The sequence below is a fragment of the Camelus dromedarius genome, chromosome 1 (genome assembly GCF_036321535.1).
Source record: "Camelus dromedarius isolate mCamDro1 chromosome 1, mCamDro1.pat, whole genome shotgun sequence".
NCBI classification, from domain to species: domain Eukaryota; kingdom Metazoa; phylum Chordata; class Mammalia; order Artiodactyla; family Camelidae; genus Camelus; species Camelus dromedarius.
Genome location: NC_087436.1, coordinates 11,555,491 through 11,699,669, shown reverse-complemented (window position 1 = coordinate 11,699,669; position 144,179 = coordinate 11,555,491). Strand labels below are relative to the sequence as shown.

Sequence of the window (144,179 nt, the reverse complement as noted above, 5' to 3'; positions counted from 1 at the left end):
TGACTATACAGCTAAGTCCCAGCTCTCCACTCATGACCTGCGTGACTGTGGCCATATTACTAACCCTCACTGCGCGTGTGTCAGGCTGAGAGATTAGCAGAAGCAAAGGTACAGAAGAGTGAAAGCACACAGTGCAAAACAGAAATTTTTGGATTCAAAAAGGCAGCATGTCTGAGGAGCGAGAGAAGTGAGGGATACAAACTGGGAGCGAGGGAGGGTGGTGAGAGATTGCTGTCACCTGAAGCGGGAGTAAGACCTCGGGAAGAAAGGTGGGGGTGGTAGGGGAGGCTAGAGCTGGTTCGTTAGAGGAAGGTGGGAATGTTTAACAGAATAGCGAACATAGTAGCACATACTTCACTTGGAGCATCTTAATCATCACAATCTCCCTATGAAATTTTATTATCCTCATTTCACAGATGAGGAGATAGGTGAGAGGGACAGGAGGGGAATAAGGCTTTCGAGGACGTGGACCAGTTCCGGGAGCAAAAGGGCAAAGCCTGCAGTTGCAGCCGCTGCATCTCCGCCCTGTCCCGCCCGGTGCGGGGTTCAGTCTCCAGAGAGCGGAGATCCTGGGGAGGGTGCCCGGGGCTCCAGGTCTCAGTGCGCAATGAGCCTGCACCCATCCTCACCCCACCCCTCCACCCCGAGTTCTGCTTCTTTTCCCAACAGTTTGAAGGTAGTACTTGAAGTAGTGGGCTCTACGCTCTCACATCCTCATCCTCTTCCTCTCAATGTCTGGAACACAACGGTACTCTAAGCATGCCGTGGACGTTTTACCGCGGTCCTCTGGTGATTTTATGGAAGAATGTCAGCATCTGACAGTCACCTGTCAGAGCATCCATTTGGCCAAGGGCGCGCATCACTCTTCTGAATATTGGCTGAAAGATTCCAGTCTTTTTGAAGAATGATTAGGAGCTAAATCCTCAGAGATAAATGTACAACCCTTCGTGCACCTTGAACCTTGAACGTCTTTCTCCAGCTCGGGGGAATTTAACAGCCCGAGGCTTTATATGAGAGCAGAGGAATCGGGAGTTGGTACGAGAATTTCTTTAAATATTGCAGACCCAAGCTTTTCCAAATGTCTAAATGTCTTTAGCTAGATTATATACAAAAGAAGGAAATCCTAGTTAATTATGACATTGTGGACATTAACTCTGTGAATATTCTACCATTCATTTAAATTACAATATTAACTTTAGGCTTTTAACTTATTACTTTAGCAAAATCCAACATAGATAATCCAAGAAACCAAGAATCTGGTAACTTTCTCAAGTACATGCAGATCTATGTACTGTTTTTGTGCTCATCTTCATATTCATTTTTGTCTATCTCATTGTCAAATTAAGATAACTTAATTTAGATAATTTAAAAAGAAGTCTGGCCAGTAAATCTTATCAAAGTCTATTTGTACCAAAAGCTCATGAATGAGTCTTCCTACTTTCTGGGTGGCTGTTAGCTTGGAACTTTCTTTCAAGTGTCTGTCTTATGAGGGGGGAATTTGGGGAAGAATCCCCTAAGATTTTCTTAGAAGATCCAAGTCTGCAGTGTGTGAATGTAGTGGCCACAACCATCGCTTCTGAAGTCAAAAGACTGGCCCCATGGGTCTGGAATAACTTCACCTCTCAGATAATTCCCTAATGTATGAATGGGAAAAAGAGCATCTGCCCTAGAGATTAGTGAGATCGTGCATTAAAAGCACAAGTCAGGGCATACAGTTAGTGCTCAGTAAAACATAACCAGCAAGAAAAGAGAATTAGAATGTACCAAGTTGTTTAAAAATGTTTAGCATCATTTTCAACAGTAGGTGTCACTCTCTCCCCAAGCCGTGGATGGAATCACCTTCCACTGCTAGTTCAGATGCCCGTGAGGTTCTAGGAGTATTAGGGGATGAAAGGTAGATGATAAAAGAACTCCCACAGGTAGCAACGACTAAACAGCACAATTTTAAGTACAGCTACCAAACTGCTGTTTGAGGTTCAAGAGGAAACAAATTTATTAAACACACACACACACAGAAGTATAGGGGTGGGGGGGATGGAAAGGGAGAATGAAAAGGGCCACAGAAGCAGGTACAAGTTAGAAACCATGGTCTGCGGGAGGGTATCCCCTGGGTTCAGTCCCCAGTACCTCCTTTAAAAATAAATAAACCTAATTACCTGCCTCCCAATAAAATACAATAATAAATAAATAAAATATTTTTAATAAGAAAGCATGGACTAGCAAGATACTCTCGGCTGTAATTGGAACCTCTTTAATGTAGAAGTTAAAAAAAAAAAAAAGAAAGAAAGAAATTTACCAGAAAATGGCTCCTTATTTGAAAACGTAACAGTTTGGTACTACCATATTAAAAAGTCAGAATTACCAACTCTTGATTTAAGCTGGACTCTAGATGCTTGAAATTAGACCAGCCCTAAAAAGTTTAGCTCTATTCTTCCGTCTGTATGTTTTCTAAGTGGAGGAAAAGAGCTGCTTCAATACCCTCCACTTTATTAGGTCAAGAGATTTCCCACAATAGGTAGCCTGATAAATACATGTTGAAATTGCCAAAAAAGTTTAGCAAACAAAACACTTGAAAAGATACAACTATTCCTCTTATTACTAAACTTAATAATTTGGTGATTTCTGTACTTTTCCTGATAAAAATAAAAGGTGACAACTGATACTCAAAGTCGGAAACCAAATAATCAAACAAGATCACATTTATTCAATAGCTCCAAGTGCAAATACAGCAAGTCAGTTCACAAAGTTTCCAGATACAGCTTTAAGGATAATGAAAAATTGCTATACAAAAATGAAAGGGTAAATAGCAGAAAGAAAGCTCAATTTTTTAAAAATTCAAGTAACCTGAAAACCTTTACACTAAAATATTCCACTTACATCAATTCAGAAATGCCTTAATTTAGAGATACCAGAAGTACATTGCAATCAAAAAGGATTTCTCCAAAAAAGAGAATCACCCAGACTGTTCTTGGCGCTGGCTATTTCGGATTCCGCAGCCTCACTCACACTATTTGGATCGGTGTGGTTTAACCCATGGTATTTGCTCTTTAAGCAAATTCTAAAAAGTGTTTAAAATTCAGTAAGAAGCCAACACCACTACTAAGAGTTCTTAAAATGGCCATTATGTATTTAAAAGATTTACAGATCAACTTCAGCTTCCAGCCTATGGTACCACTGGGGGAAAAGACATGGATTAATACTCCTTCCATCACTTAAATCCTTTTTGTCAGGTTAGCAACATGGCCTTTAAAGCTTCCTCATGGACACTGTACTTTAATATATAGAAGTTCCCACTAGGAAGATAATTAAAGGTTGTTAATGTTCTTTTTATCGCTGAGTGGCCAAGACACATGTTTATTTCTGCTCCCCAGAAGCAATGTTAGCTACTAGCTTCAATTCAGGAAAATGTGTATCTTCAGGAAGCTTTAAATGGGGTATTTATTCAGTCTTTTTCTCAGCCTGCTTCATCCTTTCATTGTAGGCAACGTATTGAGAGTCTGTTCCAAAAATTCTATCCCACCATGTAAATGTCGAAGCATAGTTTCCAATGAAGTTCATGTGGTGGAAATCATGGTGCCGAGAACCAGCGTAGAAAGGGATGAGATTTAAAGGGTTCAGAGGAATATCATAACCACTGAAATAAAAATGACAAAGATTATTAATGAAGTCAATACACCTTACATAATCTACATTTATATGCTTGCTAACCAATTCAAGGAACATTCCACTTGACCTAAGTACTTATTTCTGACATGTTTGCAAAAGACAAAAACTCACAGAAAGTGGTACATAGTCTAGAAACCACTTTTAGAAATTAAAAACTTAAACGATGTATAGAAATTAATACTATCCATCAGGGGATGAAAGAGAGGGATTATAATAATGAAATCTTTAGATGTAGATTTTCAAGAATTATTTCTTTTTCTGTTTTAAAGGACCTTTCTCACCATAGTTTGTAATGCTCATAATACTATATATTTACTACTAAATGATATGTAATACTAAAAGATACACTACATATCTTTTAGGAAAAATTATATGAAATTAGTATCAAGCATTAAGAAGGTTAAACCTAAGCATAGCTGTGTAGCAACTCCTTTTAGTGTTTTCTCCTTTATTTCTACACATCTAAAATCTGATATCCACAATTGTACCTGTTGGAATCACCCCAATCCTTCCCTCCCCTTAGGCTGGAAGAAAAGAGTAATGCAAGGAAAGAATGAAGGAGACACCATCTACCACTTCTCTGCCTAAGACTAGAGCATTCATTTTGCTGCCTTAGTGATTTAGAAATAATTGCTACAATTTCATACTCTGCTTTCACAGATGAAGTAAAAAGTCCCAAATAAAAATGTAATGTATATATAATAATTTTAAAATAATGAAAAACTAAGATATGAGGCATCTGAAAAGGCATGAAATACAAATAATCTGCCACCAAATGCCTCCCATTCAACAGAAAGGAAGCGTGTGACGTACGCGCGTATTCCGAGTAGTCTCCCTTCAGTGCTGGGCAGCACAGAAAGATGGAGACAAAATATTTACAATGTATGTAACAAACAAGGCTTACGTGGACCAACAGGTTATAAAACATATAACCTAACAGAAAAGTAGGCAAATGATATAAAAAGGTAATTCAAAAAAAAAAATCCTGTTGGTCAACAAGCACACAGACATGCAGCCTCAAGCCTGAAGGCTCCCTGCCCCACTACCGACAGACACCAGTGAAGAAGACTGTGATGTGGGCTGGCAAGGTGCTGGGTGCAGGGAGAGCTCTCTGACAGGTCCTAGTGGGGCTGGGATTGTGAAGACGGGCCCTTTGGGAGGGCAGTTTTGCAGCCCCTAGCAAAATTCTATTTCATTTTCTCAAATGATACATGAATATACTCTCACCATAAAAATGACAACAGCATACACAGATAGAAATGTAAAAAATAATCTATTATTTGAGCTCTTATCCGATGATTATGTTCTCTTGCTTTCTTAAAAATAATAACATTAACAAGATTAACTTCTTCTATTAATCTACTTAGAAAAAAGATAACCTACGACAATGATTAAGGTGGGTGAAATGAGTAAAGGGATTAAAAGGTATGAACTTCCAGTTGTACGATGAGTATGTCCTGGGGAAGTGATGGACAGCACGGAGACTATAGTTAATGGTACTGTACTGTGGAATTTGAAAGCTGCTAAGAGAGTAATCTTAAAAGTTCTTGTTGGTGGGGAGGGTATAGCTCAAGTGGTAGAGTGCATGCTTAGCATACACAAAGTCCTGGGTTCAATCCCCAGTACCTCCTCCAAAAATAAATAAACTTAACTACCTCCCCCCACCAACAAAAAAATAATAAAAAATAAAATAATTTTTAAAAAGCTCTTGTCATAAGAAAAAAACCTTGCAACTATGTGTAATGGTAGATGTTAATGAAACTTACTGTGGTGGTCATTTTACAATATATCAAATCATTATTTTGTACACCTAAAACTAACATGTCAATTACATCTCAATTTTAAAAAAAGATAATTATATCTTTATTTATGTCAATTACATCTCAATTTAAAAAAAGAAATAAAGATAATCTATGACCATGGAAAAAAAGATATTTTATGCTGCCTTCTACCTGAATAGAAACCATAGCTCACCTATGGACATCAATAGTTTCTATCAAACGCACGGTCACCCAGGCCCAGAGAAGAATAACATGATCACATAAAAGCATGATTCCGATGAAAAATCCAGTTCCAAGAATTAGGGTTTCCAGAGGATGTGCATATTCAGCTTCCATTCCAAAGGGAGACTGAAATAAAGAAGAACTGCTTAACACAGTGTGATGGAGAATTTTACATGTCCACTTATTGAAGCCACGGTGCCCAGCTGCCTGGTCAAACACCAACTGAGGTGCTGCTGTGAAGGTCTTTTTCAGATGTTATTGACATTGAATCAGTAGACCGGACCCTCCATAAGGCAGGTGGGCTTCACCTACTCAAAGGCTTTAAAACTGAGCAAAGACTGTGGCTTACCAAGGAAGAAGGAACTCTCCAGACCGCAATACAGAAACCCTACCTGGTTTCCAGTCTGCTGCCCTGTGGGCTTCAGACCCACGGCTGCAGCATCAAGTCTCACCTGCATTTCCAGTCTGTGAGCTGCCCGACCAATTTCAGATTCGCCAGCCCCCATAATTAAAGCCAGTTCCTTAAAATAAATCTGTGTGTACAATGCTAATATACATATATATTCTAATTTATTTATGCACATAGTTTTATAAAACTATATCCTTTCTGCATGTTACAATAGCACAGTCATCCCTCGGTATCCAAAGGGTATTGGTTCCAGAAATTCCCCTCAGATGCCAAACTCCACAGATGCTCAAGTCCCTTATATAAAATGGTGCAACATTTGCATGTAACCTGTGCATAACCTCCCACATAGTTTAAGTCATCTCTAGATTACTTATATTACCTAGAACAATGTAAGTGCTATGCAAATAGCTATGAATACAATTTAAATGTTATGTAAATAGTTGCCCACTCAGACAAATTCAAGTTTTGCCTTTTGGAATTTTCTGGAATTTTTTTCCCTGAATATATGTATTTTTAATCTTCTGACTTGTTTAAGTCACTGTTTGTTTATTTTTGTTGGTTGGGGGTAATTAGGTTTATTTATTTATTTTAGTGGAAGCACTGGGATTGAACCCAGGACGTTGTGTATGCTAGACGTGCACTCTACCACTGGGCTATTCCCTCCCCTCTTCCCAAATATTTTTGATCCTCAGTTGAATCCATGGGTTCAGAACTCACAGATACTGAGGGCCAACTGCATATCTAGCCACATATACATAAACGTTAACAATAATTCTCAATAAAAATATCCTTTTGTTCTTATCAAAATCAAAAGGTCTAGGGATGTCCTTAATACAATCTATTTTAAAAACTGTCTTTGATGGCTTAAGGTAAAGGCATTAAACAACTGACTCTAATTTTGGTTAATGCGTTTGAAATTGTTCTGCCAAGAAAGGGATGTTTCGCTGAGCATATCATGTAATCAGGATCAATGTGGATCAAGGAAGACTGAGATAACCAATCCGACAAAAGCTAACAACAAAGTAGTGCCGATAAAAATCACTGTTTAGTTGGGGGGGATTTTGCAGTGAGGTGGAAATGCATTAAAACTAAGTTAGAAATTGTTTTAGAAGTTTAACGATTCAAGGTTTGTTGTTTTGGGATCCCATTAAGTGATGCTAACATCACTAGAGCCTCTACCAAAGTGTCAGGTACCCAATTGTGTCAGGGTAGTGCTCTGGCCCCAAAGACAAAGATGAACACTTTCATGTAACATTTTTCCTTTGAGTCTCAATTTACCATGAAATTAAGATACTAAAGACAGTCTGCAGAACTGGCTGTGTGTGTGTGTGTGTGTGTGTGTGTGTGTGTGTGTGTGTGTGTGTGTGTGTGTGTGTGTGTGTGTGTGTGTGTGTGTGTTATATTCTTAACAATGATGCCAAAGGAAAAAGAAATAAAAGACCACTGACAATTTTTTTTTAAAGTCCAGATTTTTTAAAAAAATGAGATTTTTGCCTCTAATAGAAAAAAATGCATTAAATAGAATTCTAACATACCTGAAACTCATGATGAATTTTATGAATATATTTATATATTCTTTTGTGGTGTAAGAGCCTGTGCAGGAAATAGTGCCAGGTGTCTTCAATCACTGCACAGCCAAAGCATCTTGCCAAGAGCATATACCTTTAGGATGAAAATACTGTAATGAGTATAAAATAACTTTTTCTTAAACGATCTAGATTTTAACCTGGGAACACCACTTGAGACACTGCATAAAACCAAATACCAGCTTGATCTAATTGGATATGTTAATCAACAAATCCTTAAAACTGCTAGATACAAGTTGGCTATCTGATACCACTTGAAGAAGGGTTACAGCCTGACCACCATACCCATTCTAATTCATTAAAAAAAAAAATTCACAGGTATAAAATTGGAGTTAAACAAAATTCAAAACTTACAGGAATATACATTAATAGGAAAAGTATATATCTATACACTGTGCATCTAAATTCAGGTTATGTTGGGAACAGACAGTTAAATACAAATATTATTTAACACAAATATTTATGCTCAGATAACATCTTTGTGTCTATATGGTCACAACTTTTACAAATCTCACTATTCTTTCATTTTTTTTCATTCATTTAGACTTAAAATGCAATTTATTTTTTCTTGGTATAAGCACATGTATCTGTATACACGCCTATAAAGGATGTTATAGAAACTGCGGATGGGAGAAACTCACCTTCCAATAAAATATTACATTAAAACGTAGAAACATAAAAATGGGGACATTTTAAGTTTCTACTATGGTTTACTTTTCTACATTTTACTTGCAAAGTTTAGAACAAACAAACATTAACCAAACGAAGAAAGAAGATAACCATTAAGAGTATTTTAATTGGATGATACACCAGGACTGAGTATAAAGGTCAAATCTTTATCTACGTACCATCTTGGCATTCTTTCCCAATCATAAGGGATATTGAAATACTCCGTAAAATAGTAAGTTCCGCAAATCAAAGGAAGCTGGATACAAAAGTGATTAAAGAGAAGTACTTTAAAACATTTCCATTGGTTTTCCCATGTTTCTGGTTTATCCTGTGGAGAAGAATCACAGTATTTAGTACTAGCCTCTGCTGTCAGTAGTTTCACCTGGAAAGTAGAAGTAAATTCCTGTTTTTTTCTCTAGTGTTTAAATGAGTCCTGAATTCTATGCTATTTAATGAATCCTATGCTATGTGAGTTCTGTACTATAATTGCTATGTTACAGTAACTAGGGCCCAGGAACCACAACATCCGCCCCCGCTGAGTTCTTGACAACTGTTATCACCACTTTAAATAGGTGAAGGAACCGTGAACAGACACACCCAGGCGTAATAATCCCAGTGATCTCAATAAACCAAAACAGCCCCACAGAATGAACAACGCTCCTATTTGCTGCCCACAGACCGTTTACTTCTTTTACCAAAAATTCCCAAGAGGAAGAAAAGTGTTAAGCTAAGATCACAGCTGGGCTCTCCCCACTGCTGAGGTGGTTGTAAACGCAGCATTGGGAGCCTCACTGCACAGGCAACTCGGTCCTTCCGGCCATTCAGTGGTATTCATTCCCAGAAATAAGTGCATTTTTGTTCATGTAACAGTGACAGAATTATAAACTCTGAGCTGAAAGAACTTTAGAAACAAACGTGTCCAGCGGCTCCCAAAGAACGGACAGGTACTACTCATAGGTGGAGAATTTCACGGATTAAAGTCAAAATGAGAAAGTGAGATCAAGGTGAAATGTTCATAAAACCTCATCAGGTTATGGAACTGCTCAGCAAGCCATACAGAAAAATCTAAATTTATTCAATTTAAAGGGCTGCCCTTAGATAAGAGGAGCTTTTGGTTTTACAAAAAGATGGTCATAATAAATAGTAGTTACTGCTTTGTTTTAAATGTCCCTGCTTAAAAATTCAGAAACCCGCCAATGAAAGTTTTAACCGAACCACAATAGCCCATGGATGGAAACCACTGCCCATCAGCAGAAGCCCAAAGAGGTCAACCACTCTGCCCAGGATCACACAGGCAGTTATTAGCAGAACTTGGACAAACCAAACTAGGTCTCCAGTGCTCCTGAAATTCTTTAGGAGAGTTACCTTCCCTGACGAACAAAACAACAAAAGGAACAGCATTCAACTGGTAATCAATCTGGAGAGCTGGCTCTGACCTCAGGGCTTCTGTGGCATTCACAACTCAGTTTACTCAACAATAAAATAAAGGAATTAGGCCAAGATAATTTATAATTGTCTACTTCTACTCTGACGCTGCTCCTCCAAACTTCCCATCTTTGATGGGGACAAAATGGAAGGAGATAAGTGGAAGAGGGAATAAATGGAAGATGCTGGCTTGGGCTGGCAATGGCATGGTTTTTCCCGTAGAAACTATGATTAACAGATTCGTGGTACCCTAGCTGCAGAAATTAACACAAAAATGAATCAACTAAAAAAAAAAAAAATCACATGTATTCTGTTTACCAGGGCCATAGACTTCAGAAAGAATGTTTTGGTGTAAATAACCTTGAGGATAATTCCCAGAAAATTATTAAGATGTATGACTTAAAAAAAAAATCCTGCAAGGTCTACTTCATCACTTTTTCATTCCCGTGTGTATAGCGCCCTCACTTAACTATCTTTTCTGTTTCAAAGCAGAAAGTCTTCAGTGTTAGCTCCACCACCAACTTCTTCCTGTACCTTCAATGTTTTAGGGTATCTGCCTTCAAAATGTGTAAACCTGTAATTAGCTTGTACTGATTCTTTGGCTTGTTTTTAACCCCCCTTATAGTGTGAAAACTGGTCCTGATTTACCTTCACAATTAATTTTAGTATCAAAAAAGCCCAAAGCAGGGAACTTAATGGTTGTGAAACTCAAGGAGAACATTTTAAATACAGACTTGAAGCCTTTCAATCTCCGTTTATAAATAACAATTTGATCTACCAGATTATTGCTTGTCTTTTTCTTTCTTTCTCTCTCTCTTTCTTTTGCCATGTTTTATTCTGAAGTCTTCATAAACCCTTGACAGAAAAAGATCTTTCTCTCTCTGAAAAAGTTACCACCTCTGACCAGTGGGTCAGCCATAGAGGGCAGAGCAGAAAGGCCTGGCCAGCCATACAACCAATCGGCCCTATACATAAACTACTGGGTGACTCATGGCAGCTGGAATTTCAAACACACATGAGAATTTAGACATCCAACCTGAAATTCTGCCTTTCAAACCAGTTCTTATTTCATTTAAAAAAAAAATTGGAAATTTTGTGTTCTTTATTTAAGGTAACAGGTTACCCTCCTTTGGGCCACATCCCATTTTATTCCTTCTCCCTTTACCGCTTGTTCTTCCCTCCTTTGCATTGGAGTCCACAGGGAGCTGGCCCCCTGCACTCCCCCAAGAGCATCAGTGTTAGTACCTGCATAAAGTGAGACTCACTGGGAGGCTACGAAGCAAATAGACGGACCAGAAAGGATGCGTGCAGGCACTGCACCAGACATGTACCTGTCTCCTTAGATGAACACTCCCAAGATGCCTACTTTCTACCAAGACTGTGTGCCCTCCAGTTTCAGTTTGCCATGATTTTTTAGAAAAAGGTAAACAGCATTAGAAACAATCATGAATTTACCAAGTGCTGATAAATGGCTCCTTTCTTTAATAAGCTGGTCCACATTCTTTACTGGGAACAGTGTCAACCTCATTGGTCTACACATTGCTAGAGTTCATTACTTTCCCTGTTCAAAACTGAGAAGAGGCGCTGCATATATCTCAACACCTTGTCATGCACAGCAAGCTCTCAAGAAACATTTAGTGCACTGAGGCAAATACCTAGAAGCTAGGAGCATCATCACTTTTTTTTAGAATGACAAGAATGCGCAGAACTACCACAATATGTTAAAACAAAACCCTAATAGTCGTGATCAAGGTCTTAGCAAATTAACATACACTTAGGGCCTGAGACATCAAGGGTTGGAGTGAACTGCAAAATAATACTCAAAAATCCCCATAACCTTCCCTTCCAGTTAACTTAAAAATTAAAATTTATAACATTCATTTGTGATAAAACCTCTCCATAAAGTGGGTATAGAGGGAACATATCTCAACATAATAAAGGCCATATTGACAAACCCCACAGCTAACATTATACTCGATGGTGAAAAGCTAAAAGCATTTTGTCTAAGATCAGAAACAAGACAAGGATGCTACTCTTGCCACTTTTGTTTAACATAGTATTGGAAGTCCTAGCCACCGCAATTAGACAAGAAAAAGAAATAAAAGGAATCCAAATTGGAAAGGAAGAAGTAAAACTGTCACTGTTTGCAGATGACATGAAACTATACATAGAAAATCCTAAAGATGCTACTAGAAAACTACTAGAGCTCATCAATGAATTTAGTAAAGTTGCTGGATACAGAATTAATAATATACAGAACTCTGTTGGATTTCTATACACTAACAACAAACTATCAGAAAGAGAAATTTAGGAAACAATCCCATTTACCACTGCAGCCAAAAGAATGAAATACCTAGGAATAAACCTACCTAAGGACCTGTACTCGGAAAACTGTAAGACTGATGAAAAAACTGAAGATGACACAGACGGAAGGATATAGCATATTGAAGGATCAGAAGAACTAACATTGTTGAAATGGCCATACTGCCCAAGGCAACCTACAGATTCGATGCAATCCTTATCAAAACACCAACAGCATTTTCCACAGAACTAGAACGAATAATTTTAAAATTTTTATGGAAACACCATAAAACTCCTAGAAGAAAACATAGGCAGAACACTCTGATATAAACTGTAGCAATATTTTTTTGGATCTGTCTCCAAAGGCAAAGGAAAGAAAAGCAAAAATAAACAAACAGGACCTATTTAAACTTAAAAGCTTTTGCACAACAAAGGAAACCATTGACAAAGCAAAAAGACAACCTACTGAATGGGAGAAAATATTTGTGAATGATAAGGGATTAATATCCAAAATGATTTGTGAATGATAAGGGATTAATATCCAAAATATATAAACAGCTCATTCAACTCAATATCAAAAAAAAACACAACAAATTAAAAACTGGGCAGAAGACCTGAATAGACATTTTTCTAAAGATATACAGATGGCCAACAGGCACATGAAAAGATGCTCAGCATTGCTAATCATCAGGGAAATGCACATCAAAATCACTATGAGATATCATCTCACACCTGTCAGAATGGCTATCATCAAAAGGACCACAAACAACAGATGTTGGTGAGGATGTGGATAAAAGGTAACCCTCGTATGCAGCTGGTGGGAATGTAAACTGGTGCAGCTGCTGTAGAAAACAGTATGGAGGTTCCTCAAAAACTAAAACCATATGATCCAGTAATTCTACTTCTGGGTTTATATCCAAAAAGAAAACACTAATTTAAAAAGATACATGCACCTGCCCCTCCAATGTTCACAGCAGCATTATTATAGCCAAGATATGGAAGTGACCTAAATTAAGTGTCCATCAACAGATGAATGGATAAAGAAGATATGTATATATACACACACACACATATATATATATATATATACATATATATAATGTAATAGTACTCGGTCATTAAAAAGAGTGAAATTTTGCCATTTGTAACAACATGGGTGGTATTGGAGGGTATTATGCTTGGTGAAGTAGGTCAGAGAAAAACAAATACTGTATGTTATCACTTATATGTGGGCAAAAAACCCCAAAACAAATAAATGAATAACAAAACACAGACTCACAGATATAGAAAACAAACTAGTGGTTACCAGTGGGGAGAGGGAGAGGGTAGGGGAGAGACAGAGGCAGGGGATTAAGAGGTACAAACTACTATGTGTAAAGCAGATAAACAATAAGGATCTATTGTACAGCATAGAGTACAGAGCCAGTATTTTATAATTTTAAACGGAGTATAATCTATAAATATTTTGAATCACAATGTTGTACACCTGACACCAATATATTGTAAATCAAAGATATCTCAGCAAAAAAAAAAATAAATAAAATTTATAAACCCAAATTAGACAAACATCAAATAGAGTTAAGGCACAATTTAACAAATTATTCTTGGCAACTTTATCAGTAATGATCTAGGGCTATGCTAATACAGTAGCAACTAGAAACATGTGGCTATTAAACACTTTAAATGCACCTAGTCTAAATTGAGATGGGCTGAAATTAGTGTAAAATATACACTGGATCCCAAAGACTTATTATAAGAATAAGAACAGAACATATCCTGTTAAATACTCTTAAATTTTGATTACTTGTTAAGACAGTAACAGTAGACATTTACTGGGTTAAATAAAATATACTGTTAACATTATTTTCTACATTTCTTTTTTACTTTTTAATGTATTCTACTAGAAAATTACATATGTGGCTTCATTATATTTCTACTGGACAACCCTGATCTAGAGTCTATTTTGAGCTATGAAGTTATATTTACTTTAAAAATATTCAACACTAATAATACCCATTGCAAGTCCATCATACTCACCTTTTGAATTTTGTACTTTTTCATGTAAGGTATAAATTGAAACAAAAATCCAGGTAAACAGAAGAAGAAATAAAGGAACTCATGAACTATGAGGGATCCCCACGTTGCAATCTGGAACTTTGTGTAATTATTCAACATGTAGTTCCAAGCATTTTTAAATGGTTCCTGCAGAGGATTCTCAGGTAAAAGTGAGTCTACATACTCCACAGCCAAGGACGCTGAACTAAAGATGTTGACACTTTCATTCGTCGCCATTTTTCAAAGCTCTGCAGACAGCCTTATAACTCTGTAAATATAAATAAATAAGTAATAAGCAAGCTAGATAATGGAATTCCAAGAAAACAGGTTTTAAAATCCTTCTGATTAATTTTTAAAATAAGAATTGCTAAAGGAGCACCAATCTCTCAGGTCCTAAACATATGATTAAAAACACAAGTCTACAGTATGTCCTCACCACCTCCACTTGTAGATACGATTTAAAAGCCACATGTTAACTTTCAAGAGCAGGATCTAAAGAACAATAGTGGGTAAGGAATTTCAACCCATCTTTAAAGAGACTTTTCAGCATGGTCTCCAAGGAAAAATTTGTAATTTCACAGTTGGGTTTAGAAGTGTCACTTAAAACCAAAAGAATCTATAAAGAAAAAGCCTGCCAAATGTGACTACATACAAATTAAATACTTATAACTGGAGAATAAAAAGACAATTATAAATAAAGTCAAAGATCAAATGACAAACTGGAACAAATATTTCCAAGGATTATGACAAAGGGCTACTTTAAACGTGTGCTTTAGAAAAAGCCTAAGAATCTGGCAGAAAAACGACAGAAGACCATTCACGAAGCTTCACAGAAAAAATAAACGCAAATGCTCACTAAGCAAATGAGCAGTTCAATTTCGCTCACGTAGGAAATGCATACTAAGATAGAATCTTTACGTTTCCTAGTGCCCAGCACCCAGTCACAATATGGGGAAACAGGCGCCACTGTACGCTGTTGACGGGAGGATCAGCCTATCTTTGAGGAAAAATTCAGTATTTATTACAATTCAAAATGAATACACTTTTTGACCCAACAATTTTCTCACTCACTAAGTCTGAAGGAAGCATTGCTTACAATAGCAAAAACAAAGAGAAAATAGAAAAACACGTTAAGCCCACCAACAAGAAACAAATTAAATTGTCAGGTCCTTCCAAAGACACACAGCCGCTTGAAAGGAGGAAGACCTACATGTTCTATGTAGAAAGATGTCTAAGATATGGTATAAAGTGAAACAGCAAGTTGCAGAATGTACAGCAAGAGCCCCACTTACGTTTTTGTGAAAAGGCTGTATGTTTTGTCTATGCACTTTTATGCATATGTGCATACTACACACACATATAGAAAATGTACAGAAAAATGCATGTGCATACACGGTGGGGGAGTTGTGGAAAGGAGAAAAATTTTCCTTTCAATTCTATACCTTCTTACATTTTTTTCTATGAGCATGTTTTACTTATATGATAAATAGTTTAAATAGGTCAGCAAATTAAAAAGGAGAAACTTATGAAGAATATCTCTTTCCTAAAAAATATTCACTGCTAGACAATGAAGCAAGGCCCTCAACATTCTAAAGGAACCGGATTTCCACCCCAGAATTCGATATCCAGACAAATTACTGAACCAGGTGGGTGAGTGGTATTTTTCAGCCACACAGTATCCAGAAGTTACCACTCCAAAGTCTTTCTTAGGAAGCTACTAGAAGTTGTTCACCACTAAAACCAAGAAAGTGGGACACAGAAAACAAGAGATCCAACCAAAAGCCAAAATAATTTCCTGGAGGATAATGGCAGAAGACCGCAGCCAGTCTGGACTAGAGCAGTGCCCTTTGCTGCTATACCATGTAGTTCCCCTGATCGTGTGCTTTTAGGAAAGCAAGAGAGTAAACCAAAGAAGAGAACGCCTTGAGATCCAGGACATATGGACCACCCCACCCCCGCCAACTCAAGAGAAAAGCAAAGGAAATTTTAAGGAAGACAGCGAAAGAAAGTGCCAGGATGACAGCTGGATGGCAGGCCTAGAGAAGAGCAAATTCAGACTGGAGAAAAATGAAGATCTCCCAGAGGGACAACTCCAGGGAAAAATTGGAAAGGACAGATTATCTCCTATGATTGACCTTATAGAAAAGTGTACCATGGGAAGAATATGCAATGGGTGTAAAGAAAGTTAAGCAAATGAAAATAATAAGGCAATTATTAACTTTGGAGAAAAACAAAAGCAAAAAAAATGAAAGAAAAAATAACATGCATTTTAATGTTTAACTGTGAATAATTTTTACATAGGCATAATAACATAGTCTCTGAATGCTGTTTTAAGAAAAAACTGTAAACTAACCTTACCGGAAAGATGGAAGAAGGGAAGGAGAGAGGATATTGGTGTAAGAGCACTAAACCTTACCTATCATGATAAGAAAACAGTTGCATAAATGTTTACAAATGTTATATCCTCTTGTTGAATTGAAGCCTTTGTCATTATATACCACCCTTTTGTCTCTTATTACAAACTTTGTTTTAAAGTTGATTTTTGGTAGGGTGGGTATAGCTTGGTGGTACAGTACATGCTTAGCATGCACCAGGTCCTGGGTTCAACCCACAATACTGCCATTAAAAAACAAAACCAAAAAAAAAAACTAAATAAATAAAAAGTCAATTTTGTCTGACATTAAAAAAAAAATTCACTACTGTTCCTAATTTATGAACTATGATGGATCCCTCTAAGACCAAATATATTAAGCCTCAGAAGCACGCTTAACAATGCTTAAAACACCCCCCTCCCCTCTCCCGCCCCCCAAATCGACCTCTTATCTTAGATGCTGGAAGCTCAGCCAGCTTCCTCAGGACTCTGAACTCACTCTGCATCGTTACTCGAGTCCCACTCATTCTCAAATGACTTACACCAGGGACTATCGAGTCACAGCCTGGGCTCACTCACCGTCTCCTCTAAGTCCACCTGCTCCTGTGCCCTCATCCTGCCTCATCAAGAACTTGTCCCTCACTCACCCTTTCGTCTGTCCCTCTTCACCAAGCTCACCTCCTCAAGTTGAAAAACATCCTCAAGTCTTCCTCTCTTGAGAAGTTTTCCTGACATCTCCCACCTCTCCCCTAAGCCACTGTCCCACTTCTTTTCCTCTAAACCAACCAACTCTGGTCTCAAGCCTCCGACTGCTTAATTCTCACCTACACAACTCACTCAACTACAGCTGACCTTTGATGGCACAGGTTTGAAATGTGCAGGTCCACTTACACTCGGATTTTTTTTCAATAAATATATTGGAAAATTTTTTGAAGATTTTCAACAGTGAAAAAACAGATGAACCAGAGAGCCTAGAAATAACCAAAAAAAGAAAAGAAAAAGGTATGTCACAAAAAATGTATCAAATACATGTAGATACTAGTTTATTCCCACCTAGGCACGAAGCAAGTGATATTTCATATAAAATTAATGTGCTGTATTTCCACACTGTTTTATAACTTTGCTTTCAAAGAATTACATTACCATACAGAATGCCTCTCTCTCTTCTACCTGGAGAGACTGTACCAGCCTACCATCTCAGGTAAATGGTTTTTTAAAAGGTAATGTCTCCAATACTGTATTATGAATATAACTAAAATTATGCTGTAAAATTTTATGATGGTCATTCATTAGTTATAGGCTGGGCTACCGTGAAGCAATCGTATCGATTACACCAGGAGACCACAAAGCAATCACACTGCGGCTTCTTTGTTATCAAAGCATGAATCCTTATACCTGCAAATAAATCTGAATTATTTCCACATTATCTTTTCAGTTTTGATGTGTGGTGTTAGTAATCTGTGTAACACCTATAGTGTTTTGTATCTTATAAAGACAATGTTCATGTAGGTACTGACAGACCATTCATCTTGTAAACAGACGACGTACACTTAACAGTATTAATAAATACAGTACAGCAAAGAGTAAATGTATTTTCTCTTCCTTATTTTTTAACATTTTGTTTTCTCAACTGTATATATTATTGGTAAGGCTTCGATCAATAAGACTATTAGTAGTTCAGTTTTGGAGGAGTCAAAAGTTACGTATGGATTCTCAACTTCCCAGAGGGTTAGCATCCCTGAGTTGTTCAAGGGTCAACTGTATTTGCAGTCTGGCTCCCCACTCACACCAAAACTCCTTCAATCTCCTAAATTACAAGATAAAAATTGTTCCAATCCTCATTTTTCATGAGGTCATTCCCAAATCTGACAATGCTGAACCAACACCACTGACTAGCTATGTGACCTTGAGCAAGTTAAGTAACTTCTCTGAGCCTCAGTCTTATTATCTTTAAAATGTAAAGAGTAACAATAATAACTAGAGGATGGAATCTTTTCACCATGCATGTGTGTATCCCATCACCACAATGCACACTTCAAATATCTTACAATTTTATTTGTCAACTATACCTCAATAAAGCTGAAAAATAAGGAATAATAAACATAATAGTATGGTTCTTCTAATGGGTCCAAGAACTAATGCATGTGAAGCACTTACCACAGGACCTGACACACAGTAGCTTCAAGAAGCGAACAATTATGAAGCATTATCTACATGCCACTGTGTTCTAGGGTGTTACATGCTCTGTGCATATTAAAGACTTTAATCCTTACCACCCTTTTCGAGGTGGGCAATTTTATTATCCCCATTTTACAAATGAAAAACTGAGGTGTAGAAAGATTAAGTAACTTTCTCGAGACAGAAACGCTAAGTGAAGGAGCCTGTATGCTCATCCATCGTGCTATCCTGTGATCCTAAATAACAAAGCACAAATTAATATTACAGTAAGAGTATTCCACATAGGCTGTCTTCATTTTCACACTGCCCATCTATTCTCCAGCCATCACAACCTGTTTCCTATTCTAATCAATGCACTGAATTTACTCTTAATCTAAGGGTCTCCTAGCTGCCAGATCCAACAAACATTTTTGGAGTTTTTTTTCAGCCAATCTGTGAGATTTGATACTTCTCTCCTTGAAATACCCTCCTTTCCTGATTCTTAGGATTCATACGTATTGACTCTGATTCAATGTGTGCTACTATGAGCAGCCACTGTGCTAGCTGCTGACCTCACCCTGACTTCAAAACATAAAACCTAGTGAGGAACACAAAGAAGTAACCAGACTGTCATAAAATTTGTGACAAGAACAATAAAGAGGTGGAAATATCAAGTGCTAGAACAGAGAGTTCTAGGGAAGATTTCTAGAGAAAGATGCATCTAAAATCAAACCTGGAACATAGAGGGGAGGTGACCAGATTAAAAGAGTAAAGTAGGGTTGGACAGGGGAACAGGGCATGTTTTGAGTAGAGACATCAGATCCAAAGACTCAAACAGGAGATGAGAAAGGATACAGAACTTTCTGATTTACTATGTCTGTGGTACAGCTTCTGAGAAAGGAAGGCTCGAGAATTGAGGCTGGAGAGCTTGTCCCAGGCATGCTTTTTTAATCCCTTTCTAACTATTCCAGATTACCTGGAGTTACCTTATCTGTTCCCAGTTTTAAGACTACAGCGATATCTACAATCTCTCTAGGCCTCTCTCCTAAACTCCAGGTACTGGTTATCCAAAAGTAATTTCTGCTTCGACGGTTCACAGGCACGTCAAGTTCAACACGTCCAAAAGTTCTGCCACTGCTCCCTGCAACCCTGCTCAAAAAACTGAACTGGCCACACCACCTGTTTAGTTATCTCGGAAGTTCTTGATCTCTGTCTCCGCTGCCTGAGTTAAGTCTTCAAACACTTTCCCGATTTAGAAATAACTGATTTAATTAACATTCAGACCCAAGGGAGGGAACCCAAGGGAGGGAACCCAAGGGAGGGAAATGGATACACTTCTGCCAGCTGAACAAGAGTAAACAATCGGAATTAAAGAGGAGAGGGGAGGGGAAATAAAGACTGAATATCTTTTCCTTTTCTCAGCCTTACACAACCAGACTCACTGGAGTCCTGCTACATGCTCGGACGAAAGAAATGTAGTCGTTTGTGGATTCCCCAAGAAACTTATAGTTTAGCTTTCTGAGCGCGCCAGCAGTGTCCGCCCTTTGCCGAGCCCGGATCGCACCTCCAACCGTGCTCTTGTTAAACCTCCCTCTAGGACACGAAGCCAGCAACCCTCTCAACAGCAGACAGGGCTCGCCCCTTCTCCAGACCTCACGGTTTCAGGTAGCGCCTTCCCACGGATAAGGGCCTAGGCCTCTGCTGTCCTCCTCGCTCACCTTCTCTCTCCCACCCTCCGTATTCCTACACGATGGGCTCTGACCATCCTGTGCTTCGTCTTTGCCCACGAAACATTGTCCCTTGCCAGTACGGTTCTCTGCTCAACTCCTATTCATCCTTCAGTACTTTCCTCGGATGCCCTTCCCCACCGCACGCCCCGCCGCGCATACAAACAAATCTTCCTTTTTCTTTTTGTAGAACTCTGGTCACTCTGCCACCCTGTGTTGTGACCACTGTTCCCGGACGGCTGAGGGCCGTGCCCCGTTCCGTCACTGAGGGGTTTCACCCATTTCCACCCGCACCCGCGCCCGCGGCCAGACGCTCTATCCTGACTTCCATCCAGACCTCCACCCGCGAGTGCTAGCCGCGCCCCCCTCTATCCGGGCCCCTCACCTAGACGCCGCACGGTCTGCCGCCACTGCCGCCTCCGCCGCCGCCGCCGCCGCCGCCTCGCGAGCTCGGCTAGGCTCTAGCCGCTCCAGGGGTAGCCAGTTCCTCCCGCCGTTATTGGCTTGTGAGTGCCCTGCCCCGCCTTCCAGGCGCTGTGATTGGTCCGTGCGGCTGACGGCATCGTGTGACTCAAGAGACCGGAGCACTGGCTGCGAGGCCATTGGCTGCGCGGATGGAGTGAGGATCGTGAGAGCTAGGCGACCGGCCAGTAGCAGCGCCGAGGAGCCTATGGGCGGGAGCGCGCGGCCTGCAGAGGAGGACGGACGTGAGACCGCGAGGTGTCGCCTAGCAACCTCGGCCCCGCCCCCAGGCTCCTGCGCGATCCGGGAGGCTGTGGAGCGTGGGTTCTTCGGTCGCCGCGCTCGCTGTGTTCACAGATCACCCTTCCTGCTGGTGCGCCCCGGGTTTAGACCACCCTCTTTCCGGTCCGCAGCCCTAGTACCCCTTGATAACCTCTACCTGTACATGGGACTTGGGGAACTTCAAATGCAGCCCGCCTCCACTTGCGGACGGGAAGCCGAGGCTTCGGGTTAGGAGAGCCTGGTCGCGACAGCAGACCTGCAGCTGGGCTCGGCCGCCTCCCGCCCTGGAGTGTGCACGGATGGGAGTCACATACGAATTTAAGCTTTCGCTTAAGAGGGTACCACTCGGTCTAGTTGAAGGCACTTTATATATACAGGATGCTGTCGTTTCTCAGGGCTATGCTAAGACTGGCTCTCCTGCCTGCAATAAGGGGCCAGCAGCTCCTCCCCCACCCATCGATTCAGGTACCATCTGCTTTAGGAAGCCCCTGCTTGAAGGATGTGTCTCGTCAGGTCCAGTGACCTCTACCCATTCGTCTGTCCCATTTGTTTGACACCCACTTTCTTTATAAAGTATCATGACAGGAAAGCCACTCCTTTGCTTGGCCAGCCTGGCTCTAGACACCCGCCCATACTGGCTGGGGTCCTGGATATGACTGTGCCGCAGCCCACTTTTCCCTCTGCCCAAACCTGCTGCCCTCCGTCAACCAGTGTTAAGAGCTTGCACTGCGGGGTCAGACCTGCCAGGCTTTGTCACTCAGCAGTTTGCTCTTAGATAACTTACTTCTCTAAGTTTTATCTAGTACCTCTGTAAAACAGGTATTATAATGATGTTTGTTGTGACAATAATATGATCGTGTATGTGCCCTTTGCACGGTGTCTGAAATACAGCAAGTGCTCAATAATACTACGTTGATTATTCTGACGTAAAATCCTACCACAGTAGATACATTTTTTATACCAGAGCAGGTGTATGTATGTGAAGGGGTCAAGTTATTTTAAATCTCAAAGATTTAGAGCTGAGCGGAAATAGATATGGCTGCAAAACTACAGAAATAAGCTCAACTCACTTATTTCCTTACAATGAAGAAATGGTTCAGTGAACTGCGACAATAGTGGTAATTTACAGAGGGTCTTCTGTATTTCAAGCACACTAACATACATCATTCTGTTCAAACTCCTCAATAACCTTGCAAGTGACAGAGACACTACTGTTGCCATTTTAGATAAGACGAAGGGTCAAAGATGAAAAAAATGTGTTTAAAGTCACAGCTAGCAATTGACAGAGGGGGAGGCAAACTCAAGAGCCATCTGATTCCTGTAGATTGAACTGCTTTTCCCCTTGGAGTCCTGAAAGCCAGAAACTTGATTCAAAGTGTGATTCCATTTTCCCACGTAGCCTCCTCTCCAAAATGAGACGCTGGCAGCCAGACAAGTCAGTAGGAGGCAATTTGCTCAAGTCCACACTTGAAAGAAAAGGCAGGCTTATTAGCACATCGCTGTGTTATGTTATTCTACCCTTATGCTAATAAAAGTCTCATAACTCATCAGCAGCTGAGATTATAAATACCAGGGTCCTCATGCTGTCTTACAAGGGGTGATAATTAAAAAAAAAAAAAAACAGGAATCATCTGCCAGAGTCCGTAAGGAACAAGAGGGGAACTGAAAGTAGACACACCATCCACCTTAACACCATCTCTGCTTTCAATCAAGAAGGTGCAGAGCCAAGTGAGGCAGGCAGCAGAGTTGCTTCACAGTACACACAGATTTAGCCTTGAACTTTGTTCACACTGCATGCTGTGTCCCTGACAGGATTTCTAAGACTTCTGACCTCTCTATTTTTGTACAATAATAGGACAAGTCAGGAACACTTTTATATGCCTGAAAGTGTATATTCGGAGGGTATATTCAAAGCTCTGAAATCTCAGTTATGACTCTAGCTACTGACAAACCCTGGCAAGCTGTTTTATGGTATAGCGGTCAAATCTTCAAAGAAAGAAAAGACAAAGAGGTATCTGATGTGCTAAGTATTTAAGACTTGATTACTCTAAGAGATTGTATTTTAAGAAAGGCTTCAAAAAATTTTAGATAAATCTTTAATTGACAGATTCATGGAGAGTTTCATGGAACATTAGTGTTTAAAAGTGATTAGGAAAAGTAATGATACATTTTTCTTGGTGCCACTGTCAGAAGCAGCTAGCAGTGCTCCAAGTTTATTAGATCTTCAACATGTTTGCTGAGAATGGGTGTTCTTGGAGCTACGCTAATGCAGAAATTCATGCTTTCATACGGTGAACACAGGCTTTTTCTTTTTGATTAAATTCTTTATATTTCCACTTATAATGGAATTTTATATATATATATATATGGCATTAAATATATTCTATGTTTAAATGTGAATACACTAGCTAAACAGAACTTTTTGCTACAGGTGTACTTCTTTTCTCTTGATTATCGACTATTCTGGCAACAGCTCATGCCTAGCTGTTAAATTCCTGAGGAGCAGCCACCACATCCCTTCACCCCTCTCACGTCCAGCCCCTCAGCTGGCCACCTCACCCCTATTTCCTTAATTCTTTTTATTTGGTATCAAAACGGTAATTTATTTCTCAGTTGCTTTACAGTAGGTATTTTCACTTTGACTTTCCTTTTGGCCCATGCTAGTTGTTTTATTTTGTGTCCTGCCCATATCAGGGATAGAAGAACACAATAACTTTAAATTTCACCAGTCCTTGGGAGACTTTTGCCTTGACTTTGCTCAACTTGAAGAAGTTGAGGTAGCTTCTTCTTGGAAAACAGTTTTCAGTGCCTTCAGTTACTGATTTAACAGACTTGCCTTGTAGGTTACTTGAGCAACAAATTCAAAATATTGATTTATGAAGTTAGCAAATGCAAATTTTATAAAAGAACACAAAAAGTGAGCAGGCAACTAAATAGATAAAAATCAAGGACAACGTGAAGCAAATAATATACAAACTTTTATTCAAAGTTAATTCAAGAAAGACATGTTTTGGTCATTTTTAAAGTGAGATTAATTGAACATCTCAGAAAAATTGTATCTGATCAACGCACATAGCTACTGACAGAAAGTTCTCTCTTCTGTTAATAGCAGCTAAATTTATTCACACAGAAAAAATTCTTAAGACCATGCAAATTCAGTTGAATTCCATACATTCATTGTATTCATCAAAAACCTGCAGTAATGTTCATGCCGAAGTGTTACTTTAAGAAAAAAATTAAAAATACACACCAAAACATGACCAAGATTAAACCAAAGAAAATAATAAATAAGCATAATTTATATTTTAAAAAAGTTTGGCATCACACATGTATTCAAGTGTGTCACACCGTATTCATTCCTCAGAAGTGGCATTTTAAAGTGTTAAGCATTGTTAAATATCAAAAAATACAACTCTGTTTTACAATGTAGTACTGGCATAATTCAAAGTACTGTGCCAATTATAAATAGTATAATCAAGTTTCAAACATCTTTTCAAACATATTTAAAGGAAAGCATATAGACACACATTTATATGCACACAAATTATTATACTCATGTAATCAAACATTTTATAAAAGCAAACAGTTTTATCCCTCAATTAGTTTGTATACGTACATAAGATTTTAATACCTGTTCAAAGATTTTCAGTTCTTGTGTATACAGATTTTCAAGAGAAGGAATAAAGAGGAAATTTAGTTTTACAGGAACACAAATTACTTTATCCCCCTTCAAAAAATAATCCATAGTCATTCAAGGTGGATTAACTAGTCTTTATGAAAGCAACTGTTGTCCAAAGACTGCAGAACAATCCTGCAGTCCAAGTTTCTTATTAAAATTCAGTCAGCTGCTGCTCATTGCAGAGAAAGCCTACGCGGTGCATCTACCAAAAATAATCTTCAGTATCTGAGGCCTATAAAGGCAGATGATCTTACCTTCTGCGGAGACTCACAGTGCAGCTACAAGTGGAGAAGTGCTCGACTCTCAGTCACTTCAGAAGTACTTGTTGAAGCCTGCTTCTCATGTGTAAATATGCCAAAAATGTCCTTCGGGCTCATAATGGTTTATCAATAACTGTGACTCCTGAACAAAGAAATGAAGAAATAAGACAGAAGTCACAGGAAGCATTCTGTATCTCTGAGAAAATATGGAATTTTTTATTCTATTACTTAAGTAACAGGGGCTGAACAGATCATGATGTTTCAAAATCTCTTTCTTTTGCCCTACTATCATTTTCATCTAAACGACAATGAAATCTTTGTTTAAAAATCACGGCCCAAAACTACATCGGACTATTTGAACTAGTCTCTTGTTCTTCACAGTTACAATTAAGGGAAAACAATTTCACTCAGGAAATACTAAAATCCACCTAATACTCAAAGGGGTACAAAGAAACTTTTGAGAGTGATGAATATTCATTATGTTGATTGTGGTGGTGGTTTCATGGTTATGTACATATGTCAAAACTAATAAAACTGTTCACTTTAAATATATGCTACTTATTCTATGTCAATTATATCTCAATGAAGCTGTTTAAAAAAATTCACGTAATTTTTAGGAATGCTATTCTGGGATCCTACTGTATATATTCTACTAGGTGCTGTTTTGGATGATACATAAAGAACAGTGATGGCTAATTAGTATAAACTTCTTTTTTCTCCACTGTTGGATCAATATTAGAATGTCACTGAAACATTCTAATATTAAAGCAATATAAATATGTATCATCAGAATAATTAATAAGCAACTTACAATTTTAAAGACTCAGTGTTGTATTTATTAGGAGTATTATCATTTCTCTTACTAAAAGAATGGACCAAAATGGTATTTTATAATTCAATCCGTGCTGTGCTTAAGGAAGAAAAGGACTCTGCAGCCTCACTGTAATACTAACACATGGAGCCCATCTGGGGCAGACGTTGTAGGGGTTGTATCTTATGGATGTCAGAGTAATTAAAGGCTTGCCACGTAGTGAATTCCACACCACTGCATACAGATGTTAGTTTAGCCATATTACATTTTATGATGATTCTACACTGGGAAGATTTGTGAGTTTGAACACAAATGACTGCACAATGACAGAAGAATACTTGTGTTTTATTTCAGGATACACATATCCTATACTTATTAATTTGAGAATGAGAAATAAAATATACTTTGAGAAAAGACTCTTTCCTGACATAAAATGCTCTTCATGTAAAAATTATAATGATATAATCTTTTTGTGTTACAATAGAAGACTGTGAGAAAACTGAAGATTATTACCTGCGTAACTTCTCCCTGTGCTCATACAAGATGACACAACTGTCCATTTATCAGTCGTTGGGTTATAATATTCTACCGATGCCAAGTTACAGGAACCATCATCCCCTCCAACGACATATAACAGACCATTTACTGCACAAACTCCTTTAAAAAATTACAGAGAGAGAATAATTATTTTAAGAATTTGGATGAATACAAATATCTCTGTAAGTGTCTGATGAGGTGATCAGGAGACACTTACTTCCTTGGAAGAGGCAAGAAGAGAAGATGGGGAGCCCAGAAAGAATTCCTTAATAAAAACCTACTGTAAGGTCCTACCCATGTCACTTACGCCATAGTTGCTTTATATACGCATTATTTCATTTAACCTTCACAGTAACCTTACTTTACAGGTTAGAAACTATTTTACTTTCTACTTTATTAAAAAAAAAAAAAGAAAATTAAAAGTCGAAGAAGTAGAAACTCTTCCAAAGTCAGCTTCTAAGGGAATGCTAAGGAAATAAATATATATATATTTCACCTTCTACTATATATAGTAGAAGGTAAAAATGATTCTAAATTTTAATCAAACTGACTGATTATCTATTTTAGCTCCTTTAAAAGGGGAGAACAGTATTATTTATTTCATTATTAATAGAATAACATGGGGGGGTTGGAAAAAATTAAAAACATCTAGAAAAGTATAAAAAAAAAAGACTACCGCTAGTCCTATATCACTCAGAATCCTGATAATTGAAATTCTGATCTCTACTCTTGCAGGACGCATATATACTCAAGACACTCCTTTTTTTTAACCCCAGAGTAGCTCACAGTACACATGTTACACATGCTACTTTTTACTCACTCCCACTAAACAATACATACCTTGGAGATTTCCCCAAGTTAATAAATACAGATCTACATAATTTTTAATGCCTGGATAGTATTCCATTCATGATAATACCATAATTTATTTGTCTTTTACTGATGGGTTTCAAGTTAGTTTCAGTTTTTTTGCTCTCATCAATGATGTTGCAATGAACAAAGATCCCTCTTACACACATTTTTGCATACTTGTGCAACAGTTCTCTTAACGTAAATTTTACAAAGGAAACTGCTGACTGAAAAGGCAAACACCTTTTAACAGCTCTTTATTTCAATTTATTTTTTAAAAAGCATATTTAATAATTTTAAACAAGATTCAGAGCTTTTTATGAACTAGCATTAAACAAAACATCCAGAAGGATGCTGCCCGCACAGTGGTCCCTGGAGTTCTGTAGACAGTTTTGCTAACACAATTAACAGGTGCTTGCAGATTTCTAGTATAAAACAATGAGCCCAATCTCTATACAGCATTTAAAGTGCACCAGCAACAGTGGCTTCTATGCAAACAGAGCAGATCTTCTCTCCTCAAACTCAAATGTGTTACTATTCTAGCCTCTTGACAGGAAGCAAACTCGTATCATTTAAAGGTAATTCAAGCACCTGAAAAGCAAGAGTGGGATGACAATAGCTCTACATACACAAATTATCTCCTTATTCTGCTGGCTGGAAGAAGTGAGCTAATTTTGATTTGAAAACAGTAAAACAAGGGTAGAGAAAAAATAAAATTGGAATAATCTATAAGAAAGTAATAATGAAAGTTCAAACTGCAACTAAATTCCCTAATCCAGGAAGCACATACCCATACGCTTTTCTAAATTCACGTGCTGGAGACAAGCACTTAATTCGACTTAGGGACCAGACGTGTGGGTTTTTCCATGGTTCTGGACTATCCATAGTTGAGGGGGTTTTAGTACTTCACCAAGCACAGCTGACTGTGTGAGATGGAAGGTCTAGTAGGATGAACTATATATTCTGTTCTGCAGTGGGAGTTCTTGCAGTCCTACATACTTAGTCTCCCTTAGTGATCACATTGAAATTAAAGAGAAATTAAGGAGATCTGTTTCTGGGGGAATGGAGGGTGCATCCTGCAACACCATCCAATGGTGCACAGTGAGTTTGAGAATCACCAGGAATTTATTTTGGATTATGAGAACTGGCATGAAGATAACGGTGTTTCCAGGAAGACTAGCATTTCCCAAAATCAGTACCTAGCTATCCTGAATCCATTTTCCATTTCTATTTCCCTTCCATATATCTTCTTTTTAAGCAGTTAGTTCCCTAATCTTGAAGACCTCAGCTTTCTTAAAATTACTGTTGTTGTTTTAGCTTTTCCATTTTCTAGAAATCCTTAACTGTATTAAATTGGAGTTACCTTCTTCAGGCTTCCCCTCCAGATTCAGATTAACAACCAGCTTCTTAATCTGGTATAAATATTTACTCAACTAGGCTAAATGCCTTGAGAACTGGGCTCCAGAACATGCTACCTGGTAGGGACTCAAAAAGGTTTGTGCTGAGAATGGATGAATTCAAGTATCAAATAAAGAGGGTTCCTCCTCTAATTTAGTTTATATGATCATTACCAAAAAGCAGCCTCTAACAGAAGTTATAAGTTAACTGAAGGATCTCATCAACGTGCTATGCTGCAGACACTAAGCTAGGCATTCACTATATAAGATTATTACGAAAGTTTCTGCCTTTAAAGAGCAAGTCTATTAGGGAAACTCAGATCAGTAAAAGAACAATGGAAATACACAGTGATACTAGTAAAACTTTAAATAGAATTCAACATAAATTTCACAATCATAAACTAGACAAATACCTGCATTTCTCCTGCACATGTTCATATCTGCAACCTGTCTCCATGAGTTGGTGGCAGGATCATACACTTCGACACTTTTTCGTACTAGAGGGCCATCATGACCCCCTACAGCATACAATAAGTTGTTTAACACACCAACACCTGTAAAACACAAAGAACCAAAGTATAGTAAAGGGGACAAGAAATTTATAACATATTAGGGTTTATTCAAATGACTTTCAAATAAAACTTCTGAAATGATTATTCATAGTAAGTCAATATTCAAGTGTAAAACCTAAGAAATGAAAATGAATAGAATTCCACTTAAGAATCTCAATAAGAACTACTGTTCTAAAAAAGAAGCATGTCAAATAGAATAAAAATAAAATGCAGCTGAAAACAGAGAGGGAAGTCCTTTAATATAACCCTTCTGAAAACAGCTTTCATGATAAAAGCAAACAAGTATTAAAGCAAAAAATGTGTAAGAAATGGCTCTCAAAAGAGCTGATTATTAAGCAAGTTCCCCAATAAGCACTAGAAACAAAAAAGTAAACGCAATGCCAAACAATATAAATAATGAAATGAAACAGGAAAGAGGTCTTTAACACGGCACTTCAGAAATTTTACGAAGTGAAATTTAAATGCAGCAGTCTACTACTCTACACGCATAATTCAAAAGACATTTTAACAGTGTCACTAGAATCAGGACATATTTTCCGAAAACATTAAAAGATGCCAACAAATCACTGTTTAATTGTCTTCCATAATCTCCGTGCTCCAGGCGCTGCCCGCGGTCCCACTCACCGGCCCCGCTGCGCCGGGTGCTCATCTCCGCGATGTAGGTCCACTCGTTGGCCGCGGCGCTGTAGCACTCCACCGTGCTGAGACACTGACGCGACGCGCCATCGTAGCCCCCGACAGCGTACAGCAGGCCTAGCCACGGAACCACAAGGAGAGTCAGGTTCATAAAAAGCTGTTTTTTTGCAAATCAGAAAAGAATATATTTTTCCTTTATGGTAGCAGAGTTTCCCTTTAAAGCGTTACTGGTTTTTACAAACTACTAAAATCTTATCTAATGGTGAGAGGTGGAGTTATCCAGTCACATTAAGAAGATCTGTGGGACATATACGGTGATACTAATTTAACACGTTCATCTGACTGACAGAACAGAAAGGACACTCATTATGCCTTTGGGTAACACTATTTGGTAACGGCACAACATCCTGGAAAATCAAATTAAATATCAAAGTTACCTCAGTAAATTGAAAAAAAAAGTTAAATCAAGAATTAGCACCAGTATACCATGAAATATTATTTGGCAACAAAAAGAAATGAGGTACTGGTAAATGCTACAGCATGAATGAACCTTGAAAACATTACGCCAAGTCAAAGAAGCCAGTCACAAAGGACCATATACTGTATGATTTCATTAATATGAAATGTCCGTCAGTGGAAAATTTATACAGGGATAGAAAGTAGAGTAGTGTTTGTTGAGGGCTGGGAGGAAGGGGGTGACAGTCAAGGGAGTAGGGCTGCTTTTTGGGGTAATAAAAATGATTTAACATGAATTGCATACATGTACACTGGATTGTACACTTTAAACAAGTCAATGATATGGTATGTGGAGTCTATCTCAGTAAAGCTGCTAAAAAAAGTCAGTGCAGAGGATTATACCCACCTTGGGGAGGGGAGTGGGAACACACAAAGTTATTCAAACAATTAAAAAAAAAATCACACTAAAAAAATCATACTTACAGCCTTTCTTAAGGGGGGGACAAGGTAGGATATAAATAAAGAACTGTGGCAACCCATCCCTTAAATGTTAAACAGCCGTTCTTCAAATGTAAAATTTCATATTCGTGTCATCCGGTTTGTTCCCCAAACCACAGTATTAAGAGGAGTTAGTTTTATGTAGGTTACGGGGAAGGGGGAAGGAGAGGCCAGAGGGTGGGCTGCTTTATATAGGTTAGTATACAGACGAGCCGATTTCAAAAAAAGGATAACGAATATTTTACAATAACCACTACTTTCTCTCTTTAAATGATCACTTCCTTGCCCATTTAGAAAGCTGGTGTCCAGGTGACCGGGAAGAACCACTCCTAACAACCAGGAGGCCAGCCGTACCTCCAACGACACCGACGCCCACACTGCTCCTCCTCGTGTTCATCGGGGCCACGTGGAACCACTCGTTAGACTTGATGTTGTACGCCTCCACGGAGGACAGACCTGCAGGGAACACGGCACAGAGGGCTTCACCTCCTCCTTGGGTTCCTTACATATTCAGCCACATTAAATTGGGCTAAAATCCAACTGCATGATAAACAGGAATGGCTTCTCTTCCAGACAGTTCCTACCCAAGCTACTGACATTTATTGGCTTTTTAAAGTTCAGAAGATATCTGATACTGAAGCATGGGGAAGAAAAGTTACATACTCAGCACTCTCATGTCATTTAAAGGAATTCTGGATGGAAAATTTAAACTTGTCTTTAAAATACATGTTAAAATACTCTAATGTGTCCTAATTTGCCAGGACTTGTTCCATAAATGTGACTGCTACGTTAACTCTTACAGAAATGTAGAAAGGATGAAAGGAAATTGCCTGTACTCCCGTCAAAGCCTCCCACAGCATATAACAGTCCATTCAGTACAGCAGCCCCCAGAGTGCTTCTCCGGTCCCGCATGTTAGCAACGCTGGTCCACTGATCTTTCACGGGGTCGTAGGAATCTACAGTGCGGACCCTCAAGGAGCCATTAAAGCCACCAACAGCAAAAACGAGTCCAGCCATGTAGACCATCCCTGCAAAAGAAATACAGCCATTAATGATGTGCACATGACCCAGCTGCTGCCATCACCTAAAGTCTGCATCCCAGTAAGCCTTCTGCTGCTGTCAGAATATAAGCTCCCCTCAGGAGAAGCCTGACTGAATGGGCCCTACTCATTAGCAATTTAGTCAATATACAATGACTAACTTGTGTTCCTTTCTATTACTGAATTATGCAATGGCATAGGCTGAGGTACTATTTTGACTTTGGCTTTTTCAAATACTTATTTGTAGACTTAAACAATGGGCCAATATTTTCCAGCTACTTGAACCTGTACACATCTCCCAGGGCTTTCAATTTTGGACCTTTACTCCATATGTTTATACTTAATTTGCACAACAGGCTCTCAGTTTATCATGTTAGTGGGCTAAATCAGGGGTTGGTAAATTATAGCCAGCAGACTATTTTTGTAGAACCTCATTGAGGTTTTTACATTTTTTACGGTTTTAAATGGTTGAAAAGCAATCAAGAAAAAGAACATTTTGTGATGCATAAGAAGTCATATAAAATTAAAATTTCAGGGCCCATAAATAAAGATTTATTGAAACACAGCCCCACCCATTCATTATGTAGTGTCTGAGGCTGCTTTTGACTACAGCGGCACTTGATGAGTTGTGACAGAGACCGATAACCCACAAAGCCACATATACTTAGTGTCTGGTCCTTTAAGAAAAAGTTTGCTGGCCCCGGGGCTAACTCTGGGATGCTTGAGGATATCTGGACGGAGAAACTAGGCTGCCAGACTCGGGGCCTCCACCACCCTTCATGTTCCTGAGTTTTCTCATGCTGCTGTCCTGATCTAAGAAGAGCCCCTTCCAGTTGCACACCCCAGTGAGAGTTCCACATGCTCTAGGAGGCCTTCCCCGCACTAGTCCTGAAGGGACTACCGCTAACTCCTAATCCCCTATAGCAAATAACACCTACTTTAAGGCTAAAAAATCTTATGTAGTTTGCAATATCATTGCTTTAAACTGTTGAAACTTTTATTGTTCTTAAATTCTATAACATTTATGTCACTGCCCCAGCTAGAGGGCAGGCCCTGTGACTCACAGTTCCCTGAATCCCACTGGGAGTACAGGAATCACCAGTTCCAAGTGTCTGACTAACACAATGTTTCGTATGATGTCATCAGGCAAGCATGTACCACTACTCCCCAATGTCTTACCCTCTGGTGCTCTATCCCCCAACCCTGCCCCCAAAATTCATATGGATGTGCAGTCTTTCATATGGCGTGAAGACCCTGCAGTTCAGATGAAGTGGACTGTATTGGCAGCTAGGTTTCTGGTTCAGTCAGGAAATGAATAGTCAAGCTATACTCTGGAAAATCCAGAGTATGTGAGGAGAGCTGTGGGCAATGGCCAATTTAACTAGGCAGAGAACTAGCAAATAATTTAGGGTAACCATTGGATTTCCTGAGGACCCTCGACAGCAGGGGATGTGGCAGATCTCCTGGGAGGGCCTGGGGACAGTGAGCAGTGACACAGCAGGCAGCATGCAGAACCATAAGAAAATGTTAAATATCCACCAACAGATTAAGTCCTATCACTAGTCCTGTAACAAGTCCCATCATGTATAATACAGCACAATAATTAAAACTGTTCTGTTTTAATGCATGAGGCAAGACAAGTCAATGGACCAGAACAAAAAATTCAGAATAAAATCTAGTACATTTAGAAATTTACTATATAATAAAGCAGCACTTAAAATGAGTGGATACAGGTAGACTGGACAATAAAAGGTGTTATAACAACTGGCTAGCCATTAAAAAAAAAATCCACATCTTCTTTCATCAAAATTAAGTCCAGATGTTTTTTATATAAATATAAAAAATAAAACTGTAAAAGTACTAGAAAAAACTCATACTTTAAAAATATAATTTGGGTGGAGGGTATACCTCAGTGGTAGAGTGTGTGCTTAGCATGCACAAGGTCCTGGGTTCAATCCCTAGGACCTCCATTAAGTAAGTAAGTAAATAAATAAATCTAATTTACCCCCCACCACACACACAAAAAACCAAAAAACAAACAAAAACGAAGATTCTTTGAAAAAAAGAGAAAAAGACAACTTTAAATAAATAAATATATATATATTTTAAAAATATATATATAAATTTTATTATAGCTGAGAAACCTGGCAGACACTACCTTTTTCAAGTGACCAAGGTTAAAGTCACCAGAAATAATCATAATTACCCCAATCTAATGATGAGAAAATATTAAACCCAAAACTGAGACATTCTTCAAAATACCTGACCAAGTGCTCATTAAAAGAATCGAGGGCATGAAAGACAGGAAAAGACTGAGGAACTGTCACAGATCAGAACAGACTAAGAAAATACAACAACTAAATGAAATGTAAGAAAGGAGGATCAAGATGGCAGAGTAGGAAGACATGGAGCTCACTTGTCCCAACAAACACATCAAAAATACATCTACATGTGGAATAAATCTCACAGAAAAACCAGCTAGAAACTGGCAGAAGATCTCTTTTGCAACCGAAGCTGCAAGAAAGATCTCCATGTAACCAGGTAGGATGGGGAAAAAAAACATTCACGGCGGCACTGGCATCTCTCAGATGAAATGTTGAGCTAGTCAAACACTTAGATCTGGTGATTCAGGGCAGGGCATCCCTGGGAAGTATCTGTGAAGGAGGAAAGGTCCACACTGGCAGGTGCACATCCTGGGGAGCCTCCTTACTGCTGGAAGGTCAACTGGGACAGAGAGAAGGCCTAGAGTGACCTGGAGTTGGCTTGCAACGAGGGGGCGAATGCTAGTTTCTTAGCAATCAGGGCAGAGGAAAGAAGTCAGTTACAAGTGAACCCTCATAAGGTTATCAGCTGATTTCTCTGCAGAAACTCTGCAGGCTAGAAGGCAGTGGCAAGGGAAGAACCTGCAACCTAGGATTCCCTACCCAGCAAGGTTATCATTTAGAATAGGAGAAAGAATTTCTGAGACAAGCAAAAACTAAAAGAATTCAATGATACTAAACTAAACCCTAAAAGAAACAGTGAGAGGTCTTCTCTAAAAAGAAGTACGAATCTATAGGAAAAGGAAAATCACAATAGGAAAAGCAAGTGTGTAAGAGAATTGAAGATCACTTAAATAAGTCAGTACATATATTAAAAAAAAAATCAAAAAATTTTGTAAAAGTGATTATAACTATAATTAACAGCAAAAGGATAAACATGAAGATGTAAAACAGGACATCAAAATCACAAAGTATGGGGGAGGGGAGTAAAAATTATAGATCTTTTAGAATGTGTTTGAACTTATATGACTATCAGACTATAAAGCAAGCAGATACAGTTACAGATCAATATACTTGAAAAACAGGGTAATCAATCAGAAATATACCACAGATTCACAAAAAAACAAGAAGAAAGGAACTCAAGCACAATACATAAGAAAACTATCAAACAACAAGAGGGAAAATAGAAGACATGAACAAAGAAGAACTACAAAATCAACTGGAAAATAAAATGGCAATAAGCACATATTTGTGAATAATTACCTTAATTGTCAATGGATTAAATATTCCACAGTGGCAGATTGGATTAAAAAACAAGAAATTACAACATGCTGCCTACAAGAGACTCACTTCAGGGTGAAAGACACACAGATTCAAAGTGAGAAGATGGTAAAAGATATTTCATTCAAATGGAAGTAACAAGAAAGCACGGGTAACAATATTCGTATCAGACAAAATGGACTTTAAAACAAAGGTTATAAAGAAAAACAAAGAAGGACATTACATAATGATAAAGGGACCAATATAAGAAGAGGATATTACACTCACTGACATATATGTACTCAATATAGGAGCACCTAAATATATAAAATAAATACTAAAAAAACAAAGGGAGAAATTGACAAGAATACAAAACAGTGGGAAAATTTAACAACCCACTGATATCAATGAACAGATCTTCCAGACAAAAAAAAAATCAAAAAGGAAACAGAGGTCTTAAATGGCAAAATAGAACAACAGGCCTTAATTAGTATCTACAGGACATTACACTCAAAGAAAAACCAGACAACACATGGAACACACATGGAACGTTCTCTAGGAAAGACCATATACTAGGTCACAAGACAAATGTCAACAAATGTAAGAAAACAGATTATGTCCAGCATGTTTTCTGACCACAATGGTATGAAACCAGAAATCAACCATAGGAAGAAAAATGGGAATAAAACAAACACGTGGAGACCAAAAACATGCTACTAAAAAAAAAATCAGTCAGCAATCAAATAAGAAATAAGAAAGTATCTCAAGACAAACAATGAAAACATAACCTTACAAAATCTATGGGATGTGGCAAAAGAGGTTCTAAGAGAGAATTTCATAGCCATACAGGTCTTCCTCGAGAAACAAGAAAAATCTCAAATAAACAACCTCACCTACCACCTAAAAGAATTAGAAGAAGAACAAACAAAACACAATGTCAGCAGAAGAAAGGAATATAATAAAGATCACAGAGGAAATAAAATGAAGATCAAAAAACAATAGAAAAGATCAATAAAACTAAGAGGTGGTTTTTAGAAAAGATAAAAAAAAAATCAACAAACCTCTAGCCAGGTTCACCAACAAGAACTGAGAGTGGACCCAAATAACCAAAATGAGAAATGGAAGAGAAGTAACCAATACCACAGAGATACAAAAAATTCACGAGAATATAACAAACAGTTATAGGCCAACAAATTGGACAACCAGAAGAAATGGACAAGTTTCTAGAAACATACAGCCAGCCCAATTTGAGACAAGAAAAAACATAATTTGAACAGACTGATCACTAGCAATAAAACAGAATCTGTTAAAACAAAACAAAACAAAACAACTCCCTTCAAACGTAAGTCCAAGACCAAATGGCTCTACCGGGGAACTGTACCAAACATACAAAGAACTTATACCTATCCTTCTCAAATTATTCCAAAAGACTGGTGAGGGAACATTCCCAAAGTAATTTTGTGAAGCCACCATCACCCTGATACCAAAACTAGACAAAGAGACTACACAGAAAGAAAATTATAGGCCAATACCTTTGATAAATATAGATGCAAAAATCCTCAACAAAATATAGCAAATTGAATCCAACAATACATAAAAAAGCATCATATACCATGATAAAGCTGAATTCATTTCAGGATCATAAGATTGGTTCTACATACACAAATCAATCAATCTGATACATCTATTAACAAAAGGAAAGACAAAAGGCACATGATCATCTCAACCGAGGCAGAAAAAGCATTTGATAAATTTGAACATCCATTCATGATAAAAACTCTCACCAAAGTGGGTATAGAGGGAACCGAGCTCAACATAATAAAGCCAGCTATGACAAACCCACAGCCAACATAATACTTCAATTAAAAAAATAATAAAAATAAATGCAATGTGGGATCTTGAAATAGAATAAGGACATTAATGGAAAAAATGATAACTTATAAGTCTGTAGTTTAGTTAACAGTAATGTACCAACACTAATTTCTTAGTTTTGATAACTGCATCACAATTATAAGATATTAATATTAGGGAATTACACACACATATATTATTATACACATAAATAATTTTTGAGTAAGCCTCTTCTACACAAGAAATGAATCCTAAGGTCCAAAGGCAAAACTCTGTGGTACTTCATAAAAAGATAAAATAGTTACATGGAAAAAAATAACACAAATAAAGTCAACAGATAAAAAATTAATATAAATAAATATTCACACCACAAATGACAGACAAAAAAATTACCCTCCTTAACATCTGACAAATTGATAAAACAATATAATTAAAAAATGGCAAAAATCATTAACTGACAATTCAGAAAGATGTTTAATTTTCCTCATAATAAAAGTGCAAAGTAGATGAGACAGTATTTTTCACCTACCAGATTGGCAAAACTCGAAACATTTAATTACAAGGTGTTAACAGGGTATGCAGGGAAACTGGCACCTTCATATTTTACTGTTAGTAGAAGTAATAATTGATGTATCCTCTTAGGATAGCCTCTGAATCATTAATTCTAGTGTTAAGAGTTTTATCCCCCTAAAATATATTGGCACATGGACATAATGATGTATGTATAAGGAATTCATTGCCGCATTGTTTATAATGTAAGAGTAAAAACAAGTTCAATGTTCAATAAAAAGCTAGTAAAAATCATACTACCTCCAGACTCTCCTCCGAAGTATTAGACAGCACTAAAAGAATGAGGTAACTATGCTGTTATGTAACTATCTCCAAGATGTATTGTTAAAGTACGACCGTGATGGAAATGTTCCATTGCACTTAGAACTCATTTTGCTATGGGCGCTATGAATTACGGTTCCAGGTTTGAGTCCCAGGAAGAATCCTTAGAGTTTGCAACTGCCTCTTCTGATTGCAGTTTTGGCTAAATAAGGTCTATTTCAACAAATGTCTGTGAAACAAATGCTTGGAAGAAGGCAACTGTGGCTCATAGATAAGTCAGGAATCGCTTAGAACAGAGGGTCCCAATTCTAAAGATTCTTTCTTAGCGCTTCAGCAAAGGCAACGAGGAAAATATCCAGTAAATTGCAAGCTACTCTGTCTTATACCAGAGAATCAGAAAAAAATGTAAAGCTGAAGACAGAGCGGCTTTCCCCAACAATGTCTTGTGAATTGCACGAAGCTCCTGAATCACTGTTTAACCACATAGCTATTTTAATCCAAGTTTTGCTAATAAAGATTCTTCTAAATAAAATAAGACTTGAGAGAGAAGCTCTCAATGACCCAGTAGTAGGGAAATGACCATAATGCATCATGCTTACCTGCCCTACATCTCCTGGAAGGCAATTCTGCCACTTGGTGCCACCGTTCTTCTTTGAAGTCATAGCATTCCACACTTCGGATAGCCTTCGGTGCTTGGCCCCCGACCACCACCATCAACTGGAAGGGCAGACGTATAAGCACTTGAACAAATAGCTATTGCATATTCAGGGATTTAAAAGATCTTACAAAGACACTGACGTGGAGAGTGTTAGGATGAAGATGGTAGGGTGAGCTGCGGGAAAACAATCACCTATTCAACATTTAATCAACATCAACAAAGGGGGCACATGTTAGAACTACAGTTCTATCATCTAGCACATTGAGTCAAAAATAAGGATATCAGAAACTAAAATTAAGTTTCTGATCCTTCAAGCAAAAGCAGTATTTAAGCCAAAAACAGCAGGCAGTCAGCACTGGCAAGGCTGCAGTATGTCACAGGGCTTGCTATAAACTAGACCCCAGCTTGGTGATGACCAGGGATTAGATCTCCACAATCCAGGAGAGCAGAGTGGAGTGAAACTTATGTTAGTGGGTGGGCAATGTGAAAAGGACAGTAAGATATTAAAAGAAAGATGGAAGAAGGAAAAAAAATATTGAAAAAGGAAGACTAATTGAGTTGGAGTTCACAAGAAAGCACAGATTCCTGGATCTCAAGTAAAGAGACCTCCCTGGATGCCCCACAAATAAAACAACCAAGAGGACAGATAATGGAGATACTAGAACTCATAATGAATGAATGCACAATGGTCGAGCACTGAGAATAAGTCTACAAATTTCTTCAATTTAACTCAATCCAACAACTATTTACTAAGAGCCTATCATCTGTATTTGACCAGAATTGTGCTAGGTGTTCTACATAAGAAATGTAAGATATGGTCTCTACCCTCAAGAGCTTACAGATATCACTAAGGAGACAAGACTCTAAAGTAATTCAAGAACAACTTACAATTAAATATGACCAGAAAACTACATGATTAGTTATAGACATTAATTGCTGCTCCTGATCAGACAATGAAACGCAGCCATTTAGTGAATTTAGTGAAAGCTTCCTGGAGCGGGTGGAACCTTGAGAGTAGACAGAATTTCACAGTCAATGTATCTGTTTTTACTGAGTACAAACAGGCACTCTTCGGCAACACTGAAAACATGGCTATGAAATCAGAAGAACATAAAAGCTAATGATGTCACATGTGGAATGCTGTAAAGAATGACAAGATCCTTTCAAGGCAAAGGTGAGATGGTTCACAAGAAACAAAAAATCAACACAAATAGAAGACGGAATGAGTCATACATACAGAAAGGGGAGGTTTGCAACCTTGACTGAGTAATGACCTACCTGTACCTGGAACTATAGGAAGATGGGCAGACAGAAATCAGAGTAAATCCTGTTTCCAAAAAGAAGCCTATTTTCATAATTTATTAACTGGAGAGTAGAAAGAGTTTTAATTTTAAAGATCTTAAAAAGAAGACTGAACGTAGACCAATTATATTATTTTTCACCAGACCTGCCCTTCTTTTAGTGTTGAATGCAAATAAATAAATGGAAGAATTAACAAAGACTCCCTCCTATCCCCAAAGGAAAAAAGGGGAGGGGGCGAAGTTGTGAAATCATAGGGGTGGAACAGACAGTAAGAGAAACCCTATATCCAGGGATTTACAGATTAGTGTTTAAACTTTTAAACTCTGACCAGCAGTTAGACAACAGTTGAAAGAGGCTTGGTTAACATCTCTGATGAAGATCAGTTTGAAAAAATCTCAGAAGGGAAGAGTTTTCAAAAAATCCTTGAGAAACAATATAGGTTTCTTAGATTTCATGATTCTCAACTATGAATCTCATGACTTCTATGCAATAATTCACTTTTGTACATCAAAATGAAGATGGAGGGGAAAATGTGCTACTGACCAGAGAGAAAAGTAGTAATGTCTGTCCTTTACTCACCCAAGAGAAGTGAAATGGGGTGAGGATGTGGGACTCCGCGAACCAGAGATAACAGGGAAAAGGAAGAACGTATAATGGAAAGACATGAGCAGGGATATCTGTACGAGATCAAGAGATGGTGCTAAAAGCCACTGTGCTACTTACCATCAAAAGAGGTGTCAGGGCTCTTAGACTCCAATTATTTGTAAAAGACACCTGATCTCATTTGAGAAACACAGTACTACTTACACGAATGTAAAAGAATAGAAAACTAGGAAGACATTTGCATGAAAAAGTTAAATGTGACATATTTAAGGAAGGCAAAGGGTAGGGAGTTAAATTCAAGTGGCCATCCTGAAATGTATGTCAATTAAACTTTGTTCTTTCATTTTCTTCACCTATTAAATATTAGTTTAAAATTGCCTCCTGAAATAATCAAGTTTTATAATTTTTCCAACTGGAAATCTCAATAGATATCCTGGGTAAATGAAAGAAAAACATATGCACAGAAATAGTACGATAGCACTTGTAAAAACAGAGGTCCCGAAGATAAAAGGAAGCGAACAATAAAGCACAGCAGCACAACATGCCCAATTTTCACTACGCTGTCCAAATCCAACAGTACCTTATGCAATCCCAAGACGGCGTACTGAAGATGCTAACCTAATGTTTGAGATACAAAGAGATCATCCATGCAAATTAGCGTGAGTCCACAGAATCAGAGCCTAATAAATAAGTCAGTGTCATGGTAGACATATTATCTACCATTTCAGCACTGCTACCACATTCTGTCTGCTGTGTCTTAGCATGACTGTGATAAAGTGCATCATTACTATGAAGTTATGTCAGCATGAGAAATTCATCTTTGCCTCATTCTTGCCTACCTACGCAGAGTTAATCTTGACTAGAACCACTCTAAAAGGACAAATGGTGCTGTTGAAAAAGCATCCAACAAAACACTTTTTCAAAAATATGTGAGATAAACACACTTTGAGGAGACTATGCAGATGCAGCTCACTGCTCCCTGCCAGGTCTGCCAGTGCCTCCCCAGGCACCCTGAAAGGGCAGAAGAGAAGAGACCCTTCAGGGACCTGCATTCCCACCTCAAAATAAAGCCTGAAGAAGTGAGAAATCCAAAGTTAATACAGGTGGCAGGGACACTCCAAAGCCAACCAGAGAAGCCCAGAAACAATGGCAACTGAACAGACAATCACAACTCCACGCAAAAGAGAAAAAAGAATACTTGATAGGATTTTCCCAAGAACTCTTCAGCACGTTTTCCAAAGTGACATACTTATTCCAGAAATTAGAAGAGAATTAGTTTTCCCCCTAAGGGTAAAGCCAAAGCTAAAGATGCCAAAAGAGGGAATACACAAGAAGAGACTCTTTACAAATAAAAATGTTTAAAAAGTACTAAAGATAAAACAAACTATTTAGAAGGAAGTTTGAAAGACTAGCATAAAGGAAATAACAATCTGAATGGGCTAAGGCTATGAAAACCTTTTATGTATCTATTTTTTTTGTAGGAACAAAAACTGACACCAAATAATATGGACAAATATGAAGTAATGAAGACTTATAGAGATGGCTACTTATAAAAGGAGGTAAAAGGGTATTTGGAAAATGTAAACACTTATAAAATCAGCAGACCCAGATGGCATGCATACTAAAGTGTTAAGGGAACTAGCTAATGTACTTACTGAGCCACTTACAATTATTTTTGAAAAATCTTGGAGAACTGAGGAGAGATCAGAAAATTTAAAAAAGGCAAATACCAATTTTCAAAATAGGGTAGGAGGTGAATGCCTTGTAAATACCTTTTAAGTGATAATAATTCTTAGTAAAAATTTAGAATATTTTGAGAAAAGCATTCGAACTTCTAGGAGCCTATGAAACGATGAGTAAAAGGCAGAGGGATGTTTTAAAAAATCATGCCAAATTTGAACATATATGATCCTGAATCTCATCGGATGTTGTATGTCTAAATACTTATTTTTGGCTTAGATAATAAACATAATCATATGGACCAAAACTTCCTAAAAATGGACTATGTCAGCAAGTGGGTATTTCTAATGAGGTGTCACCAGGGAGAATGCTGATGTCCATTCTAAATTAAAATATTTATTAATGGTCTAGAAAAAGGAGGGAGTAGCAAACTGGCAGAATACACAGTTGGTTCTAAATTGAGAACTCCTGTTAACACTGGGCAAAACAGAAAAAGCACTACTAATGTGCATTTGCAGCAATTAAAAATGTAGACTCAAAAAAACTTGAAAAGACACTAAATAAAAGCATTAATATGAAAAAATGTAAAAGACATAATTTAATGGAAAGATAAAGTAATAACTAAAGATGATACAAGAAACAGTGGATAACAGATTAGTTCTTATTTCTTAATCCATCATTGCCCCAAACACACGAGAGCTGAAAATCAATACAGAAATAAAAGCATTATACTATGGATCACTCTGATTAGACCAGACATAAAATGGTGCTTAAAGCGCTGGTCCTCCAGTGCCACAAAGAGGCAAACGGAGCAGGAGGAGCTGCAAACAGAGACAGAAATGAGGGGTTATTTGTAAGGAAAATTAAATCAGTAAAACATGAATGGCTTCAACTAAAAAGACAAAGGTAGAAAATGAACTTTCACACAGGAATACGTGAACACTAGAGATGAGGGAAGACGAATGGAAAACCTGCACTGAAGTGGCTACGTGTGATGTGTGAGTGAACCATCAAAGAGCACACAACAGAGAGGAGGAAGGCGCCAGCTGAACAGGCTACGCTCCTTAGTTCTCAGCAATTCTGCGAAACTGCTCGGTTTTCTGTTATCATCTAAACACGTGGCTATAAAGAAATCTTTCTACCTGGTCTGATTTTCCTTTCTGCTACAACTGAGCTAAAAAAACAAACAAACCCAGGTGGGACAAATACTGGTTGCCTCTGTTCCAGGAAGAGTGACATCATGCAGTTTATAAAAATCATATGAGCCAAACAACCCCCACCCTCCACAGACACAATCAATAGAGAGGTTGCATTGTAAACACTACGATGAATTCCTGGGGCACACGGGAATTCAGATAAGTAAAAATATCAACAGCCTCACTATGGGCCTTTCTGATGAGGTAGGAACAAGTATGAACATCGGATCCTACTTTGGGAAGGTTCATGGGCGTCCTCAGGCGGGTCCGGACGCTCTTCATCAGGACACGCTGCTCTGTCGGTAGCAGGTGGTACTTCATGGCTTCAATGAGGTAATCTTTGCAAGCACTGCTGTTCTTCACCAGCGCTTCCTCCTCCACCCTCTGGGAGAAGAGAGCAGACACAGCCCATGAGGGGACAGCCACTTCATGACCAAACCGACAGAGAAACAAGTAAAGAAGAGGAAAAAAGCAGTAACTATCCTCTCTGGCTCAGTCTAAAAGTTACAGAGGAAAAGTTTATAAATATCACTGAGAGAAAAGGAAATGATGCCAGAAGATGCTTGAGTATCTGGTCTGCAACAGAAAAACATATACAAGTAATAAAGAAGAACTGCAGTGACAATGATATACTTCAATGTCAGCTATAGAATCATCTTTACATAACATTATGTTCACTTATTTCTTACCTTTAAACATCAAGCTAAATAGTAAGAAAAATAAGAAAATTTAGATAATGAGTCCCTCAGGTGGGGGAGGCAATATTTATAAATTAAAGACTTTTTTTTCAAACCAAAGAAGGCAAATACAATAGCCAGAAAAGGGATTCAAAATACTTCATACAATGTGCCCACATCAAAATAAACCTTGTCCTTGCTACCCCCAACCTTAAGTGCAGGACAGGTTTTTTTCTATTCATTTCTTAAAAGCAGAGTACCAATGATTACAACGATTACAACAAATAATGAGGCTTCAAGAAATTCTAAAATGCTCAGATCTAATCTCCTAATACAGTGGTACCAGTGGGGAGAGGGAAGGGGGGTCAATATAAGGGTAGGGGAGGAAAAAGAGGGTTATTATGGGATTATATGAAATCATGTGTGTGAAACTTTTGAAAATTGTAAAGCACCACAGAATTTAAAGAACCTTTCATTCAATTAAAAAATTTCCATTAGATGTTTTCAATTATAAATTAAAATACTGAAATATCCTTAGTAGGATGCTAATAATAAAAGTGAATTTAAAATTGTTCTGAGACTACTAAAAATCCATTTATTGCTTTCATTTCAAATAACCTGGTTTTCCCCACCTTAGAAATAAAGACAGAAACCAAATGCATGTCACTGTGAAATTATGAAGGAAAATGAAACATTGGGTTGAATGACAAAATTCTACTTCTACAGGGCAATCAGAGGAGGCCACCAAAAGGGAAGCCGAGGAGATGCAGAGCAGTGATATGGAACCACAGTGTATTTATTTACACAGACTTAAATCACCACAAGTACCAGCTGAATAAGCTCTAGTACTCGCTCACACAAATCAGAAACGGGAGGACCAAACTCGTAAGAGCAGGCAGGAGCCCAAGAATGAGCAGCTGTCAGGACTGGAGCTGTGTTTCCGGTCCTCTGCCCTGGGCCTACCAGCCCTGTGTCCTGCAGCTCTTGCCACTGTGTGTCAGGAATCTAAGTGCTGTCAGCCCACTGACACGGTGCGACGTGTACTGATGTGTTTTCATACGTTTTTACCTGAACTAAATATTCCCGAGGAAGCAACGGTAACCGTACATGTTCCATCAGCCGAGCCATAAATTCTTGCCTTACATCTTTGTCATGATTCACCCAAGCTATGACTGCTTCAAATACCTTGCAGAAAATATGGGGGAAAGAAAAATAAGTAATCACTTATATACCAAGTCATATGAATAAAATATGACGAGATTACATTTATACACAACTCTCACCAAGACAAAAGTCTGATCCATGGCTCAAATTTTTCAAATCCTGACTTGTGATATACTTAAAAAACCACTTCTTTCTGTTTTTTTAATTTGGTACTTAGTAAGTACTTAATTTTTTTTCCAGCTTTATTGAGATAAAATTAACAGATAACACTAAGTTTAAAGTGGACAACATGTTGACTTGATATATGTGACAAAATGATGACGACCACAGCTTTAGCTAACACCTGCATCATGTCACATAACTGTCATTTCTTTTTTGTGGTTAGAACATTAATGATCTACCCTCAGCAACTTTCGAGTATGTAATACAGTATTGTTAACTGTAGTCACCATGCTGTACATTACATGTCTAGAACTTACTCATCTTATAACTAGAAGATGGTACCCTTTGACTGACATCCCTTCAATTCCCCCACCCCCAGCGCCTGGTAACCACCACTCAACTCTGTTTCTATGAGTTCTACTTATTTAGAGTCTGCATACAAGTGAGATCACACAGTATGTGTGTTTCTCTGACTAATTTCACATAGCATAATGCCCTCAAGGTCCATCCATGTTGTCACAAATGGAAGGTTTTCTTCTTTTTATGGCTGAATAACATCCCATGGCATGTATATACCACTTCTCCTCTATCCTTTCATCCACTGATGGACACTCAGTTGCCTCCACATCTTGGCTACTGTGAAAAACGCCGCAGCAAACATGAGAGTGCAGATATCTCTTCAGGATTCTGCTTGTATTTCCTCTGGATATATACCCAGAAGTGGGATTGCTGGATCATATGGTATATCTACTTTTAATTTAGTAGGTACTTTATTAAGTACTTTTATGTGCTTAGTGAATACTTTTTACTTGTTATTTACTATGCATTTCACCAAGTACAATATCTGATCTTGAATTTTAGTGGTAGCAGTAATGATCTGATGATATATGATCTAATTCACTGTTGACAATGTTTTCAAATTGAATTTGGCTCTACTTACTTATAGATTAAAATCTCAAGTCCCTTTGAAATAAAGCACCCAAGATAATAAAGCAAAGTGATATCTGGAAAGAAAATCATGCACTCTTAACAATTCATTTTTGGATTTTTCCTCAGGAAACCTACAAACAAATGTTGGATCAGATACTTCTAAACCGAGGGTCTGTAGACTACAATAACTCTTGTCACAATAGTAGAATGTACTAAATGTAATATTTTGAATTAAAAATCCAAACAATAAGGGAATTACAACATATATCTATGAGAAAGCTTAATAAACAAATATGAAGACAGAATTTGACTATATAATTCCCTTCCAGACTGATGAATATATAACCCAATAATCTTTAAAGGGTTGCAGAAAATGCTAGATGATATCTAAGCAGATAACCGGGAGCAAAAAATAGGTTATTTTGATGTAGGAATTAAGCAAGAAACTAAAAATAATCTACATTATAATTAACATACCTCTGTAATTAATTCAGTCAGCACCTGAGTATGTCTATGTGCCAGATGCTAGAGACAGAGGGTCCTCTCAGTCCCGGCTCCTCACTGCTTCTCTGCTCTGCCCTCTCTTCTCCACTCCTGTTTCTACCACCCTACATCAGATCCTATGCTCACTGGTAACTTCAGTGCCCTCCTGTCTGACTCTCAGCCCACTTTTGGTCCGCTCTGCACAGCACTACTTGGTAGCCACTCTCCAGAAATGGTCCTTACTAAACACCTCTGTGGTCTCCACACCTTACGAGTGCCCGCCCCCAGGGAGTGGGAGCTGGTCCTGGGTAGCCCACAGGTGGTGGTGGAGGCGGCGCTGTGGGGCTTCTGAAGCTGGGTCATAAGACACCTTTCAGCTTTCTCTCTGGTCTCTTGAAATGCTCATTTGGGGGAAGCCAGAAGTCATGTAAGAAGGCTGATTACTGGAGATGACAAGCTACAAGAGACCCAAGCTAGTCACAGAGGAAGGGGAGAGGGAACGGGAGAGAGATGCCAACCAGCCCCAGCCCAGGAGCCAGACAAGTGAGTGAAGGGACCACCCAGATGTTCCAGGCACACAAGACGCCATGTGCAGAAGGACTGATGCCTCAGGTATATGCTCCAGGAGAACCACACCAGAGCCATGTCTCCAGCCTTTCAAGCCAGCCCAGCTGCAGCTCTGGGCACTGGGGAGCAGAGCAGAGACAAGCTGTCCCCGTGTGCCCTGTGTGAATCCTGCCCACGAATCATGAGCATAATATGGTTATTTTATGTCACTACATTTTGGGACGGTTGTTACACAGCAGGGGAAAACCAAAACAGCTTCTGTGACATTTCCACAGTGCAGCTATCATCATGCCATCCTCCTCCTGTCACAGCCTCATCATCACTGGGATAAAATCGATCTTCTTTAATGTGGCTGAGAAGGTACCTTATGTCATCTTCCCATTTTATCTCCTACCACTCTGCCAACACGGTCTGAACTCTAATCTCACCGAACCAACTGAATGCACTCATTCTCTCACACCTTTTACACTTACATATTCTGTTCCCTCTGCCTGGACTGCCCTTCCCATTCTCACTCACCCTTATTTCGCTGGCAAACTCATACTCGCTTTAAAAACTTGCATCACACATCTGAGCCACACTGACCTCCCATCTCTATCCCAGGAATGATTAAATGCTCCTACTGGGCCCCACAGCAGTCTGTGATCATCTGTTACCCCACCAGTTGTTCCTCCAGCCACGAGTAAAGAATTTTATTTTGTTAATCTTCTCATATCTAGCACTCCACGGCACTGTCTGCTCATAGTAGGTACTCAAAGTGTGTCCACTAAATACAAACAGTAGTGTCTTCCTCTCCTCTTTATTTCTAGGGTGCTAAGATTGTACATCTCACAAACACTTGCACTTACTTTTTCATATATCGTATTAAAAGAAATGTGTCTTTCTGCCCCCAGGTAGGATGAATATCCTTGGGGAAGAGAACTAAAGTTTATACAACTTTACATGGAAAGCACACAAAGGAAAAACTCAAATTTTAATTCCTCCAAATGCAGCATTTTTTTTCCTTTTTCAGTTTTATTAGGTAGAATTATTACAGTTTGCACATATACATTATATTGCATGTAAAACATATGTACAGTTTACTGCACACATTTGTAGTTTATATATATGTACTGATCATTGTTTCTAAGAAGAGATTAGAGCTTTAGTTTTTTAAACTTACAAAGTTATCAAAGGAATAAAGCCAACCACAAAGAATCAACAGAATGTGGTAATCTAATCATAAAGGACAGTCAAATATGCTTATATTCAAGAAATATACTCAAGAAATCAATCATCTAGGTTATAAATAATAAGTAGTTCATTTGTGTCCTTTTGTTTGTTTGTTTTTTGTTTTTAGATTCCACATGTAAGTGATATCATATGGCATTTTTCTTTCTCTTTCCAGCCCACTTCCCTTAGAATACAAGGTGTTCATAAGCTTTTGTGCCCTGATTTCCACAGGCTATAATACCTACTGAAAGAACAAATCCATTAAGAGAAGCTTCTCTCTCCAGTGATCGGGTGGCTGACAAAGGCAACCCCAAGTGCAGAGAGACAGAGGCCCCAACCAGACAAAGCAGCTGCACAGGCTCTGAAGGGGAGAAGGAAGCCCGGGGAGGGTAGGGTGTGAGCTGCAAGGGCCAAATCTAAAGGAAGAGGCTCAGTCTGGAGTAGCTAAACTTGGCTACCCTGGGTGACTTCTTCCAACTCACAAGGTGGTGAAATCACTTGGCTTGAGAACACTGTGTTTACATCACAGTTCTTTCAGGTGTCTAGCTGTGGGGAGAAAGCCAGTTCCCCGAAGGTCCCTGTTTCAGACCGTTTAATGTGTGCAGGCTCCTGCTGTGGGTCAAGTACAAAACCCTGGCGTCTGATTTTGGGAAGCTCCTTGGCAGTGAGGACACATGGTCATTTACACAACCAACTAGTCAACTGGCTGCGTTTCTCAACTTTCCGATCAAAGATCACTGGCTGTCACTACACATACAGGATCACAAAGTTACAAAACAAAGCAAAAGGAAAAATACGGTGTCACTGTACACTAGGAAAAGAAAACTACACTCACCTTCTCTTCTGAAGAAATGGTAAGTTTGTCACTTGAGATTAAGCTGCACACTTGCTCAATGCCGAGGTTGAGAAACTCCTCACTGAGCACGACGTCTGCAAAGTGCTGCTCTGTTTGGAGATTACAGAGAAAATCCATTAACACCAGCATTCCACTATTATCATTTCAAACTGCTTAAAAAAGAAGAGGCTTTTCTTAATCTAACCAATGAGTGAGAAAACCAAGTGTACTTCCTTAAGGCAAGAACTAGCAAGAGGAACCCAGACAACTCACCTGGGGAAGTCGTCTGTCCCTGAGTGACAAAGGGAAAGCACCTGCAGGAAGGCAGCCTTACTGTTCACGCAGCTGAATCACTTCTGTTTCATAAGGTGGTATTTTAGAGTTAAATATCTATTCCTTACATGGTCGTAGGACTATCAGTATTAAAATTTGTAAAACCTTTTGTTTACATAAATCAGATAAAGTACATTCACACACTTGACTTTATTAGGTAAAACAGAGAGCTTTAGAACATAATGGGATAAAGAGGGAAAGCTGCTTAATTTGAAAACTAAAGACTAAACTAAACAAAGAAATCTTAAACACTGGTCCATCTGAATATATGACCATCATTTAAAAAGAGCAGAACTAGTCTATAATATAGATAGTTCTGAATTCCATGTAAGCAGCTTTTTTAGGAATTAAGTTACACTGTTTTATACTCTCAACCCCTTTCCAGAAACCAGTGAAATTAGTAATTCTTAAAATACTTGGGGGAGGGGACTCTCTTTAATTTCACAAATATACCCAACTCCTCAAAGGTGGGGGAAGTGGGAGCTATTAGTATAATCCATGACTTTAAAACTTAAAAAAATATATATATATTTACAAAGTATCCTTTCCCGCAAGCCCAGCTGTCATTTTAAAGTGTGAGCTCACAAGGAAAGGTGGTGGTGGAATCCCAGCTCTGCCATGTGCTAGCCTGTAAACCCTTGGACAAGTTTTGTAATTTCTCTAAGCCTTGGTTTCCTCGTCTGTACATTAGGGTTAGGTAATAAAAATACCTTACCTAACAAGATTGCTGTGAGGATTAAATAAATTGTTTACAAGCACCTAGATCTGTGCGTGGTAACGAGTGAGGATTCAGATCTTGCTCTTACTGTATTACAATCCCTGCAGTCTAAAGTAAAGACCTGCCAGAAGTTGTAGGTATTTTCTGGGTCTTTACAACTAACCAAATTCTAATAGTAATTTTTTTAAAAAGGCTTTTCTAAAATGAAATAAAAGATTCATTTCAAATATGTGTTTCAACACACCATAAAAAGGATTAGTCGGCTTCCCTTTCAGTGGACACAGGGCAGACCCATGCCCTCAAGGCTGGGGAGAGCAACAGGAGAATACTGGGAGCTGCAGCTGAGGGGCAGAGAGTCACAAGCAGATTCCACGTGGGAACTCGTGCCAGGGCAGGAAGCCTCAGCATGGACACTCTGAGATTTAAAACTTCAGCGGGGCTCAGTCATAGAAGGATCCTCACAATACAGTGAGATTTACATCTAGGAGGTTGACCCAGTTCCCACAGTAAATATCAGAGCAAAATCCCCTCTGGCTTCTGGAGTGAGGAGGAAAAATGAAATAATTTGAAATATCCAAAGTACTGTTCTTAACCATGCCTGCCCTCAGCAGAAGCTAGTTTTTCAGAGCGTAACTGACCCGAGGAAGGGAAACACCCAACTCCCGCCCACTCCAGCCATCCTGTCCCGCCTCGGGAGGGAGAGAGAAACCTGAGAAATACTTGTGAGGTTCCACAGTCCAGAGCCACAGGCTCACTAACAAACTGAGACCTAATCACAGGGCCACAGAAGGCTGCCCTCCCACACCTCACCACCACTGCATGAAAGGCCTGTTTACAGCAGTTCCTTTCACTGGTCTGGCTATCAAGAAAAAATTACAAGGCATTCCAAAAGGCAAAAACACAACTTGAAGAGACAGAGCAAGCATCAGAACCAGACATGGCCAGGATGCTGGATTTACCAGAGCGGAAATTTAAAACACAATTTAAAACAACTATGATAAATATACGAAGGGGGCCTAATGGGTAAAGTAGACAGCACGCAAGAACAGATGGGTAATATGAACAGAGGGATGGAACTTCTAAGAGAGAACCAAGAAGAAATGCTAGAGATCAGAAACACGGTGAGGAAAATGAAGAATGCCTTTGATGGGTTTATTAGTAGACTGGACACGACAGAGGAAAGAACCTGAGCTTGAGGATAATGGTGGATGCACGTCAGTATACACGGGTCAAAACCCACAGAATGTACAACACAGTGCACCCTAACATACACCAGGACTTCAGTTAATAATAACGTATCAGTCAGTACTGGCTCATTGTCTGTAACAAATGCACCACACTAAAGCAAGACGTTAATAGAAACCATAGGGAGAGGGACCATACAGGAAGAACTTGGCACTGCCCACCCCATTTGTCTATAAACCTACAAGTGCTCTAACAAATACATCAAGAGTATTAGTCCAAAAATGCACTATTGAAGAACAACATGAATGATTAATTTGTAACTGAATCTGTAATCAAAAGTCAAACTGGAAAAAAGTAAAATGGGTATTTGAAAAAATACCAACTAAAGGTTAAATTTAAATATACATTTTTAACATATACCTAGTCCTTATAATTTACTATTTTTATATTTCTTATAATTTATTAGTTTTAATTTATCTAGTTATTACAATATTACATCACAACAGTACTTTAAAACCTAGTGTAAATTTTAAATAGGGTTACAGATTTTAATAAATCACCATAATTAATTACAAGGGTCCTTTCTACATCTGAATATGATCCTACTATTTCCTCACCTCACACAATATTTACATAAAAAATATTTCAAAAGTCTTTACGTATAAAAAATAAGGAAAAACTTTTCTTCAGTGGCCAGATTTGCTTTTTAAAGAATGAACATAAGAAAAACATTAAAGAGATTCTTTATATTTGAAGTTCCCAAATATTAAGAGATAAATTCATTTTAGTGAAAATCTGGCAACAGTATATAAACTAAAAAATGTTTATGACAGCAACTTGGAAATTCAAAGATAAATACACAGTAGCTCCTGAACAAAAGACAAGTGCATACAAACCTCTTTTTCCTACTCATAAAATATTTTCACTTCCAAACATAGGTCTATAATGATTTTGCACCAAGCTTCTTTACAATTTTAAAATCTGAACCAAAGAGACTCCTAGCCTCCTCATACTTCTCATTGCAGGAAAAATCTCTAGTGGTAACAAACACAACAAAGAGAACATAACTTCTCTATATCATGACTGTATGAGTTACCCTAGACTCTGTCTCATCAATATGAAAAACAGACTTGCTAAAAAAGCAAATCTGGTGGTTTTTTAAAAAAAAATTAGCAATTACATTAATTTAGAAATAAGGACACTAGTAAACTCTATCTGAAGTCAAGTCTGGGCTCTCAATTCATTGAGTGCTCTTTACTAGTGATAAAGGGAAGTTAAGAGGGCACGGAATACAGTCAACTATTACAACTGTATGGTCGGCCCTCTCCTATCCGTGGCTGTGAAACCCAACTGTATTCATCCTCCAGCATTTTATACAGAGGACTTGCGCATCCGCGGATGCTGGTATCAGCGGGGCTCCTGGAACCAGTCCCCCAGGAATACACTGGAACAACTATACTGTCAAAACCATAACATAGCTGTTATTCAAACAAATGAACCCCATCCCCCTCACCAATTACCAAAACACTAGTCTAAACGAAAAGTGGAGAAAGAAGAAATGTTCAAAGAAAATGTCACTGCACACATATACAAATCTTTAAATAGTTCCAACCCTCACATACATTCTACTTTCTACCTGAACAACTTAGTGAAACCTCTCAGTGCTGGAATCTAATGTTCAGCCCTCCCTCCGTATTATATTTTCTTTGGAGAGGGCCTGGGAAATGCGTGGTGCATCACTAAACATGAAGGCATGTTTGGCATCAGTTGTAAATTAGTTCACTGTAAGGCCTGCCTTTCATCTATTTACAGCAACAGTACGAGCATTCAAATATTCTGCTGTGCTAACTGACAGCAGCTTGGTCGGACTGTTGCTGCAACACGCCCGATGCACCCAGATGCACCAGATGACCAGCTCAGTCACGGGAAGGCGCTCCGGGGCACGAGTGATACTTTGAAATTTTTTGGTTGCACAAAGTTGTCCTGTGAATAATCTGAGCATTTTACTGCTCCTTCCCACTCAACCTGAAGACTCCACCCGCTTACCTACAGCAGCTCACACAGTGCATGTGGCCTGACTTCATCCCACAAGCCAGCAGGGTTCATGACTACCCAGGGCCACTATCCTTGGCCCGACCCTCATTCACTGTTTCCAGAATGTCTTCTGCTGTTTCAGTGTTCCGATGCCTCAGCCTGCGTCTCCTACTGTTTCTCAGCCCAGGCTTGCTCTGCATATGATCCTACCGACCTTAACACTTCAACCAGTTCACTTCGTATCAAACTAAAAACACTAAAGGTTGCCTATGTTAAAAGTGTATATATAATAGCATACATTAAACTTAAAACATATATTAAAAGTACCTATAACCAATTCTCTTGAACTAAAATAAAGTAACTCTTGTCATCTGAATGGGAAAAAGTTTAAGTCTATATATGTTAGAGGGAAAAATAAAATCCTGATGTCAAACTTGTAAGAGCAAAAGGAGCTTTACAAAGTTTTTACAGGAATATACAAAATCTAAACCACATTTATAAAGGGAAACTCCTGACCACCTCAGAAGGAAGATCTTTGTGTGAGGGGAGGTCACAAATTTTAGTCATCTAATGTGAGACACTGGCTACAGGGCAAGCCATTTCTCCAACACATATTTAAAAAGTATCATGGCCTCCGAACAATCCCTTTAATGAATCAGTAAAATTTTACATGTGTTTTCAAAAACATTAAAATAACATGAACTCTGGCATGACTGACAGCGGCAAATCTCAATTTTAAGATTCCTACACACGTATTCAAATTTCTAGGTACCAAAAGCAACTGAAAACATGTTTGGATAGAAATTGGTTCACAGGGACTCCGTGGGAAGACAAGAAGGTCAGTGCTGCCCATCTGTCATTTTATATGTTCTCGATATAAATCATTATTTGTCTCTCTGATGCTTAGTTCCTCTTGTTAAATGCTCTCATATTACCACTGCTGCCAATAAAAATGACATGATATGAACATTTCTTCCTTGGCCTCAAGCCACAAAACCATGAAGGACAAAATTAAAAACAAAACAAAAAAACAAAACAAAACAAAACCCTACTAAATGAAACAGTGTACTATTTCATACTGCTGGCAGGAATATAAATAAATCAGTACAAGCTCTCCAGAGAGCAATACTGAAATCATCCTACAAGTGCACCTGACCACTTATTAAAGAGCACACTGACCGCAGCACTGTTTTTAATAACTGCAAAAAAAAAAAGAGTTCGCCAGTTGAAATTAGTTAAAACAGTACAACTATACAATGGAATAGTCTGCATCTATAAAAAAGAACAAGAAAGCTCATGCTGTGAAAACAGCTTCAGGAAATACTGTCAATTTGAGAGAAAAAGGGCACAGTACAGAGTATACAGCACGTTGGCTACCTTTTGTGTAAGAAAAGGGAAGGATAATGTAACAGGGAAGAACAAATCTGACTCCATATTTGACTGTTCCTTTCGCTCTGACCTTGTGCTCTGTTGTCTGTGCTTCGTCATGCTGGTTCTGCACATTTTGTAAAAGAACACTGCCTACAGCCTTGAAATATATAAAATAGCCCATTCTCAAGGCCCTGACCTTTAAGAATATAATGCTTTCCAATGCACAGAGAGATTAAAAGTTGCAGAACAGAGAATAACATTTGTCTTGTTCGAGGTTTGCAGAGGCACGATGACCTGACATAGGTGGACAGCTGCAAGGACAAAGGATTCTGGATTCCTATACCAAGAATTCTGCAACAACCAACCACAACCCCTCTCCTTCTTAGTATAAAAGGAGACTGAATTCTGACTTGGATAAGGTTCTCCAGGATGTTCATTAGTCTGCCCTCTTCTCTGCCTGCTGACTTTTTGAATAAAGTTGCTATTCCTTGCCACCTCGTCTCCCGATTTATTGGCCTGTCGGGCCGTAAGAAGAACAAGTTTGGATTCGGTAACAGTAACACTATAGATTCATGCACACTGGAAAGCTATAAAAGGAACTAATAAAAACAATTACCTATAGAAGAGGGTATACTTAAGGAAGAGGGAAGTAAGACAGGCATGGAAACAAATTTTTTCAGTGGATAGCTTTGTACGTTGTATTGTTATGTGAACCATGTGAACCAATTATCTAGCCTCCCCAACCCCCCAAACCCAAAACATAAAAACCAAAAACTAACACTAGTGATTACCTTTGCAGAGGGTGAGGGGGGATGAAGGACAAGGGAAAAAGGGAGACTTTTTCAATGTACACCTTTCAATACACTTGTGTATACAGTCAAATGATCTTTGATAAGGTTGCCACTTGAAGAGGAAAGAACAGTGTCTTCAAAAAATTATGTTGGGAAACTGGATACTCACGTGCAAAAAATTGAAGGTGGGCTCTGATCTCATACTTACACAAAAATTAATCCAAAAGGGATTATAGGCCTAAACCTAAGACCCTAAACTATAAAACTCTGGAAGAAAACACGAGGGAAAAACTTCATGATGTTTGACTTGGCAATTTTTCTTATGTCTTATATATGACACCAAAAGCATAGGCAACCAAAGCAAAAACAAAATGAGACTACACCAAACTTAAAAATTTTGTATATCAAAGGATCCAGTCAACAGAGTGAAAAAGCAGCCTACAGGAATAGGAGAAAATGACTTGCAGATCACATATCTGATAAGGTGTTAATATCAAAAATATAAAAATAACTCCTACAACTAAACAGCAAAAAAACCAATCCAATTAAAAAAATGGGTAGAGGATCTGCATATACATTTTTCCAAAGAAGACATACAAATGGCCAACAGGCATATGAAAAGATGCTCAACATCACTAATCATCAGAGAAAATGCAAATCAAAACCACAGTGAGAGATCACCTGACAACGGTCAGAATGGCTATCATCACAAAGACAAGAGATTGATGAGGATGGAGAAAAACTGGACCCTTGTGCACTGTTGGTGGGAATGTAAACTGGAGCAGCCACTATGGAAAACAGTATGGAAGTCCCTCAAAAAAGTAAAAATAAAACAGCAATCCCACTTCTGGTATATATTTGAAGGAAATGAAATCAAATCTTGAAGAGATATCTGTATGTTTGTGTTCACTGCAGCATTATTCACAATAGCCAAGATGCAGAAACAACCTGTGTCAACAAATGAATGAAAAAAGATGTGACAACATACACACCCCCACACCCACAACGGGAAAAAAAAATTGTACCATTTGTAACAACATGAACAAAACTTGAGGACATTATACTAAGTGAAATAAGTCAGATAAAGACAAATACTATATGATATCACTTACATGTGAAATTTAAAACAGCCAAAATCGTAGAAACAGAGAGTAGAGTGTGGCAGTTACCAGGGCTTGGAGGGGTTAGGAAAATAGGGATACGTAGGTAAGAGGGCACAACCTTCCAGTTGTAAGATGAGTAAGCTCTGGGCATCTAACCTACTGTGTGGTGATTACCATTAACGATAACACATTACACAGTTGAAAGTTGCTAGGAGAGTCAATTTGAAATGTTCTCAACACAAAAAAGGAATAGTAATTATGCTTTGTTACTGTGTTACACGAGTTCACTATATATTTTAGATATTAACCCCTCACTAGATATACAATTTGTGAATTTTTTTCCCATTTTGTAGGTTGCCTTTTCGTTTTGGTGATTATTTCTTTCATTGTGCAGAAGCTTTTTAGTTTCATGTAGTCCTACTTACTAATTTTTGCTCCTGTTACTTGTGCTTCTGGTGTTATATCTGAAAAATCATTGCCAAGACTAATGTCAAAGAACTTACTCCCTGTTTCCATTTAGGAGTTTTACGGTTTCAGGTTTTATGTATAATTCCCTATTCTATTTGAGTTAATTTTTGTTAAGTGTTATAGGATAGAGGTCTAATTTCATTCTTCTGCATGTGGTTATCCAGCTTTTCAACACCATCTACCAAAGAGATGTACTTCCCTCATTGAATACTCTCGAATACTTTGCCAAATATTAGTTGGTCATATATGCAAGGGGTTATTACTGGGCTCTCAATTTGTCCCACTGGTCTATGTGTCTGTATTTATGCCAGCAGCACCCTGCTTTGATTATCATACCTTTGTTTGAAATCAGAAGTGTGTGATGCCATCTTCTTTCTCAAGAATTGTTTTGGCTATTTGGGGTCTTTTGTGGTTCCATTAAGCCTTTAGGATTTTTTTTTTCTATTTCTGTGAAAAATACCATTGGAATTTTGAGAGAGACTGCATTAAGCCTACAGATGGCTTTGGACAGTATGGACATTTTAACAATATTAATTCTTCCAACCCATCAACACAAGGTATCTTTCCATTTATTTGTGTCTTTTTCAGTTTCCTTCATCTAAGTCTTACAGTTTTCAACATACAGCTCTTTCACCTCCTTAGAGAAATCTGTTCCTAAGTATTTTATTATTTTTGATGCTATTGTGTATGGCACTGTTTTATTTCTGTTTCATATATTTCATTGTTAGTGTATACAAATTCAGCTGATTTGTGTGCTGATTTTGTATCATGCAACTGAATTTGTTGATCAGTTCCAACTATTTTTTTTGGTGGAGATCATATCATATAAGATCACATTATATGCAAATAAATAATTTTACTTCTTCCTTTCTGACTGGATGCCTTTTCTTTCTTTCTCTTGCCTAACTGCTATGGCTAAGACTTCCAGTACCTTGCTGAATAGGAGTGTTAAGGACAGTCACCCTTGTTTTGTTCCGGACCGTAGAGGAAAAGCTTTCAACTTTTCACTACTGAGTATGGTATCAGGTATGGGCTTGTCACACATGGACATTATTATGTCGAAGGCATGTTCCTTCTATACCCAATTTGCTGAGAGCTTTTCTCATGAAAGGATCCTGTATTTTTTGTCAAATGCTTTTTTCTGCATCGACTGAGATGACCGTATGATTTTTATCTTTCATTCTATTAAGTAGTGTACCACATTTATTGATTTGCAGATATTGAACCATTTTTTAATTCTGCGGATAAATCCCACTTGACCATGGTGTATGATTCCTTTTAAGTGCTGCTAAATTCAGTTTGCTAACATCTGATTGAAAATTTTGTGTCTATACTCATCAGCGATATTGGCCTGTAGTTTTCTTGTAATTTCCTTTGTTGGCTTTGGTATCAAGGTAATGCTAGCCTTGTAAAATGAATCTGAGAGTCCTCCCTCCTCTTCAATGTTTCAGAAGAGTTGAAGAAGGATTAGTGTTATTTCTTCTTTAAATATTTGATAGAATTCACCAGTGAAGTCATCGGGTCCTGAACTTTGCTTTGTTAGGAAGTTTTTGATTACTGATTCAATCTCCTTATTTGTTATTGGTCTGTTCAGATTTTCTGGTTCAGCCTTGGTAACTTACATGTTTCAAAGAATTTATCCATTTCTTCTAGGTTATGTTGACATATGTGTCTCTTATACTCCTCTGAACTTCTGTGGTATAAAAGCTGTAATGTCTCCTCTTCCAATACTGATTTTATTCACTTGAGTCTTCTTTTGCCTCTAAGTCTAGCTAAAGGTTTGTCAGTTCTGTTTATCCTTAAAAAAAAAAAAAAGGCCCTTAGTTTCATTTACCTTTTTGCTATTGTTTTTCTTGTCTCTATTTAATTTATTTCTGTTCTGATCTTTATTATTTCCTTCCTTCTGTTATCATTGGGTTTAGCTTGTTTTTTTTTTTTTTCCTAGTTCCTTGATGTATAAAATTAGGTTGTTTGAGATCTTTTTTCTTAATATAGGCATTTATCTGTTAACTTCCCTCTTAGAACTGCTTTTGCAGAATCTCATAGGTTTTAGTATGGTATCTTTTCATTTTTGTTTGTTTCAAGCTATTTTTAAATTTCGTTTTTGATTTCTTTGACACAATGGTTGTTCAGGACTGTGTTTAGTTTCCACATGTTTGTGAATTTTTCAATTGCCTCCTGTTACTGATTTCTAGTATTATACCATTGTGGTTAGAAAAAAATACTTGGTATGATTTTAATTTTCTTAAATTTGTTAAGACTTGTTTTATAAGCTATCACACGGTCTATCCTGGTGAATGCTGTGTGTGTGCTTGAGAAGAGTGTGTATCCTGCTGCTGTTGGATGGAATGTTCTGAATATGTCTGTTAGGTCCATTTGGTCTAGAGTGCAGTTTAAATCTAACGTTTCCTTGTTGATATTCTGTCTGGATGATCTATCCATTGTTGAAGGTGGAGTACTAAAGTCCTCTATGATTATTTTATTGTTGTCTGTTTCTCCCTCCAGATCTGCTAGTATTTCTTAATATATTCAGGTGCTCCCATGTTGGGTGCATATATATTTATGACTGTTATCTCTTCTTGACAAATTGAACCCTTTATCATTATATAATGACCTTCTCTGTCTCTAGTTACCATTTCTGGCTTAACATCCATTTTGTCTGACATCAGTATAGCTACCCCTGCACTCTTGGTTTCCACTTGCATAGAATATCTTTTCCAACTTTTACGTTGAGCCCACGTGTGCTCTTAAAGCTGAAGTGAGGCATCCTACAGCTGGGTCTTGTATTTTGTTTTTCTGTTTTTAAATCCGTCCAACCACTCCATGCCTTTTAATTGAAGAATTCAATCCATTTACATTTAGCGTTAATTGTTCATAGGTAAGACCTTACTAATTCCATCTTATAGTTTTCTGGCTGTTTTTGCAGTTCCCTTGTTCCTTTCTTCCTCTCTTGCTGTCTTCCTTAGCAAGGTGAAAATTCTTTGTAGTAGTGTGCTCTGATTCCCTTCTTTTCATCTTTTGTGTATCTACTGTAGGTTTTTGCTTTGTAGTTACCATGAGGCTTACATAAAACATCTTATAGATATAAGTCTATTTTATGCCGATAACAACTTAGCTTTAATCACACACAAAAACTCGACCCTTTTACTTCCCCCAACCTTTTACGGTTTTTGATGTACAATAATTTAACTCTTTTTACAGTGTGCATTCATTAACAAACTATTGTAGCTATTTTTTTTTTTTTTGCTTAGGAATATTTTTTATTATGGAAGTATAGTCGGTTTACAATGTTGTGTTAGTTTCTTGTGTACAGCACGGTGATTTGGTTATATATATAGATATGCCTTTTCATACTCTTTTTCATTATAGGCTATTACAAGGTATTGAATAGAGTTTCCTGTGCTGTACAGCAGGACCTTGTTGTTTATCTGTTATATATATATATAGTAGTTACTATCTGCAAATCCTGATAAAAATAATTTTTGACTGAACATAGCAAAAGATGTTTTGGAATATAATCTTGGTTTAGTCGGAGAGCAGCACTGCTTTAAGAAAGCCAACAAGATAGCGCAGACCGCACCCTACCCATCACCCAGGCAGCGTCCCCGCCTCCCCAGTCAGACAGAATCGGGTTTGTATCCAAACTCGATGGCTTAGTTGTTTGGTGCAACACGATTATTTAGGTTCAATTTTGAGTTTCTTTCTTTCTTTTAAAAAATCCTTCCCTGTTGGTATCTAGGGTTGAATCTGGACGTGTGAGCAACTCAATGTTGAGTAAGACTGGGTTTACACTTGGTTCAGGGCCTGGTGCACAGCGATGATAAGTATTTGTTTCTCCTCTTTCTTTTCAGGACTTGACGTGTCTGCTTAATGTGCCACTGTTGATATTTGCAAAATTTCTGGACTAACCACGAGAGAGTGATGTCAGTGTGATGGGACAAATCCTCATTTGTTTAAAAAAAAAAAAAGAATTCTCCCCAAGTGCCATAATGGGTATTGTAGCTATTTTCAATACTCTTGTCCTTTAATCTTATATCATCACTTTGGAGTATTAGAGTATTCTTAATTTTTATTATTACTTACCTTTACCAGTGTGATGTATATTTTCATACATTTTTATGTTACTAATTCACAACCTTTGATTTCAGCTTGAAGAAATCCTTTCAGCATTTCTTTTACGGCAGAACTCTCTCAGTCTCTGTGTCTGGGAAAGTATTTCTCCTTTGTTTCTGAACCACAGGCAGAGGAGCATCTCTCCTGGCCCTAAGCTGTGCCATCATGTGGCAGGGGTGATGCAGGTGAAGTGCAAACTGCTCCTCTCACACTCTAGTGCATCCATTGTTCTTGCTCCAGTGGAATGCTAAATCTTCTTCTCTGGAAACCCGGATTTCCACAAAGGCTCTCTCATCTGTGGAGGACTGTCTAGGTCAGTGTTCTCCAGGGGCTCCCAGACTGCAGCTAAGAGGGGCTGGCACTGGTTCACAGGTCCCATCAGGGTCCACAGTCAAGACCAACATCTGCCTGCCTACTGCCCAATGCATAGTGAGCAAGTTTCCTTCCGGATCCCTTAGGGTATGGTACTGGATCCCAGAGCTCCCACAAAGGCACTTTTGTTTGCCGACAGATAAGGAATATTTGTTGCATGGGGAGGGAAGGCAAGAATGAGGGATGTCTTATGCCCATGACCCAAAAATGTGAAAACGCTAGTGATCGACACTTTTAAAACAAAGGGAAAAAATAACAAATATATCACCAAAGTAGGCCTATCAAGGTCTGTCCCCAATGAGGAAGTTAAGTATTACTACAGAGAGTCAATGCATTTTATTGTCTTGACTTCAGTGAACAAACAACTGCTATCCTCCCCAAGCTGGGCCACTGCCCTACCTTTCTGGTCTTCACACGGAAGTTCTTTATGACAGATCTTAATACTGAAGCCTCTATGTGCTGCTGCATTCACGTCTTTATGTGTTGTAACAGCCTCTGGCCTGCTTTCTCTTGAAATTGTTCTTTGAAAGTCCTTTTCTTGGGATTAGTATTTCTAAACCCCTATGCAGTATTTAATCCTAAAGACACTCTCTCCTAGCTTGGATTTAATAATACTTTTTCTGCCTTTCTAACTACTCAGTCTGTCTCTGTCAGCTCCCTAAAACTAGGTATTGCCTATGGATCTGACTGCCTTGGGACCTCCTTTCATTTTCTGCTTGTTCTCCTTTACCATTTAATACACGTTTCTGTGTCCATAGTTATTGTCAACTATCATCCCAGTATAGTTGTTCCCATCCTCAACCTCTCTCCCAAATCCCAGTAACTGAATTTCCAGCTATCTGCCAGTCTCCATATAATCTCTCTAACCATCTTCTTTTAAACAGTCACCCCCACACCATACACCCAGTAACACATACAAGCAGACCTCTAAAACTCACATTATTCATTGTTTTAGGCCACTAACTTTGCCTGTTTTGAGCTCTGTGGTCTGGACTTTATAATCATCATGCATCTTTATGTTGATGACTTTGCTTCACTTCTTGGCTTAATACTCGACAAAGATTCTCTGGCTGAGTCTGCTGATTATCTCCTCAAAACAAATCAAGATCTTCTACTGGCCAAGTTGTCTTTGGCTGCTGCTCATAATCTTGCCCAGGATCTCTAAACTGATACTGTATTTCACTGCTGGTTCCTCCTTAAGCAATCAAGACTAAGATCCACCTACACTTTCCTCCATACACCTGCCTGACCTCCCATGTTTTTCTGGGTCACAGTGGCTCTATTATCCACAATGATTCCAAGGCTAAATAAAGTCTCAGTCACAGCTGATTCCTCACTCCCTCTGTCTCCTTTTTTTATTGTGGTAAAAACGTAAGATAATTTACCACATTAACCACTTTGAAGTATATTGCTTAGTAGTGTTAAGTATGCGCACATTGTAAAATCTAAAACTCTACACCCATGAAACAATGCCCCTTTTCCTCCTCCTCCATCTCTTCTCTTTAAACCCTAAAACGAATTGTTTCAGAAATCCTGGGAATCTTTCTCAGTAGTGCCATAGAAATTGTAAGATTTAGTGCTGTTAAGAGATCTGAAAGGTCACCTGACCACAAATTTCCTGTGTAAGAGTAACCTCCAAAATGTTTTTTTTAAAGGGGTTTAGTGTATTCTTTTATTTAACTCCAAAATGTTGACTACAGTTTGCACACATCAGCAGAGAGCAAATCAGTCATATCACCCTTGAACTACTTATAACCCACCACAGAACAACATTAATCTTTCTCTTATGAAATTCCTTCAGACTTTTACAGAGAGCATTATATTCTCCAGAATTTTCCTTGCAAGGTTTATAAATTCCTAAGCCTTTTGACCACTCCTTGTACAACATAGTTTGGGGTCTTCAACATCATCCTGGCTCTGAATTCAGCACTTCAGTTCATCAATCCCTCTCAAAACATGTAACTGAAAATGAAGTCAATTTCATAGATACGGTCTGACCTGGGCAGAGCAGAGTGAGATAATTACCTGTTCTGATCATCTTTCTAGACACAATTACATTATTGATTGCTATTGAATCTACTATCAATGAAAGCTATAACATCTTTGGATTGGTTTGGCCAATATAAGCCTAATACTTGTCATGGACCTAAGACAAGAAATTCTTTCTTTTCACTGAATGACTTCGTATTCAGATGACTGTATCTCAGTGAGGTACAGTAAAAATCAGCAGCTACTGTACACTGCCAAGAAATATGCACACACTAAAATGTACCTACAAAGTTTTACCTAAAATATAATGCTAAAGGGCAGGTCACCTTGGAGTCCAGTCTGTTCCCCATACTCATATCCAGGCCTAGTTCCCTGATCCACTACCTCCTCTCCATCTTCACTACTCTAGTCCTCACTCTTCCCAGCCTCAACTACTCTTTCCAGTCCTCTTGCCAGCACAGTAACAGATTATTCTTTTTTGTAGCACAGAGCCTATACTGTGGCATTAATGATTTGCTTCTACTAGTTTACTCTGCTACTGTGTAAAGCCAACCTAATTATGCCAGCATTTGATAATCAGTTCCTTTCTCTCTGAACAACTGCCATAACTGCAGTGGAGAGTGAGTCCCAGTAGTATAAACCACACCATGAATATGCAAGATACATTAAACACACGTACTGTACATGTATAATGTACATATGCATTCTTCCTTATATATAGGGAATCTCTTCACTCTAGAGCAGCTGGAAGAGGGAACGGCTCAAGTGGCAGAGCACATGCTTAGCAAGCATGAGGTCCTGGGTTCAGTCCCCAGTACCTCCTCCAAAAATAATAAATAAAAAAACCTAACTTTCTAGAGCAGTTGAACTTTCCTGTTGGCTTCCCTCCTGCAAGTAAAATAAGTTTATCAAGAAATGAAAGACGGTCCCTAGGATTTGTCACACTAGGTCTGTAAGGGCTCAGGTCCCTCGACCCAAATTAAGTCCAACGAAATCAACAACACAAGTCCAAAGTTCTGTTTGTTTCGTGTCCTGTGATAAGGTACAAAGTATCCTTTATATTTGATTTCTAAACAGCAAGCACCTTTTTGATCAAGATTAAATGCCCTGAGGGATGGCCATAATTCTTCTATACTCTGTCTACTGCAGAATCCCATCTGAGGAGTCAGGTTAAGTGTATGGGCAACAACAGTACTTTAGACCCACAAACAGCTTATCCCTGAGAGAAAAAGTGTTTGGGAGAAAATAAAAATATCTCTAGTCTTCATTTTCTTAATAAAATGTTACACTAGATAACTGCTAAGGTTCCCAATTAGTGCTAACACTCTGTTCTTTCATTCTGAATACTATTAGACTCTAGGAGAAAAAATTCATATTTATGTGTCTCCAACAGTTTCATTTATACTGACAGTTTGGTGAAACCTTAAAGCGCTAACTCATTCATCTCAGCTAGAAAAACTGTCAACAAAGCAGAAAAGAGAGATTGCATGTAGTTTACCAGGACATAAATGAGGACCATTATGACTATCAAAATGATTAATTCTTTTAAGAAGTGTCACTTCAGTCTGCATGAATTCAGTTAAGAAGTGGTATATATCACATGCTTTCACAATTCTCCAAAGGAAGAATCTTCTATATCAGTAAATTAACACTGCAATAGGAGAGAGAGAAGCAAGACGGCGAAGTAGAAGGACGCTTGTAACTCACCTTCTCCCACAAATACACCAAAACTCACATCTACGGACCCACTCAGCCAACCAGAGCACCTGCCAAACTCCAACAGAACATTGCCCTCCTCGAAAGACAAAGACGCCAAAAATCTGGTATGAGAAAAGGAAAAAAGAAAGAAGAAAAAGCAAAACAGTGTGGGACCAGTCCCGTGGGGCGGGAGCGGCAAAGGAGGAATAGCGCTCATTCGCTGGGTCTCCCCAATCCAACGGAGAGGCCAACAGGACGGAGGGGGGCCTCCGAGGCTCAGATCTGCCCCACGCACCCCTTGACTGACTAAACTAAGTTAAACAGGCACAGAGGGTCCCTGCGACACCCAGCCTGGGATGCGAGCCAGCAGCTGGGGCCGGGACAGGCTACCTAAGCTGAGCGGAGGACTGGGGTGGCTGCACTGGGGCAGCCCCGGGGGACTGCAGGGGGCTGCGCGGCATGGCTGGGAGGGGATACGGGAGCAGAACAACCTTGGTCCTCCATAAATTGTGAAAAAAGCAAAGCAACAAGGCTGGTGTGCCCTGAGGGGAAGGGAGCCGCAGCCTTTGTCTCCTCAGACTGGTGGCGCCATTACTGGCACTTCTTGCGAGAAGAGAGGTGGGGCGCAGCCACAGCCGCCATCTCCTCCTGTGCGCAGTGCCCGGGTGGGGGCGAGGCCAAGAGCTGAATCCACACCCGGGGGCTCTGCAACCTCCTAGGCAGGACTGAGACTTGTTTACAGCCTGAGGCAGATAGAATCTTTCTGCCCTGGCACCTCAGGGAACTCGCGCCGCCAAGACAAACAAGGAGCTGAGATTTGGCACAGAGCAGGGGCGGGGCTGTTCTGTGGTCTTCCCTGAGCCCGCCTATGGAGCGCCAACCCGAGGCGGAACGTGCAGCTGCAGAGCAGTGGAGCGACCTGCACCTGGAGAGGGTGGGCGGCCACCCGCCTTCCTGGCAGGAACGCAGCACCTGACCACCGTGCTGGGAGGGGGCGCGATCCGCCCACCTGCCTCACCCAAGCGCAGCATCTGACTGCAGCATCGGGAGGGGGAGTGAGCCACCCGCCCACTGGCCACAGTGCCAGAGAGATATGAGCAATATGAAGGAGCAGAAGAACCACTCCCAATTAAAAGATCAAGAGAAATCCCCTGGAAGCATGATCAAGGAAATAGACATCGATGGCCTACTAGATCAAGATTTCAAAAAAGGAGTGATCAAAGTACTGAAGGAACTAAAAGAAATAGTGTTTAGAGATATAAAATATGTCAAAAATGAAACAGAAGCTATAAAGAAGAGCCAAATAGAATTATTAAACTCCTTTGCTGAGATGAAAGCTGACCAGATAATGCAGAGGAACGAATAAGTGACCTAGAAGACAGGATAACAGAAAGCACCCAATCAGAACAGCTGAGAGAAAAACAAATAAAAAAACAATATAAGGGACCTATGGGATAATATAAAGCGTGCCAATCGATGCATAATAGGGATTCCAGAAGGGGAAGAAAGAACAAAGGGGACTGAAAAGGTATTTGAAGAAATCATGACTGAAAACGTCCCAAACCTAAAGAAGGAATCAGATATCCAAGTACAGGAGGCTCAGAGGGTCCCAAACAGGAAGAACCCAAACAGACCCACACCAAAACATATCATAATCAAGATGGCCAGAGTCAAAGATAAAGAAATGATCCTAAAGGCAGCAAGAGGAAAACAAAGAGTTACAAGAGAACCCCAATAAGGCTTTCAGCTGATTTCTCTACACAAACACTACAGGCCAGAAGGGAGTGGCAAGATATATTCAAAGTCCTGAATGAAAAAAAGATGCAACCTAGGATACTCTATCCAGCAAGGCTATCCTTTAGAATAGGAAAGATAAAGAATTTCACAGACAAGCAAAAACTAAAAGAGTTTAGCAACACTAAACCCATGCTAAAAGAAATATTCACAGGTCTACTCTAAATAGAAAAGAAGCAGGATGCTACAAAAATGAGAAACTCATAACTGCAAAGGAGGTAACTACCATGAATTACAAAAAGAATAAACACAAAATTGTAAAAGAAGACATCTAAATCATTAAGAGTGAGAGAGGGAAGCAAGGAAAGCCACTATGGAAAACAGTATGGAGATTCCTCAAAAGACTAGGAATAGACTTACCATAGGACCCGGGAATCCCGCTCCTGGGCATATACCCAGAAGGAACCCTACCTCAAAATGACGCCTGCACCCCAATGTTCATAGCAGCACTATTTACAAGAGCCAAGACATGGAAACAGTCTAAATGTCCATCAATAGATGACTGGATAAAGAAGAGGTGGTATATTTATACAATGGAATACTATTCAGCCACAAAAACCAACAACATAATGCCATTTGCAGCCACATGGATGCTCCTGGAGAATGTCACTCTAAGTGAAGTAAGCCAGAAGGAGAAAGAAAAATACCATATGAGATCACTCATATGTGGAATCTAAAAGATAAATAAATAAATAAATACAAAACAGAAACAGATTCATAGACATAGAATACAGACTTGTGGTTGCCAAGGGGGCAGGGGTGGGAAGGGACAGACTGGGATTATAAAATGTAGAACAGACAAACAAGATTATACTGTATAGCACAGGGAAATATATACAAGATCTTGTGGTAGGTCACAGAGAAAAAAAAAAGTGACAATGAATATATGCATGTTCATGTATAACTGAAAAACTGTGCTCTACACTGGAATTTGCCACAGCATTGTAAAATGAAAAAAAACATTGCAATAGACCCTTGAGTTTTCAGCATTGGTCCTTAGTATGCATATCATAAAGTCAAGGCTGTGACACCATTATTAAAACCACGCTCTCAACTTTCTTTCAAGGCAGCTTTCAAAATCATGAACTCATTTTTACAGATTCTTACCCCAAGCAGTGATTCCTAGCCTTAATCACAGAAGGATGGGCACATGATTGAGGTAAATTGACTGCAGAAGACAGAGGTATGGGACCAGCTTTCACAGAGAATAAGGAATACTCTGGATATACTAAGTTTGGGTGTGAATTGACTATTACTGGCCTATAAATTCCTTGTAAGCAGGGGTTAAATCGTATTGAACCTGTTATCACCCACAGCAGTTTCAGGAATACCACGCACATAAAGGACTTTAAAAGGACTGACCACTGGGTCTAAGCTGAGCAGCCAAGAGATGACAGGGAGAACTGGGACCAGAGCACAGATTTATGAAGAAATACAAGAGCATGAGAAGGCAGGAATATGGAAAGCACAAAGGCTGAGACCTTGGAGTTCCAAATACCAACAAAGTTCCACATGCCCTAGAGCTGTGCTCTAAAATGGCAAATGGGAAGAGAAGACAATGGTCATAGGAGGTAGGAAGAGGGAATCTCACGGGAGCCAACAGTACAGATTTTGAAGTTGCTGATGGCAAGAGAAACAAAGTAAATAGACAATCTAGCTGTCAGACTGAAGCATGCCTGGAAGCCTAGAGAGACACTGGGCTGCAGAGAATGCTGCAGACTGCCAGCCAGTGCAGAACCAGGGATGGTGACAGTGACGGAACAGCAGCCTGCAAGTCTACGCTTCTACCTACCTTCCTGGTGAGTCGGGGGGTGGGCGGCTGCACCTTAAAGAAGTTTGTCCCCAACATGCAAAAGCAAAGTGGGGACACACATGAAAAGAGTTGGGCACATAAAAATGTTTGATCATTGTACAAGCATAATGGGAAGGCTAAAAGCAGGGCAGTCTGGGGTGCCTGGACAGGCCTAGGGTGTTTTAGCAGACAGCAGGGTTAAGAGCAAGAAGAGAACAGGAAATAAACTGGAAGCATGTCAGTGACTGGAGAAAAGGACTTCTTCACAGGCAGCCCTGTTCCTGAGAAACGCCAAGTGTTTATCAAGCCTGGAGCTTCCACTAGAGCACTGCTTTGAAAATGATACTAAAAATTTCCCCGAAGGCTAGTCAGAACAGATATTAAGTAGTTTCACAAATGTTTAGTATGGGGAGTGGTGAGGTGAATGACTAAGAATCTGAGACTTAATGTTTTCCTAAATTTGTTGGACATTCTTCTAATTCAACCACTGGCAACTTCTGTTCATCAACCAGGAAGGTTAACATTACATTCATATTTCAAATTAAAGTCTAACTTCCAAAAGAATCTTTTGCTGGGACTATAAAAATGCATCTAAATCGGTAAGTTCAGTCTTTTTCTCCTCTGCATTTTCAGGCCAGCAAAAATGCTCAAAACAGAGGTCTTAATGATTTGGGAAATGAGTAAAAAATGGACACCACTCAAAACACATGACAAGTAGGAGTCCACAAACCTGCATTCGCCAAAGAAGTCCACACACTTGGAGTAGGTGTGAAAATTTTCCTTTTTAGGTATGAAAAAATAATTTCATACAGCTTTCTAGCTAATAAAAAAATCATTCAAGAGCGTAACAAAGGCTGACTACAGTCCAGAGCACCAGGCTTCAACACTCAAGTCACCTGGCCTCATGGCCCTTGACTATCTCTGGTTTGAGGCTGCTCATGACACACTGGAAAAGCAGTGCAGGCCAGAGTGACAGGCCGTGACTGAAGCCACGGGAGGGGCCACCAGGACGGGGAGCACAGACCCCATACCTCCTACCCTCCCCACTTGGTATCCCACGTTTTTACTTTTTCTAAAGATGTTGCTATTATAAAAATTAAGCACGAGTTCACAGAAGAGATTTCCATGGAACATCTTAATTCTTTCACTACACCTGTACAATTTAACTTAGTTATAATGAACACTAGAGAGCTCACCTCCAATCTACAAGAGAAAGGAGTGAAGCAGGTCTCACGTCCAGAATCTCTGGTGCGTTTTCAGAGGAGGAGTGCCCCTGTCTCTGAAGCAGTCCCACCTCAGATCAGAAAGTACCCTGAGGTCTTGAAACTCTCCTCCCTTTTCCATCTTCTCTCTCCTTCAGCCCTTTCTCCTCCCCCTTTCCGTGTACGCACGTATGTATGTATGTATGTACGTACGTATGTACCTACGAACTCTACTACTGCCCCTTATTTCTTCCTTTCCTTCTTTCTTGCCTAGACAGGCCTGTAACAGGCCCAACTTAGCCCACTGCCTCAGACAGGGAAGAGAAAAAATAAGACATTTTAAAGAAAATAAGAAAAATGTCTTATTACCTCTATTACCGCTTTTCTGGGAGCAACTTCACTCTCCTAGTTTTATTCACACGCTCTACAATTTGAACTTGAAAATAATTTAGAAGTTTGGGTAGGCTTTCTGGACACAAAAGTGCTTGAATTGTAAAAATAAAAGAGGGAAGGACTGAAAAACAATTATTTCTTATGGCAGAAAAAGAGAATTCTAGATATCTTTATGAACAGACTCTGTCTCCCCACCTCCTGTTTGCTTAAGATACAAACAGCAATCAAGATATTTTCACTGTGAAGAACGACTATTTCAGTTTAGTATTAAACTGGGTTATTTACTTTAGAAAGTTTGTTGCAACTAGTTATCAATACAAGTTATAGAAATAGCTCAATTATATGAAGTTGGTCACTGCATTTTATTCTTTAAAATTATAAAGACAAAATATATAGCTGAAATAATATGACTGAATTGCTTCAAAATAGTATAAGAGGATGCAAAATTTCATCAAGCCGTAGATTTATGATTTGCGTACTTTTTGATATGATCATTAGACTACATTAAAAAGTCTACATATAAAAAATAGTAACAGAAGGGGGGGAAGTTGAGAAGAGTGTAGCTGAAACAAGATTATCCACAAACCCACTTCAACCGCCCGTTGAGTACTGTTTTTTTTGTAAGTGTTGCAACTTTTCATAATAAAAGATGCTGTAAAATGTTACTTATAAATTTAAGAAACGAGCAATTTTAAGATTCAGGCACATAGTGTAAAAGCAGCGCATTTTTAAAAATGAGATTTTGATTTAAAATACAGTTCATTAAAAATGAAGAATAAATTTTCCTTTGTAATTTTGTTGAAAGGGACAGTTTTTCCATGAAAAATTCTTGGCATAATTCTGAGTCTCTATAAACTAAGATGTAGAGGTGGTCTAATTCTGGCAGAAAATTGTTCAAATTCTGAAGTATATCGCAATAAATTTAGGATTTTAAATAAAAGAAAAACATAATAAAATCTAATTATCTCTTAAAAACACAGTAACTGAGTTGGTTCCGAGATCAGTAAAACTAAGAGTTCTAAAGCACATCATGTGAACTAAGTGTGGACTCTTTTGCATTAATCCTGCTTTATTCATTCTCTCCCCAGCCCCCTCCTTATATCTTACAATTCAGTAACATTTATCAAGCACCATGAGGCAACCAGTAGCCCAGGAAAGATACATTAAATAGCGCTTGCTATATGCAAAAGAAACTATCCAAATAGTATACAGGTCTCCTCTGTTTTCCTAATATAAATCACTTACAGCAGGTTCATTATGTCCAGCAATTAATGGATCTTATGGATTTAGAATAAATATTTTCCTTTAAGCTCAAGAACAGAATTGGCTGCAATGGAACACATCAATGAATCCAAATTTGCCTTTGGTTTTTCTTAAAATTCTTTATCCCACTCAAAAGGATAATATGAAAATTGTTACATATTACAGGCATTCCCCAACTTACAGAAGGGCTGTGTTCTAAAAGTTCATCTGTAAATAAACTTTCTGGAACTCAGATCACATTTCCCACTGAAACAATTTTATAAAGGGTAACTAAGCCAAACAGCCACCCCACGGAAATCCACAAAGCACAGACCTACTATGTTTTACTGCAGCACTGTGGGTTTTGTTCCCCTCAACTAACCAACTTGCACCTCTGTTTCTTTGATAAATGCAGTCGGGATTCCAGGAATATTTCTCCTGTCCTATGCTCTCTACACACACGTGCATGCATGTGCACAAACATACACACACACACGACCCCTTCCTTGGGTCTACGTGCCAAATGCCCCTTAGTTATCAGAGCACGCACAGCGGAGCACTGTTCAGATGAGTGGCTCTTGTGACTATCTGAAGGCTGGAGGAAGTTGGGGTTCTAGAGCTTATTAGGGAGCACTGGTCCTGGAACGTTCGATAGTAACTGTCCCTATCGGGTTTCACAATTACAGGGTAGAGATGAGGGATTATAACTTCTACCAGGTTTATCTTCTAGAAAAATGGTTTTAAAAAATTGGAAACTTCCTAATAATCACTTTTAATATGAATTTTTAAAATGTTTATAAATTCAGAGCAAAATAAATTATAAGTTACTTTCGTGTCCTTTATCTACACCTGAAGTTGTAAGAAGAATCTCTTCTCCCCAGCTGGACAGTCACAGGCCTCTGCCCACCACAAGGAGAGGATGCCAGCGGGAGGTCCTGGAAACCAGCATTTAATCTAAGAAGAGAGCTGCCTATATTTGGGACCAACTTTTCTACCCCACCCAAAGGCAACCAGACTCATTGCTTTGAATATTTTTAAGCCACAAGATTGTTTTCATGGATGCAAGAAAGGGAGTAAAAAGCCACAGAGATAAAATGAATTCATTTCATATGTAAACACTTTCTCATGTGCCTATTAATTTGACAGTTTGAAAGAAAAATACAAAGGGATTCAGTATTCAGGCCTAATACCATACCACGTGTAATTTTTTTTCTTTTAAGTTCAGAATTCTATGAGCATGCTTCAATTATGCAGTGCTACCAAACCACTGTAAGATTTGAAATGTATTTTTATGAAGTCCAGATCCAGAAACATGATATAAATTTCCAGAAATCACTATAGAATCATACCAGAACTCAAGAGTTCCAGACTCTTCCCTGTCTCAGACTCAGCCGAGGTCTATTCCACTTGCCTGCATAGGTGTTGGCCTTGTTCAGGAGGTCTGTGCATGCATGCATATCAGCAAAAGCCCGGATTCCTAAGCAGTTGACAGGATGAAGCTGAGATTCCAAAAATTCACAGCAAGTCTTCTTCACATCCTGTAACTGTAACAGACCAGCTGCTGGGAGAAGTACCTGTAATACACAAGTAAGCATGGTTAGAAACTGACTAGAAAAGTGTCACCATTCCCCACGCCTACAGCGGGCTCAGGGGTCCAGCCACAGCTCATGATCTGCATCCAGACACAAGCATCCCAGAGAAAAGTAAGGTAACAATCATTTGTAAAAAGGGTGATGACTCCTTACATTCCCCATATTTTTCTATGGAATCTTTCAAAGGTCTCTTCTTGGTCACAAGAATTAACAGATATCAGATCGTATTAGGTCAACGGTTCTTTTTATAAGCATAAACAAAATGCTCCACTGAATTTTAAAAACATAAATTATTAGGATGCTAGGGGGTGCTGTGGTTCAGTGAAAATCTTTTTGTTCCCTTAGTAGTTCAAGTAGTCATAAACTTCAGTGATTTGGGGGGAAGAGTTAAGCACAGAGTAACATATGCCACAACCCAGCCTCACTTTGATTTTCCACTGTCTGAAATACCACAGACTGCTTTCCTTAGAGGGGGAGGACAATTTTAAACCTTTAAATTTTAAACAGTCTCTAACTACAAGCAGACTAATTTCTCTAAAATGTAACATATCTGCTAAAAAGGAAAACATAAAAAGTAATTGCCTAGTAATAACTTTTTAATTTGTGTTTTTATTTGAATAACTCCTCCAAGAGATTTTGTATTAATTAGGTTATTCTTTGAGATTTAACCAGTATCGTCACTATAAATACCACATCTTTTCAAATAGGTCAATGATGGAAATATTTTTCCCTATAAGTGAATTAGTATGATGCTATATTAGAGACCGTATTTGAAAGTCAAATTGGAAAACTTCATAAAAAAGAAGTTTGCAAGTTCTTCTATAAAAGCTAAAAGAAAAAAAAAAAAAAACCTCAACTTTCAGAAAATAGAAAAGGTCACATGGCATATTAACATAAAAAATAAGTAAGACCTAAGTTCCTCCAGGGACTGACTTTCATGTATACCAAGCAGCAGCCCAAAGAGAAAAGAAATAGTAGTTTTGAATATCCTTTACGGTTTTCCTAAACATACGTGGGAAGTCCCAAGCGTGGAAGAGTAAGTGCATCCGTGTCTTTCTGTAACACAATCTACTCTATTTTCTTAAAGGAACCACAGCAGCTCTAAGTCTAGATCTAAAGTCTGTGTGTGCGCCTGCACGTACACAATCAACCGGTCATGAAGCAAGGACTAGAGGAACAACGTTTAATGTTTTAGTCCAATTCCACCAGCTAATACTAGTTTTCTCTGAAAACATGGAAACAATATCTGGTGACAATGCCTTTTCCTTCTCAATTTAAGGAAAATAAAGTGGAAATAATTCGTTTATAGCCAAACGTCTTGTATAACATGTATAGTGTGCTTTATTATGTAATGGGAATCAATCTCCATGGAAGGCTTTAGTTGCTGATAATCTGCAAATTGGAGTTTTTCTACACTGGTCTAATTGTGCTCTGAAGTAACGTAAAGTATGTTCCAAGATGCTTAACTGTGCAGCCATTTAATTCAGCAAATACATATAGTTAAGAAAGTAGTCTTCAGTGTAAGATTCAATCTCTGTGAAATTTGCACAAACAGTGATGATCACCCATCTGATCAGCATCTTCCCAGACACAACACAGTGTACTGCAGCAGTATTCAAATTGCTTGGTAATAGAGAGAGAGCGATTCTCAGAGGGGAGAAGTTGCTGAGCAGAAGCAGACTCACTCACATACTACTGGTGGGTGTGTATACTGGTTCAACCTCCAGGAAGAGCAATTTGTCTATTTAATCAAAATTACGAATGTACATATCCTCAGATCCAGGAATTTAACCCACAGATGTAAAAAAGCTCACATACGCAAGACTTTCACTAGAGGGTTATTGTGGGTAATAGCAGAAGCTAGAAAAAAGTCTCAATGCCCACCATAAGGAGACTGGTTAAACACTAACGATCACCCATTCGACAGAACCCTCTGCAGCCATTCGAAAGAATGAGGAAACTATACGAATGGGACAATTTCTAAGATATATTAAGTGAAAACAAAAATCAGTGATTGGTTTATCCTATGCTAACATACACATACACACCCACATTTATATACACATCCATCTAAAAAGGCAGCTATAGCAGATTTAAAAAATTTTTATTTTGCTTCCTTGACTTCAACTTCATCACTACCAAGCTCAGATCTACTTTATCAGGAGATTAAAACTCACAAAATTGTAGAATCTCAGATCTGGAAAGGATATAACAAGTCATGCAGGCCAGGAATATAAAAGTTATTTCAGCTGTAGGCCACATCGTTAGAAATTCACATACAATTTTTTTTTTAATGATGGTAGTGATGGATCAAGTGGTTCCACACTTGGCAAACATATATTAAATATAACTAAATGTAAAATATATATAACAAATTTATTTATATTTTCCTTTTTTATCAGTAAATCCTTCAAAATGCCTAAGTTTTATGACATAATTTTCCTATGACTAAACTTCAATAGCTCAGAATTTTAAATTAATTATATGCAGCTTTAAAAACAATTAATAATTGGCCCAAGCTTACTGACATGACCCCTGACGACCATCAGTCACTCATGACGAAAACTGGAAGGTAGCTGGGGCCACACCCACTGTCCAGATTACTCCGTGTATTAGACAACCAGCTAACAAACAAAATATGCTCCAAATTTCAGGTTAACCATATCTCACAATCAGAACCAAAGAGCTAGCAGTCTATGAGCTGGATGCCTTGGGATCAAATCAAATCAAACCTCCTAATTTGTCTGACGAAAAAACCAAGTCCTAGAGAGGCCAAAAGACTTGACCAAGTTGTACAACCTGTCAGTAGAGAGCTAGTGATAAAAATAAGAATTCGCCAAAAATAAAATTCGCCAACCCTTTGGTCTACTGTTCTTTCCACTATCCTGAGCCTCCTCTGTAGGTGTTGAATGGAGGGCTTGTTTAATTTCTAAATCTGCAATACTGCTCTTTTCAGCAAGGGTAATAAAGACAATAATCATTTCGACATCGCATTCTTGCAGCGTCTTCCATTAACTGAGTAATTACTACGTCGGGCCCAGTACTAAGCACTGGGCAGGCAACATCTCACTCCCTCCATTAGACACAATGAATACAGAGCCTGGGAGAAGCTGGTAACCTGCCCAAGATCACGCACCTGGCAGGTCAAGTCTTCTAGGAGCTTTTAGATGGCACACAGGAACATTCTCACGTTGATAGTCAGGAATAAGTTTTTAAAGTTACTATTTATTTCAGGAAGATAAATCCTTTCTTAAGTAAATTTATTTAAGCAAAACTTGAGTCATGTAGAGAAAAACATTACTGGCATCAGCACTAGTGAATATAGCAAAGTAATGAAGATGACACATAAATTACTGACTTGGGAGATCAGATTTAAGTGTTCTAATCTTTCAATGTCTGGTACCATTCTGATTTTCTGTGGTGTTTACATATCACTGAAAATGAAGGATGTGCTTTTTAATCTGAGGCCATCATAATCCCATGGCTTATTTTCTCCAAAGCAGACTAACTGTACATTTAGTAACAAAGGTAGGAAGCTCATTGATTGTAAGGAGGTGGTTTCTTAATGTTCTATTTAGGTCACAAAAGTATCTTGGGCATTGTCATTAAGAGGTCTGAAGAATATGACTTTTAAAATTAATTTTTCTGAGCTCTCTAGAGTAAAGGAACGGCTGAATAGTGCTGCTTCTTATATGAAGCAGAAGTGTATCAATACAATAAAACCTCCAGTCACAAAGAACTACAATCTAATAGAAAATTTCCATCTGCTTTCACCTTCCATATGCTTCAATTTTCAGATGCTTCAGTAGTATTCCTGCTATGACTGACTGAAAAAACCCTAAGTAAGGCACTCTAAACTCCTGAAGTGTATTCCAAAACATCAAAGAAAAAGCAATGACATTTGCAGTATACTCTGAATGTTAATGATATATTCTAGTAATCTAACAGTGATCAATTCCCATATAATGTATACACTGAGGAAGGGCCACATTCCAGAAGCTAAAACCCTGGTGGGAGCAGGGTCTGAGTGGAGAAACTTCAGGTCGCTACTAACAGCACCGCTCCGTTCCACCTGCTCTGTGACACTCAGTGCTATCAGAATCGACCTCACGTATCTGCCCCCACATTTTCTCTCTCTCTCTCTCCCTGCAAAACAACATATGCTCTAAGACAGCAGAGTCACATCTGTTTTAGTCCCTGCTGTATCCTCAGGTACCAGCAGAATATGTAGGTGGGTAATAAATAAATCAACCTGAATGTAAATTAACTTGTCACTCTATTGTGTGTTTGTATTTTAAAAGAGGTACAATTTTGGATGTCTTTTGACCCAGAAATACAAATGCTATTTCTAAAATGTATATGGGACACTTGTGTCCTACTGCGAATCCTCTCGGTCCCACCTCCTGCTCAAGCCACCACTGCAGCAACCAAGTCCAAGCAGGACTTGATCCCCTCTGTGAAGATGTAACTTAACAGCGCCTCACCCCGGCCCCTACCATCCCTCCCTCTGGCTGTCTACCGGGGGTGCCCTGGGGACTCACACCTGCACAGTCTGGAAGCACAGGGGAAACGATGCTTGTGGGGCCACCACCAATCAGTGGAGAATGGTCCAAAGGAAGATGATGGGAAAATGCTCCCCTTTTCACTTCCCCAGGTGGATAGTTCTGAGACACATTTCATAAGGCTCCTCAAAAGGTCCTGATGAGAATAAACACGTTACATTTAGATGTGGCCTGATCTATACCACATCTTAAAATGGTTTTCCCTCCTTTCCAATTCAAATCCCCTATTCACTCACTTCACTGTCACCCTCTTCCATCACTTTCCAAATAAACTAACTGCACAAAAGCTCTGCTATTATAGGCTATTATATCATACACAGAACAAACTGTGAATGTGGACATATTTAGTTATAATAGTATTATAGTGCTGTTTATAATATCAAGAATTGAACTTCAATGTCCAATAACAAGGGGTAGATAAGTAAACTCTGTATTATCAGTAACAGTGAATACTTTGTAAGCACAGCTGTCCCACAGTTTCCATGGGGGATTGGATCCAAGACCCCCCAAGGGCACCTAAATCCGTGGATGCTCAAGTCCCTTCTATAGAACAGTGTAGTATTTGCATATAACCTACACATACTTCCCACATACTTCAAACCATCACTAGATTACTTATAGTACCTAGTACAACGTAAATACTACATAAATAGTTGTAAATACAATTTAAGTGTTATGTGACTAATTCCCAGCACACAGCTTTTTGGAACTTCCTGGAATTTTTTTTTTTTAATATTTTCAACCTGCAGCTGGTTGGATGTGGAACCTGCAGATATGGAGGGCCCACTGAATTAAAAGAGATATGGTAGATAAACAGTTAATGACTTGGGAAAACATTCCTAATATAGTTAGTATAAAAAGCTAACTTCCAAACAATGTAGAGTGCAATCCCCTTTTCTGCGAGTACATGTACATGTCAACACAGGACAGAGCTAGAGGAACGTACCATGGTTGTTAACGGGGATTACCTCTCGTTAATAGTCTTATGGAGGCTTTCTATTTTCTTCTTTTAATTTGTATTTTTTAAATTTTCAATAATGAATATGCACCATTTAAATGGACACTTATTATTTTAAAGAAAGTCGGGGAGAAACAAGTAAAGAAACGCCCTTCTGGACCACCAGAATTCCAGCCAATACAGCGATGGTAACTGGAGCTGTTTACTCAGTGACTATCACCCACCACTCGCCAGACACTGCCCGGTCTGGCCTGTCCTCTGAGCACCGGGAGGCTGAAAGGTCTTTCATTTCATCAAGCTAGTGTTTTGTACGACATAAAGCAGGCGCTACACATTACTGTTCTTGTTCATATGAACAGCATCTTTCTGTGCTTGGAGAAACATGAACTAAAAGAACGTGCCAGCTGATTAAATAAACTGAACTTCAAATGCCATCACTTTGTTAAACAGAAAAAAAATGTTTTTCATCTAGACATGTTGATTCCCAACATATGGAGACACAGAAAGCCTAAACATTTTACCCTGTGGAGATGTGTTCTGCAATGAACAAAGAAGTGGGGGCAAAGCTACTGCTGATTACTGAAGACAAGTAGAACAGAGACAGAGAAGACACCCAAGCCAATTAGCACCCGCGCGACACTCTTATCCCAGCTGCACATTTTAAAGTAAGATGCTCTCATCCTACTTCACGTTGCTGACAAGCCAAATTACACATAAGATGTTTCGCTTAGACAAGTACACTCCTTCTGCTTGGCTATTAGGATCTCAAGTTTATTTTGAGCTTGGACACTTATTCCATAGTGGGAAATAATTTATGCATCTCTTAAATCTTTTAAATCCTGAGTCATTTACAGTGTGTTTATTAGAAGACACTACCAAAGGGTCTGCTTATTCCATAGATGTAAGATTTCCAGATGTCTAGGAAAACATTCGAACACAAAACTCACAGCTCAGTCGCTGTTAACATTACAGTCAATGTACTGATAAAAAGCAGATTTTTATTAATTTCTCAGCCACCTTATACTCATATCAGAAGCACCTATTTATGAAAATGTCAGGGCCTTGTTGCCAGGAATAACATGAAAACAAACAAGAAAACAGCTGTCCAAAGAGCATTAGCAGAGGGCAGAAATTATCCCCAAACTTGTATCTTGTTAGACTAAAAATGCCTCATTATGAAATATAACCTATATCTTTCATTAGCACACATTTTCTAAAATCTGCACTTGGGTGGGAGTAGGGGACATACAGCTCAGTGGTGGAGCACATGCTTAGCATGCATGAGGTCCTGGGTTCAATCCCAGTACCTCCACTGACAAAAAACAAATAAACAAACAATAACAAACAAAATTGCATTTAGTCCCCAATTTATAAGTAAGTCATGCCCCACAAGTTTATCAATTGGCTGCATGACACTCCCTGTATATTTACTCACAGAAACAGTATCAAAAGTAGGTATAAACCACAATAGCAAAGAATACAATATTACTATCTGACTCTGACCTCAGGGGGCAGTGGGTGCAGGGAAGGAGGAAGAAAGTTTCCTTCCTCTTTCTGGGATGTAGGCCTGGCCGGGGACAGAGTTTTGAAATAGGAAGTGTTTGTCCTTCACATTCTGCCACCTCTTTTGCACGTCTACATCTCAAAGCCCTAAAGCTGGGCCACAGCCACAGCCAGCTAACTCTCTGCTCTGTGCACCCAGATATGATTCTCCACCCAGACCTGTCTTTCCTGCTAAGTGTTTCATCTTCTGAATATACCTACCCCACCACCCTCTCCCAGCACACCTCTACCCAAGCTCCATCCCTCGGGACAGCTACTGTCAGCAGGGTCAAAAGGAAAGCCATCTCATTATTATTTCACATTAATAGTTAATAACATATCACCTTCCAGGACAAATCTCTTCCAGAGGTATTTAAAGATTTAAGAGAGGCTGACTCTTATGCAGACTACATCTGTAATTGATGGCATTTCCAATGATATAATAAATGAAGGGGAAAAGCAAAGGTGGCAGAGAGAAGAAATATGGGTCTCCTACAGTGTCCTTTTTGCAGCTGCTTCTTCCGTTATTTTTAATACAAGGTTTCCCGAAAACCCCCAGTGGCTCAAATGCACAATGAAGACAGCACCTACCCTGCAGAGTTGCTGAAAAAATTAATTAAGTTGGTCAACCATTCAACACAGTGCCTGGCTCATGACCCGACTAGCACATTAGCACTAATTCAAGGCTTTTTTTTCTTAGTTTGAACATTCAGTCCCATTACAATCAAATGTCAGGATTTCTTTTCTCACAGAGGATATTCTATCCAGGTCATTCACAATAAGCGTAAGGTTACTTTCTTATTGCATCAAATATTCCAAAAGTGAAAGATACAACCAAACAAACTGGAAAAGAACAAACAACATACAAATATGGGAAATATATTTGATACCTCACTAGTTATTAAATAAATGTAAAATAACAAGAAAGCATTTTATGATAACTGATAAAAAAAATTAAACATTCAGATCAAAGTACAGTTAAGTTTGGACCCTAGCATATTTTTGCTGTCAGTAAACCAGTCAACTGTCTTAGAGAGGAAATAAGCAATATTCATCAAGAGCTACAAAAATTATAAAGGTTTAAAGCTTTTGACCCCGGAAGTATGTCCTGCAAATCTACTTTGAGAAAATAGTTCCAAGAATGAAACAGGCTACATCCATGAATTCTACTTTAACGTTACTTACAAGAGTAGGGGAAAGATGGTGGAGTGGTAGGACCACGAGCGCGCCTCTCCTGGTGACTACAACAAAACCACAACTGACTGCTAAACAACCATCGAAAAAAGACTGGAACCTAGCAAAAAAGACCTTCTTCAACTGAAAATATAAAGAGGGAACCATAGTGGGATGGCAGGAGGGGCGTGTTCATGATATAATCAGGCCCTATATCCCCGTGGGTACGCGACCCACAAGTAGAAGAATAACTAAGTCGCAGAGGCCCTCCCACAGGAGTGACAGTTCTGAGCCCCAAAGTCAGGCTCCCAAGCCTGGGGTGCCAGCACTGGGAGGAGGAGACCCCAGGACGTCTGGTTTTGAAGCCCTGTGGGACTCCAGTCCAGGAGCCCCTACGACTGGGGAAAACAGAGACTTCAGTCTCTTGGGAAGCGCTTATAGAATCTTATGTGCATCGGATCCAAGGGCAGAGGCAGTGATTTCATAGGAACCTGAACCAGACTTGCCTGCTGGTTTTGAAAGGTCTCCTGGGGACATAAGGGACAGCTGTAGCTCACCCAGGGGACACAAAAGCTGATGGCTGACATTCTGGGAGTGTTCATATATATGAGCTTTCCTGGAGGCTGACATCTTGACTGGATCATTTGCACCAAGACCCAGCCCCACCCAACAGCCAGTAGGCTTAAGGGCTGGGAAGCCTCAGCCCAAACAACATACTGGGTGGGAACGCAGCCCCACCCATTAACAGACTTCCTGAGCCCACAGCTCCCTTGAGACTCACTTCTAGACACAGTCCTACCCACTAGAGGGCCAGGATCCAGCTCCACCCAGCAATGGGCAGGAACCAACTCCTCTTGCCAGGAAACCTGCATAAACCCCTAGTAGGGCCTCATCCACCAGGGGGTAGACACCAGAAATGAGAAAACAACAATCTCAAAGACTGTGGAAGGAATCCACAAACACAGGCCAGACTCTACCCTGGGACTGGCTGGACCCTGGCCTTTGGGTGACCAGAGAGGAGAGTACTGCTGAGACTCATAGGACATCTCCTACACAGGGCCACCTCTCCAAGGTCAAGAAACGTTAACTAACCTACCTAAAAATACTAGTAGAAAGGTAAGACAATATGAGGTGGCAGAGGAATATCTTCCAAGCCAAGGCACAAGAAAAAAATCCCAGAAGAAGAAATAAGTGATGAGGAGATAAGCAATTTATCTGAGAAAGAGTTTAGAGTGATGATGGAGAAGATGTTCACAGAACTCAAGAAGAGTATGGAAGCACAGAGCAAAGTTTTTAGCAAAGAGTTGGAAAATATAAAGAATACCCAAACAGAGTTGAAGAATAAAATTACTGAAATGAATAACACACTAGAAAGAACCAAGAATAGATTAAATGAGGTAGAAGAACAGATTAGTGAACTAGAAGACAGATTAATGGAAATCACTACTGCAGAACAGAAAAAAGAATGAAAAGAAATGAGGATAGTTTAAGGGAACTCTGGGACAACATGAAGCACACTAATATTCGCATTATAGAGGTCCCAGAAAGAGAAAAGAGAAAGGACCGGAGAAAATTTTTGAAGGGATAATAACCGAAAACTTCCTTAACTCGGGAAAGGAAACAGTCACCCAAGTCCAGGAAGCGCAAAGAGTTTCACAGGATCAACCCAAAGAGGAAAACACCAAGGCACATAGTCATCAAACTGACAAAAATTAAGGATAAGGAGAAAATATTAAAATCAGCAAGAGAAAAGCAACAAATAACATACATGGGAACTCCCATAAGGTTATCAGCTGATTTTTCAACAGAAATTCTACAGGCCAAAAGGGAGTGGCATGATATATTTAAAGTGATGAAAGGGAAAAACTTACAAGAATACTCTGTCCAGCAAGGTTCTCATTCAGAATTGATGGAGAAATCAAAAGCTTCGCAGATAAACAAAAGCTAAAAGAATTCAGCACCACCAAACCAGCTTTACAACAAATGTTAAAGGAACTTTTCTAGTCACCAAACCACAAGAAAGAAAACAAAATGAGAGAAGAAGAAAAAAAAGATCTACAAATGATTGCTTTGGCAAATTGGGGTTTTCTGTGGTTCCATATAAATGTTAGATTTGTTCTAGTTCTGTCTAAGATGTCATGAGTATTTTAACGGGGGTTGCATTGGGTCTGTGGATTGCTTTGGATAGTTTGGCCATTTTGATAGTGTTAATTCCTCCAATCAAAGAGCATATCTTTTCATTTCTTTGTATCATCTTCAATTTCCTTCATCAATGTTTTAGTTTTTGGGGTGTAGGTAACATTCTTGGTTAAGTTTATTTCTGGGTCTTTAGTTGTTTTTGATGCAATGGAAATGTTTATACCAGTTATAAAATTCTGGTTTTTGAAATGCAAAAAAAAAAAAAAAGTGAATGAAGGACTGAAAATGGCAAAATATCCTTCTTTTTTATGGGTGAGTTTTATTCCATTGCATACATGTGCTACTTCTTCTTTGTTCATTCATCTACTGAAGTGCACCTGGGACGCTTCCATGTCTTGGCAACTGTAAATAGTACTGCTATTAACAGCAGGGTGTATGTATCTTTTTGAATTAATGTTTTTGTTTTTTCCCAGATATATGTCCAGGAGTGGAACTGCTGGGTCATATTCTATTTTTAGGTTTCTATTTTTAGGTTTTTGAGAAACCTCCATATTGTTTTCCATGGTGGCTGCACCAGTTTACATTCCCACCAACTGTATACAAGGGTTCCCTTTTATCCACATCCTTGCCAACATGTTTTTGTTTTTGTGTTCTTTTTGATGATGGCCTTTCTGACAGCTGTGAGACGATGTCTCGTGATTTTCATTTGCATTTCCCTGATATTAGTGATGTTGAGCAACTCTTCATGTTCCTGTTGACCATCTGCATTTCCTCTTTTGGAAAAATGTCTATTCAGTTCTTCTGTCCATATTTTAAATGGATTCATTGGTTGGTTGGTTGCTTTTTAATTGAAGTACAGTTGATTTGAAACGTTGTGTTAGTTTCTGGTGTCCAGCATGGGTGGACTTGGAGGGCATTATGCTAAGTGAAATAAGTCAGACAGAGAAAGACAAATACTGTAAGATACCACTTACATGTGGAATCTAAAAAAATACAACAAACTAGTGAATATAACAGAAAAGAAACAGACTCACAGATGGAGAGAAGGAACTAGTGGTTACCAGTGGGGAGAGGGAAGAAGGAGGGGTAATGAGGTGGAGAATTAAGAGGTACAAACTATCAGGTATAAAATCAGCTACAAGGCTGTGCTGTACAACATGGGGAACACAGCCAATATTTTATATTAACTATAAATGGAGTATAACCTTTAAAACTGTGAATCACTATATTATGTACCTGTAACATATAATACTGTACATCAACTAGACCTCAATTTTAAAAATACGATATTGTAAAATAAATACAAAAATTTTTTTAAAGCTAAAGCTCTAAACTGTTCTGAGACAATGAACAGTACATATATGTAAATGTTTTAAAATGTCAGTATATTGTATATATGTGCTTACATGCAATATATTGTATATGTGCAAACTATCAATTTTACCTAATAAAACTGAAAAATGAAAAAAAAAGAACTACATTTAAAAAAGAGTAGGGGAAAAAACAAAGAAGAGTTAACAATATGACAACTAACTAAATTATGATAAACTGACATTAACAAAATATTATAATCAATGACAATGAAGACTAAAAATGGTTAAAAAACAAATATTTTTAAAATATTTGCAATAACATACAATCATATTATAAAATTAAATGAATATTCAGCTTTAACCCATAATCATATTAGAAAAACTTTAATAGACATCAAGTTCCTTTGATCTCAGGGAACTTTTTTAGCAAGACAATGCTGAACAAACAAAACACTGAACTTTCACACATGATTCATTTTTCCTAACACACAGCGGACATAAGTAAAGAAAGTCGTCCATGGGTCCTTTCAATGACAGCCTGGCTCCCTGCCCTGGCACTCACCAGTTCCATAGCTGGCAGCTTTGTATCTGGAACTAATCTTGTCTCTAAGCAGAGAGAACGTCTGGGCTCTAAGCAGCTCAACCCAGTGGGTGCTAGTTTACGCCAACACTGACGTGGCCCTGGGCACCGTGATGCCCTGCTCCCCAGACCCAGTTCCAGCCCACATGCCCCTCACTGCCTTGAACTAGGGCCCTTCTCTCAGTGGACCCGACTTCACTGTGCACTGACCCTTTCTCCCAAAGACTAAAATCCTGCCCCTGAGTCCCTGCCCAGAAGATACAGAATGCTTGTCCCCAGGTTCCCTTCCTCCCATCCTACCAGGACCTGCTTGGCTAGCTTCTAGTTCTCAAACAGGGCCAGCTTATCCTACAGACATTCCCTCATTATTCATTTAACTAATATTTATCAAGCTTCTAACTAACACTAATCACTAGTCTAGGTTCCAGGGATATGGCAGTGACAAAATGAACAAATGTACCAGCCATCCTAGAGCCTGGACTGTAAGAGGCAGCGCTTACATTTCGTAGGGGCACGTGGAGTCTCCATTGTGCCAGTACTCCTGCCTTCACAGGGGTCTTCAGATCTCAGAGTCTGAAGTCCACAGGCACGAGAGGGCTCAGGAGCTGTAGATGTGAAGCCCCAACCTGTCACTGAGTTCCTGGAAAGCCTTAGGGGCAGAATGGAGTCAGTAGGAAGAGAATGGAGAATGGAAACTGTATCACCAGCTCTAGAGTCAGAGAATGCTGGTCCTGAAGGCTGGGCACGCGCCATCCCAGCTGTGCAACCCCAGAAAGTCACTTAGCCCCTCGGAGCTGCAATCCTCCGATTTGTGAAAAACAACCCTCAGTCCACGATGTTGTAAAAACTAAACGAGGTCAGTACTTTGCAAAGTGACTGGAACACGGAAGGCAGTAGCCCCTTCTTCCAAAATGAATGTTTTATTCTATTTCTCTTATTATTTATCAGAGTTAATCCACTTCCATCTCCTCTCCTTTAGTCCCTACTCTAAAACGACTACAAGTCAAAAAACATGACTACTGCTCTCTCAACTAACTGAACATGCATTTCACTCCTATAGGTCAACACTCCCCTCTGTATCTCCATCAGATCCTCCAAGATTCTTCCTCTGCACAACCTCAGAATTTCACAAATAATTAGGGAACAGACCATCACTGATTCCACATCCACCTTCCAAAACCAGAATTTAAACGATTAGATCAGCCTTTGGAGATTGAGGCATCTACCCGCTATCTAAAGAAGAAAATAGGGACTGACAAGTGCCATCATTAGGACTCAAAAACACGTTTTAATTAAAATTTAAGCAAGTCTAAGGGGCCAAGATAATCAGTTAAAGAACAGAAGATATATATCTCTTAATACAGGGGGGCGAAGGACACCTCTGACTTTCCTTTTTCGAGGGGAGGAGGAGGTAATTTGGTTTGTTTGTTTGTTTGTTTATTTAAATGGAGGTACTGGGGATTGAACCCAGGACCTTGTGCATGCTAGGCATGTACTCTACTACTGAGCTATACCCTCCCCCTACCCGGGACTTTTCAAACGTGCTGCATGGATAATATTTACAACTATGGATGATAATCACCAAATTAACTGCCAAATATAATTGTCAAAATAGTTTACATTCATTGTTTCCTTTTTCTGTCAGTCACTTGGTCTACGCAAAAATAACCATTCAAACCATTACGAATACAGGATTGGATTAAACTTTCATTCAAACATGCCCGAAAACCAAACATTTTTAAATGAAGAAAAAAGTCTTAATATGATCAATTTGAGAGCTCCTTGGTAACAAGGATTCATTATTCTTCCACCAACAAATATTTCTTCCTCCTTCCAAAATCTGTAATGTTGATAAAAATGGGGGCGTCTTAATCCAACCATCACTGTTAAGTAGGTATCACAGAATAGTTAACGGGGAGCAACTTGACATGTGTAGTAAAATGAGTAAGGCTTTAAGCAAGAGCTCTATCTTCAAAAAAAAAAAAACCTGGGTCATATGGAGACTCCCTCCTCTCCCACTCCTTCCTGTTCTGTCCTCTCCTCCCTCTTACCTTCTTGACTTTTCGTCTATGCTGCTCCTTTTTCATCTCCTTTCCAAATTGATTCATATTATTCAGAGGCTCCCAAAGATTACCAAATTTATTCCAATGGGATTTTTTTCAAGGCTGAAGTGGCCACTACTAATTTTTAAAATTTTTTTGGTTTTTTTTTTGCAAATATAATGCTAAGTCAAAGGACACATACATGCATGTGCGTGCATGCACACACACTCTTCTCTGTCTCTCTCAAACACATACACACCACACACTCTTACTCCTTAAACAAACAGTTCTTTTCAGGGACATGCTATATTTCATCAGAAATTATTCTACGTTCTCTCATCTCAACCCTGTCTGTAATCAATGTTCATACAACATCTTCTAACTTTGTTTCTTAAAGCCTACGCTTGATATAAAAAGAGAGGTTAAGATCAAATTAAATTACTGCTGGACAATGAAAAGTGAGAAGATACTGGCAACATGCCTGATGCAAATGCGCCCTCCCCACACAGGCTCCAAACCTAAACACGAGGCAGAGACCACAGATCAGGAACAAAACCCACCTGGTAAGGACTCTGACTTATTTCTAACTTTTCTCATCCCTACTCAACACTGCTCATAAGACGCTAACTCATAATCAGGGTAGAATCGGTTTTTTGTTTATCAAGATTAACAAGCTTGTATATTCCACATGAAGCTACTTAAAACACGAATTGCAAAATGACTCAAACGTCTGGACATCTTCAAAGAGTATATATTTTAATGATATAAAGCCACAACAAATAACGTAATTACTAACTCTTCTGGAGTAACTAACTTTTCTCCAAACAAAAACTTAAAAAACCACCTCAAGTGTGATGTCCATCTAGTTTTATAGGATGTTCTAGCTCTAGATTTTCTCAGAGTAGCTGACCTCAGTGGCTTCTTCCATATTAAATTCTACATAAGCTATTCTGTACTCTTATATAGAGTAAAACAATTTAACTGGCATGATTGAAAAATGGATGTTCTAACTGGTCAAATACTTTGATTAAAATTATGAGGATTACCAAGCTCTAACTTAAAGCATAATAAAATACAACTAAAATCAAAACTTAATTGTAGTGGGGAGGGTATAGCTCAGCAGAAGAGTGCATGCTTAGCATGCCAGAGGTCCTGGGTTCAACCTCCAGTACCTTCACTAAAAATAAATAAATATGAACAAATAAACCTAATTACCTGCCTCCCCCCCAAAAAACTCAATTGTAAATAACTAAATTTTACAGTAAAAGAAATTCATCATTCATCATATTATTAATGATAATAAACTAAAATTATCACTATTCTGGTAAAGTGATAAAATACTAGGTTAACAGAATTGCAGGTACTAGAACGTCAGATAAATTCACTCCCATGATAGGATTTCCATTGTTATGACATAAACAACCACTAACCCTGAAGGTTTGATTCAAGATTTTTTTTTAAGTTTTAATCTGTGTTTTCCATGCACATCTGCCAAAACCCTTCAGACATAAAGAACTTCCTCCCTATCTCTTATGAGAAACAGAACTCAATGGAAAAACAGTAAGCCTTCCACAGACTCTGCTAGGAGAAGCATCTCCAGCCATCACATGTCAAACCAATGCAGAAGGCTGTTTTAAATTAAAGATATAAAACAGTAATCACCCTAGAGGGCTGTCTCCACACTAATCCAAATATACAAGACTTGTCGGATAGAGAGAAATCTATAGCAAACTAAGAATCTTTTTGGGGTGGAGGGGGTCACAAATGTATATCCTGATATAAAGAGTGAGAACATGAAGTGAGGGAAAGATTACACAAGCATTTTTTACCCAGTGATCCCAAATAATCTCAGTGAGCTCTTCTTCCTCATGGCCTCCAGTCTTTTCACTGCTGTTCCATTTCTTACTTCTGCGTAACACTCATAGAGCACTTTAATATGTTTACGAGCTCTGCCTGGGACATTTTACAGCAACCTGTGAGGTATCAAAGCATTACTGGCCTCATTTAATAGCTGCAAAACAGACAGAAATTAATGTCTTACTCAAGGTCACTCTTGAAGTCAATGGTAAATTCATGATTCGAGCTCTGAATTCTAATGGGACAGCTAGCCAGAGTCCACTGGCCCCTTAAGTTTTCTAGCAGAGCCAGTCAAAGGGCTCCTTATTATGTTCTGAGTTGTTCAGTAATAACTTAAATATGCAGTATTATGCACTCACTTAAGTAGTTTTTTGCTAAGGTGACACTGCAAGCATTCACAAACCTGCTCAGATGTTTTGTTCACCCTGAAGATGACCCTTCTCCTGAACTCTTTTGGTACTTGGGCAACTTCTCTATGTGTGGCTGAGAATAGAAAATAGTCATTCAATCAAGGTAACTAAAGGGTTGATCTGGGACATGACTGTAACCAAGCTTACACCATGATCAAGTGTACAGTTATGGTCTCTGTCAGAAGAAATTACTTTTAACAGAAGGTGCAAAATGGTCCATGTTACTCAATTTCCATATGGAGACAGACGAGAGTTCAAAACATTCAGCCCTCTGCCCTCTGGTAGGAATCCTGGCCTCAGTAAGCCACTGTGGCTGGTAGAGTCTGCCACATTCTCAGGTGCTTGAGGGCAGAAAAGGCAACTACCAGAATACAAAATATGCAGAAATGGGTCATCTGAAGAGCAGTTATTTGTCAGTTTTTCCAGGTGCCACACAGGGTGGAGGGACATTCGATTTGATGGCATTCAATCAATATTCCCATCACTAGAGGTGTGTGTGTGACAGTGCCATGGTAGTTCATTAGAGCCCTCCCTTATCTATGGGAGGTACACCTTCCTTAATCCTCTGATTACTAATTCTATTACTTCGGTACCTAGATGCTAGGAATGATGCACGCTGGATATTGCACACATATACACAGTCACTAGAAACACCTGCTACCTGTAAAGTACTAGGCTGTGAAGCTCTCTGCACAGGGGTCTTGCCTGTCTACTTGATGTTGCATTGCCAATGGCTGGAACATTGTCTGGCATAAAACAGATGCTCCAGGAAATTTTAATGAACTATTACTGAAAACTGGAATTCATAAAGAGCAAACCATGCATAAAAAACACTAAAATGGTTACTAATCCTTATCTGAACTAGCCTGGTCTAGCTGCAGACCTTAAAAGCCTTAGGTCTTCAAGTTCAGTCCAATTCAGTCCTAAACTAACCCTGACCAAGACTACAAAGTTTATTAGGAGCCTAACCAGTGATTGTGGTCTGTAAGTAACCTCGCTGCTCTGAATGTGGGGTGCTCCCCAAAGCCCCCTCGTGCTTACCAAGCCACAATGTGAGCCCTTAAGCCCCACGGGACTGAGCATGGCCCCAAATTCTGAGTTTGCTGTCTGTTCCCTAAGGGGAATACAGGCTTTCCACAAACCAGCTTACTCAGCTGTGGGTATTACAACTGCCTAGCCCTTACCAAGCCTCCCTCCAGACGAGCTAGAACCCAGGAGCTGTAGGCCTGAATCACCGCTCACTCAGGGCAGTGACCCGTGGATCAGAGACTGTCATCAGCCTAAGAGTAGGTACCGCCACCGCCACCACCACCAGGAGACTCCCGCTGCCCTGCCTCCTACAGCACCTCATTCAGCCTGAACTGGTCGCTCACCCTTGAACATTTTAATGTGGATTGCATCCTACCCTCAATTAAAAAAATATTTACTGAGTGCCTGCCCCTCTAGACCAGCGCCCCTACTCCTAGCCCCATTCATTTCTGGCTCAGGCCTCCATCCCAAGCACGCTTCTAATTTATCCCTGCATATCTCACCTCTATCCACATAAACCAGTTATCTAATCACCATGTTCCCACAAGCTCTTATATAAGAAAGAACAGAATTACATCCCCTTTTTCAGACAAGAAAATCAAGCTCAGAGAATTTGGACAAGGTCATATGGTATTTAAATAGCAAAGCCAAGATTCAAATCCAGTTTGTTAAGTCTATACTGTATTCATTATATGTTGTTCCCTGTTTATTTTCTGTAGCATCAGGACCTAGCATAGTCCCGAGTACCCAGCAGATACTCTGTCAATGACTGTTTAACTGATAGGGTGTCTTCAATATCCATTTTAAAAATAAATACCCATCAACGGGATTCTCATTTCCATGTTTATCTACACAAAGCAGAAGGAAAGCAAAAGCATCCCTTACCAACCTCTGCCTAACCTGCTCCCCTGACTGACCAGCTCTCCCTCGCCCTCCGCACACAGACACGCTGGCCCGTGTCTGCCTCTCCAGCTGAGCTGCATCTTACCGACCATGCATGTTAGATTTACTCCCAAATCTGTTTATGACACTTGCACTGGTTAGTGAAATTACATAATTTAAATAAATATGTGTAATCAAAGGAAATAAAGGAAATGTGAGTGTAAAAAGAGAGCTTTTCTATGGAAACCAAGTTGGTTACTTTAGAACAATTTGATCAATGTGTTACCAAAAAAACTTTTTTTTAATCAAATTAGACACATGAGGAATGACAAGAGAAAGTGTATAATCCGAAGATGACTTTGCATTGAGATTTCTTTTCAGGTGCCGGAGGTCAGAGCTGATGCGTGGTTCGGTGTGGCGCGTGCAAGGAAAGCACGGGGCTTTGCACGCAGCTGGCCAGACCTACTTCCACAACAAAAGACTGGCCTACAACTGTAGTTATATGTTTCAGGTTAAAATAAAATATCTAGGGTACACAAGTACTCTTTTTTCAACGGTTTCTCTACTTCAACAGGCTTTTTTGGATTAAGTGATCAACCATATCCACAGGCCTCCTACCGTGGGAGCGCCTCCTACCGTGGGAGCCCCTCCCATAATGCCCTGCTTTCAGGAGCCCTCCTGGTAAAAGGCGACACAATGACACACTGCTGGCACTCCTGGTCTCAAACAACAAACACCCTGCCCAACAGCACCAAGGAAACAGACACACTGAACTGAATTTTCTACCATATGGCCTTTGTGTTACACACTCTGGTATGTTTATTACCAATAGTTAATTTTAACTATCTTTTGAAAAACTCTTGTGCAAATTCTGTTCCTTTTCTAAAGGGATGAGATTTTCTATCTAAAATAATTTCAGTTTATGCAATACATAAGTTTCATGAATTGTTTAAAAACCAACCATTCAAAATTATCAGATGCTTCTTAAATTCTGAGATGATAAAGTTCTAATGCAGAAAGAACTTCTGGATGAACACTCATAATATTAATTTTGGAATCAGAGCATTTATTACCTTGGCACTGTCTATTAACAGCCTTACTTCTGTTTTTCACACTTACATCAAGTGAAAAACTCTTATCTACTTTTAGCAAGCCAAAACAAATGCCCACAAACTGAGAAGTAAAAAATGCATGTAACAAAACCACAAATTTAGCAATGAAGTAAATGTTTTTTAAAAAATTCAAGATCCTTTAGGATTCTCCAAAATGTTAATCAACAAAACAAAAGAAGAAGAAATCTTCAATAATTTTTGGAAATTGAAAAAAATATTTTTGGTTATAAATGTATTTTTATTCTTGAATGTACAAACTTTCTTTATAAGCAACACTAATGACAACTCAATAGCTGCTCTGTGACGTTGAACTAATTACTTAAACTTCTTGAGCTTCCTCATTTGCAAAGTGGAGGAATTTCTGTCTAACATGATGGTAAATATCAAATGAGACAGATGTAAAATGCCTAGCACATAGCTGAAAATAAACCCATGTGGAAACTCCTTTTATATATACATACGGAGAGAGAGACAGTAAAGGATTCTTAACGGGGGGAGGGGGGGGCGGGTTGGCAGGAGGACTGGGGAGGGAACAACAAAGTACATAAATTCTCTGAAAGGGCATGCAGAACTTTGTGCATATAAGCTTATGTGCACTTGATTTGGAAAAGGGCCCATAGTTTTTCATCAGCTTCTCAAAGAAGGCCATGACCCCAAAAAAGTCTCAAGGCCTACTTTTATGATAGCCTTTGGCTTTATTTTCTCTGTTCCCAGATCTATGAAGTTTATGAAACGGGACTGGAAACTTTAAATACAAGTAATTTAAATTATTCAATAGCAACAACAAAAAAAGTTCAATTGAAAGTGGGGTCATGGTAAGATACGTATTCTCCTTAAAAAAATAAATAAATTCATTTGGCTCAAATTGTTCCCCAACTTTCCCATAATTAAAAGCAAATATCCAAACTCCAACCAAAGTTTGAAAACCTAAACAAAAAAACAACAGCAACACCAAAAGAAAAAAAAAAAAAAAAAAGGAAATCTTAAACAGCCAAGAATTAAAGCCGTTACTTATATAACACAGTGTCAGTTGTTCCTTCTTTAGAGTTAAGAATTTGAAAAATTACTTCATTCCCTCATTCTGACTCAAAGTCAACAATCTTCACTTCAAATAGCTATTATACATATATTTTTTAAATCTGTACAATAAGGAGACTGTATAGTATCACAGAAGGCACCCTAAACTGGGAATCATGGAAACGAACGTTACGGTCCTGTTCTGTCACCAACTGACTCTAAGACAGCTGGACCTCAGCATTCTCTGGCACTATGATCCTACATAAAAACCTGCAATCACAAAGTAAAAGGGTAAGACACCTGCTATCCTAAAACTGTTCTTCACTACTAAAACAGAAACTTAACAAAAAGGGAGGTTACCTGACAAGTAACTGAGATTCTAGATCTACTGAGAAAATCGACCTACAACAATATACCTTTGAACTACAGAGAGTTCTGCCCTCACAGTCAGAGCTCACAAGGCAGATACACCCAGAGCAGGCTTCTAGTTGGGGCCATTTTAAACTTTAGCTTCACATTAAGAAGAACACCAGGTTCCTCCCTAAAACCACTCCTTTCCTTAAGGTGAACAGCACTCAGAAGAAAGATTTAACAAAGTACAGACAGACAAAAATACACAAAATAGACAAAAGAGCAGTCTGGTGTATCTTGGGTAAACCCTTATTTTGTATTTCACTGAAAAATACTTCTTATGGAAAAGGTAGCTTATTTTAATGAATTTTATTTCCAAATGACTTTTCCAAACAAGTGTTTTTCAATGGAGTACAAAATAAGGCCTCATATACCAAGATACTCCTATACTGAAGAACATCCCTCTTCCTAAAAAATAACAGAAAACAATGTGAATGTTAAACATTTAAGGAGTCTGCCAAATACAACTTTTTGAATGTATTCCTGTAAGAGCTAGCAATACACACAAAACGCAAATTAGCACGGCAAGAGGTATTCTGAGAGGCTGTGATGACTAACACTTCAGGACTGAACTGTGGTTGTTATTAAAAGAAACATGAGAGGCGTTCTCCCAGATCCTCACAGGTCAATGTCTCCACCGCAAGATCTACTACAAACAGCAGTCAGGGCTGAATTCACAGTTTAGTCTCTTAAACCTTCATCTTTTGCAATATCCCCCCATGTGATGCATTATATGAATCAAAGAATCCAATCAGAAATGCATTTACAGAAAATCAGATATAGGGCACAATGACACTCATGCACTCAAATGAATAAAAAGGAACAAGAAACCCAAGATAAGGGTCTTGTCGAAAACAAAGCCCAGAATCCAGCAAACAGTGTAACTGTACAGAAAAGACCAGAGCGAGATGACATGTACCAATCATTTTCCTCCCTGTTAAAAAAGTTCACCTAGTGTCTGATTCCCACCTTTGCACACGACTTCAGTATCAACCAAGGTTTTTCAAATGCTCTGCCTCATGAATGGGACTTCCAAGCAGAGGCTACCTGAAGCCATCTAGGAAAGATCACCAGGAGGCTTCACCACTGCCAGTTTTAAGGTTTAGTAACAGCATGCCTTAATAAGTTACAGTGCAAAGATTTTAGTCTCCAAATTCAAATATTTGGGAGCACATTTCAACTAATTACAAGGGACAAAAGATTGAACCCCACAATATCCTATTTGTCCAAGTGGAATTTAGAGATTATTTCTTTTATTTGGGGGGGGGAGGATTAGGTTAATCTATTTAATTTCTTTTTTAATGGAGGTACTGGAGATTGAACCCAGGACCTCGCACATGCTAAGCACATGCTCTACAACTTGAGCGAATACCCTCCCGCCTAGAGATTATCTTTTAAGAAGTTAGTTCTAGTTCTTTTTACTGTCCTCAAAACACAGTCTACCTACCAGAAGGAGTATAAATAAATACAAACATTTAGACAGTAATTTGGCATATCTATCAACAATTAAAACATGCATGTACCTTTTGATCTACCAATTACATTTTGAGGATCTAGCCCATGAAATTTTTGGATGCAAATATAAAAATGTACATTCAGTGCAGCATTTCTGTCAAGGTGAAAACTCATACACCCTGATTAACATGTGGTATACCACACAAAAGAATGAGCTGGATCGAGAGGTACTGACATGGGAAGAACTCTAAGACACTGTTCAGGGACAAAAGCAAGTTACAAAGCATGGGTATAGTAAAAATATACTTATGTCAAGAAAATTCTGTCTGTGTGTGTGTATAACTGCACAGAAAACGGTCTGAAAAGATTAACACCAAACAGATAACAGAGGCTACCCTCTGAGGAAGAGAGTGAACCAAAGAGCATGGGATGGGTGCGTGTGAAGAGAAGAACTGTTTTAAAGAGGGATTTTCAGGGGGGAGGGTATAGCTCAAGTGGTAGAGCTGCATGCTTAGCATGCATGAAGTCCTGGGTTCAATCCCCAGTACCTCCTCCAAAAATAAATATACCTAACTACTGCCCCCACCAAAATAAAATAATTAAATAACACAATAATAAATAAAATATTAAAAATAAAATAAAGAGGAGCTTTCACTTCCTACTCCAAATACACCTGTATTATTTAAACATTTACATCATATATATGTATAACATTTGTTCCTTATGGAAAGTAAAAGAGATACAATGTCAAATTTTAGCTAAACTCTAAAATCACTAATAGAAGACACTGAAATAATATAAGAAGTAAAGGCTGTTGGCATCAAAAGCACCCTTTACAGACTTAACCTTCTGGAGAATAAAGGAAAATGTGGGCAGCACTGACCAGTAGTTATAAATGAACATGACCACGTCTTCATAAAAGAACAAGCATCATTCAGGGAACTAAAAGATTAGAATCTTAGAACTTTAAGAGTAAAGATACTGAAATCAGGAACATTATTAAAAAGCTAGAATCTTCTAAATGCCTCCTAGAAACACAGTTTTGACAACAGATTCTACTACTCTGGTACAAGGTGTCCATGTAGGCGTGTGCTCTTTTGCATTAGAACACTGGCCTGTGTGAAGAACCAAGGGGTATGAGGTGTCACACTTACCTGCACATTCTCTTCTGTCACCTGAATCTCTGCCGTGTAAACATAGTCAATCAGCATCCTCAGGGTCCAGCCGTCCACCTCCTTGATTCGAACTCTCTTTGCTCGGCTCTCACTCATCTCACCTAAAACACAAGAAGCAAGGCTGAGGCCGCAGCAGAAGCTCGGTGGGAAGACCAAGGCCCAGGCAGGCGGCCTGGGCACCACAATCAGCCACGTCGCAGGCCTACAGCATCCCCCCCACATCTCTTAAAAGCTTACCTGAGCAAACCACACGAAGTACTTCTGTTACCCACTTATACCTGAAAATCACATCACCCTGATGAACGTGCCACAGGTCCAACCGCATGAGTTCTCACACCCGTGGCATTACATGCCCTCCATTCGCCTGCCGTACCAGTAAACAAAGGATGCTGTGGCCATCAAGCCATCAGCCACTGCAGCCACCCCTCCTCCCACCCCTGAGGGAATTCAGGATGGGGAAAAAAAAAACCCACAGGACACTGGCCCAAGTTAGTTAAGGTGCACATCAAAGGAATGATTTCAATGAGCTCAGACTCTTGCATCTTCCCATACGTAAAAAAGTGCTAAATTCAACAACTTGAGATGTCTGGTTTTTCTTTAATTAACAGTAATCTTTTGATGTTCTGACTACCTGGGGTTTTTTGTTTGTTTGTTTGTTTGTTTGTTTTTGCAAAAACTCCTATCCTGGCTCCTCCCTCAGAGTGATCTGAGAGGCTGTCTCCTGGGTTTAAGTCCTCAGCAAGTCTGTCAAATAAAACATAAATCTCAACTTTTAGGCTGTGCTTTTTTTTTTTTTTTCCAATAGCCAATGCTTTTGAGCAGTTTCTGTTCCTTTCAAATTTCTACTCAAGACTAGAACACGGAGTCACCCCCTTCGGCCAACAGCAATGAGTTGGTGAAGAGAGCCCCCAGGTTCACAGTGCTCACTCCCAACCATGTCCGTGCTGCTGGGGTGCTGCATTCAGAGGCCCCGCCCTCAGGGAGGATGGGCTTCTCTGGCAGGAAACAGAACACAGATTACGTAAGATGCTGAAGGAATACAAGACAAAAGCCAATGAGTCAATGTCCAAAGCAACGGGCCTCCCACTGGAGTTCTGTTCCTATTTGTCATCTGTGGCAATTTCATCCTGAAGTCCTTTCCACCCCAGCATTTACTACTAAAGCCAGGTGCCCTTCTACATCACTGCCTGCTACCAAGTGGTGCGAGACCTCCCTCCTGATACCCACAGAACTAATTAAGCATTCAGGGGTCATAAATATGATCCTCTCTTGTGGAAAGAAATGGGGAAGCAGAAAAGAGAAGGGATGGCCTCTAAACCTAGGGGACTTAGGGAGAGTAAGAAGCAGCTTTGGACACATGTGTGTGGACAATGTAAAATGACCCAAGAAATAGACATAAGCAACTAAATGGGGAAAGAAAATTTCAATTAAAATCAAGGCCATCTACACAGACTTAGTAAACAATCTCATGGTTACCAGGGAAAGGGGCTGGGAGGGGATAAATTTGGGAGTTTGAGACTTACAAATGTTAGCCACTATATATAAAAATAGATTTTTTTTTAAAGTTTCTTTTGTATAGCACAGGGAACTAAGTCCAATACCTTGTAATAAACTTTAATGGAAAAAAATATGAAAACAACATATGTATGTATATGCAGGACTGGGACACTGCACTGTACACCAGAGATTGACACATTATAATTGACTGTAGTTCAATAAAAAGGTAAATTAATAAATAAGATAAAATAAAATCAAGGCAGTCTAAAAATAATGTTGAGTGCTAACAGACACCTTAGCAAAAAGGTTTAGGTTTAGTTCTACATTCATTTGGTTTCAAAGATAAAAGCAGCATGAAAAACAATGCCACCATACCTCACCTTCACCATAATCAGCACTGCCTGGTAGAAAAAACACAATGGCCTCAAGATTTTTTGAAAGTTTCTTTTTCAAGTACAGTGCACTGTCAGTGACCATAAACTATCTGAAAAGCCTATAGGAATCCATAATTACACAAAATTCCTTTGCAGACACAAACCTTGGGAGGAGAGAAATAATAATGGTGATGTATATTTAACTGCATCCTTCCCTGGACGTTATCTCTGACAAGATCTCAGAAAGAAGCTGTTCTAAGAGCTAAAATACCTGAGAAACTATTGTGCTACTTTGGAGGGGGAACAGGTATTACGGAGGAAGAGAGAAAGTTAATGACAGGCTCCTGTTTTGTGCCTATACAGCAGGAAGACAAGGGACTGCGTTATGTGTCCGCTGCCGGAGCATGTTTGTTCTTTCAAGGAGAGGAAACTTAAAGAAAAGAGGGGACAAAAGCAGGGTCAAGGAACATGGGAATATAATTCTTCATCTGCATATAAAACACCTCCCTCTGTCCTACTCTCTCTGGATCTTGTAATTAGATGGGATCTGAAAGCTCTTTTGTGCCAAAAGTGAAGACACCTTGGTAATTCTCACTTGGACTTTAGAGAAGGCCCCTCTAATTCAACTCTAGGGCCAGACAAGTACAAAACCACGTACTGAGTTCTGAAGGAGTGAATGCACTCCTCAGGACTTAGCTATGACTTAGACAAAAACAAGTTAGACTTGACTTTACATATATGACTAAAATAATTGTCAGTCCTCTGCCGAACAGTCTAATATTACAGTTCTAAGGTGTTGCTAGAAGATGCACTGTGCTGATTCACACATCCCTTATGTGTCATTTTTAATAGTTTCTCTCCCCAGAAAACTGCATCTACTTTCAACAAATTCAATCTCTATCACATACTGCTTTAAAAATGCTTTAATCTTTATTTTTCATATTAATTTACAAAAATAGTAACAAAAACAAATGGCTTGCCATAGATTCTGTTCACAGTTTAGAAATTCTAGTTAACTACTAAGAATCAAAACACATATTAAAGAGAGTTTAAAGACTATTCAGAGCTTATTTTATTTGTTATGCATTACTTTACTTACTCCCCTTTGCTGGGTCTATAGAGATTTATTTCTGATACTGAATTTTAAAAAGATGCCCAAGGATACTATAAAGAGTTTATCTTGTAACATTTTTGACTTCCTATAGTCCCTCTCGGGAGGAAGGTTTTTTCCTTGTGTTTTTGCTCATGCAGAACTCTGAAGCTAAACTGGGACATCCACACAGACATCGCCCCCTCACCTCCTCTCCCCACTTCTGCTGCTGCACCCCCGGGCTCCCACCACCTGCTGCCAACACCCCCGCAGCCGCCTCCTAACTCCTCCCTCCCTCCAGGCCGGACTCCGCACATCTGACTGTGGCACTCAAGAGCCTTCAGCTGCTCCAGGTCCAGGCATGCAGGCCCCTTCCATGTCCCACAGTGCTTCGCTATTCAGCCTCCTCTCTCCTACTTCTAGTCTTCTTTGTTTCTTGTCACTTTAAAAATTTTGTTATACATTTTGTAAAGGTTACACGCCATTTACGGTTATTATAAAATGATGGCTATCCCCCCTGTTGTACAATACATCCTCGTGGCCCATCTTAACACCCAGAAGTTGTACCTCCCACCTCCTCACCCCTGCACTGCCCTTCCCCCCTCACTTCTAGCCTTAAAAATACTTCAGGAAGGAACTTTCCACAGTTTTTTCCTACCTCAGTGCTCTGTCACGCTTCATCGTCTGTCTCCTTGTGTCCTCATTCCCCCGGACAACCCCCACATATTCTTCAAGATTCAGCTGGAACCTCTCTAGGTAGCCTTACTTGCTGATGACCCAAGACTGGGTTAGGCTCTCACCCAAGGGGATCTTTTACAAATCCACTCTGTCATAATAATACCTGATTCTCCCCACCTGGATCCCCCCAGCTCCCTGAGGACAGGCATGACTTCTGTCTTACCCACAGTGCCTGACATATAGTAGATACCCCATACGTACTGGCTGGACGAGTGAAAGACCAGAAGAATGAAAAGTAACACAAGTGCCAACTCAAAATGTAGCATCTTGACTTAGCACAGTAACACTTAAATTAGTCTTGAATATGGGTAGCCTAGCTCCAAAGGATTTGGATCAGCAAACATGTACTGAACACGCACTATTCATGCCGAGCAAAGGAAGCACTTCACTGGTGAACACTGCACCATCCCTACTTTTTTTTGACAAAAGAATGAAGTCCTCCAAACTGTAAAAGTTTATGGACATCTGTATGGATAGAAACATTTCCACCCCAAGGACCTTAATCAGGACTCCTGAAGCCCAGCACAAACTGGTGACTTTATTTACCCATTCTGAAGTTCTAAACAGTGAACAGGTTTAGGAGGGCAAATCCTAAGATCATTTCAATAAAAATTTCATATGATTCCAATTTCAGTTATTATTTAGTACATAAAAATATCTGGAAAAAATTATAAAAATATAATATAGTAGCCTTTATAATATTCTGAAACCCTAAGAACTGAATGACAAATTTACAGCTACGTTTATAAAATTTTGTTCCATTACTCTTCAAGTTCCTTTGGTCATCTGCTCTACTCATTACTGTCCTTTCGTTTGTTATTAGTCTTAAGTCACAAAGAAGCCACCAACACACAGGTATCTTTATTCTGGCAAGCTGGCCTGAATGCCCCTGCCAGCCCCTGGCTATGGTGGCTTGGTACATAATTTCCCAACTCTTCACCTGATCTAAGGCAAACATGATAAATGCATTACCTGCCAGTTTGGGTCTAGTTTGAGTAACTTCTGGGAAAGGTCTCCCAGGTCTCAAAGAAAATAAGAGAGAGACAATGCCCCTCCCTCCTCGAGATGCCGGGTCCTCTCTGGTAGGCAACTTGCATTCAGGAAGGGAAGCAACCATAGGATAAAATTTTTACTGAGGACAGCAGGTAGCGAGACAGGAAGAGGTTCCCTGACGATCCGATCATGACTGGTGCCCAGCCTGTTTTGGAGTTATGAGAGAATATATTTCCTTGCTATTAAAACCAGTTAAGGGGTGTTTCCTGTTATATGCAGACTAACGCATTCTCAGTTACGCACTTTATGTGCAGTACTGCCCTGTTTAATGTCCTTCACAGGAGTCAGTGATAAGAGAAAACTATCTTTTCTTTATGTTTCCTCTCTGTCTAACCTTTCCTCCTCTCCCCAAAGCCTAGGATAATGCATAGCATACAGAAGATGCTCAACAAGTGCCCCTTGATGAAGGAAAGCATGAATCTTAGACAAATACAACATGCACACAACTTTTTAAAACTCTCACATCTTAATCAAATGATAATCCATCTTTTCCTTTTTTAATTTACCTTACTAAATCATGTTCAATATGACAAAAGAAAGTATCCAAAAGCCCCCTTAGAAAAGAAGAGTAAAAATAAAAATTCAGTATTACCCACTAGATTTCAGATATTTTAGCCAGTGGCACCAAAGAAGCTGCCAATGTATTTAAGGAAAACGGCCACATTTGCAAACAAACAAGTCATTTAAAAACACAGGAACCCAATTCGACATATTCTTTCTCAAGTACAGTTAAACAACCTGGCCTTGATCTAAATTGGCCCATAACTCACAAAAAAGCCTGTGACTACATCACAGAATTACTTTTCACCGCCTTCTCTACCCTAAAACTTCAAACTACGATGAGTAACAGAATTCTTTTTTAGGTGATTTAATTTGAATAAAAAATTCACCTACAGCTTACAGGAGATGAAAAACAAGGGCCAGAAAGAACATCTGTAGAGCCGCACTTCCTAGCAGGTGAGTCACGGGGCACAGGAGTGCAGCGTGCCCTGTGCCACAGCAAACACTTGTGTTTACTGCTTATCACTGAGCAAGAAGACACAAACATCGCGGCATGACAGAGTGTGCCAAGGTCTACTTGTGGCCTGAACCATGTTGTTTATGACAGATAATATAACTATAACAGAGTTTTCAGACCAGGAAAACAGAAAGAAACAACAGGCTCACAGCCCAGCAAATCTTAAATAAATACATGCACACTAAACCACCTAGACGAAACCTTCATATCTTCTTTACCTATTCTCTGCTGATCTGTAGACCATTTAGTGGATTCAAAAGAAGAAAATTACAAAGATTGCCAGAAAGGTAAACAGCATCTCATGCTGAAGAACCATAAAGTCTAGCCTAACAAGCACATGAAAGATGCTCAACATCTTTCGTCATCTGGAGAAATGCAAATTAAAACTATAAGAGATGCCATTTCACACCCATTAGAATGACTACAATTGAAAGAAAAAAACAAAAACAGAGAGTAACAAGTGTTGGCAAGGATGTGGCGAAATGGGAACTCACACATGACTGTAGGAATGTAAAACAGTGTAGCCACAGTGTAGCCACTTGGGAAAATAGCATAGCAATTTTTAAAAATTTAAATATAAATTTATCATATGACCCAGGAATTCCACTCATAGGTATCTACCACCACGAGAAATAAAAACATCGGTTGACACAAAGAACTGCACAGGAATGTTCACAGCAGCATTATTCATAAGAGCCCCAAACTGTAAACAACCTAAATGATAAATGGATCAACTGATAAATGGATAGTCCAAATATGCCACGTTCACACAATGGAATCTATTCAGCAATGAAAAGGAACAAACTGATGATACACACTACAACATGGATGAACCTCAAAAATATTATGTGGGAGTAAAAATGTTGTAAAGTTGATTTACGGTGATGGTGGTACTACTCAGTAAATTTACTAAAAATCACTAAACTCTACAATGGGGAGATCCTATGTAAAATATGCCTCAATAAAGTTGTAAAAAAAAAATCACACCTGAGGTACTCAATTCACGTTTATATGTGTCAGAAATTAACACAGTACCCCTATTTTGCATCTACCTTAGTGCACAGCAGTCTAAGATCTGACCTAGCACTCTCAGGCAGAAGCAGGATGAACTACAAGGACCCATCCATTAGTTAACTGAGATACCTAGGAATCCTTATAGAACCAAAACATCTTCAGGGCCTCATTCCCATCATTAGGCAAAACGCATTTATTCACAAATTGCATGTCAGCTAAAACATAAAGAGGTGAGAGCCATTAGACAGAAATAAAAAAAAAAGAACAGAGGAAAATTGAAATGTAGTTTAGATTATAAAGGAAATAGAGAAGAAAAATAAAGACATATTAAATAAGATCTCCTATCTCCAAGCATCCATGTCTCTGGATGTCTACGGCTCAAGTAGTTTGGAGACTCTCTAAGTGCTACCTCTTGAAGGGAAAGAAAACTAACCTTGACCTTGTCACTTTAAGTTAATCACTACTTTTTTTTTAATTTAATTTTTTTGAGTTATACTCAGTTTACAATGTTGTGTCAATTTCCAGTGTAGAGCTCAATTTTTCAAACATAAACATACATATATTCATTGTCACATTCTTTTTCACCATGAGCTATCACATTCTTTTTCACCAAGATCTTGTATATATTTCCCTGTGCTATACAGTATAAACTTGTTTATCTATTCTACATATACCTGTCAGTATCTACAAATTGCAAACTCCCAGTCTGTCCCTTCCCACCCCATTCCCCCCTGGCAACCACAAGTTTGTATTCTATGACTATGAGTCTGTTTCTGTTTTATATGTAAGTTCAATCACTACATTTTTCTAAATGTGGAAAATAAAATACAAACAAAAGTCTAATTTAAGACTTTTTCAATCTTTTATTCCTACAATATGAAGACATTTTGGAATTGAGGATTAAAAAAATAAGGATGACCATGATAATTACTGCCAACATTAATTAAACATTTTCCATGTGCCAAGTAAAGGGCTAAAATATTTACATATATAATCTCACTTCATCTATACAAAAGTCCTGAGAAGTAAGTAATATTATCATCCCCATTTTCCAGATGGGGAACTGAGGAGCAGACTGATGTGAATGACGATCCCAAAGACCCAGTCATTCCGACAAGGAAGCGGCAGTAACAGTGTCACCTGAAGGAAGGCTGCTTACAGGGTCAGCACTTTACTAGGGAATCTCTAAATTCCTAAAGCAAAATTAGGCCAAGACAAACCAGATCAAATGCTCTTTTTTGCAAACCTAGAGATTCTGGTTAGAAAAGTCTCCAGGAGTAATAAATAAGATGTAAACCGAGAGCGGAAGTGAACCCAGGACATAAAAATTGAACTAGCCCTACTTTATTAGTACTGATGTTTCAGATCAGCCTCAGCTAAAGGCACCTCCTCAAATCATTTGCCCACTTGGCTTACAGCCCTCTACAATCTCTCCTACGTTCTTGGTTATTCAACTCAGTTCAGCAACAGCAAGACTGCAACAGGCTGAAAGGTGAGGGGTCATCCACGTCGCTGCGAATGGCATTATTTCATTCTTTTTTATGGCTGAGCAGTATTCCATTGTATATACATATCACACCTTCTTTATTAATTCATCTGTTGATGGACATTTAGGTTGCTTCTACGTCTTGGCTATTGTAAATAGTGCTGTATGATCTTGGGGTGCATATACCTTTTTGAATTAGTTTTCTCCAGATATATGCCCAGGAGTGGGACTGCTGGATCATATGATAAATCTATTTTTAGTTTTTTAAGGAACCTCCATACTGTTTTCTACAGATGCTTCACCAATTTACATTCCCACCAACAGTGTAGGAGGGTTCCCTCTTCTCCATACCCTCTTCACTCTTTGTTATTTGTAGACTTTTGAATGATGGCCATTTCTGACTGGTGTGAGGTGATACCTTACTGCAGTTTTGATTTGCATTTCTCTAATAATTAGTGATATTGAGCATCTTTTCTTGTGCCTGTTGGCCACCTGTATGGCTCCTTTGAAAAAATGTCTATTTAGGTCTTCTGCCCATTTTTTGATTGGGTTGTTTGTGATTTTTGTTTGTTTGTTTGTTTGATTAAGCTGTATGAGTTGTTTGTATATTTTGGAAATTAATCCCTTGTCAGTTGTTTGCTAATATGTTCTCCCATTCCATAGGTGGTCTTTTCACTTTATGGTTTCCTTTGCTTTTTAGAAGCTTTTAAGTTTAATTATGTCCCATTTGTTCTTTTTTTTTTTTTTTTAAATGGAACTTTTATTTCATTGGACATTGATATTTGGAAGTTTCTCTGGATCTAATGATGCTCTAACTAGTACAAATTAAAAAAATTTTTTTTTTCAGTGGAGGTACTGGGGATTGAACACAGGACTTTGTGCGTGCCAAGCGTGCGCTCTACCACTCGAGCTATACCCTCCCCACTCACCCCAATTTGCTCATTTTTGCTTTTATTTCCAATACTCTAGTAGATGGATCAAAAAAAAAATATTGCTGTGATTTATATCAAAGAGTGTTCTGCCTATATTTTCCTCTAGGAGTTTTATAGTATCCAGTCTTACATTTAGGTCTTTAATTCATTTTGAGTTTATTTTTGTATATGGTGTTAGAGAATGTTCTAATTTCATTCTTTTACATGTAGCTGTCCAGTTTTCCCAGCACCACTTACTGAAGAGACTGTCTTTTTGCCATTATATATTCTTGTCTCCTTTGTTGTAGATTAATTGAGCATAAGGTTTATTTCTGGGCTTTCTGTCCTGGTCACAGATTTATGTGTCTGTTTTTGTGCCAGTACTATACTGTTTTGATTACTGTAGCTTTGTAGTATAGTCTCAAGTCTGGGAGTGTGAGTCCTTCAGCTCTGTTCTTCTTTCTCAGGATTAAAACATTCTGGCTCCTTTGTGTTTGTATACAAATATTAAAATTTTGTGTTCCAGTTCTTCGAAAAATGCCACTGGTAATTTGATAGGGGTTGCACTGACTCTGTAAATTGTCTTGGGTGTATGGTCATTGTAACAGTACTGATTCTTCCAACACAGTAGGTATATCTTTCCATCTGTTTGTGTTGTCTTCAGTTTCTTCCTTTAGTGTCTTTTCCCAGTACAGGTCTTTAGCCTCCCATGTTAGGTTTATTCCTAGGTATTTTATTCTTTTTGATGTGATGGTAAATGGGACTGTTTCCTTTGTTTCTTTTTTTGGTATTTCATTGCTAGTATGTAGAAATACAACAGATTTCCGTATATTGATTTTTGTATCCTGCAATTTTACTTAATTCACTGATGTGCTCTAGTAGTTTTCTCTAGTGTCTTTAGTATAACAAATCTTTCCAATTCCTGCTTTCATTTTCCCAGAAGTAGAATTGCTGGATCATATGGTAGTTCTATTTTTAATTTTTATATAAACTTCTATACCATTTGCCATACTGGCTGTACCAGGTTACAATCCCATTAACAGTGCACAAGGGTTCCCTTTTCTTTACCTTCTCACCAATTCTTGTTATTTGTTGTCTTCTTGAAAATAGCTATTCAAGAAGTATCTCATAGTGGTTTTGATTTGCATTTCCGTGATGACTAGTGATGCTATCTTTTCATGTGTCTGTTGGCTATTTGTATGCCTTCTTTGGAAAAATCTCTGTACAAGTTTTCTGCCCATATTTTAATGGTTTTTCTTTTTGATATTGAGTTGTATGAGTTCTTTGTATATTTTGCATATTTTGGATATTATCCTTTATTGGCTATTTCACTAGCAAAAAATCTTCTAAAATTTGGTAAGCTGTCTCTGTTGATAGTTTCTTTCTCTATGCAAAATCTTTTTAGTTTGATGTAATCCCATTTGTTAATTTTTGCTTTTGTTGCCTCAGGTGAAAGAGGCAAAAAGTATTGCTAAGACCGATGTCAAAGAATATGTGGCCTATATTTTCTTCTAGGAGTTTTATGGTTTCAGGTCTTACATTTAAGTCTTTAATCCATTTTGAGTTTATTTTTCTGTGTGGTGTTTGAAAGTAGTCCAATTTGATTCGTTTGCTTGTAACTGTCCACTTTTCCCAGCATCGTTTATTGAAGAGACAGTCTATTCCCCTTGTATAGTCTTGCCTCCTTTGCTGGAGATTAACTGCCCATATAAGTTTGGATTTATTTCTGGGCTGTCTATTTTGTTACACTGATCTCTCTGTTTTTGTGTCAGTACTGTACTATTTTGATTACTGTACTTTCTAGTATAATTTGAAACCAGGGGGCACGAGTCCCCCAGATTTCTCCCCTTTCTCAAGATTGCCTTGGCTCTTTGGGGTTTTTTGTGTTTTCATACAAATTTTAGAATTATTCTAGTTCTGTGAAAAATATCACAGGTATTTTTATAAGGACTGCATTGAATCTGTAGATTGTGCCTTAGGGTTAATGGTCATTTTAACAGTATTCAATCCATGAGGGCAATGTATTTTTCCATTTGTTTCTGTCATATTTAATTTCTTTCATCAGTGTCTTACAGAGTACAGGTCTTTTACCTCTTTGGTTAGATTTATTCCTAGATATTTTACCCTTTTGATGAAAGTGTAAATGGATGGACCTAGAGATTATCATGCTAAGTGAAATAAGTCACACAGAGAAAGACAAATATATGATATCACTATGTGTGGAATCTAAAAAAAGGATACAAACGAACATTTACAAACCAAAAAAGACTCACAGACATAGAAAATAGACTAATGGTTACTAAACGAAAAGAGGAGGAGGGATAAATTAGGAGTTTGGGATTAACATATACACACTACTACATATAAAATATATAAACAACAAAGACCTACTGTATAGCACAGGGAACTTTATTTAGCATCTTGTAATAACCTATAATGGAAAAGAATCTGAAAAATATATATATACTTATATAGATATGTATAACTGAATCATTACTGCGCATCTGAAACTAACACATTGTAAATCAACTATATTTCAATAAAAAAGAAAAAAGATGTTTTTATAAATATATATAAAAGGACTATTACTATGCATAAAAAAGAATGAAATCTTGTCATGTGCAACAACATGGATGGATCTAGAGGGAATCACGCTAAGTGAAATAAGTCAGAGAATACAAATATCACATAATCTCATGCGTGAAATCCAAAAAATAAAGAAAACAAAATGAAAACAGACTCAACAGATACAGAGAACAAACAGGTGGTTGACAGAGAGGAGTATAGCTGAGGGTGGATGAATGAGTTAAATAATTAAGCGGTACAAACCTCCAGCTATAAAATAAAGAAGCCGTGGGGATGTAATACTTAGTATGAGGAATGTGGTCAGTAATACTAGAGTAACCTTGTACGGGATCAGGTGGTTAATGGACTTATCATGGTGGTTATTTCATGAAGTATGCAAATATCAAATCATTATACAGTGCTCCTGAAACATAATATTGTACATCAATTATATTTCAATAAAAAAGGGAAAAATGAATTTAAAGACGTTCAGTGTGACAGGTCAAAGTAATTTTTTTCCAGAAATATTAAAATCAGTCTATGTATTTTTATAGTTGGCTAAGTATCTACCCTATTTTCTTATATTTCTGAATCAGAACATCTCTCTGTTCACTATAAACACTGGATGAGGTAAATGTAAAAATAATTTGAAAAAATGTAAAATAGTAAAAGCAATTTTCTTTCGCCAAAATAAGAAACTGCCAAAAGCTATTATAAAATGGCAAGAAGGTAAATTTAGCCAATATATGTAAATATAAATATAAAGGGGGGAAACTGAGCATAAAATTGTATTTGTAAGTAATGGACACATACGTACAACATGATTACAACGAAAACAAAGATGAGTAATCTGAAACAAAGCAAGAGCATTTTCTTCTATTACAATGCTTAATTTCATAAAAGTAAAATATCAGTAAAAAGTGTGGAAAGAAAAGCCCAGATCTACATACATTTTGAAAACATCCATAACTAAAACATTTCATACCTGTAAACATGGCGTGAAAGTAAGGACTACAGGCGGCCAGCACCACTCTGTGAGCAGAGATTTCCATGTCTTCAGCCACAATCGTGACATCACACAACAAATTCTGACTGTTACAAAAGAGAGAGAGGAAAAGTTTTAATGATAACAATAGTAACTGTATAACATCCTACATAACAATTTTTCTGTAAAAGCCCAATTTTCTGAAGTTGAGACTAACTTTAAAAAACTGCCATCCTTAAGAACAGGATTCCCAAACATGCAGCACACAGAAGACTGCTGTGACACAGACCCACATGCCTTGGCCCTCACTCAGTCTTGCCTTTGTTTAACAGAGAAATTTTTCCCAACTTGATTTCTGATTCCTCAACCTAATGAAAATTACTGGCAGCGAACCATCAGTGGAGTGTAAAAGGGAAGGTTGTTTGCATTAAAAACATTAGCAGAAGTGGCAGATGGCAGTGTGACACTAAGACGAAGACAAGATAAATCATATAGAAAATAAATTCTGTCGAAGTATCAAAAATATGCACGTATGTAAAATGACCTGGGTCATGAAGCAAAGGTAAAATTACATTCACCTGCTGCTTAAAAGGCATTTGAGCATTTGAAGTTTAACTTAATCAGAAGGTTTTCCCAGTGCAAAATATCACTCAGAACCAGAAAATATTACCATATATAAAATTAAAAAGCATTTTGTTACCTTAAAACAATTACTCAGCAAACATAATCACACCTCTAGTTCTAAAATGTCCATTTTAATTCATTGAAAGACATGCAGTGAACACCTTTCCCATGTTACAGAGGTCAGATGAGACTTTCCAGCTAAATAAGAATGTCAGAGTATCCTTTTGGCTTTTGAGAAAAGGTTGCTGAGGTTAATTCCAGAACGAGGAAGAGGGCTCCACTTTAACACCAACCTTACTGGTAATCATGTCATTAATGACTGAAAAAGATGTGATGAACCCAAAGTCCTTTCCGCACCTCAAATATCTGCACACTGAATTTAAGTGTATAGTGTCACAGGTCACGCAGTACTCCTCCTCCACTATTCTGCCTTATTCCCACGAGGGTGGCTGCAGGCTTCTGTAATTTCTAGTAGCTTATAAGCAACATTTTCACCGGGGCTTAACCCAGTTCTTGAGTGTTCCACTTTCCCACGATGCTTACAGACTTGTTCCTGCAGAGCTCACACAAAACTCCTGGAGATTCTATCAGCACACACCTTCCCTTCAGTCTAGGAGAAGCTGTAAGAAAAGGGGCCAGCACAGCCCTGGTGAGGCGTGCATCCTGGGGCCCCGCGGGTGATGCGCACGCTGTGCCCTGTAGGCTGAAGCATAGGTCACGGTGCTGTGGGAGACATCAGGCACGTCGCGTGTTAGACTCCTAACAGGTGGCACGCCACTCAGCTGTCATTCCTCCAGACCGGTGCGGAAAACTGGCAAAGTCCACCGTGTGCTCTGAGCATCTAAAACCGCTCTGCAATTCAATGGATTCCACAGGTTCACAAGTAACCAGGGGGCAGGTGGTGGTGTTTTCAGGAAGATGTTATGCAGGAGCGCTCCCTGGTGTCTTATTCCACCTAGACCCTACCATAACCTTAGGAGGTACATGTTTTTGTGATTTTTACCCTTAAAACTTAGAGCTGGCGAAACTAAAGTAAAGATGAATGAGCAGGCTGAAGTCACCACTAGTGGCAATGCCAGGATTCAAATCCCTGGAGTCTGGCTCCAGGGCCTCTTACACTACACAAACCACCTAAAGCTGCATGGTTTTAAGGCTTTGTTAAAGCTTAAATAAAACAGGGAATAGAAAGTATAAATTATAAACCACATCAACTTATTATCTGACATGCTGTATACTAGAAATTCTATTTTTAAGTTCTATATATAGCTTATAAAAGGCCCAGTGTTAGTGGGTTTTTAGAACTACCTCTACAAGGATAGCTAGAAAAATCAAGTTCAACAAAGCACTGCAAGATCACCTGTGCCCTTAAGGAGACTAGCACAAAGGACTGACAATGCAGAGATTACAGGACAAAGTGGAAAGCGCCAGAGTGAAGATGCCAGGGGGGACAGGGGACACCTGAGGCAGACTGGGGGTCAGAAAGGGCTTCCTGCAGCTAGTGACCTGACCCAGCCACTGAGTTCTAAACACAAGTAAGCGTTAGCTGGATGGAGAAGGAGCAAGAGAACCCACAGAGAGAACAGCACGTGGGGCTGGGCAGAGACCTGACGCAGCAGACACAACGGGGAGGGTGGAGCACGAAGCGTGCGGGAGAAGGAGAGCGGGGCGCTCGGGGTCAGCAGGGCCAGCCAGGCTGCCCATGGTGACCAGGGCGTCTGGACACAACTCAGACATAAGCCGAGCGCATCTTTACATTTGTTCTCCTTTTGTCAGTGAACCCTTCCTAGTGCTCTAGTTTCCAGATGGAACTTATGTGGAATTTATACTTGAACAGCTCAAAAATCACATAATTAATTACATTCAGCTTCAATTACAATTACTCATTGATCCAAACCTCCTAGCAGAACACCTGCTGGCTGTCACAGAATTCTTTTGGCCTTACTGGTTTATTAACCGATGTTAGTTACGAAGAAAGTAAAAACACTGCCAAACCAGTACACAGCCACGCCCTAGGTTAAGTCACATGGAGTCTGAGGCCACGCTACAGAACAAGGATATACTGAGTATTAGTGCCCAATTTTTTTTCTTTTTCTCTCCAGCAATAACATATTTTAAAACAGCACTCACAGACAGGAGAGATCTGATCAACCTTCTTATCTTTCAGCCAGTGTGTGTTTGCCGAGTTTGGCCCTTACCTCTCCCTTCCAAGTGTACATGCTTATAAGAATTTGAGAGACTCTGGGTAAGGAGAAGAGGGCTACAAATAAAATCCGGTGATAAAAATAACAGAAATTTGTTTTAGTAGCCCATACCCAAAGTCTGCATGGTGAGTTTATGTTCCTATTATGTGAAATCTAACGATGGAATTACTGTAGAAGGAAAAGGTTTTCAGAGTAATAAAACAAAGTGGGTGTTTAGCAAAATCTGCATTTATTCACTCATTCATCAAATATTTAACTGTTTATAAAGTCCTGGGCACCAAGGACTATGTCAGCTGACCACAACAAACAAGGTAACAGCAAGGAGTGTATGGTGGAGCTGGGGAGACAAGCTGACAAGTAATTACAAAATGAAAAGATAACTATCAGGGCAAGGGTGCGGTGTCTGGGTACACGGAAGACAGGCCAAACCCAGACATATAGGAAAGCTTTGGAAAGGAAACTGCTTCTAAGCTCAAGTCTGGGAAAAAAAAAAAAACCAGGAGTTACACAGGCCTTACGTAAAACTCAAACGGCTCAGAAAAAAGGTAAGCACTCAGCTCCTAAATGAAACATGAAAATTGGTCTTTCTCAGGGCAAAAACTGCCTTGAAAATGAATCAGCCTAAACATACCAAGACAGCTTTTGGTTTTCTGATATCAAATGAATGAATTCCTAAGACTAGAACACCCTATCACTGCTGTATGTATAGTAGCCTCCCTTATCCACGGGGGACATACTCCAAGATCTCCAGTGGATCCCTGAGAGTGCAGATGATTCCAAATCCTATATAAACCATGTTTTTTCCTATACGCAGATACACATAATAAAGATTAATTTACACATTAAGCACAGTAAGAGATTAACAACAGTAACTAATAATAAAACATAACAATTATAACTATTCTGTAATAAGTTATGTAAATATGGTCTCTCTCAAAATAACTTACTGTATAATGCTTTTTCCATCTTAACTAAGCAATTATCATGCTCTGTGGCTGTAACTTCTGCAGTTTGAGGTGTGACATCAACACTAGCACGAAATTTCGTTTCCTTTCTTCACAATTTCACAGATAGAAGATTTGTTCTTACTGTAGATCTTAGCAACCTCAGCATATGATTTTTTTTCTTATTAAGTTGGGAACATTCACACTTTTTACTTAAAGGAAGCACGTTGCAGCTTCTCTCTGGCATATCTTAATTGCCAGCATCACTTTTCTTGCACTTTGGGGCCATTATGAAGTCAAATAAGGGTTGCTTGAATACAAGCACTATGATACTGCAACAGTCGACCCGATGACTGAGGGGGCTACCGAGTGACTGTCACTGGGACCCACTGGACAAGAAAGGATGATTCACATCTCGAGCAAGACGGAGCAGGACAGTGAGATTTCATCATTACTCAGAATGGTGCTCAATTTAAAATTTATGAATTGTTTATTTCTGGAATTTTTCCACTTAGTATTTTCAGACTATGGTCGACCACAGTAACTGAAACCTTGGATGAGGGGGTGCTACTTTATTACATCTTCTTAGAGTAAAATGTACCATCAGGCTCTGAGATATCAAAATTAGTTGGTAGTTTCATGAAACAAGACTTTGCTACTGGAAGTTGGGGGGGGGGGTGGCAAGGTTACATGGCATCTGTCCCCTTTCTTCCCGAGGTGCCAGGCCGAGTGAGACAAGCTTTCACCAGAGTCCCCAGGGCAAACACAAGCCACAGCCAAGGAATGTGCTCAAAGGCATATTGGGAAAAGCATCAGGGATTAGGACACAGGAACAAGAGCAAGACATCAAAAGAAGTTAGGCAAGAGGTCAGAAGCCCAGAAGTTAAAACCTGGTGAGGACACAGGGGGAGCCAGGCTGCTCAGCTGCATCATTGGGCGCTGGCTGCTCAGCATGAAGAGAGGTGGGGCAGGGACAATGTCTTAACTGTGAAAGGCTTCCTGATTGCTGACTTAAATCCATCATTTAACCAAACTTCCTATAACTGATAATGTCCTTTAACAGACAAGGAAGATACAACCCAGCTAAAATGTCAATCATCTTGAAGAGCAACACATAACATGGGTCACCACCACCTTTCTTCTTTTTCTTCTTAAAACGGTGATGGTTTGAACTTCTGTGGCAGTTAGGCACAGGAAAGCTTAGCTGTTGGGCTTAAGATCCACCACCACAGTAAGAGTCCTGCAGCACAGCACAGCCCCTTCAACAGAGCTGCAGCTGCTGAGACTTTCCAACAGGAAGCAGGAAAGGGTGACAGTCAACTTGGAACCTGGAGGCTCAGAGGAATACCTAATACAGTCAGTGATTTAGAAACTGCCTTAAACTAGAAAAGAGTCCCAGAATATAGAGAATTCATCATCCTTTTCAGATAGAAGCAAGAGAGCAGAATGACAGTGAAAAGTGACAGAACAGCCACAAGAAGATGTGGGTGGAGGCCCATTAGTGAGTATTTGTCAAGAAGGGAAGGTGACGACAACTCCAGATTTGAGGACTTGTAAGGACACTTGGTCACAGTTGAGAGGAGATGAAAAGAATAATTAGAAATAAAGCGAAAGAAGAGATCAGCGACAGGAAACAGATGTGGGGAGAGTGAGTGGAGAGATGAGGAAGTAAAGGGATGTCCGAGGGGGACAGTAAGGCAGAAGTGAGTTTCTGAACATGCGTGAGAAAAGCTTGACTACACGTAAAAAATGCAGAATATGCATAAAGAAAACTTTCTCATTAAAGGTTTTTCTTTTTTAAACTTGGTGAAATAAAATGAGGCAATTACTCCTAGTTACAATAATTGGGAAAAAAAAAAAAAAACCCAGGTAAGATCTTCCATTTCTGACTCAAGAGGGGATGCTGAAGCCAAACCCTGAAGTGGCTCGGCGTCCCCCACGTGGTGGGCACTTAGCAATGCAGGGCAACAGAAGACACTGAAGCAAGCTCGTTCCCTACCATCCACTCTTCACATCCTTGAGATGTTTAATGATTCTATCCGAGCTCAATAAACACCCCTTGATAAGAAATCTATCACAAGTGCTTAAGATACACTATAGAATATTACCAGTTAAATTTAGACTGTGAGCTTCAAAATTTTGTCTCTTAAAATTTCTTAAATAAACACATTTGCTTGATTTGGGAGCTATTCCCCACTGTTCTGTCCTTTAAGGAATGCTTTATATTCTACTTTAGTACAACATGAAAACTAAAGAAACTGACAATGCTTTGCCATAGGAAAAAACATTTATTTTTATGTATCTATGTTTTTATATTTATATACATACATACACACACACATATATGTGATAAAAAAAAATTCACACCTTATGTAATTTCCTAAATCTCTTTCAAAAACAGCAATATAAAGCTATGAAGAGACAGGTAGTCTCACTTCAGTTTGTTGTTTAATGCACTTGCCATCAAAGCAACAAAGCACAAGTAACCAGAGTCACAACTCAAAAGGTTTCATGGATGCTCAACAGGTATAATCCTGGTAGTGGCATGGACCCACAATGTCTGAAAGCCCTGGGGGGCAAAATACAATAAGCACTCCCTTAAGGAGCTTCAGGCTCTTTTGTTTAAATTACCTTCTGGAGTGTAAGAACTGCTGTTATAACTAACAACTAAATATTTATGGCTTCCATGTGATATATAGGCAAACATTCAAATTGCTTCATGTGATTTATGCTTCCTAAAAACTTTCAAATCCTAAATGTAACTTAATGATCAAAATTACCTTCCTTCTAGATAAATAATAGCTTGGCCCCCACTAATACTCATGAAATTTGTAAAACTCAAGTCCAGTCTTACCCCATATTCTCGTCACTTGGGTTTTTTTTTTTAATTTATTTTAAAGTCAAATTGTGAAATTAGACAGCTCCTTTTCTGATCATCTCAAAAAGCTCACAGTGTAACGTCCTCAATCAAACATGTGTTCAGGGTACAACTTGCCACTCTCTCTGCCCCACAGGCCCAATACAGAGTGCTGCGTGTAACAAGCACTCTAGAAAGGACTATCGTTTTGATTCTGAAAATGTCAGTGCCCTGCTAAGCCACGCCTGAGAAGTGTACAGAACTTAATCCCCGTCAGAGATGTGTACTAGACTCGCCTTTCACTATACCGCCTGTCTGTTTCTCCGACATCATTAGTCATAAAATGTTATGCTTGTTCTCAAAAGTCCCCACTGATTCCCAATGCCCATGGAATGAAACCCCAATGCAGCATGCTGTGTAAACCTGCCTAATCCTGACTATTTCTACACAGGCCTCCCAGCATGAACTCTTGGTCCACATTGCAGAGGACGTCTACCCCGTTCCTCGCTTGTGCAACTGTCCAGGCCAGGAACCACCTTCCCTCTCCAGTCCTTTTATGAATCCTACTGTACCACTCAAGCCCCCCTAAAACTATCTCTGTGAGTTACTCTTGTGAGAATCTTTCTCAGCACCTACATTTTGCACACAGTCTTCCACCAACTCCTCCTCTTCTCTGTCCATCTCCTGCACAATCAGGTCACTTGGAGGGTGGGAGCCCAGTCAGACACTGCCTCTGGCTCCCACACAGCCTTCCTGGCATGCTTGCTGATTTCAAAGGAGAACCAGGTACTACAAATACTTGATGAATACATTGTTTGTGAGTGACTGCAGGGTTTTTAAAAGAGATATTTCAAGTTATTCAAGCTCATACTAGGCTGGGATATACAGCTATTATCTGGGCCTCCTTTTCAAAAGAAACAAAAAACTAGTTTAAAGAAAGAAAATGTCACACTCCTTTTCCATGAACTATATTAATTTGGTAACTTAAGCCTTACAAAATTCCTGCCCTCCTGTTCTTACAACCACACCTTACACTACCTATAGTTGGAAGAAAAGTCATTTTTACTCCTAAAATTTCACTTTCATCAGCTAAAGGTTCATAAAAGCAATCTCTAGTGTATGGCTGTTATTCCACCAATGAGAGGTGACAGCCCAAGAGCAGAATGGAGAGAACAAGGAAGTTCTCCCTTCCCAGAAGGCAGGAAACCACTCTCAGCTACCCATTTCTGGCAGCAGGAAGTTGCCTCAAGGACAGGAAATAATAAAGGATTTTCAGCTATACAAGAAGGCCTCTTCAGAGGGTTTGGTTTTTTTTTTTTTAAGAAATACTCAAATTGGCAATAAGGGGTAAAAGGAAATGGAATGACATTAAAAACCAAAAAAAAAAAAAAAAAAAAGCTCTGATGATCCCCAAAGAGAGCTCATTTTTTACAACACTAGCAGTCGGTGACTCCATGAAAACAATTCTCGTTGAGCACCTAGCAGCCAACACTCTCAGCTATCCCAAAGTCATCCTTTGTTCTGAAAATCAACATCAACTGTTAGCCTGGTTACACACCAGCTACTGAAACCGTGAAAGCAAAGCACAAAAACACACTGTTCACAGCCATACAGCTCACGCTCGAAATGGGACAGCTGAATGAGGGATAAAGCTAAGTAGTCCAGGAGGAGACCAGGGCACCAGTGACCTGTAGGAAGCAGGGAGAGGGTTCCCGGGCTAACAGATCGGCACAGCTACGGTGAACCTTGGACTCCATTCCATCTACCCCCCTCATTTTATACTTAAAGGCTCAAAAAGTAAAACTGGCCCAAGGCCAAAGAGTGTGTCCCAAAACTCGGGTCATTCACCTTGGGGGAAGGAGAGAGAGGTGTGGCCTTCCCTGCAGCTCAGTGAGTCAGGCCTGGGTCAACAGGGGCCTGTCACACATCAGTGGAAGGCATGACTACCCGCCCCACGGGAGTGGGAGGAAAGGTAACTCCAACAGGCCCAGGAAAAGCCAGTCATTCCCGACTTTTCAAAGAAAAACCATTAAAGATCTCAGTCTCAAAATAACCAGACTATTTTTCCTACTTTTCTTTCGGTGTCACTTAATAACCACCACAAATTACACCCTAATAACTCCTGTTGCAATGGGATTAACGAACTGAAACAGCATGCCCAGACCTGCTGGATTATCCCGGCTATATTTTCTCCCAGAAACTAAAGAAAACCTACTTACTGAAAATGCTGTCAGAGCAGCACCAGGAAACAAACCAGACATCCAATAGTCAGTCTAACTTCTCTTGTCCCTCTCTCTCCAGTCCACTCTCCAACCGGCAGCCAGTGTGTTCTTTTCAAAATACAAATGTGATCATGTCTCATTTCTGCTTAAAACTCTCCAATGGGCTTCTCCCATGGCAACTCCTGATAATGATCAAAATGCTGCAGGCCCTAAGAATGCTCCCTCACCTACCCACTCAGCCTCCTCACTTGCCGTGACCCCCGGCCATCTGCGCTCCAGCTACCCCTCAGCTCCTCCAGGAGGCCAGCTCCCTCCCACTGCAAGACTTAGACACTGCCATGCCCTGTGCCTCTGACTTCATTCCCTTACTTCTCTCTTCCTTTCAATCTTAGCGCAAATATTCGTACCTTCTCGGGGAAACGTTCCCTGACCACTGTTATCTATCTTCATAGCCCTACCTGTAGCACTTACTGACACTAGAATTTATAGCAAATTAGTTGTGTGATTCTGATTAATGCCTGCTTCCTGGAGTCACCCATAAGCTCCATGAGGGCAGTAACCATGTCTGTTCTGGCTCACCACTATGTCTCCAGCATCCAGCAGATAAATATTTATTGAATCTTTAACTTAATTAAAGAAACAAACAATGGAACAAACAAAAGGATAGGTTTTTAGGAAGACACAGCATAGAGAGGTTAAAGGAAAGTTTAAGTCGCTACCTTCTTAGCCAAACTTCCACATATACATACTTTACAAAGGGAATGATATACATCTTTCACTAAGTGCTAAGAAAATAAAACTAAGACTATTAATACATATATTAGTCTTATAATTTTTTTTAAAAGCTACTTGTTTTTCAATCAACTTTTAAAGTCATTCTTCATTACAGTGACTCTTAAAAAACGTATTTCAGAACTACCTTAGCAATGAGCAGATCACTAATCCCCCAAATTATAATACCACCAAAGAGAGAGTTACATTTTTCCCCATCTAAAAGTTTTCTTACATTTCATGCAAATGGAACCAACCAGAAAGCAGGGGTAGCAATACTCATATCAGACAAAACAGACCTTAAAACAAAGCCTATATATAACAAGACAAAGAAGGGCACTATTTAATAATAAAGGGATCAATGTAAGAAAAAGGTGTAATACTCATCAACAACTATACACCTAATACAGGAGCCCCTAAGTACATAAAGCAAATATCAACAGACATTAAGGGAGAAATTGAAAATAAAAATACAATAATAGTAGGGAACTTTAACACCCCACTGACATCAATGGACAGATTATTCAAACAAAAAAAAAAATGAATAAGGAAAGAGTGGTCTTAAATGACATATAGGACCAGCTGGGACTTAATAGGTATTTACAAGACATTCCATCCAAAACAGCAGAATACACATTCTTTTCAAAAGCACATGGAAAATTCTCTAGGACAGATCACATGCTAAACCACAAAACAAGTCTCAAACAAATTTGAGAAGATACAAATAATGTTAAGTATTTTTTCCAACCATAACAGCATGAAACAAGAAGTACATACAGAAAGAAAAACGTGAAGAGCACAAACACGTGGAGATTAAACAACATGCTACTAAAAACCTATGTGAGTCAATGAAGAAATCAAAGAGGAAATCAGAAAATACCTCAAAACAAATGAAAATGGAAACACAACTTTCCAAAATCTATGGGATGCAGGAAAGCAGTTCTAAGAGGGAAGTTTATAGTGACACAGGCCTTCCTCAAGAAAAAACATCTCAAATAAACAACCTAACTACATCTAAAGGAATAAGAGAAGTAAGAACAAACAAAGCCCATAGTCATTAGAAGGAAGAAAATAATAAAGATCAGAGAGAAAATAAAAGAGACTTAAAGAAAAAAAGAGAGAAAACAATGAAATCAGTAAGTGGTTTTTTTGAAAAAATAGACAGAAATGGTAAACTTTCAGTCAGGATCACCAAGAAGAAAAGAGAAAGGACCCAGATAAACAAAATAAGAAATGCGTGAAGAAATAATAACCAGTATCACAGAGAAACAGAAGTATCATAAGAGAACACTACATTTATATGCCAACAAGTTGGACAACCTAGAAGAAATGGACAAATTTCTAGAAACATAAACCTGCCAAGAATGAATCAAGAAGAAACAGACAATTTAAAGAGATCAATCACTTGTGAAATTGAATTCACAATTAAAAAAAAAAAATTTCCAGCAAACAAAAGTCCAGGACAAAATGGCTTCACAGAGAAATTCTACCAAACATATAAAGAACAGCTAATAACTGTCTCTCAAACTATTCCCCAAAAAATGAAGAGGATGGAACATTCCCAGATTCACTCTATAGGGGGAGGGTATAGCTCAAGTGGTAGAGCACATGCTTAACATGTAGGAGGTTTTGGGTTCAATCCCCAGTACCTCCTCTAAAAATAAATAAAATAAATAAACCTAATTACCTCTCCCCTCTCAAAAAAAAAAACCAAAAAACAAAAAAATTACAAATTTACTCTACAAGGCCACAATTACCCTGATACAAAACCAGACAAAAACACTACAAAAAAGAAATGTACAGTCCAATATCCCCAATGAATATAGACACAAAAATCCTCAACAAAATATCAGCAAGCCAAATTCAACAATACATAAATAGGATCATACACCATGATCAAGTGGGATTTATTCCAGGGATGCAAAGACGGTTCAATATCTGCAAATCAATCAACATGATACAACATATTAACAAAAGGAGAAAAATCACATGATCATCTCAACAGATACAGAAAAGGCATTTGACAAAATTCAACATCCATTTATGATAAAAACTCTCATCAAAGTGGGTACAGAGAGAACAAATCTCAAAATAATAAAGGCCATGTATGACAAACCCACAGCCAATATAATACTCATTGGTGAAAACCTAAAAGCTTTTCCTCTAAAATCAGGAACAAGACAAGGATGCCCACTCTTGCCATTTGTTTAACATAGTATTGGAAGTCTAGCCCCAGCAATCAGAGAAGAAAAAGAAATAAAAGGAATCCAAATTGGAAGGGAAGAAGTAAAACTGTCACTATTTTCAGAGGATGTGATACTATATACAGAAAACTCTAATGTCTCTGTCAAAAAAGTATTAGAATAAATTAATTCAGTAAAGTTGCAGGAGGCAACATTAATACACAGAAATCCGTTGCTTTTATATACACTAATAATGAACTATCAGACAGAGAAAGTAAGAAAATAATCTCACTTAAAATCACATCAAAAAGGATAAAATACTTAAGAATAAACTTAACCAAGAAGGTGAAAGACCTACATTCTAAAAATTATAAAATATTGATGAAGGAAACAGAGATGGAAAGATATGATGAAGGAAAAAGAAATGGAAAGATATCCTATGTTCAGAGATTAGAAGAATTAATATTGTTAAAATGTCCCCACTACCCAAAATAATCTACAAATTAAATGCAATGCATATCAAAATACCCACACAACATTTTTCAAAGAACTAGAATAATCCTAAAATTTATATGGAATCACAAAAGACCCTAAATAGCCAAAACAATATTGAGAAAAAAAGAGCAAAGCTGGAAGTATCACACTCACTGACTACCAAAGCTATCATCATCAAAACAGCATGGTACTGATACAAAACACACACAGATCAATGGAAAAGAACAAAGCCCAGAAATAAACCCATGCACTTTTGGTCAATTACTCTATGAGAAAGGAAGCAAGAATATATAATGGAGAAAAGACAGTCTCTTCAATAAGTGGTGCTGGGAAAACTGGACAGCTAAATATAAAAGAATGAGATTAGAGTATTTTCTCACACCATATACAAAAATAAACTCAAAATGGATTAAAGACCTGAAAGCATAAAACTCCTAGAAGAAAACATAGGCAGAACACTCTGATAAAATCATAACAATATTTTTTTGGATCTGCATGTTAAGGCAAAAGAAACAAAAGCAAAAATAGACAAATGGGAGCTAATCATACTTAAAAGCTTCTGCAGAGCAAAGGAAGTCACTGACAAAACAAAAAGATAACCTTACTGAGTGGGAGAAAATATCTGCAAACGATACAATCGAAAAGTGGTTAATATCCAAAGCATATAAACAGCTCAGACAGCTCAATATCAAAAACAAACAACCTGACTTAAAAAATGGGCAGAAGACCTAAATAGACATTCTTCCAAAGAAGACATACAGATGGCCAACAGGCACCTGAAAAGAGGCTCAACATCAGTAGTTTTCAGAGAAAATCAAGTTAAAACCAAACACCTCACACCTGTCAGAATGGCTATCATAAAAAAGTCTACAAATAACAAATGTTGGGAAGGATGTGGAGAAAGGGAACGGTTGTACACTGTTGGTGGGACTATAACTTGGTGCAACCACCATGGAAAACACTATGAAGGTTCCTCAAAAAACTGAAAACAGAACTATCATATGATCCAGCAATTCTATTCCTGGGTATATATCTGAAGAAAACAAAAAACTAATTAGAAAAAATACATGCACCCAAAAGTTCACAGTAGCATTATTTACAATAGCTAAGATATAGAAGCAACCTAAGTGTCCATCACCAGGTGAATGAATAAAGAAGTGGTGTATATATATACAATGGACTATTACTCAGTCATGAAAAAGAATGAAATTCTGCTATTTGCAACAACATGGATGGACCTACAAGGTATTATGCTAAGTGAAATAAGTCTGAGAAGGAAAAACAAATACTCTACATTTTAACTTACATGTAGAATCTATAGAAAAACAAATATTATCTTTTAACTTGTATGTAGAACCTAAAAAATAAAACTAGTGAATATAACAAAACAGAAACAGACTCACAGATACACAAAACAGACTGGTGGTTACCAATGGGGAGAAGGAAGAAGGGAGAGGCGGGATGTGGGTAGGGGATTGAGAGGTACAAAGTACTATGTATAAAATGGATAGGTCACAGGGATATATTGTATAGCACAGGGAAATATAGCCATTATTTTGTGCTGACTTTAAATGGAATATAATCTACAAAGATGTTGAGTCTCTATGTTGTATACCTGAAACTAATATGATGTAAATCAACTACTCAAAAAAAAAATTTTAATAAAAGTTTTCTTTTCATATTCTTTGCAATAAGTTAGAAGCCCTAGACCAGAGCTGTCCAACAGAAACATAATGCAAGTCACAATTTTCCAGTAATCACATTTAGAAAATAAAAAGAAATAAGTGAAATTAATTCCATTAGTAATTATATTTATCCCAAAATATCCAATATACTATCATTTCAAAATGTAATCAACATTTTTGAAACTTATTAATAAATATTTTACATTCTTTTTGTTGTACTAAGTCTTGAAAATCCATTATGTATTTTCCATTTACAGAACATCTCAATTCACAGTAGCCACATGTGGCTGGTGGCTACCATATTGGACAGAGCAGGTTACACCATTCACACTTCTGATAAATTACCTGCTCTCTTCTTACATTAAGAAATTTGCAGAAAAGGGTTTAAATGGTTCCTGTATCAAACAAAGAAACAATGAGGGATGGGGAATATCTTCATTATAAACAGCTGAAAAATAAAGGTAAGAGATCCATGGTTACATGTATGTTAATGTAACAATACCTTCTTAATTCATTCATGACTTTAAAAGCTTTCTTCATATGCCAAGGATTCACTGTCACTGGGCAGTGTTTTTCAGTATTATCATCTTTGGAATCGAGAGACTTCTGATGACCCTGCTTTGTACATCTGCACATAAAAGAAAATAACAAAACAGAGAAAAAGACCTTATTAAAGGTAATTTAGTTCAAGCTTGTCAGGCTACAAGAGTTACAATGAATGCCCCACCTGCCCCATTCATTTAGAGGAACTCTCACAGTGTATCTCACCATAAAGACTAAAACATAATTCAGAACACTTTCTGATGGTCAGTGTGATTTTAACAAAAAAGTAGATAATTACCTCCCTGGTGTCAAAGCTCTGTCAAAGATGAGCACAGAAAGTTTAGTAAAAATGATTTTGCAACTACCTTCAAAAGAAATGCTGAGAAATGCTCTTCTCTGTTGGAAATTAACCTGCTTTTACATTCTGCAGTAGGCACACGCATTTACAAACCAGGCAGGAACTGGATCATATTTTACACATACTTTAGAAACTCATTTGAATTTTGCTCTCTATCTGCAAGGTTATTTGCTAGACATTAACTATAAAGTAGCCACTGTACTAAATTTTGTTTGTTTGCTTAATCTTCACAACTCTGTAAGCTGCTATTATTACCCCCATATAACAGATGAAGAGATTGAGGCAGAAAACAATCTGGATATCGTGGTAAATGGTGGAGCTGGGTAAGACTGCAGCTAGTCTGACACTCAAGTCCATTCTTCTCACTACTGTTCGATACTGTTACCTACATTCAGCAATGACAGTTGATTTCTTATCTAAATGTGTAATTTCTAAAAACTACAAAGCTATATTAGTGTTGCTGTATAAATTATTCTTTTGAGACCTGGGAGCCAAAAAATAACAAATAAAATCAGGATGCCATTGAAAGGAGGATTAACTGCATATGGACAGACACAAGGGGACTTTTTGAGGACAGTTGCACAACTCTAGAAACTGTCTAAAATCTCTGACTTGTACAATTATAATGGGTGAATTTTATGGCATGTAAATTATACCCTAATAGAGCTATTAAATTAAAAAATTGGGATACAAAATTAATCCTAAGAAAATACTTGTATATATATATCACACAAAGAATAGGCAAGTATCATTATTTACTGCACCATTTCCCTTCCATTTCCCTTCACGCTGCTTCCTTTCCTTACCCATTTCTAAAAGGATAATTCATTTTTAAAATATCCTTTTATTAATTTACTCAGCCAATAATTTTTGACCGCCAACTATGTACCCAGGACCAGTCTAGGCACTTGGAATATATCAATAAACAAAAGTCCAGTCCTCACGGACCTTGGAGTCTAGCTGGGGCAGGGGGTGGAGGTGACAACTCACACAACAGAGCAGCAGAGTAGGTGGCACGTTAGGAAAGAGGAACCATGGAAAAAAGAAAAAAGGGCAAGGTAAAGAGAGTTGAGAGTATGGGGTGAGGGTGATGGATAGACCAAACTGAGGGCTGAGGTTAGAACTAGGACTAAGAGCTGAGAAGGCCCAGACGGATGGAATAAGCAGCGCCGAGGCCAGCACGCACCTCGTGTGTTCCAGGATGGGGGCAGGGCTGGGGATGCAGGGAGAGGGCAGTGTCAATCATTGTAGGACCTTGGAGGACGTTGTAAAGACTGTGGCTTGTACCCGGAGTGAAATGGGGAGGCACTGCAGAAGAGCGACACAATCCAACTCAGGTTTTCAAAGGCTCACTTGACTGCCGGGTTAGAATAGTCGATACGGGTCAGAGATGAAAGGAGGAAGCCACTGAGGAGGGCTGTGCAGGAGGAGAGGACAGTGGCTCAGGGCAGGGAAGCAGCAGTGGAGGCAGGAGCCATGGTGAGAAGTGGCTGGGCTCTGGATATGTTTTAAAGGCAGTGTTAGACCAGATCTGTTGACAGAATGCATGTGGCATGTCAGTGAGAGTCAGAATAACTCCAAGTTTTTTGACCCGAGCAGCTAGAAGGTTTGAGTTTCCATTAACTGAATGGGGGAGGCTGCAGAAAGAACCAGTTTTGGGGGTAGAAGGACCAAGAGCTCAGTTTTCACACATGTTGGTTTTAAAATATCAGAGTTCCAAGTGAAGATGTCAAATCAGCAGATAAGGATAAGAGTCCAGAGTTGGAGAGAAAAAGTCTAGCGGGAGACAGAAATGTGGGAATTATGGGTCACACAGGTGGTACAGGAAGCCATGAAACCCAGGTACTCAAACATTAAGATAACCTGGCATTAACCATAGCAGTTATCCTTGCTCGTGTCCCCAGTCCCAGAATCAACACTCACTGAGAGACACCTGATCCTTTCAGGGCCTGCGTACTACATGTGGATATCAGTCCTGTTTCCCAAGCACTTGAGTTTTTAAAGGGAACTTACAAAAGAAGTAGTACAAGACACTGCCTCCAGTGGGTGGGTCCACAGCTGGAGTGGGAGAATGGGATGGTGCACGTTACTCCCTGCGGCCGTGTGTGTGTGTGTGTGTGCCCGTGCACGCACGTGTGTGTGCACAGGGGGATGAGTTACACCTGGCTTAAGAAAAAGAGCTGGTAGAGGGAACTAGGGAAACACTGTGTACTGTAAGACACATCCCCATAATGCCATTTCCCACCATCCTTTCATCAAGAACAGAGTCGGAAAGGGGGGGATTATGTAGATATGTGCAACCAACACAAAATTTCTGACCATGAAACACTGAATATCTACATATGTAGCAAGTTAATGATATTTATATCTGCTTCAAGTTTAATAACTTAAGTTTACACAGAGGGAAAATATAATATTGAGGACTGGTAAAATTATCACAGAAGGCCTTTCAATGCTCAGAATGGAAGCAAAAGCAGCGCCGCCATACAAAGAATGTCATTAAGAGTCAAGAGTGTTTATATTTGCTTAAGAAACTGAGAGTTACAACTTCCTTCATTAAAGAATTAACTTTTAGACAGTCATCATACAACAAGCAACGTCTATACTGGTGCATTCATAAAGCTATTTTTAGTTCCTGCTTTTTCTGATGTACTCCAGAAACTCTGCAAAGAAAAGCTTCCATTCAAAGGCTTAAAGGAATAAACAAGAAATAACACTGCATTCTTTTAAGTGTTCTCTGTACTGAGAATCACTTACAAATGCAGCACCCTGTCACTGGTCTACATTTTCAACAATAAAGTTCTTTCTACAGTTTTCCAATTGCTATGTAATTTTGTGTCAGATGGTCTCTCATTTAGAAGCAGAACGGAGTACCAGAAAATGACACATCATGTCTAAAACTACAGATGTGGGAGATGAACATACACCAGGAAACAGCCAAGTGGGAGAGAAAGGTTTATGTTTTAAGTTACCATAAGTGCAGTTACACCTTCTTCCTGCTTCCCTTGTGACGTGAAGAGCTAGTTTTTTCCAGAAAAGCTCTCATTCTGAGAACTGTCTTCTTTAAAATATCTGGAGATTCTTTTTTAAGGTTCTTTCACTTTTAAGTCTTTCCTTAACTCTACATCCCATAACCAGTGTTAAATTATTCTTTCACTTTTAAGTCTTTCCCTAACTCTACATCCCATAACCAGTGTTAAATTATCCAGTAGCCTACTGTTAACAAAACATACTCTACAGGAGCCGAGGTTTTCAAGGGTTTGGATCCCAGAACACTGCTAACAGATAATCTTAAAGCCTTCCTTCCGTAACTGACTCTTCTGCCAATTCCCAGCTGTGGGCAAGGTTGGCTTTTCAGACCAGGTAACTTTTTAACTCTGCCTAAGAACACTCAATTGCCAATAACGGAACTCTCAGACAGGGAGCAAACTCTCTAATAAGGGCTGCGTCCTTCAAACAGTCAAGATGCCATCACCAAGCAAAGATTTAACCCTACTGCAAAAATTCTGAGGACAACTTAGAAATAACAGTATCTTTAGATGCATTTTAGTGCTCTGGAACAGTGATTTCCAATGGAGGGGGAAAGGAACACATGACCCAAGCAATTTTTTTAAACTACACATAACCATCCCTCTTCACGTGAGGATTCAGGCAAGCCCTTTTTACAGGTCTAGGTATAACAGAATGACAGCACCTCTAGGAGTAGGGGTAAAAGGCAGCTAGGTAGACTTTTTGTGAAAGAGGGTGATGTAATAGGCCCCACTGCCCACTTACCTCCCACCACAGGACAATCATCTTAGATCGAGAACAAACACTTTAGGAAACAGAGATTGTTTATGTTTTGACAGTATTCTGGCGAAAACAATGCTCTAAGTCCTGTGAAGAGGCAGCTGCAAAACTGAACAGGGGACTAGACATTTTCACATTCAGGACACAAATCCTCAGCCCCCGGGTGGCCACCATCTCTGCTCTTCCCTTTGCCTGTTCACCTCAAAAGCTGCAGGACTCCCCTGCTTGCAATGAGTCACCCACCACTTCTCACAAATTCCTGCCAAGTTCACGTCAGCAGCTGGTGTTTTCAAAGTCACCATTTGTGCTGTGCTGCTCTGAAGTCCCTCCATGGCTTTATATTCCTTGTGTTTTCTCCGTTGTCTTCCTAGCTGCACTTGCATTCAGAAGCTGGTTACCACACTGACATTGCTTCTCTAATGAGTCCGGGAAATAGGAAGTAGAGATTTAACCAGTCCCAGAATACTTGTCATGCCACTCTAGTTTCCCAACCAAATACTCTCGCATTCTTCATCTCACCCAAAGAACCACCGCACTACTTAGAGGTTGTAAAAGTAGAGGGCTTTCCCCACTGGAAACATTGTGGTTTGTGGTAGAGTTTTGCTTTCAGTTTTTGCAATTAGTTACAGGCAAAAAGACATGTTCTGCAAATGTTCAAGTGTTTGGAATTTAAACCTTTATTAGGTACAGAGCCAGCAGACTAACTGTAATCTATGAACATATGGTCATATTACCAAATAATGTTCATGTCTGCCCTACAGACATGTAAGAACTTGAATTATACCTGCGGTCTGCAGAGCTTTAGAATTGGGTGTGAAGTATCCTGTGAGATAAAAATCCTCCTATCCAGTCACAGAACACCTTACAGACAACATCACATTAATGCCACTGAATACATTAGTAAAGTCCATGGGTGGCTAAAAGTTACATCTCCAATTTCTCAGAGCTGGAAAGGAGATGTCTAGAAAAGATGGAAACGCCCAATTGCCAAAACGGCTCAGCAGTTAAAGCAGACTCCTGCACCCCCCAGAGCGGACGGCGGAGGGGGCGTTGCCCACCACCCTGTCCTCCCCCAGGACGTGGCGTGTGGGGAAGCAGGCAGGACGGGGTGGCTGGGACTCGGAGGTGGAGAGGTGATGAAAGCAGGAGTGGAACTGCTCTGATCCTAGAACAATAGAGCTGTAAAAAGCTCGGCTTCAGTTCAACCCGCTCCCTCTCCCGCGTTCCCTCCCACCTACGTGACAAACAGAGCACAGTCAGGCACTTTCTGTCCCTGACAGTGACTACTAGCAGGAGAGGGACCAGGGTAAAAGCATGTCTTATGCAACATCAGTCTGATTTTAAAGACTCTGTTATAAACAATGAACAGCACTGTCAGAGTGGGACACTTGTGAGGCGCTCGAATAGGGAGGAGGAGGTTGAGGAACCATTTCTAGCATTTCCATGTCTTTTATCACTCCTATTTCTCACCTTTCTTTTGCCACTTTTCCCAGCATTGCCATCACTGGCAGGTAAGGGGGCAGCAATACGACTTGGCCATGCGGCTGATGGGGCTACATTTCCCAGCACTGGAGTGAAAAGGCACTGGAAGAGGAGCAGAACCAGCTGGAAGATGTGAACCGCAGTCCTGGCCTGTGCCCAACACTGACCAGGTGACCCTGGGTTAGGCTCTTAGTCTCTCCGGGCTTCTGGCTGTGTACTTATAAGATAAGGTTTCATCATTCCACAAATATGTCCAATATGAAATGTAAGGTGAAAGTCAAACATAATGATATCTCACCTTCTTGCCTCAGGGAACTGTACAGGCACTGAACACTATGTGAATATAAATGCAGAGTTAAGAAAACTGTTGAGGTAAAGCGCTAAACTGAACATGGAGTTAAACTTTTATGGATTTTCTTGGCCTTCCGCAGTTTTAATTGCAACGCTGAATTAAGTTATTAGCTATACTCCACACCACCGCCCCTGTGAATAAATCAAGTAGGTAAGCACTGCCTGGGTGCCCACTATTGCCCAATGCTAAGCAGGGTGAGGGGTATAAAGGAGGCTGAACACGGGCGCCTTCTCCAGTTACCAGCTAAGTCAGGAGGCATACTGGAAACCACCCGGGAATGGCACGAAGTCAGTATTCAAAGGCAAGATTAAGGGCTACCGATCACAAACAGTGCAGGAGTACAAAGAGGAGCTAGAAGGAGTTGGGGTAAATAGGGAAGACTCTATGAAGGGGATGGGGCTCCAACTAGTTCTCAGGGCAGTTCTAAGCTGTTTGAACTGAGGACTGGATAGGAAAAGGCTGGAGACTCCTGCCTTATGAGGCACAGGTTACCCTAGGAAGTTAAGGCACATAATGATTGCAACAGATAAGGTAAGGCCAAAATGATGGAGGGCCAAGACTACCTAGCTGAGAGATCTGGTTGTGGTAAGTCTTTGACTTGACTCTAGATGTTGGAGGGTCAAAATTGTAGGTGGACTGAAAGGTGGGGAGAGAATAGCCAAGAGTTCAACGGAAGGAAAAATTCAGGTTAGCAGGGATGAAAGCTCTTCATCAGAGTATCAGCAATCAGAATGGACACTTGAAACCAAGAATGTACAGTTCTGGGAGCTGATAAAATGTGGAGGATGGTGAGAGAAAGAGAAATCAAAGACCATTACAAGGCTTTGGGTATCCAGGACCGGAAGAATGATTATTCCACTGAATAAGTGGAGATGCTACAAGTGGAAGTCAGTTCAAGAAAAAGATTACGAACACAGTTTAAGACATTTTGAATCTGACGTATGAGCTAAGAGTAGGTGTTCTATAAGAAGCTCAAAATTCAAAACTGAAGCACAGACCTAGAGTCCAGACTTAAGATATACAGATGGACAAGACATGATAAATCTCCTAGAAGAAAACAAAGGCAAAACATTCTCTGACATAAATCTTAGCAGCGTTCCCCTAGGGCAGTCTACCCAGGCAATGGAAATAAGGGCAAAAATAAACAAATGAGACCTAATTAAACTCAAAAGCTTTTGCACAGCAAAGGAAACCATAGGCAAAACAAAAGGACAACTTACGGAATGGGAGATAATATTTGCAAGTGATGCAACTGACAAAGCCTTAATTTCCAGAATATATGAACAGCTCATACAACTTAATAAGAAAAAACCAAGCAACCCAATCCAAAAATGGGCAGAAGACCTAAACAAACAATGCTCCAGTGAAGGCATACAAATGGCCAACAGGCATATGAAAAAATGTTCAATATCACTAATTATCAGAGAAATGCAAATCAAAACTACAATGAGGTTATCACCTCACACCATTCAGAATGGCATCATTCAAAAGTCCATGAATGATAAATGCTGGAGAGGGTGTGGAGAAAAGGAAACTCTCCTACACTGTTAGTGGAAATGTAGTTTGGTGCAGCCATTATGGAAAACAGTTTGGAGAGTCCTCAAAATACTAAACATAGACTTACCATATGATCCAGCAATCCCACTTCTGGGTATACACGTGGAGGGAACTCTAATGTGAAAAGATACATGCACCCCAATGTTCATAGCAGCACTATTTACAATAGCCAAGACATGAAAACAACCTAAATGTCCATCAAAAGATGACTGGATAAAGAAGTTGTGGTATATTTATATAATGGAATACTACTCTGCCATAAAAAATAAAATAATGCCATTTACAGCAACATGGATGACCTGGAGAATGTCATTCTAAGTGAAGTAAGACAGAAAGAGAAAGAAAAATACCATATGATATCACTTATATGTGGAATTCAAAAAGAAAAAAGACACCATGAACTCATCTACAAAACAGAAACAGACTCATAGACATAGTAAAGAATCTTATGATTACTGGGGAAAGAGGGTGGAAAGGGATAATTTGGGAGTTTGAGATTTACAAATGTTAGCCATTATATATAAAAATAGATTTTAAAAGAAGTTTCTTCTCTATACACAGGGAACTATGTTCAATATCTCGTTATAACCTTTAATGAAAAATAACATGAAAATGAATATATGTATGTATATGCACAACTGGGACACTGTGCTGTACACCAGAAATTGACACATTGTAATCGACTGTACTTCAGTTAAAAAAAAAAAAAGATATACAGATGGAGCCACAACTTACTGATTAATAGCTGAAGAGAAGAAGTGGCCAAGGCCTGCATCTGTGAGAAACAGCTACTGCCAACAGACAGAAGCCATGTAAGCCAAAAAAGCAATCAACAGAGAGATTACAGTCCCAGTTGCTCCTCTACTTATAAGTTGAGGAACGTAACTTAACCTCTGAAAACTAATAATAATAAGAGAGGTTGTTAATAAGGTAGGTTGTTGACAGAATTAAATGAGATAAAGTAATACAGTAAATCACATTTAACCACCTAAAAACTAGAGTGGGAAACCATGAAAAGGTATTGTCATGGAAAGCAAGAGCTTGTTTTTCAAGGCAGGACCAGAGAAAAGAACTAGTCAAAAAAATACTTTAGCAAATGCCCATAACCTGAAATGTGAGAAAGAAAGCAACACAATGCAAAGTAACAGTAATTGTATCATATATTTGTTTACTCTCAGTTTCAACCATGAGGAAAAGGACTTTGTTTTGTTTTCTGAGATATTCCCTAAGTCTAGTCATAGCAGACACCCAATATATATGAATAAAAAACCCAAACTCCCCCATTATAAGCAGTAAATACATTAAGACTTTGGCAGAATTCTATAGAAGAGCATCTGAAAGGCAATTTTCATTCTTTATCACCTTGAAAGAAACTTCCACCTGATCTTAAGAAAGACGTTCACCTGTTTTCATAAACACTCTCGGTGTTTACAGCCACAGCTAGGTAAATTTACAGTCACCCCACACAAAAGCACATTTACTAATATTTACTGCATGCCTACTATGTACATGAGAAAATGTAAATTAGAAACAAGAGATTTAGGGCTATTTGGTGGGAGAAGGAGGAGTGATTACTCAGAATCTGTAAGACTAATACATAATTGCTACTTATTTTTAGAATCCACTTCTCATGTTCCCAAATGCACTTCAAATTTTTCCTTATATATGACACTTTCTTCAACACACACAGATTCATGTGTCTTTTTTCAACATTAACTTGTAGGCCATTATTGCTCCTAAATATTTTAACTGTCTTTGTCTATTACTAAGGATATTTGCCTATGATCTGAGAGATGCCCAATTTACACTTGGGACTAAACAAAAACAAGAATATATTCCTATAAAAGACAAACAAATGAATATTGGGGTGACCTGTGACAAGGTTTCAAATTCATGGTAATTGAATCTTAGAATTAGAATGAACATTAAAGCTTATCTGGTCCAGTGAATTGCAAATGTCAGGCTTCAATGAACTTTTTATTGGTCTGTGACAAAATGAGGACAGTGTAGTAAGTTTTCATGAGACTAAACGCATTCAACTTAAGAACTATCCTTTAATCTGAGATTATGTCCTTTGTATTGGGAAACGGACACTAAAATGTCCTTTCTTTTACAAAAGAATGATGATATTTGATAATTATTTTATCAATTTTTTTCTCTATTTGGCGAAATAAAACTTAGCAATTTTATGTTAGACTTCAACTTTTGTTTTGTTTGAATTTACAGTAAGTGAAATCCAAAAGTATGTGAACCTCTACTCTAATCCAACCAATTCTGCACTGCCTAAATCCCTTAGAACACAGTCAACAAGACATTTGTCTGCCTATGCTGAACATCTCTGACATTTAAGAGCCACCAGTGACATGGAATCGACTGAAAATAAAAATATGGTTGTATATCTGAGGTACACTTACTTAATTTCATGAAGGAAAAGCAGAAAAGCAAGGCTGGTAGAGAGAAAGCCAACTTGTGAAAGAGGGCCAGTAGGAAAACGAAGGCCAAGGAAACTCTGCCGTGAGGGGAGGTCAGAGAGATGCACTCTGTCCTATACTCACAGTCTTCCCTCAACTTAGTAATTATGAAAATCCTTTACAAAAATAACTATAAAAACTATAATGTATAAAACATTCCTGGGGTCAGGGCTGATGAGTTTACATTTCCTTTCCTGTATCTCAGTTTACTGTCTGAGACTCCTCTGCTAACCTACATATAATTTTAGTTGCACACTTTTCAGATTCAATCAGAGGCTAATGTCTTATGGTCTTCATATTACCCAGACCCCAAAATGTAACAGAATCTAAAAATCACTGATACTCAAGGATGCAAAAAACAATAAACAGAGATATAAAGCCCAATGCCAATCAACACGAGAGTCAAAAAGGATGCGAACTTGGAGGCAAGGAGTGGAAAGAGCAGAAGAGATCAAAAAACTTAATCTCAACAAGCCCACCTGAAAGAACAAGGCAGCCCTCCATCCCTCCAAGACAATGTAAAACAGGCTGTCAGGGAGCAAGTTGGGGTTTGAAAACAATGCAAAACTGGCTATTAAGACAGAAGCATGAGCAAAAGCATCACACTCAGTGCTTGGCAGAGACAGGCATTCAAACATTTGCAGAACAAATGAATTAATAAACAGACACTCATACAAAGAGGATCTGAGTCCCTGTTTCCAACCACATCATCCAAGGCACTTTTAAGTCCAAGTCAATCTTCTTTGCCTTAAAGCTCAGGCTAAAAATCTAACCTTATGAAAAACTGATCCCTCTCAATAACTGCCACTGGCCTCTGTCCTAGCCCAGTTAGTTCCAGCACAGTGAGACTCGAAAAAGCTCCCCTCCCCAAGAACTGCCAGCGCTCAAATCTGGCACCCATGATTTGGCGTGGAAGGAAAAACAAGTTATTAGAGTGGAGGCAAACAGACAAAAGGATGGGAAGAAAAACTATTTCTTATGTACAGAAAGGCAAAAAACACTATCACGAGTTCTAGGATTAGGGCTAGTCCTAGATAGACCAAATGCAAATAAACTTATTTGTATTTATTATTAAATGAACAGAAACAAAATTTCTCCAAATTTAGCCACCCATGATTGAAAGTTGTTTTTTTTTTTTGTTTTGTTTTCTTTAACTATTCTGCCATCCCTGTTGGCATTCAGGCTTTCCACTACATCTCAGCCTCTCACTGTTCTAGCACTACTGAGGGCGTCTCAGTACCAAAGACCTGTGCTGGACACCAAAATTATGAGTTGATCTGGTCTAGATTCAGTTTATCGATATTTGCATACACCCATTTATTTTATTTTTAATTATTTATATTTAAATCATTTTCTACATCTCTACTCTTTCCCTCCAGAGCCTGCTTTTCCACACCCTTTTTTTCACCTGCATTCTAATGTCCCCCTTTTCTTTCCTTTAGTTCCCTCTGCTCCAGAAGTAAAAAAAAAAAAAAAAAAAAAGACGGGGGGGTGGCAGGGAACTGGTATGAAGGGGGCAGGTTTACGACAGATAACATCCTATGTGGGATATTCTCAATACTTCCAGTTGTCTACGGACAGGTAACGTTTCCTGCCTTGCATGCCTCTGAGCCTAGACAGAACTCATGTGCTGATGCTGTGCTCCCACTGCTGAAGTGAACAATCCACCATCGCGTTTCCTTGACGTTCAGGATCCTTCCTGAACCTGCTGAAAAACATAACCGAACTGAGCCCTTGTTCCTCCAGTCCAGGGGGGTAAATTCAAGAGTCCTATGTACTCCTTAGATCCCCATGATCTGTTCCACTCGAGCTAAAATTTCTGCAAGGCACTTTTAGAAATTGTAGTTCCAGAATCCTATTAGCTCTCCTAAAAGGACTCAACACCAAAAAATTATTCAGCCTAAGCCCAATATTTATATTTCGGCTGGCATTCTGCCAAATAACCACAAAAGGCTGGTGTGGTACAAATGCCATGGAATCAAGCTGGTCAAATCTAAGCGGAAAACGATAAAGCTCCAAAAATAAGCTGTCAGGAAGAGGTACACCATTCTTCAGAACGATATTTGCGGTTTCAAAAGTCAGATTCAAAGCGTTCTTCCTTCATAAAGGTTAAACTAAGGAAAGCAAATCAAAATTGAAATGTCCAAAATTCCTGGGGATTTAGAGTCGACTTTTAACAAAATGCTAAAAAAGAATCTTGTACTGAATAATGCAGTATCTTCAATGTCTTCCACATAATCGCTCAGTTGTTATTTCTGGAAGCAATTTTGTTGCAGGTGGTCTCGACTGTATTTAGGTACCAAGGAAAAAGACACCTGTGCCTGGCATGTCGTACACTACTAATTCGCCCAGGGTGCCCGGGAAACAGAAGATGCTGTGATTTCCGAACACGATTTTCTGCAGTGCCAGGTAAAAGAGGTCATATGCCCTAAACAGCCGCGGCCCGTTCAGAGTGATGTGCAAGCTTCTCTGACAGAATTTTGCTAGGAATTCGGAGAAGCAGGTAAGCTGAGAGGAATTCCTCTCCACACCACCGGCGTCTGTACTTTGCAGCTTCCTTTTCCGACGGCCCCGCACGCATCCCGCGTCTCCTTCCCGCGGATGCTCGGCCCTCCCGGGGCTCCAGCTCGCCGGCGGAGGACCCTCCCCACACCCCGCGCGGCGACGCCCCGCCCGCCGCCCGGCCGGGTCCGGCCGCAGCGGCCCCGCCCGCCACCCGTCCGCTCACTCACGCGGGAGGCCGCGGCGGCGTCTCCATGGCGGCTCCTCTCGGGCTTCAGCTCGCGGGCGCCCACCGCCGCCAGCACCATTCCAGCCGCGGACGCCGGCCCCGCCCGCCCGCAGCGCCGCGTCCCATTCGCCCGGGCGCCTGCCCGCCCGCCGCCGCTCTGCACCCGCGCCCGCGCCTGAACCCGCACCAGCACCGGCGCCCGAGGCTGCCCAGCTCCGCCAGCCCTGCTCAGCGGCCCCGCTCCGCGGGCGCGCTCCGACTGCCGGCGCTGCTGGGGGCGGGGCGGCAGGCGGGCACTTCCGGGTGTGACGCGCCCTCGAGGCCCCGCCCCGCGCCGCCCCTTCCTGCTGCCGCCGAGTGGGTTCCTTAGGGTGGGTCTGCCCTCCGGGACTCGGGGGCTGGAGACGCTGGGCGTGGTTCTGCCGGAAAGCGCGGCTTTCCGGCGGTCAGCGTCCACTGACTGCCCGGCTCCGCACGCGCGTTCGCTCCGTTCTCTCCCAGCCTGAGCCCAGGGAGGAGAAGGAGTGCGGGTACGCGACCTTTGCTCTACAGATGGAGAAACTGAGACAAGAAGAAATGACTCGCCGGTCCTGGGTCCCAATCAGGGACCGGGGTCTCCCTGCTCAGGCTGTGGTCCGCTCGGTGCACCTGCGGGGAGAGGTCTTGGCGCTTGGACGGGATGCGGAGCAAAACCAGGTCTCCGTGACAGCGGACCTGTCCATCTGGACACGACAAACCCGATGCTTGCCGTGAAGATAGAAAATAACCGGGGCGAGGAGACGGATGCTAAATAATGGTTACAGGAAAGGCCTCTCAAACCATGTCATTTAAACAGATGGAACAAAGCGAAACTTGAGTAATGCAAAGAGTGCTCAGGCAGAGGGAAGAGCAGTGCAAAGACTCTTGGCCGTCGAAGAACCAGGATAGTACAGTGTAAACTGATGGTTCCCCAGTTAGGCCGCTGAACAGCAGTAGCATCTGGGAACTTGTTAGAAATGCGAATTCTCCAGGCCCAGTTCAGATCTGCTGAATCAGAAATTCTGCGGGTGAGGCCCAGCAACCTGAACTATAACAAGCCCTCCAGGGCATGCTGGTGCCCGCTAAGATTTAAGAACCTGTACGGTCTCTGAGGCAGAGTGAGGACAGCATACCGTAAGAGGAGGTGGTGTGGGGGAAGCGGTGACAGGTCACATAGGCCTGGTAGGCCGTCAAAAAAGATTTGGCTTTTCCTGAGAAGAGAAACAATGAAAAGTTGTGAGCAGCTTGATCTGATCATTAAAAGGACGACTTTGCTGGGATTTGTTTTAAAATTCTCTACCAAAAAAAAGGGAGGGTAGGGAATAGAAGAAAGAAGATGGACAAAATATTAATTTTTGACGCTGAGTGATGAGTGCATGGGGGTAGTTATTTATGTGTATCTATGTGTATGTCTTGAAAGGTTTATAATAAAAAACATTTTTTTAAAGATGACTGGCTGCTATATGAGCCATATATGTACTGAAGAAAGAGAACTGGTCAGATTCTGATTTTACTGACAAGATAAAGCAAAAAAGAAGAGAAAAAGAATTGCTGATAGATTAGGTATGAGTGTGAGAGGAAAAGCAGTGGAAGATGGTCCCAAGGGTTTTGGTCTGGGCTCTTGGGAGTGGAGATGGCCGTGTAGATGGTATTTAAAGACTGGTTGAGATCAACCAGATAATGTAACTAGAGAAAAGAAAGCACCAAGAAGTGAGCCCCAGGGCACTCCAACACTAGGACAATAAGATAAGGAGGATTTAGAGAAGGAGACAGGGGAGGAGCAGTAGTAACGTCGGGGGAACTGTCTTGGTGCCCTGTTGAAGCCTTCCAGGCAAAGGCCATATCTAGTATGCCTTAACATGAGCTCACCCCTGTTTAACCTGGTGGCGTTATTGATCCCTCAAGTATAAGGCATATCTGTTGAGTTATTTCTTTAGTGTTAGTGAAGATTTTATTCTGATCCGTAATAAAACTTCCTACTTTATTAGGTCATTGTAAGAATTACGTAGAATAATCTATTTAAAGCATATAGCACTAAGTGTATAATGGAAGTACTTGATAAGTATTCACTGCTATTATTATTTCTACGCATTTCCATGACCATCAGTTATACTTTACTCAGCGAGGAATTGAGGTCAAGTGCTAGACCCAAGAGACACACTAACAGGTTTGATCAAAACTTTGGCCAGACTTCCTTCTTCTGTGTGTAAGCAGAGTGAGCAGGACTGTTTGATCAGCGATTTCAGAAGCTTTCAGGAAAAAACAAAACAAAATCATAAAACTCTCCTAGTGCTTTTGTGTCTTCCCACCCCAAGTGATGCTATTGGTATAAGTAAATGCTGAAAAGTTAGGATATGTCAATCTGACAAGTAGGCACACAACTCCAAACCATAACCCCTTTCACATCCTCGCCTGGATTAGTTTTGTCCATTACAAATCTCTGCTTCTTAAGGGATCCAGGTCAGCTAGCCTGCTAAATGTCTACTCAAACCTTTTCTTTTTCACACCTATTCCTAAATTTGTAAGCTTTATAAGTCATCTGGGAGAGGGTACTTTTTACCCACATACAGCTCAACATTGCTAAGAGTTACATGACAGCCCACAAGCTGTAGTATCCTGGTGTGGTGGCCACCAGGTAGATTTGAAGACAGTCCATATTCCTAATCCAATACTCTGCCCTGACTCCACTCCCTGCAGAGACGCTGAAGAGCTGGGTCCACAGCTCAAACTTCATCTATGAATCTTGAAGCAATTTGAAGTTGTTAATCTACACAGCACTTTGGTGGTTTTCTGAAAAGACAGTGACCAGACCTTTGGCTTTCAGACATAAGCAGACCTGCTTAAGAGCAGTAGCCATTTATGAGGCCAAAGTTTCCATTTGCATCTTTGTGTGGGCCAAGTCACTTCACCAAGCTGGTCCTTGGCCAGATGCAGCCTCAACACTTAACCCTGTCTCACCAACCACAAGAAAAAAGAAAAAAGTTTGACAGGATGAACACAAATCCATCTGTAGGGAAGAAAACTTTTGATATGTTTTCCTTTGTATGTCAGTTTCACCATTTTCTCAAGTAAAGGACACAGAGGATTAGGGGCAGCTACCCAACTCCACCAAGGACCCCCTGTCTCCATTTCCCTTGGCACAGGAACTAACTCGATGTGCTGAGGTGTTTGACCTGCTCAGGTCATTAGCTCTGATCACCTACCTATGCTTTAGATGAGGTCTTCGCTCCCCCACACAGGGATGAGATCTTACAGGATTTATTATACTTTGAAATAGAACAATTCCTTAGCTGTGCTTGTAACCATAACCTATAGCTAATATGAGAAACCAGAACACATCACCAGTAAAGAAGATGGAACCATGCAGAGGAACAAGTCTGTGACAGTAGCTGGTAGCAAAAATGACTTTGATTGTGTTTAAATCACATGGTGCAGTAGAACTCATGACATGATAGGACAGACACAAGCACATCACATGGCAAGAGTCTGGAAACTGAGAATTGCTCCTGTAAAGAAAAGACTCAGTTTCACCAAAGAATATAAAACTCTAAGATTCTGTTTTTGTAATTCCTTCCAGTGTAAAGGTAGGAAGAATGAAAAGCATCACTCATTCAAAAATGGGGCATTAAAGACAATGGAAACCTTCTAAAAGCTCCTGTTTTCTATCCTAAAGAGTTAGTCTAAAATGTATCACTTGAGTTGTTTTTCTCATTTTAAATTAAGGTTTTTGCTTTTATTATTTTGATTTGGAATCAGCTTAGTACACATAATATATTATGAAGCTTTTCAAATTATTCTTGTGAGACTTTGCTGTTTAGCAAATGGATTTGTCAATACGTCAAAGTATTTATTACAGTGTTTGTGATGTGAAATGAGCTGATGTGCGTCTTCTGCTTCAGACCAACAGAAAATCTTTAATTGAAGGAATTCATTTCTGTGAGTCCAGTTTATTCTACAAATGTTGCTTCCTTGTTTTCATAGTCTTGAAGATTCAAACCTTATTTCCAGCACCACACACCTGCCAATTATCCTGTATCAGAGGTTCCTGGAAAAAATGAAAGCAAATTGTTTACTGCAAAGTTTAATAGAAAATCTGTTGGAATAGGTACAGGAAGTATTCAAAAATAGACTTCACACTAATGTATATCAGGTTAGCAGTTTTTCTGTCCTTTTTTTATGGAAAGGAAATTTACTTAATCTATTTTCACTTGTACATAGTTCTATGGTATCTATTTCTGTGGTCTGGTGATGTAATACCTCATTATGGCATTATCTAAGACAACATCTTTCTACACAGTCAGCAATGCTGAGAGAAGAAAAAGCAAGTAAAACTTCTTGATAAATTAGACGAAGCATTATGAGCTTGGTGTCATTCATCTCAGGTCACACACACACATGCACATACACACACAAACACACACATACACACTTCTACCCACTTTTCTGTTTGTCCATCACAGCTATTAATAGCACTAACCCTAAACTAAATTGTGAAATAATTGGTTTTTTTGCCTTTCTCCTTTTCCCCATAGTGTTCCCTTTTTTCCCTTTTGGTATCAGTACATCTATCACCTCTCACCATCACCAACTACAGGACCCCACTGTGCTCTCTTCATCCCTAATCAAACTTAGAAATTATCTAATATCAGTTAGAATGATTAGTGGATTGCACTGCAATACAACAGACCAACTTGATCTTGGCATTATTTTAGCCAAATAATGTCTTCGTACCCTAACCCGTATTCTCTTTCCTCTCAGAATGCATTCCAACACCTTCTATATTATTTCAATCACAACATTTTTGATGAAAAAGTGTGATGTTGAAACCTATCTTTTCCATTAATAGAGGTATTTCTGTATAGCACTGTCAATGGAATGCTTTAATAAAGGACCATGCTGAAAGAGATGAAAAATATTCTTAAACTCTTGACTTTTGGAGACCAAACCTCTAGGAGTCTGTATTATTTGTTCAAATTGTTCACATGGTAATGTGAAAAGATAAGTCTTGAGTTTCCACATGAATCCAAAAATTCAAGCTCAACCCAAGTCTTGGAATTATTTTTGCAAGTAAGGATCCTTTGCCAAGAAATCCTTTCTCATTCTTAATCTGGTACTAGTCAGCTTCGGGAAGCAGAGAAGCACGTTTAGTGCAGGATATAAGTGGTTAATCAATTCCTGAGGCATCCATATTTCTTCATTTCTTCTGTTAAGATCTTGGTAATAATCCAACCCACAAAATAGAAGTGAATCCAGGCCTCATATGAGAACTGTTCTTCATTGAACTAAAAATGAACCTAAGCTTCCATTTTGAAGTCCTTGTTAAAAGCTAACTAAAATTAAATCATGAGAAAAATATTCCTAGTTGTATTTTCTGAAGCAAAATGATTCAAGCCAATTTTATTTTATTATACTAATCTGAACTGTGTTATACTTGGGTATTTTCTTTTGAGAGTTATGTTTTATTCAGCGGACATTTCTGAGGACGTGAACCTCTTCAAGTCAAGCCGGGGATGACAGCCTCTCAGATGGCTCTGAGGGACTGCTCCAAAGAGGTAGGGGAGGAGCCAGGATATATCGGAGCTTTACAACAAAGACCAGGTAGTCGGAACATCAAAGGATTACTGTTAATTAAGGAAAACCAGACATCTCAAGTTAAAGAATTTAGTGCTTTTCTATGTATGGGAGGGAGCAAATGTCTGGGCTCATTGAAATCATTCCTTTGACAAGCACCTAGCTATCTAGGGCCAGTATCCTGTCCTTTCACATCCCTCAGGGGGTACCACTGGGGATGGCTGCAGAGGCCAGGCTGCCTTCTTGTCTGCATCCTGAGTTGGCTGATGACTTGATGGCTTCAGCATTCTTTGTTTACTGATATGGCTCACAGTACTTTCTGTTCACGGTGCTCCCCCTTGGTCCTAAATTCGACCAATATTTTGGGAGACAATTCATGACCAATTTTGTCCATGGCCCTAGGGAGACTCATTCCTAGATCAGGCAAAGATTTTGCTGTTATGTCTCTCAAGGTATTAATTTTTGGATCAGGCCCTATGGATAACCAAAAGTTCTCTGGATCGCCTGTCTTACTAGTCTATTATGATCCGGGAAATATTGCTTCTTCCTATACCTAGAATCACACTATTATTATTATTTTATGCAGGATTATAAATGTTATTTATTTCATCAATCTTGTCGGAGGCCTAGTTACACATTGGGAAATGCAAGAGACTACAATCTTATAAAATAGAATATAGGTAATACAACTAGTAACATTAATAAAGTCATACAAAGCATAAACAATTTAGAAACAAAGAACAAATTAAAACAATGGTTAGTATAACTAGTGGTAATCTGGTTGCATATACTTGGGTATTATACAAACCATTTTCTGTGCCAGAGAGGGGAAATACTGTCAGCCTATTTAAGTTGCAGCTACCCTCTCTGCCCTCAGCACTCCCTAAACTCCTTTCCTGATCTCTGTTTCCCAGAAACTCTTATCACAATTTGACAAACTATATGTTTTACTTATTTTTTTTTTCATTTATTGTCTATCCTCTGCCTTGGAATGTAAGCTCTGCTATACTCTCAGGGCTTAGGAAAGTACTGCACATAGTATGCCCACAATAATACCGTTGGATGGACAAACTGGCAAGATTCATTGTGTACATCAACCAAAACATTTACCTCCAGAAACATACTTTTATTTTTTTTCACTTTATTTTTTAAAATTGAAGTGTAGTCAATTTACAGTGTTAGTTTCAGGTGTACAGCAAAATTATGTATATATATTTTTTCAGTTTC

At 39.2% G+C, this 144,179-nt stretch overlaps 2 protein-coding genes across 5 annotated transcripts; both read right to left on the bottom strand.

Moving 5' to 3' along the window:
• Window positions 1-2,681: 2,681 nt before the first annotated feature.
• MSMO1 (methylsterol monooxygenase 1) lies at window positions 2,682-20,870 on the bottom strand. 3 transcript variants are annotated; one of them, XM_064487805.1, is made up of 7 exons: window positions 20,755-20,831; window positions 17,377-17,456; window positions 14,097-14,382; window positions 8,513-8,661; window positions 7,614-7,740; window positions 5,641-5,795; window positions 2,682-3,634 (listed from the first exon to the last, which is right to left on the bottom strand). In XM_064487805.1, exons 3-7 carry the CDS (start codon window positions 14,349-14,351, stop codon window positions 3,439-3,441), a joined length of 882 nt encoding a protein of 293 aa, XP_064343875.1. In that variant the 5' UTR covers window positions 14,352-14,382; window positions 17,377-17,456; window positions 20,755-20,831; the 3' UTR covers window positions 2,682-3,438. The 3 variants fall into 3 exon arrangements, with proteins under 3 accessions (XP_064343875.1, XP_031320012.1, XP_031320020.1); XM_031464152.2 differs by lacking the exon at window positions 17,377-17,456 and having other exon boundaries at window positions 20,755-20,870; XM_031464160.2 differs by lacking the exons at window positions 17,377-17,456; window positions 20,755-20,831 and adding an exon at window positions 17,338-17,356.
• Window positions 20,871-24,078: 3,208 nt separating this feature from the next.
• Window positions 24,079-137,575, bottom strand: KLHL2 (kelch like family member 2). 2 transcript variants are annotated; one of them, XM_031464136.2, is made up of 15 exons: window positions 137,365-137,575; window positions 124,583-124,708; window positions 110,099-110,205; window positions 97,347-97,468; window positions 73,530-73,692; window positions 49,521-49,630; window positions 45,236-45,352; window positions 43,725-43,874; window positions 38,651-38,768; window positions 31,639-31,836; window positions 31,163-31,264; window positions 29,843-29,971; window positions 29,060-29,200; window positions 26,377-26,520; window positions 24,079-25,194 (listed from the first exon to the last, which is right to left on the bottom strand). In XM_031464136.2, the coding sequence occupies exons 1-15, from the start codon at window positions 137,388-137,390 to the stop codon at window positions 25,166-25,168; spliced, it is 1,782 nt and encodes a 593-aa protein (XP_031319996.2). In that variant the 5' UTR covers window positions 137,391-137,575; the 3' UTR covers window positions 24,079-25,165. The 2 variants fall into 2 exon arrangements, with proteins under 2 accessions (XP_031319996.2, XP_064343847.1); XM_064487777.1 differs by lacking the exon at window positions 137,365-137,575 and adding an exon at window positions 129,014-129,240.
• Between the last annotated feature and the right edge of the window lie 6,604 nt (window positions 137,576-144,179).

Excerpts from the sequence above, each read along its gene's own strand:
- KLHL2 (XM_031464136.2), bottom strand. The coding sequence starts at position 137,390 with ATGGAGACGCCGCCGCGGCCTCCCGC. Across the intron at positions 38,769-43,724 it reads CGCCCATGAACCTTCCCAAA|TTGATGGTGGTGGTCGGGGG; the intron begins GTAGGATCCGAT and ends CTGCCCTTCCAG. Across the intron at positions 31,265-31,638 it reads AGGCTTTGACGGGAGTACAG|GTCTGTCCTCCGTGGAGGCG; the intron begins GCAATTTCCTTT and ends TGTTCCCTGCAG.
- MSMO1 (XM_031464152.2), bottom strand. The coding sequence starts at position 14,351 with ATGGCGACGAATGAAAGTGTCAACATCTTTAGTTCAGCGTCCTTGGCT. Across the intron at positions 5,796-7,613 it reads AAATTCATCATGAGTTTCAG|TCTCCCTTTGGAATGGAAGC; the intron begins GTATGTTAGAAT and ends TCTTTATTTCAG. Across the intron at positions 3,635-5,640 it reads GAAACTATTGATGTCCATAG|TGGTTATGATATTCCTCTGA; the intron begins GTGAGCTATGGT and ends TTTTTATTTCAG.